Here is a 144,179-nt window from a genome sequence, read left to right as displayed (position 1 = left end):
ATATATCAATGACTTGGATAAGGGAAATAAATGTACTATTGCCAAGTTTGCGAATGACACAAAAATAAGTAGGAAGGCAAGTGGTGAGGAGGACACAAAGAGTGGAATTTTCCATTCTGCCCCCCCCCACCCAAAGGGAGTTGTAGCGAGCGGGGTGGACCATGCCAAAGTCCTTTGACCTCAATGGGATTTTCCGGTTTTGAGGTGAGTGCACCTGGAAAAGCCCCTCCCCCAAAGAACATACAGAGGGACATGGACAAGTGAGTGGGTAAAAACGTGACAGGTAGGATATAATGTAGGAAAATGTGAAGTTATGCTGTTTCATAGAAAGAATAAAGAAGCTAAATATTATTTAACTTTTTAAATTCTTTCATGGGGTGTGGGCATTACTGGCTGAGCCCATCTGTAATTGCTCTTGAACTGAGTGGCTTGCTAGGCCACTTCGGAGGGTAGTTGAGAGTCAGCCACATTGCTGTGGCTTTGGAGTCACATGTAGGCCAGACCTGATTAGGATGGCAGATTTCCTTCCCTATAGGACATTAGTGAAATAGATGGGTTTTTACAATAACCGACAATGGTTTCAAGGTCATCATTAGACTTTTTAATCCCAGATTTTTATTGAATTAATATTTCACCATCTGCCATGGTAAAACCTGGGTCCCCAGAGTGTTACCCCGAGCTTCTAGATTACTGGCCCAGTGACAAACCATTACACCACTGCAGAAAGCTGCAGCACAGAGGGATTTGGGAGTCCTTGGGCACAAGTCACAAAAAGCTAGCACAGAGGTTCAACAAGTAATATGGAAGACAAATGAAATGTTAGCCTTCATTTCAAAGGGAATAAAGTATAAAAATTAGGGAAATCTTGCCAAAACTATACAAGGCACTAGTTACACCACAGCTGGAATACTGTGAACTGTTTTGGTCTCCTTATCTAAGGAAAGATATACCGGCATTAGAGGCAGTCCAGAGCAGGTTCTCTAATATGGAGGGATTTTCTTATGAGGAGAGGTTGAGTAGATTGGGCCTGTAGTTGTTGCAGTTTAGAAGAATCAGAAGCAACCTTCTTGAGATAGAAATCATAGAATCATAGAAACTTACAGTGCAGAAGGAGGCCATTCAGCCCATCAAGTCTGCACAGACCACAGTCCCACCTAGCCCCTATCCCCATGCATTTACCCTAGCTAGTCCCTCTGACACTAAGGGGCAATTTAGCATGGCCAGTCCACCTAACTTGCACATCTTTGGACCATGGGAGGAAACCGGAGGACCCAGGGAGAATGTGCAAACTCCACACAGATAGTGGCCCAAGCCAGGAATTAAACCTAGGTCCCTGGTGCTGTGAGGCAGCACTGCTAGCCACTGTAGGATTATCAGGGCGCTTGAGAGGTTAGATGCTTAGAGATTGTTTTCCTGTGTGGGAAAGTCTGATCCAGAGGTCCTATAATCTCGGACAAAACAGAGATGAGGAGAAATCTCTTCACTCAGAGTGTAGTGCATCTGTGGAATTCTTTGCCACAGAGAGCTGTAGAGGTTGGGTCATTCAGTATGTTCAAGTATGAGATAGACAGATTTATAGACAGTAAGGGAATGGGGATAAGGTGGTAAAGTGGAATTGAGGATTATATTGGATCAGTCATGGTCTCATTGGATAGCAGAGCAGACTCGATGGGCCGAATGGCCTCCTTCTACTCCAATGTTGTCAGGTTTTACAAATCCCAAACCTAGGGAGACATCCACCCTGCTACATCCTGCAAGAATTTTGTGTGTTTAAATGAGATCACCCCTGATTCTTCGAAATTCCAGAAAATATTTCATCACTCCTCACAGGACAATCCCTCCATCCTAGGAATTAGTTTGTTGAACCTTTGTTGCACTGTCTCTGTAGCAGGTATATATTTCCTTAAGTAAGTAAAAATTGCACACAATACTCCAGGCGCAGTCTCATCAAGGCTCTGTATAACTGCAGTAAGACATCTTTATTCCAATACCCAAAACCTCTGAAGCCAACATACCTTTTGCTTTCTTAATTGTTTGCTAAACCTGCCTGTTTGCTTTCAGTGATTTATGAATAACAACACTCAAGTCCCTATGAAGTTCATTACTTCCCACCCTCTCTATTTCTCTTTTCCCTACCAAACGGAGAGCCGCACATTTCTCCACATTGTATTCCATCTGCCAAGTTTGTGCCAACTCGCCCAACATCTCCAAATGTCCTCTAAGCTTCTCTGCATCCTTCTCACAACTCATCCTCCCACCTGGTTCTGTGTCATCTACAAACTTGGAAACATTACATTTAATCCCCACATCCAAATCAATGATATAGATTGTGAATAGCTGGGGCCCAAGCACAGATCCTTGTGGTGCCATACTTGTGATGTGGATGTGCCGGCGTTGGACTGGGAAACCTCGAAAGCTTGTGCGTTTACTATCAAATAAATCAGTTGGACTAAAACCTGGTGTTGTCAGACTTTTTACTGTGCCACACTTGGCACAGCCTGTCAACCTGAAAATGACCCATTAATTCAGACTGTCTGTTTTCCGTTAATGAACCTATTCTCTTTCCATGCCAGTACAATCTCCCAAATCCCACTGCTTTCATCCAAGCAGATCAAAGATCAGCAAATTTCTATCTGTACATCACTGTATTTGTGTGTCTGGATGAGTGTTTGTCCCCTGAAGCCCTGTATAAGTGTTTGTGTCCTTGATGATTGTATCTATATCCTTAACCATTGCTTTTGTATTCTTTGATTGGTGGGTCTGTACTTCGGATCACATTGGGTGGAATTTTCCATTCTCTGCACAGATTGCTGGTGGGAACCCAGTGTGAAGCTTGCCAGCTGCACACTTAGCTTTTCTCACCAAATAATCCAACATTCTGGTGCAGAAAATATCGTAAGAAGTCTCACAACACCAGTTTTAAGTCCAACCAGTTTATTTGATAGTAATCCCACAAGCTTTCGGAAACGGTGTTCCTTTGTCAGGTGTGTGGAAGGTTCTGATCAGAGAAGGGCATATAGAGTCACACACAGTTTACAGAATACTGGTTAGAATGCAAAGTCTTTGCAAAGACTTGCATTCTAATGTGCCTAATCAGCACATCTTTCAGAGTGTGGGAGGAAACTAGAGCACCTGGAGGAAACCCACACAGACATGGGGAGAACGTGCAAACTCCACACAGACAGTGAGCGAAGCCAGGAATCAAACCCAGGTCCCTGGCACTGTGAGGCAGCAGTGCTAACCACTGTGCCACCATGCCATCGACATGACTTCATGACGAGGGGGATGATTTGGGGGCGGGGAGCCCACTAGTTATATGTTAATGCATTGAAATTAGTTTCCTGACCTTTCTGGGTGGAAACCTTACCAGCACGGGATGATGTGGGGGAAGAGAATCAGAAAATTAGATCTCATCGGCAAGGACAGACCCTTCCCTGGCAGATTTCACAGGCTGAGGAGTGCAGCATAGCAATCTGTGTGATCCCAGCCACATTTCTGCAGAAAATGCTTGCCTAAGCAAGCCACCCATTCTGCCATACCATCTGATCGTGGATATAGGGAGGCGCTCAAAGTCCCACGTGTGTGTAAACTTGCAAAATTGTTTGGAGATGAATTGATGAATTGTCTGTCATGAGTCACTGCAGGATGCCGTGTGTGGGGAAGTGTCTCTGAAACCTGATGATGAGTATTTTACTTGTCATATTTGGCAGATAGTCAAGTTCAAACCACTCAGAATATGAACAAGCTAAAACAAAGTTTTGTCTACTATTCCATTGGAAAGTATTGGTGATGTTGAAGCAATGGGAGATCTGGGACCTGTTGTAAATACAGCTGTTTCTTTGCTTGGTGCAGCTTCAGTGCATTGCATGGTGCACATCTGGAGATTTCCCTTTCCATGTTGGCATATACAGAGGGCAAAGGCAGTGACTCCTCAGCCCTGCATCTGCTGCTTCCAATCCAGGATGCCCCTGACGAATTTGTTGTGTGTCGTTTCTCTGAAGAGCAGTAGGGATGATGATTCGCTGACCTCGCAGTATCAGTGTAACCTGTACGGTCAGTCCATCTCTGATGGTGAAGAATGCGTGGAGCTCCTGGGGAAGCTCCCTTGAGGATTCTGACCAACACCTCATGATGACATCATGCTGGTGTTCACCCGTAAGGCCTGCTTGAGTTCCTGAATTTGACAACAAAACAATATTTCTATTTTCATAATGTTTATGTCTTCCTCATCATCCGCCAGATCTGTGGTGGATGGGAAAGCTCTGGAGAGGACCTCAGTCAAGTACAACTCCTTGTCACATTTGTCGATAACACTGGGATTGTAGTATTGTAGCTGTAATATCGTGTGTTGCAGCAGTGCAGACACAGTGTGAAGAGGCTTCTTTAGGATAGTTCTGAGTGGCTGGTGTTCAGTTTCAATCATTGCAGGATGACCATTTATGAAATCATGAAATTTCTGGCAGGGAAAGACTAGAGCGAGATGTTCGTTTTTAATCAGTGCTTAATGAGTCTCATTGTCAGTGAGGGCTGTTGAAGCAAAGGCTATTGATCTGCCAGACTGCACCAAGTCTGTCCCAGAAGCGGTCTGCTGATGTAAGTACGAGTGCCTGGACTTCAAATTGTTGTAGCATCTGAGGGCTGGGCAATGTTAATCCTGAGCCTGTCATCTTTCTTTACTGCAGCCACCATTACTGAAACCCTGGGGCCTCAGTGATGACGCCAAGTGCTGTCAGCCAATGGAGACCATCAATAACATTCTGCTTCATGATTACCGGTTCTCTTCCTGAGCACAGACTGTTGGTGATGCTGAGTCATCTAGTCTCATGTGGTACGCAACTGGCAGCTCACCAATAACATCACAGTTGGAAAGGTCTCTACGTGCTGTCATTGAATCATAGACTCATGCAGCACAGAAGAGACCCTTCGGCCCATTGAGGCCACACTGACACATTAGAAAAACCTGAACTCCCAAAATTCCTGTCTGCCCTTTGTCCTGAATGTTGTGATGTGCCAAGTGCTCACCCAGGTACTTTTTAAAGGTACATTTTCTGACACTTGGAGTTTTAAGCATGCACTTGTGGACCAAGTTGAAAGAGCTCCAATGCAGTGCCTTTGTAGAGGCTTCAATTCTGGTCAATTATACGGAACGTGAGGTTTCACTGTGCAGTGGAGAATTGCTACACCCTCAGTGTGGACAGTCTGTCTGCCATGAGCCACAAGGTGTGTCTGGGTGCTGGGATTTGGTGCTGTATTTGGGTCTATCTCCCATAACCTTTGGTTGGATACTACGTTACACTTTACTGCAGTGTCAATCTTGACTTTAAGTCTGGCTTTCCTGTTAATGAAGTTGAGTGTGGCGACGATCTCGCCCTTTCCTGTGATGTTGTAAACACTGCGGCGATAGAGTGTTGCTGGAGGTTCTGTAGCTTCTGTTTTGGTCAAACTCCAATTCATTCCCTCTCTGATGCTCTTACTCCTGCAGGATGGAACAGCTGCCATGTGGCTGATAGCAGAAAGGGCTGCTGTTATTTGGATCTGCAGCATTTAGCAAAACAGTTCCATTTTTCGCATTTATTGCATCTTTTTCATATGCAAAGCAAACTGTTCTATTCAGTGGGTGCTAGTCCCTGCAGCTGGAAGAGGGAGCCCCTGTACTGCAAATACCTCCGTCTCCCAGCTAAAATCACTGCCTCATTTCTCAGCTTGTTATTTGCTGTGATGATATTTATCATTGCTTGTAATGTTGTATTATTCTCACAGCAGCTGCGTGTGGACAGGAATACCATCTATTCTGCACATTACCCGACCCCTGATTAGATCTTCAGTGAGAGTTCCCAATGACCATTTCTTTGCCAATATTATGAGGGTGGCCATGGCTAAATCCATTCCGGACAGAGAAAGACCCATTCTAGACAGAGCTAGACCCATTCCAGACTGAGCTAAACACATTCCAGACAGAGCTAAACCCATTCCAGACAGAGATAAACCCATTCCAGACAGAACTAATCCCATTCCAGACTGAGCTAAACCCATTTCAGACTGAGCTAAACCCATTCCAGACAGAACTAATCCCATTCTGGACAGAGCTAAACCCATTCCAGACAGAGCTAAACCCATTCCAGACAGAGCTAAGCCCATTCCGGACTGAGCTAGATCCATTCCAGACAGAGCTAAACCCATTCCAGACAGTGCTAAACCCATTCCAGACAGAGTTAGATCTATTCTGGACAGAGCTAAACCCATTCGAGACATAGATAAGCCTATTCCGGACTGAGTTAGACCCATTCCAGACTGAGCTAGACCCATTCCAGACTGAGCTAGACCCCCAGATAGAGCTAGACTCATTCTAGACAGAGCTAAATCTACTCTGTTCCTGCAAGCAGCAGATGGGGGTAAGTGTAGTTCAGAGCCCCCTCGCCTCCCTGTGTCTTTATACAGAGGGTCTGGTACTAGCTGCAGTCTCAGGGTCTCCTGGGTCTTTGTTGATGGGGGGACAGTCAGTCAGTCAGTGTTTATAGATCCTGGGATCACTCCTGGATATTCCCATCTCAGCCTGGTCAAACGTGCAGAAAGGTTGGCAGTGAGTTGGGGCAGGAGCTGGTCCCCTACCCCAGGGAGGGGAATGGGGGCTGAGTGTTTGAGTATTGGGGAGATGGGACGGCCAGGGAGGGGTGTGGTGTACTGAGGATCAATCCAGTCTTGCCGGCTCCCAAAGGGTTAAGGCAGTGGCTGGTGCTCCTCCTGGGAAGCCCTGCTTCACAGTGTGTGTGTTGTTGATGGGATGGGACACATGATGTGAGACACTGATAGCAAGAGGTTCCTCTCCAGCTTCCCGAGAGCGTCCCGAGCCGGAGTTGCTGAAGTTTGTCCCGCAGTCCAGCTCTGTGCCTGCCGCCAGCTCCGGTTCCAGGTTTCCCCAGCCGGGAGTGGCAGGACCACAGGATATTGGACAGAGGTGGCTGCGGTTTGCACAGATGTATCTCAGAGCCCTGACAACCGGACTCCTCACCCTGCTGTGCTGGGAGGGATCCCGAGGGAGACAGAGCGAGGAGGAGGCAGGTAAACAGCAGTGGGAAAGGCAGCAAGACCCCCCCCCCCCCCCTCCCTCCCTGGGCTGAGGTCAGGGGTGTCTCACACTGTCTTGGGGATTGCCTGTGGCACTGTTCACCCTGGGCTGATCGTGTTGATGGAGCTGCCCCTTGTTGTCAGGGTATCTGGAGTGAGTGAGTGAGTTTGGAAGAGATACTGTTACCTATCCGGATGAGGAGGTTTCCCAACATCTGTAAAGGGAACAGTCCAGTGGAGGGGTCAGCACTCTGTGTCTGTACAGATGTGGCCTGTCCTGTCCTTGTGTTCCCGGCACTGCCTGTTAGTGGGGGACTCCGGGTTTTATTCACTCTGTTCTGAAGCGAAGCCGGACTCCAGGGAGAGATTTTCCCCGGGACTGTGAACCAAGCCCTGCTGGACTGGGCATAACCCTGTGAAGCCCACTCTCACATCTGTCTGTCTGTGTGAAATCTAAATATTTGTCTATTAATCTGCATATCTGACTGTCCATCCACCTCTGCCTGTCCTTTATCTGCCTCTCTCTCTCTTTCTTTCAAACTGTCTCTGTCCATTTATCCAATTATCTCTGCCTATCTCTCTGTTTAGCTCTATCTGTCTCCCTCTCTCTGCCTATCTGTCTGTCAGTCTCTATCAGTCTCTGTCTGTGCAGATTTACTCTTTATCGATGTCTCTGACTATATCTATCCATCATCTTTCTCTGTATCAGTAGCTACGCGTAACTATGTAATCAAACGCATGGCCATCAATCTGTTTCTCTCGGTGTCTCTCATTCTGTCACAATCTTTCTCATTCCATTTCTCTGGATCTATCTCTCCATCCAACAATATCTGTAACTGTTGGCCCCACTCAAATCACAAAGGCGCCAAATAAACGCAAGTTCTTTTTGTTACATTTATCAAGGAGTCTCCTGTATCTATCTCTATTCTCTCTCTCCCCTTTCTATCGTTCTGTTCATCCCTCTTGCATCCCTCCTTTCATCCCTTTAACTATTCCTCTATTCATTCCTCTAAGTCTGCACTCCTCTCTCCTCTATCCATCCTTCCACTATCACTCTATCATCCTTTCATTCCTCGCTCTGGATCTGGACAATTGGGATCAGGATTTAATTGGAGCCAGGAGTGGGCTGGGATTGTATTAAACTGGGACTAGAATTGAACCTGAATAGGATTAATGAATGGTTTAAAACAAGAGTCAGAAATGGAACTGAGGTTAATAAAGGCGACACATTGGGATAAATCAGCAAATCGAATCATTGGAGCAACACAGGAAAGAGCCTCTTCTGGGAATTCAATGTCAATAATTGGCCATCCCCATTCTCACCGATCTGCCTGATCCTTTTGTGAGGAGACCCTGTCCCTCAGTGTCCCTGTCCTCAGAGCCACTGTCCCTCAGTGCCACTCCCTCAGTGTCCCTGTCCCTCAGTGCCACTCCCTCAGTGTCCCTGTCCCTCAGTGTCACTCCCTCAGTGTCCCTGTCCCTCAGTGTCCCTGTCTCTCGGTGTCCCTGTCTCTCGGTGTCCCTGTCTCTTGGTGTCCCTGTCCCTCAGTATCCCTGCCTCTCAGTGTCTATCTGTGGATGTCCCTGTCATTTTGTGTCCCTGTCTGTAGGTGTCCCTGTCTGTAGGTATCCCTGTCTGTGGGTGTCCCTGTTTCTTGGTGTCTCTATGTAGATCATTAATATTAATCAGGAAAAGTCTAGGGCCCCAATACTGATCCCTGGGGAAACCATTGCAAACCTTCCTCCGTCCTGAAAAATCTCCATTGATTATTACTCTCTGCTGCCTACTATTCAGACAATTTTGTATCCATATTGCTGCTGTTCCTTTTATTCCATGAGCTATAACCTTTCTCACAAATCTGTTGTGTGGCATTCTATTGAATGCCTTCCGAAATTCCATGTACACCACATCAACACCTTATCGATGCTTTCCATTACCTCCTCAAAAAACTCAAGCAAATTAGTTAAACTTGAATTTCCCTTTGGAAGTCCAAGCTGCCTCATCCTAATCAACTCACATTTTTCCATGTGACTACTAATCCTATCCTTATTAATAGAAGCTTACCCACCGCTGATATTAAACTGATTGATCTATAATTGTTGGGGCTGTCCTTATCACCTCTTTTGAATGAGCAAGTAACGTTTACAATTCTCCTGTCCTCTGGTGTCTCCCCTGATTCGAGAGAAGACTCGAAGATTATGGCCACCCACCCTATCCCCACTACCGCCCCCCCCCCCCCCCCCCCCCCCCCAACCCCCTCACTACAATTTCCATTCTCACTTCCTTCAATACCCTTGGATTCACTTCATCTGGTCACGGTGCCTTATTAACTTTCAATACCAACAGTCTATTTAACACTTCCCCCAAATCAATTTTGAACCTTTTACAGGAACAGGGTTTCCTCATTCTTCAAATGAGTCACAAAATTTAGCAGAAAGATGCAAACAAGATGTGAGGGACAAGTAACCAAATGCTTGGCCAAAGAGGAAGTTCTTAACGGAGACTGAGCTAGTGAGGCAGAGTGGTCGAGGCAGCAGAAGCACATTCACCAATGGTTAAGGGTTTGAAATTGTGTTATATGAGAAAGACTAGAATGAGATTAGTGCAACAATCTCTTTGGATTGTGTGGCTGGAGTAGGTTGCAGAAATAGAGAGAGGCAAAGCTGGGGAGGGATTTGTGAAAAAGTTTGAGAATTATAAGATCCCTAGGGATTCCCTGAATGCAGGAATAGAATTAATATATCAGGTCTGTGACCTTTCATCAGAAATATGAATGGGAGGATCCAGAGCCAGATAGATTCTTGATAAGCAAGGGGGTGAAAGGTTATCAGAGCAGATGGAAATGTGGAGTTGAGGTTACAGTCAGGATCATATTGAATAGCAGAGCAGGCTTGAGAGACTGAGTGGCCTCCCCCTGCTCCTAATTTGTCTGTTTGTTATGTATGTTGATATGAAACAATTACAGATAGCTTCATGACGAGGATATGCACAGTGACGACAGCCATCCTTACCCCTGTTGATAATGCTGCTTACTCTAACTTCATGACTGGGATATTTGCAGAGGAAAGTTGGTGGGGATTTTCCGATCATCCCGCCGTGCATTTCCTGCGGTGGGAGATGGCGTGCCATTTGCCGGAGGCGGAATCTTCAGGCACCATTAGCAGGACCAGGGGATCCTGCCAGTGTGATAATTCCAGCCATTCTGAAGTTTGAACATATGATTATGCCTACTAACTATCCCCTGAGAGACTTTAAATAAACATTTTTACTTCTTACTGAGAGAAAGTTGGTTGAGCAATAAGTACCTATTATCTCTTAGAGGACATGAACAGTTATGAACAGGCGGGAGGCTTGCTGAGATATACGCAGTATCTACGAATTTCTATGTTTCTTTGCGCTAAAACTTTTTGCATCTTAAAATAATTTTTAAAAATCTCAGTGGAATCAAACAGAAAAATAATGACTGCTGAGTCTGTGGTAGTCGTCACAATCAGAAAACCGCAAAGTTTCATAAAGAATATTCTTCAGATGTCATTAGACAATTCTTTAACATTTTCATCTTAAATCTGAATCAAGGAATTGCTTGAAGGTTGACTATCCTTTTCCAGGTTCTGTTAGATGCCCAAAATTGGATTGAATTGAATCTATTAACTGATCCAAATTAACCGCAGTTGAGAGACTATCCAATGAGGAAAGATTGAGTGGAATGGGCCCATATTCTCTAAGGTTTAGACAAATAAGAGGTGATCTGTTTGAAATGTATAAAACTCTTCAAGGACTTTGTAGGGTAGATGCTGAGGAGCTGTTTCTCCTGTTGCAGAGCCTAGAAATAAGGGTCATTGTCACAGCACATGGGAAGAAGTCTGACAACACCAGGTTTAAGTCCAACTGATTTATTTGATAGTAAACTCACAAGTTTACTATCAAATAAATCGGTTGGACTTAAACCTGGTGTTGTCAGACTTCTTAATGCGTTCACCCCAGTCCAACGCCAGCATCTCCACATCACAGCACACGGGAGCAGCCATTTGGGACTGAGACAATGAGAAAATTCTTCATTTAGGGAGTTATATACCGGGAGAATGTGGATGCTCAGTTGTTGAGTATATTCAATCCTGGGATAGATAGGGTTAATGCATATGAAAGTAAGAATTAGGAGCAGGCGTAGCCCATTCTCCCCCCAGAGCCTGCTCTGCCATTCAATATGATCATAGTTAATTTGATTGTGGCCTCAACTCCACATTCTGCTAACCCTGATAACCTTTGACTCCCCTTGATTAGATGGATAGGCAAGAATCTATCTACCTCTGCCTTAAAAATGTTCATTGACTTTGCCTCCATCGCTCTCCTGGGAAAAGAGTTCCAAAGATTTACAATTCTTTGGAAAGCACTTGAGAGTCAATCACACTGCTGTGGATCTCGAGTCACATGTAGGCCAGACCAGGTAAGAACAGCAGATTTCCTTCAAATGTGTTTTGATGGCAATCGACAATGGTTTCATGGCCATCTGATGGACTTTTAATTCCAAATTTTTATTGAATTAAAATTTCACCAGCTGCCATGATGAAATTTAAACCTGGATCCCAAGATCCTGCTCTGGATCTCTAGATTATTAGTTATAATAAGTCTTCAGAGGCAAAAGTCCCTTCAACAAAATCTCTTTATTTACAATCTCCAACGCTGTACACAGAGTGCTCGCAGTTCGCAGTCTACCTCTGGGGGTCAGAGGAACTGGCAAAGACTCACTGATTGGCCCATAAATTGGATCCTTAACCAGGGAGTTCATATTCCAATAGGCCAACCTCAGTGAACTGATTGAAGTCATTACATTAGCCCAATACCACTGCCTCGCCTTAAACTATGAACTATTTCTTTCTTTAACCTTCTGAGCACTTAATCCAAGCCTCTCTGAATGCCTGGAAATTTTGTTCTCTCCTGGTCAGGGTACACAATCTTGTATACATTTCATTCTGCAAGTGAGAAGGTTCCTGTATACATGCCCATTCTGCTATCTTGCTAATCAAAGTGGTTCACTTCATTACAAGGATTCCATTTCTTGACATCGATCCCTTTAAACCAACATGTACCAAGAACTTTTAATAGGTAAATTTTAATTGCATATTAAAGGAAACTTTCTGATTATTTTTTATTTAACTTGTTTTACTTTCTCTGGTTTTAATTAAGTTCAGTAAGACTGCTTGGATGAAAGAGAGATCTCCTTTAGTTTATCCCATGTATTTAGTCTCATGTTCAACAACATAAACCTCCATTCAACTATGATGAGGGAGGGCAAGTAGTTCTAGTCTCTACCATTGGAACTATATTTTAAAGGTCCTCTATTTTCAGATTACTATCAAAGTGCCCATGGTTCTTTGTATTAACATTTCTTGTTTTCCCAGAGTTTGTGTGGTAAAGTCCATTTTTAGGCTATTTATCCCACAAGATTAACCAAGACTTAATCAGAAAATTAGGTTCAGAAGGTGGAAAGAGTTAGGGCAAAGCAAAAGGGAATAAAATCAAAATAATGTTTTTTGTTGTTACTCTGTGGAAAAATACAGTCTTAACTTGAAATAAAGAAACCCCTCTGAATAGTTTTTAGTCTCTGAACGCCTTGCTTTTGTTAAATTTAATAGAACAGCATATTTTAGCAATACACCATCAATGGGTGGCATGGTGGCACAGTGGTTAGCACTGCTGCCTCACAGTGCCAGGAACTTGGGTTTGGTTCCTGGCTTGGGTCACTGTCTGTGCAGAGTCTGCACGTTCTTCCTGTGTCTGCGTGGATTTCCTCTGGTTTCCTCCTGCAGTCCAAAAGGTGCGCTGGTTAGGTTTATTGGCCATGCTAAATTCTCCCTCAGTGTATCTGAACTGGCGACTCGGGGATTTTCACAGTAACTTCACTGCAGTGTTAATCTAAGACTACTTATGACTAATAAATTAACTTCAAAGCCTCACAAATTACCGCTGCCTACATCTGTTCTTCCTTTCCCCTGAGAGGAGATCCATGTTAAGATGTAGGTACAACAAACAATTCGGAAGGCAAACGATGTGTTAGTACAAAGGAACTGAACTAAAAGGGCCAGATTTTCACCAGTCAACTTTGCTGGCAAGGGGAAAGGTGTCAGTCGCACAGTGGGGGAATCCCCAAAACTCAGCAGGTCCACTTGAACTCAGTGCTGAGCTCAAACAGGCCCTCTTTTATGCTGTTTCCAGGGAATTAAAGCACTGTGCAGGAGTCACAAATTTATGGAGTAGATTTAAATGCTTTTCTATTTGAACATCATGATGTGAAGGTTTATAAATCTTCTGCCCTTTAAACAATGAAATAAACAGGCTGATGATATCAGTGAGAGTTAACAAAAACTCTGCTGAACTGCTTTGATTGACATGCCATCTGGTTTAGGTTAGGAAAAACCTCATGTGGTTTAGAGTTCTTTGTTGGCATTTCCTGAAGAGCCATTATTATGCCATTAATCAACACATGAATTTCAAAACCTACAGCTATCACAGCAAGTGGTTTCTGAGTTCACAGTTTGATTGACAATTTAAAGGATTAGCTGCCTTTGATGTGGGGCCATTAGAGAATAACCCTTTGAGAAGAACTAAAAATGTTGAATGATTTTCATGAATTGGAGTTTATTCACTATCAGATGTGTGTGAGTGAGAGGTGCATTAGATTGCTGCCGGCTCCTCGTGATGTCTGCTCATACTGGGTTATGGTTATGGAGGTGGCATGAGATATGGGGGCTTGGGGTGGGTGGGGACTAGGACTTGGCATAGGGTGGATGACAGGATGTGAGTGTTACGGTGAAAGGGCCTAACAGCTACTAAAAAACATGGAATAAAGTTCTAGAGAACTGATTGGGACTTCCAGCCAGCCTGCCTCAGCTCTCGCCCACCTCCCAACTCTGTCATGCCTCACCTTGACAGTATGAAAATTATATACATGGCCTTTAAACTGAGGTGACTCTGCAGGGTCCGCCTCAGTAGCAAAAATATGGCCCTAAAAGTAAAGCTGTTTTATACAATCATACAGGCCATTGGTGCTGTCACAATAGTGGGTCCAGCCATTTTTGTAAGCTGTGGACAGGAAGATTTCTACTTCCAGAGTGGCCTGTAATGCCAGGTACTGAGATTGTGCTGGATTCTCACATACTGAGATTGTGCATTGTGTACTTGCTCCATGACTTCTTGTATGCAGCTTTGGTCAGACCTGTCCTGGAGACTGACCACAGATTGAGAAGCAGCCTATAGAGTGACGGAGAGAAGATCGGTCTGTGGTCATGATATTTCCACGTAGGATTTAGGAGTGGGAGTAGGCCATTTGGCCCCTCAAGCCTGCTTCGCTGTTCAATAAGATTGTGAATGATCTAGTTCCACCCTTCTGTCTGCACCCCACCCCAGGCCTACCAACCCTTGACTCCTCCATCCATCAAAAGTCTTTCTATTTCCTTCAATGACCCAGCTTCCAAAGCTCTCTGTGGAGGCAATTCCACTAATGACCTCTCATGCCTCTGTTAGAAACCAGACATCTTATTCCACATCCTCTGGATCTCTGATTACTGTGCTCCTTTAACCGTGATTTGATTTACCATGCCCATTAGTGCTCCTGGTTGTTGCTCACTATTAATTGTGACTCCATTACAGTACAACTATTTACATACAATCATCGTTCTTTCCTGTTGACTGTGTACTAAATCATGTCCACATGCTACAGTCTAGCCGTTACAGTGCATCTGTTCATCTTACTGCCCCTCTGTTATTGTGTGTATGTTCCTGTGCATCCATTGATGTCCACCTCTGCAATGTGCACTTGTTACTGAAGATTTTGCATTTCCCGCCCACAGTGAACAGGTGCAGAGTGAACAGGTGTATGGTGAACAGGTGCAAGGTGAACAGGTGCACGGTGAACAGGTGCAAGGTGAACAGGTGCACGGTGAACAGGTGCAAGGTGAACAGGTGCACGGTGAACAGGTGCAAGGTGAACAGGTGCAAAGTGAACAGGTGCAAGGTGAACAGGTGCACGGTGAACAGGTGCACGGTGGACAGGTGCACGGTGGACAAGTGCACGGTGGACAGGTGCAAGGTGAACAGGTGCAGAGTGAACAGGTGCAGAGTGAACAGATGCAGAGTGAACAGGTGCACGGTGGACAGGTGCATGGTGGACAGGTGCAAGGTGAAAAGGTGCACGGTGGACAGGTGCAGAGTGAACAGGTGCAGAGTGAACAGGTGCACGGTGGACAGGTGCACGGTGAACAGGTGCAGGGTGGACAGGTGCACGGTGGACAGGTGCAAGGTGAACAGGTGCACGGTGAACAGGTGCAGAGTGAACAGGAGCAGAGTGAACAGGTGCAGAGTGAACAGGTGCAAGGTGAACAGGTGCAGAGTGAACAGGTGCAGGGTGAACAGGTGAAAGGTGAACAGGTGCACGGTGGACAGGTGCACGGTGGACAGGTGCAGAGTGAACAGGTGCAGAGTGAACAGGTGCACGGTGAACAGGTGTACGGTGAATAGGTGCACGGTGAACAGGTGCAGAGTGAACAGGTGCAGAGTGAACAGGTGCAGGATGAACAGGTGCAGAGTGAACAGGTGCACGGTGAACAGGTGTACGGTGAATAGGTGCACGGTGAACAGGTGCAGAGTGAACAGGTGCAGAGTGAACAGGTGCAGAGTGAACAGGTGCAGGGTGAACAGGTGTACGGTGAATAGGTGCACGGTGAACAGGTGCAGAGTGAACAGGTGCAGAGTGAACAGGTGCACGGTGGACAGGTGCAGAGTGAACAGGTGCAGAGTGAACAGGTGCAGGGTGAACAGGTGAAAGGTGAACAGGTGCACGGTGGACAGGTGCACGGTGGACAGGTGCAGAGTGAACAGGTGCAGAGTGAACAGGTGCACGGTGAACAGGTGTACGGTGAATAGGTGCACGGTGAACAGGTGCAGAGTGAACAGGTGCAGGATGAACAGGTGCAGAGTGAACAGGTGCACGGTGGACAGGTGCACGGTGAACAGGTGCAGAGTGAACAGGTGCACGGTGGACAGGTGCAGAGTGAACAGGTGCAGAGTGAACAGTTGCACGGCGAACAGGTGTACGGTGAATAGGTGCACGGTGAACAGGTGCAGAGTGAACAGGTGCAGAGTGAACAGGTGTACGGTGAATAGGTGCACGGTGAACAGGTGCACGGTGAACAGGTGCAGAGTGAACAGGTGCACGGTGGACACGTGCAAGGTGAACAGGTGCACGGTGGACAGGTGCAGAGTGAACAGGTGCAGAGTGAACAGGTGCAGAGTGAACAGGTGCAGGGTGAACAGGTGCAGAGTGAACAGGTGCAGAGTGAAAAGGTGGAGAGTGAACAGGAGCACGGTGAACAGGTGCAGAGTGAACAGGAGCAGAGTGAACAGGTGCAGAGTGAACAGGTGCAGAGTGAACAGGTGCAGAGTGAACAGGTGCAGAGTGAACAGGTGGAGAGTGAACAGGAGCACGGTGAACAGGAACACAGTGAACAGGTGCAGAGTGAACAGGTGCACGGTGAACAGGTGCACGGTGGACAGGTGCAGAGTGAACAGGTGCACGGTGAACAGGTGCAGAGTGAACAGGTCCACGGTGAACAGGAGCAGAGTGAACAGGTGCAGAGTGAACAGGTGCAAAGTCAACAGGTGCACGGTGAACAGGTGCAGAGTGAACAGGTGCACGGTGAACAGGTGCAGGGTGAACAGGTGCACGGTGAACAGGTGCAGAGTGAACAGGTGCAGAGTGAACAGGTTCAGAGTGAACAGGTGCACGGTGAACAGGTGCAGAGTGAACAGGTGCACGGTGAACAGGTGCAGAGTGAACAGGTGCAGAGTGAACAGGTGCACGGTGAACAGGTGCAGAGTGAACAGGTGCAGGGTGAACAGGTGCACGGTGAACAGGTGCAGGGTGAACAGGTGCAGAGTGAACAGGTGCAGAGTGAACAGGTGAACAGGTGCAGAGTCAACAGGTGCAGGGTGAACAGGTGCAGGGTGAACAGGCGCAGAGTGAACAGGTGCACGGTGAACAGGTGCAGAGTGAACAGGTGCAGAGTGAACAGGTGCAGGGTGAACAGGCGCAGAGTGAACAGGTGCAGGGTGAGCAGATGCAGAGTGAACAGGTGCAGGGTGAACAGGTGCAGAGTGAACAGGTGCAGGGTGAACAGGTGCAGAGTGAACAGGTGCAGGGTGAACAGGCGCAGAGTGAACAGGTGCAGGGTGAGCAGATGCAGAGTGAACAGGTGCAGAGTGAACAGGTGCAGGGTGAACAGGTGCAGAGTGAACAGGCGCAGAGTGAACAGGTGCAGAGTGAACAGGTGCAGGGTGATCAGGTGCAGAGTGAACAGGTGCAGAGTGAACAGGTGCAGGGTGAACAGGTGCAGGGTGAACAGGCGCAGAGTGAACAGTTGCAGGGTGAACAGGTGCAGAGTGAACAGGTGCAGGGTGAACAGGTGCAGAGTGAACAGGTGCACGGTGATCAGGTGCAGAGTGAACAGGTGCAGAGTGAACAGGTGCAGGATGAACAGGCGCAGAGTGAACAGGTGCAGGGTGAACAGGTGCAGGGTGAACAGGTGCAGGATGAACAGGCGCAGAGTGAACAGGTGCAGGGTGAGCAGTTGCAGAGTGAACAGGTGCAGAGTGAACAGGTGCAGGGTGAGCAGGTGCAGAGTGAACAGGTGCAGAGTGAACAGGTGCAGGGTGAACAGGTGCAGAGTGAACAGGTGCAGAGTGAACAGGTGCAGGGTGAACAGGTGCAGAGTGAACAGGTGCAGGGTGAGCAGGTGCAGAGTGAACAGGTGCAGAGTGAACAGGTGCAGGGTGAACAGTTGCAGGGTGAACAGGTGCAGAGTGAACAGGTGCAGGGTGAACAGGTGCAGAGTGAACAGGTGCACTGTGATCAGGTGCAGAGTGAACAGGTGCAGAGTGAACAGGTGCAGGATGAACAGGTGCAGAGTGAACAGGTGCAGGGTGAGCAGGTGCAGAGTGAACAGGTGCAGAGTGAACAGGTGCAGAGTGAACAGGTGCACAGTGAACAGGTGCAGGGTGAACAGGTGCAGAGTGAACAGGTGCAGAGTGAACAGGTGCACGGTGAACAGGTGCAGAGTGAACAGGTGCACAGTGAACAGGTGCAGGGTGAACAGGTGCAGAGTGAACAGGTGCAGAGTGAACAGGTGCACGGTGAACAGGTGCAGAGTGAACAGGTGCAGAGTGAACAGGTGCGGGGTGAACAGGTGCAGAGTGAACAGGTGCAGAGTGAACAGGTGCAGGGTGAACAAGTGCAGAGTGAACAGGTGCAGAGTGAACAGGTGCACGGTGAACAGGTGCAGAGTGAACAGGTGCAGAGTGAACAGGTGCAGGGTGAACAGGTGCAGAGTGAACAGGTGCAGAGTGAGCAGGTGCAGGGTGAACAACTGCAGAGTGAACAGGTGCAGAGTGAACAGATGCAGAGTGAACAGGTGCACGGTGAGCAGGTGCAGAGTGAACAGGTGCAGAGTGAACAGGTGCAGGGTGAACAGGTGCAGAGTGAACAGGTGCAGAGTGAACAGGTGCACGGTGAACAGGTGCAGAGTGAACAGGTGCACGGTGAACCGGTGCAGAGTGAACAGGTGCAGAGTGAACAGGTGCAGGGTGAACAGGTGCAGAGTGAACAGGTGCAGAGTGAACAGGTGCAGGGTGAACAAGTGCAGAGTGAACAGGTGCAGAGTGAACAGGTGCACAGTGAACAGGTGCAGAGTGAACAGGTGCAGGGTGAACAGGTGCAGGGTGAACAGGCGCAGAGTGAACAGGTGCAGGGTGAACAGGTGAACAGATGCAGAGTGAACAGGTGCAGGGTGAACAGGTGCAGAGTGAACAGGTGCAGAGTGAACAGGTGCGGGGTGAACAGGTGCAGAGTGAACAGGTGCTCGGTGAACAGGTGCAGAGTGAACAGGTGCACGGTGAACAGGTGCAGGGTGAACAGGTGCAGAGTGAACAGGTGCTCGGTGAACAGGTGCAGAGTGAACAGGTGCAGAGTGAACAGGTGCTCGGTGAACAGGTGCAGAGTGAACAGGTGCAGGGTGAACAAGTGCAGAGTGAACAGGTGCAGGGTGAACAGGTGCAGAGTGAACAGGTGCAGATTGAACAGGTGCAGGGTGAACAGGTGCAGAGTGAACAAGTGCAGAGTGAACAGGTGCAGAGTGAACAGGTGCAGGGTGAACAGGTGCAGAGTGAACAGGTGCAGATTGAACAGGTGCAGAGTGAACAGGTGCAGAGTGAACAGGTGCAGAGTGAACAGGTGCACGGTGAACAGGTGCAGAGTGAACAGGTGCAGAGTGAACAGGTGCAGGGTGAACAGGTGCAGAGTGAACAGGTGCAGAGTGAACAGGTGCAGGGTGAACAGGTGCAGAGTGAACAGGTGCAGAGTGAACAGGTGCACGGTGAACAGGTGCAGAGTGAACAGGTGCACGGTGAACAGGTGCAGAGTGAACAGGTGCAGAGTGAACAGGTGCAGAGTGAACAAGTGCAGAGTGAACAGGTGCACAGTGAACAGGTGCAGAGTGAACAGGTGCAGGGTGAACAGGTGCAGGGTGAACAGGCGCAGAGTGAACAGGTGCAGGGTGAACAGGTGCAGGGTGAACAGGTGCACGGTAAACAGGTGCAGAGTGAACAGGTGCAGAGTGAACAGGTGCACGGTGAACAAGTGCAGGGTGAACAGGTGCACGGTAAACAGGTGCAGAGTGAACAGGTGCAGACTGAACAGGTGAAAAGGTGCTCGGTGAACAGGTGCAGAGGGAACAGGTGCACGGTGAGCAGGTGCAGAGTGAACAGGTGCACAGTGAACAGGTGCAGGGTGAACAGGTGCAGAGTGAACAGGTGCAGAGTGAACAGGTGCACGGTGAACAGGTGCAGAGTGAACAGGTGCACGGTGAACCGGTGCAGAGTGAACAGGTGCAGAGTGAACAGGTGCAGGGTGAACAGGTGCAGAGTGAACAGGTGCAGAGTGAACAGGTGCAGGGTGAACAAGTGCAGAGTGAACAGGTGCAGAGTGAACAGGTGCACAGTGAACAGGTGCAGAGTGAACAGGTGCAGGGTGAACAGGTGCAGGGTGAACAGGCGCAGAGTGAACAGGTGCAGGGTGAACAGGTGAACAGATGCAGAGTGAACAGGTGCAGGGTGAACAGGTGCAGAGTGAACAGGTGCAGAGTGAACAGGTGCGGGGTGAACAGGTGCAGAGTGAACAGGTGCTCGGTGAACAGGTGCAGAGTGAACAGGTGCACGGTGAACAGGTGCAGGGTGAACAGGTGCAGAGTGAACAGGTGCTCGGTGAACAGGTGCAGAGTGAACAGGTGCAGAGTGAACAGGTGCTCGGTGAACAGGTGCAGAGTGAACAGGTGCAGGGTGAACAAGTGCAGAGTGAACAGGTGCAGGGTGAACAGGTGCAGAGTGAACAGGTGCAGATTGAACAGGTGCAGGGTGAACAGGTGCAGAGTGAACAAGTGCAGAGTGAACAGGTGCAGAGTGAACAGGTGCAGGGTGAACAGGTGCAGAGTGAACAGGTGCAGATTGAACAGGTGCAGAGTGAACAGGTGCAGAGTGAACAGGTGCAGAGTGAACAGGTGCACGGTGAACAGGTGCAGAGTGAACAGGTGCAGAGTGAACAGGTGCAGGGTGAACAGGTGCAGAGTGAACAGGTGCAGAGTGAACAGGTGCAGGGTGAACAGGTGCAGAGTGAACAGGTGCAGAGTGAACAGGTGCACGGTGAACAGGTGCAGAGTGAACAGGTGCACGGTGAACAGGTGCAGAGTGAACAGGTGCAGAGTGAACAGGTGCAGAGTGAACAAGTGCAGAGTGAACAGGTGCACAGTGAACAGGTGCAGAGTGAACAGGTGCAGGGTGAACAGGTGCAGGGTGAACAGGCGCAGAGTGAACAGGTGCAGGGTGAACAGGTGCAGGGTGAACAGGTGCACGGTAAACAGGTGCAGAGTGAACAGGTGCAGAGTGAACAGGTGCACGGTGAACAAGTGCAGGGTGAACAGGTGCACGGTAAACAGGTGCAGAGTGAACAGGTGCAGACTGAACAGGTGAAAAGGTGCTCGGTGAACAGGTGCAGAGGGAACAGGTGCACGGTGAACAGGTGCAGGGTGAACAGGTGCAGAGTGAACACGTGCTCGGTGAACAGGTGCAGAGTGAACAGGTGCACGGTGAACAGGTGCAGAGTGAACAGGTGCAGAGTGAACAGGTGCACGGTGAACAGGTGCAGAGTGAACAGGTGCAGGGTGAACAGGTGCAGAGTGAACAGGTGCAGATTGAACAGGTGCAGAGTGAACAGGTGCAGAGTGAATGGGTGCAGAGTGGACAGGTGCAGAGTGAACAGGTGCACGGTGAACAGGAGCAGAGTGAACAGGTGCAGGATGAACAGGTGCAGAGTGAACAGTTGCAGGGTGAACAGGTGCAGAGTGAACAGGTTCAGAGTGAACAGGTGCAGGATGAACAGGTGCACAGTGAACAGGTGCAGAGTGAACAGGTGCAGAGTGAACAGGTGCAGATTGAACAGGTGCAGAGTGAACAGGTGCACGGTGAACAGGAGCAGAGTGAACAGGTGCACGGTGAACAGGTGCAGAGTGAACAGGTGCAGAGTGAACAGGTGCACGGTGAACAGGAGCAGAGTGAACAGGTTCAGAGTGAACAGGTGCACGGTGAACAGGTGCAGAGTGAACAGGTGCAGAGTGAACAGGTGCACGGTGAACAGGTGCAGAGTGAACAGGTGCAGATTGAACAGGTGCAGAGTGAATGGGTGCAGAGTGGACAGGTGCAGATTGAACAGGCGCAGAGTGAACAGGAGCAGAGTGAACAGGTGCACGGTGAACAGGAGCAGAGTGAACAGGTGCACAGTGAACAGGTGTAGAGTGAACAGGTGCAGAGTGAACAGGTACACGGTGAACAGGAGCACAGTGAACAGGTGCACAGTGAACAGGTGCAGAGTGAACAGGTGCAGAGTGAACAGGTGCAGGGTGAACAGGTGCAGAGTGAATGGGTGCAGAGTGGACAGGTGCAGATTGAACAGGCGCAGAGTGAACAGGAGCAGAGTGAACAGGTGCACGGTGAACAGGAGCAGAGTGAACAGGTGCACAGTGAACAGGTGTAGAGTGAACAGGTGCAGAGTGAACAGGTGCACGGTGAACAGGAGCACAGTGAACAGGTGCACAGTGAACAGGTGCAGAGTGAACAGGTGCACAGTGAACAGGTGCAGAGTGAACAGGTGCAGGGTGAACAGGTGCACGGTGAACAGGTGCAGAGTGAACAGGTGCAGAGTGAACAGGTGAACAGGTGCAGAGTGAACAGGTTCAGAGTGAACAGGTGCAGAGTGAATGGGTGCAGAGTGAATGGGTGCAGAGTGGACAGGTGCAGATTGAACAGGCGCAGAGTGGACAGGTGCAGAGTGGACAGGTGCAGATTGAACAGGCGCAGAGTGAACAGGAGCACAGTGAACAGGTGCACGGTGAACAGGAGCAGAGTGAACAGGTGCACAGTGAACAGGTGCAGACTGAACAGGTGCAGAGTGAACAGGTGCACGGTGAACAGGAGCAGAGTGAACAGGTGCACGGTGAACAGGTGCAGGGTGAACAGGTGCAGAGTGAACAGGTGCAGAGTGAACAGGTGAACAGGTGCAGAGTGAACAGGTTCAGAGTGAACAGGTGCACGGTGAACAGATGCAGAGTGAACAGGTGCAGAGTGAACAGGTGCAGAGTGAACAGGTGCACAGTGAACAGGTGCAGGGTGAACAGGTGCAGAGTGAACAGGTGCAGAGTGAACAGGTGAACAGGTGCAGAGTGAACAGGTTCAGAGTGAACAGGTGCACGGTGAACAGATGCAGAGTGAACAGGTGCAAGGTGAACAGGTGCACGGTGAACAGGTGCAGAGTGAACAGGTGCAGGGTGAACAGGTTCAGAGTCAACAGGTGCACGGTGAACGGGAGCAGAGTGAACAGGTGCAGAGTGAACAGGTGCAGAGTGAATGGGTGCAGAGTGAACAGGTGCAGAGTGAACAGGTGCAGAGTGAATGGGTGCAGAGTGAACAGGTGCAGAGTGAACAGGTGCACGGTAAACAGGTGCAGAGTGAACAGGTGCAGAGTGAACAGGTGCACGGTGAACAGCTGCAGGGTGAACAGGTGCACGGTGAACAGGTGCAGAGTGAACAGGTGCAGAGTGAACAGGTGCACGGTGAACAGGTGCAGAGTGAACAGGTGCACGGTGAACAGGTGCAGAGTGAACAGGTGCAGAGTGAACAGGTGCACGGTGAACAGGTGCAGAGTGAACAGGTGCACGGTGAACAGGTGCAGAGTGAACAGGTGCAGAGTGAACAGGTGCACGGTGAACAGGTGCATGGTGAACAGGTGCAGAGTGAACAGGTGCAGAGTGAACAGGTGCAGGGTGAACAGGTGCAGAGTGAACAGGTGCAGAGTGAACAGGTGCACGGTGAACAGGTGCACGGTGAACAGGTGCAGAGTGAACAGGTGAACTGGTGCAGAATGAGCAGGTTCAGAGTGAACAGGTGCAGGGTGAACAGGTGCAGAGTGAACAGGTGCACGGTGAACAGGTGCAGAGTGAACAGGTGCAGAGTGAACAGGTGCAGGGTGAACAGGTGCAGAGTGAACAGGTGCACGGTGAACAGGTGCAGAGTGAACAGGTGCAGAGTGAACAGGTGCACGGTGAACAGGTGCAGAGTGAACAGGTGCAGAGTGAACAGGTGCACGGTGAACAGGTGCAGAGTGAACATGTGCAGAGTGTACAGGTGCAGGGTGAACAGGCGCAGAGTGAACAGTTGCAGGGTGAGCAGGTGCAGAGTGAACAGGTGCAGAGTGAACAGGTGCAGGGTGAACAGGTGCACGGTGATCAGGTGCAGAGTGAACAGGTGCAGAGTGAACAGGTGCAGAGTGAATGGGTGCAGAGTGAACAGGTGCAGAGTGAACAGGTGCAGAGTGAATGGGTGCAGAGTGAACAGGTGCAGAGTGAACAGGTGCACGGTAAACAGGTGCAGAGTGAACAGGTGCAGAGTGAACAGGTGCACGGTGAACAGCTGCAGGGTGAACAGGTGCACGGTGAACAGGTGCAGAGTGAACAGGTGCAGAGTGAACAGGTGCAGAGTGAACAGGTGCACGGTGAACAGGTGCAGAGTGAACAGGTGCACGGTGAACAGGTGCAGAGTGAACAGGTGCAGAGTGAACAGGTGCACGGTGAACAGGTGCAGAGTGAACAGGTGCACGGTGAACAGGTGCAGAGTGAACAGGTGCAGAGTGAACAGGTGCACGGTGAACAAGTGCAGGGTGAACAGGTGCACGGTAAACAGGTGCAGAGTGAACAGGTGCAGACTGAACAGGTGAAAAGGTGCTCGGTGAACAGGTGCAGAGGGAACAGGTGCACGGTGAACAGGTGCAGGGTGAACAGGTGCAGAGTGAACACGTGCTCGGTGAACAGGTGCAGAGTGAACAGGTGCACGGTGAACAGGTGCAGAGTGAACAGGTGCAGAGTGAACAGGTGCACGGTGAACAGGTGCAGAGTGAACAGGTGCAGGGTGAACAGGTGCAGAGTGAACAGGTGCAGATTGAACAGGTACAGAGTGAACAGGTGCAGAGTGAATGGGTGCAGAGTGAACAGGTGCAGGGTGAACAGGTGCAGAGTGAACAGGTTCAGAGTGAACAGGTGCAGGATGAACAGGTGCACAGTGAACAGGTGCAGAGTGAACAGGTGCAGAGTGAACAGGTGCAGATTGAACAGGTGCAGAGTGAACAGGTGCACGGTGAACAGGAGCAGAGTGAACAGGTGCACGGTGAACAGGTGCAGAGTGAACAGGTGCAGAGTGAACAGGTGCACGGTGAACAGGAGCAGAGTGAACAGGTTCAGAGTGAACAGGTGCACGGTGAACAGGTGCAGAGTGAACAGGTGCAGAGTGAACAGGTGCACGGTGAACAGGTGCAGAGTGAACAGGTGCAGATTGAACAGGTGCAGAGTGAATGGGTGCAGAGTGGACAGGTGCAGATTGAACAGGCGCAGAGTGAACAGGAGCAGAGTGAACAGGTGCACGGTGAACAGGAGCAGAGTGAACAGGTGCACAGTGAACAGGTGTAGAGTGAACAGGTGCAGAGTGAACAGGTACACGGTGAACAGGAGCACAGTGAACAGGTGCACAGTGAACAGGTGCAGAGTGAACAGGTGCAGAGTGAACAGGTGCAGGGTGAACAGGTGCAGAGTGAATGGGTGCAGAGTGGACAGGTGCAGATTGAACAGGCGCAGAGTGAACAGGAGCAGAGTGAACAGGTGCACGGTGAACAGGAGCAGAGTGAACAGGTGCACAGTGAACAGGTGTAGAGTGAACAGGTGCAGAGTGAACAGGTGCACGGTGAACAGGAGCACAGTGAACAGGTGCACAGTGAACAGGTGCAGAGTGAACAGGTGCACAGTGAACAGGTGCAGAGTGAACAGGTGCAGGGTGAACAGGTGCACGGTGAACAGGTGCAGAGTGAACAGGTGCAGAGTGAACAGGTGAACAGGTGCAGAGTGAACAGGTTCAGAGTGAACAGGTGCAGAGTGAATGGGTGCAGAGTGAATGGGTGCAGAGTGGACAGGTGCAGATTGAACAGGCGCAGAGTGGACAGGTGCAGAGTGGACAGGTGCAGATTGAACAGGCGCAGAGTGAACAGGAGCACAGTGAACAGGTGCACGGTGAACAGGAGCAGAGTGAACAGGTGCACAGTGAACAGGTGCAGACTGAACAGGTGCAGAGTGAACAGGTGCACGGTGAACAGGAGCAGAGTGAACAGGTGCACGGTGAACAGGTGCAGGGTGAACAGGTGCAGAGTGAACAGGTGCAGAGTGAACAGGTGAACAGGTGCAGAGTGAACAGGTTCAGAGTGAACAGGTGCACGGTGAACAGATGCAGAGTGAACAGGTGCAGAGTGAACAGGTGCAGAGTGAACAGGTGCACAGTGAACAGGTGCAGGGTGAACAGGTGCAGAGTGAACAGGTGCAGAGTGAACAGGTGAACAGGTGCAGAGTGAACAGGTTCAGAGTGAACAGGTGCACGGTGAACAGATGCAGAGTGAACAGGTGCAAGGTGAACAGGTGCACGGTGAACAGGTGCAGAGTGAACAGGTGCAGGGTGAACAGGTTCAGAGTCAACAGGTGCACGGTGAACGGGAGCAGAGTGAACAGGTGCAGAGTGAACAGGTGCAGAGTGAATGGGTGCAGAGTGAACAGGTGCAGAGTGAACAGGTGCAGAGTGAATGGGTGCAGAGTGAACAGGTGCAGAGTGAACAGGTGCACGGTAAACAGGTGCAGAGTGAACAGGTGCAGAGTGAACAGGTGCACGGTGAACAGCTGCAGGGTGAACAGGTGCACGGTGAACAGGTGCAGAGTGAACAGGTGCAGAGTGAACAGGTGCACGGTGAACAGGTGCAGAGTGAACAGGTGCACGGTGAACAGGTGCAGAGTGAACAGGTGCAGAGTGAACAGGTGCACGGTGAACAGGTGCAGAGTGAACAGGTGCACGGTGAACAGGTGCAGAGTGAACAGGTGCAGAGTGAACAGGTGCACGGTGAACAGGTGCATGGTGAACAGGTGCAGAGTGAACAGGTGCAGAGTGAACAGGTGCAGGGTGAACAGGTGCAGAGTGAACAGGTGCAGAGTGAACAGGTGCACGGTGAACAGGTGCACGGTGAACAGGTGCAGAGTGAACAGGTGAACTGGTGCAGAATGAGCAGGTTCAGAGTGAACAGGTGCAGGGTGAACAGGTGCAGAGTGAACAGGTGCACGGTGAACAGGTGCAGAGTGAACAGGTGCAGAGTGAACAGGTGCAGGGTGAACAGGTGCAGAGTGAACAGGTGCACGGTGAACAGGTGCAGAGTGAACAGGTGCAGAGTGAACAGGTGCACGGTGAACAGGTGCAGAGTGAACAGGTGCAGAGTGAACAGGTGCACGGTGAACAGGTGCAGAGTGAACATGTGCAGAGTGTACAGGTGCAGGGTGAACAGGCGCAGAGTGAACAGTTGCAGGGTGAGCAGGTGCAGAGTGAACAGGTGCAGAGTGAACAGGTGCAGGGTGAACAGGTGCACGGTGATCAGGTGCAGAGTGAACAGGTGCAGAGTGAACAGGTGCAGAGTGAATGGGTGCAGAGTGAACAGGTGCAGAGTGAACAGGTGCAGAGTGAATGGGTGCAGAGTGAACAGGTGCAGAGTGAACAGGTGCACGGTAAACAGGTGCAGAGTGAACAGGTGCAGAGTGAACAGGTGCACGGTGAACAGCTGCAGGGTGAACAGGTGCACGGTGAACAGGTGCAGAGTGAACAGGTGCAGAGTGAACAGGTGCAGAGTGAACAGGTGCACGGTGAACAGGTGCAGAGTGAACAGGTGCACGGTGAACAGGTGCAGAGTGAACAGGTGCAGAGTGAACAGGTGCACGGTGAACAGGTGCAGAGTGAACAGGTGCACGGTGAACAGGTGCAGAGTGAACAGGTGCAGAGTGAACAGGTGCTCGGTGAACAGGTGCATGGTGAACAGGTGCAGAGTGAACAGGTGCAGAGTGAACAGGTGCAGAGTGAACAGGTGCACGGTGAACAGGTGCAGAGTGAACAGGTGCAGAGTGAACAGGTGAACTGGTGCAGAATGAACAGGTTCAGAGTGAACAGGTGCAGGGTGAACAGGTGCAGAGTGAACAGGTGCAGAGTGAACAGGTGCAGGGTGAACAGGTGCAGAGTGAACAGGTGCACGGTGAACAGGTGCAGAGTGAACAGGTGCAGAGTGAACAGGTGCACGGTGAACAGGTGCAGAGTGAACAGGTGCAGAGTGAACAGGTGCACGGTGAACAGGTGCAGAGTGAACATGTGCAGAGTGAACAGGTGCAGGGTGAACAGGCGCAGAGTGAACAGGTGCAGGGTGAGCAGGTGCAGAGTGAACAGGTGCAGAGTGAACAGGTGCAGGGTGAACAGGTGCACGGTGATCAGGTGCAGAGTGAACAGGTGCAGAGTGAACAGGTGCAGGGTGAACAGGTGCAGAGTGAACAGGTGCAGGGTGAACAAGTGCAGAGTGAACAGGTGCACAGTGAACAGGTGCAGGGTGAACAGGTGCAGAGTGAACAGGTGCAGAGTGAACAGGTGCAGAGTGAACAGGTGCATGGTAGACAGGTGCAGAGTGAACAGGTGCAGGGTGAACAGGTGCAGAGTGAACAGGTGCACAGTGCACAGGTGCAGAGTGAACAGGTGCACGGTGAACAGGTGCAGAGTGAACAGGTGCAGAGTGAACAGGTGCAGAGTGAACAGGTTCAGAGTGAACAGGTGCAGGGTGAACAGGTGCAGAGTGAACAGGTGCAGGGTGATCAGGTGCAGAGTGAACAGGTGCAGAGTGAACAGGTGCAGGGTGATCAGGTGCAGAGTGAACAGGTGCAGAGTGAACAGGTGCAGAGTGAACAGGTGCAGAGTGAACAGGTGCAGGGTGAACAGGTGCAGAGTGAACAGGTGCAGAGTGAACAGGTGCAGGGTGATCAGGTGCAGAGTGAACAGGTGCAGAGTGAACAGGTGCAGGGTGATCAGGTGCAGAGTGAACAGGTGCAGAGTGAACAGGTGCAGAGTGAACAGGTGCAGAGTGAACAGGTGCAGGGTGAACAGGTGCAGAGTGAACAGGTGCAGGGTGAACAGGTGCAGAGTGAACAGGTGCACCTGGCAAATGCTATGCTGGCTTCATTTCAAGAGGGCTTGAATACAGGAGCAAGAATGTCTTCCTACAGCTGTACAGGGTCTTGATGAGGCCACACCTGAGGTATTATGTGCGGCTTACATCTCCTTCCTTAAGGAAAGGTATACCTGCCATGGGGGGAGTGCAATGACTCTGCAGACTGATTCTTGGGATCACCTGCATCTGTTCATCTGCACCTGTTCACTCTGCACCTGTTCACTCTGCACCTGTCCACTGTGCACCTGTTCACTCTGCTCCTGTTCACTCTGCACCTGTTCACTCTGCACCTGTTCACTTGCACCTGTTCCTTGTGCACCTGTTCCTTGTGCACCTGTTCACTCTGCACCTGTTCACTTGCACCTGTTCCTTGTGCACCTGTTCCTTGTGCACCTGTTCACTCTGCACCTGTTCACTGTGCACCTGTTCACTTGCACCTGTTCACTCTGCACCTGTTCACTGTGCACCTGTTCACTCTGCACCTGTTCACTCTGCACCTGTTCACTCTGCACCTGTTCACCGTGCACCTGTTCACTCTGCACCTGTTCACTGTGCACCTGTTCACTCTGCACCTGTTCACCTTTCACCTGTTCACTCTGCACCTGTTCACCGTGCACCTGTTCACTCTGCACCTGTTCACTCTGCACCTGTTCACCGTGCACCTGTTCACTCTGCACCTGTTCACCTTTCACCTGTTCACTCTGCACCTGTTCACTCTGCACCTGTTCACCGTGCACCTGTTCACTCTGCACCTGTTCACTCTGCACCTGTTCACTGTGCACCTGTTCACTCTGCACCTGTTCACCGTACACCTGTTCACTCTGCACCTGTTCACTCTGCACCTGTTCACTCTGCACCTTTTCACCGTGCACCTGTTCACTCTGCGCCTGTTCACTCTGCACCTGTTCACTGTGCACCTGTTCACTGTGCACCTGTTCACCGTGCACCTGTTCACTCTGCACCTGTTCACTCTGCACCTTTTCACCGTGCACCTGTTCACTCTGCGCCTGTTCACTCTGCGCCTGTTCACTCTGCACCTGTTCACTCTGCACCTGTTCACCCTGCACCTGTTCACCGAGCACCTGTTCACTCTGCACCTGTCCACCATGCACCTCTTCCCCGTGCACCTGTTCACCCTGCACCTGTTCACCGAGCACCTGTTCACTCTGCACCTGTTCACTCTGCACCTGTTCACCGTGCACCTGTTCACTCTGCACCTGTTCACTGTGCACCTGTTCACTCTGCACCTGTTCACCCTGCACCTGTTCACTCTGCACCTGTCTACCATGCACCTGTTCACTCTGCACCTGTTCACTCTGCACCTGTTCACCCTGCACCTGTTCACTGTGCACCTGTTCACTCTGCACTTGTTCACCCTGCACCTGTTCACTGTGCACCTGTTCACCGTGCACCTGTTCACCCTGCACCAGTTCACTCTGCACCTGTCCACCCTGCACCTGTTCACTGTGCACCTGTTCACTCTGCACCTGTTCACTCTGCACCTGTTCACCGTGCACCTGTTCACTCTGCACCTGTTCACTCTGCACCTGTTCACTCTGCACCTTTTCACCGTGCACCTGTTCACTCTGCGCCTGTTCACTCTGCGCCTGTTCACTCTGCACCTGTTCACTCTGCACCTGTTCACCCTGCACCTGTTCACCGAGCACCTGTTCACTCTGCACTTGTCCACCGTGCACCTCTTCCCCGTGCACCTGTTCACCCTGCACCTGTTCACCGAGCACCTGTTCACTCTGCACCTGTTCACTCTGCACCTGTTCACTCTGCACCTGTTCACCGTGCACCTGTTCACTCTGCACCTGTTCACTGTGCACCTGTTCACTCTGCACCTGTTCACCCTGCACCTGTTCACTCTGCACCTGTCTACCATGCACCTGTTCACTCTGCACCTGTTCACTCTGCACCTGTTCACCCTGCACCTGTTCACTGTGCACCTGTTCACTCTGCACCTGTTCACCCTGCACCTGTTCACTGTGCACCTGTTCACCGTGCACCTGTTCACCCTGCACCAGTTCACTCTGCACCTCTCCACCCTGCAACCTGTTCACTCTGCACCTGTTCACCGTGCACCAGTTCACTCTGCACCTGTCCACCCTGCACCAGTTCACTCTGCACCTGTTCACCCTGCACCTGTTCACTGTGCATCTGTTCACTCTGCACCTGTTCACTCTGCACCTGTCCACTGTGCACCTGTTCACTCTGCACCTGTTCACTCTGCACCTGTCCACCCTGCACCTGTTCACTCTGCACCTGTTCACTCTGCACCTGTTCACTCTGCACCTGTCCACCATGCACCTGTTCACTCTGCACCTGTTCACCCTGCACCTGTCCACCCTGCACCTGTTCACTCTGCACCTGTTCACTCTGCACCTGTTCACTCTGCACCTGTCCACCATGCACCTGTTCACTCTGCACCTGTCCACTGTGCACCTGTTCACTCTGCACCTGTTCACCGTGCACCAGTTCACTCTGCACCTGTCCACCATGCACCTGTTCACTCTGCACCTGTCAACTCTGCACCTGTTCACCGTGCACCTGTTCACTCTGCACCTGTTCACTCTGCACCTGTCCACTGTGCACCTGTTCACTCTGCACCTGTTCACTGTGCACCTGTTCACTCTGCACCTGTTCACTCTGCACCTGTCCACTGTGCACCTGTTCACTCTGCACCTGTTCACTCTGCACCTGTTCACTCTGCACCTGTCCACTGTGCACCTGTTCACTCTGCACCTGTTCACTGTGCACCTGTTCACTCTGCACCTGTTCACTCTGCACCTGTCCGCCGTGCACCTGTTCACTCTGCACCTGTTCACTCTGCACCTGTTCACTGTGCACCTGTTCACTCTGCACCTGTTCACTCTGCACCTGTCCGCCGTGCACCTGTTCACTCTGCACCTGTTCACTCTGCACCTGTCCACTGTGCACCTGTTCACTCTGCACCTGTTCACTCTGCACCTGTTCACTCTGCACCTGTTCACCGTGCACCTGTTCACTCTGCACCTGTTCACTGTGCACCTGTTCACTCTGCACCTGTTCACCCTGCACCTGTTCACTCTGCACCTGTCTACCATGCACCTGTTCACTCTGCACCTGTTCACTCTGCACCTGTTCACCCTGCACCTGTTCACTGTGCACCTGTTCACTCTGCACCTGTTCACCCTGCACCTGTTCACTGTGCACCTGTTCACCGTGCACCTGTTCACCCTGCACCAGTTCACTCTGCACCTCTCCACCCTGCAACCTGTTCACTCTGCACCTGTTCACCGTGCACCAGTTCACTCTGCACCTGTCCACCCTGCACCAGTTCACTCTGCACCTGTTCACCCTGCACCTGTTCACTGTGCATCTGTTCACTCTGCACCTGTTCACTCTGCACCTGTCCACTGTGCACCTGTTCACTCTGCACCTGTTCACTCTGCACCTGTTCACTCTGCACCTGTCCACCATGCACCTGTTCACTCTGCACCTGTTCACTCTGCACCTGTCCACCCTGCACCTGTTCACTCTGCACCTGTTCACTCTGCACCTGTTCACTCTGCACCTGTCCACCATGCACCTGTTCACTCTGCACCTGTTCACTCTGCACCTGTCCACCCTGCACCTGTTCACTCTGCACCTGTTCACTCTGCACCTGTTCACTCTGCACCTGTCCACCATGCACCTGTTCACTCTGCACCTGTCCACTGTGCACCTGTTCACTCTGCACCTGTTCACCGTGCACCAGTTCACTCTGCACCTGTCCACCATGCACCTGTTCACTCTGCACCTGTCAACTCTGCACCTGTTCACCGTGCACCTGTTCACTCTGCACCTGTTCACTCTGCACCTGTCCACTGTGCACCTGTTCACTCTGCACCTGTTCACTGTGCACCTGTTCACTCTGCACCTGTCCACTGTGCACCTGTTCACTCTGCACCTGTTCACTCTGCACCTGTTCACTCTGCACCTGTCCACTGTGCACCTGTTCACTCTGCACCTGTTCACTGTGCACCTGTTCACTCTGCACCTGTTCACTCTGCACCTGTCTGCCGTGCACCTGTTCACTCTGCACCTGTTCACTCTGCACCTGTTCACTGTGCACCTGTTCACTCTGCACCTGTTCACTCTGCACCTGTCCGCCGTGCACCTGTTCACTCTGCACCTGTTCACTCTGCACCTGTCCACTGTGCACCTGTTCACTCTGCACCTGTTCACTGTGCACCTGTTCACTCTGCACCTGTTCACTCTGCACCTGTTCACTCTGCAGCTGTCCACTGTGCACCTGTTCACTCTGCACCTGTTCACTCTGCACCTGTCCGCCGTGCACCTGTTCACTCTGCACCTGTTCGCTCTGCACCTGTTCACTCTGCACCTGTTCACCGTGCACCTGTTCACTCTGCACCTGTTCACTCTGCACCTGTTCACCGTGCACCTGTTCACTCTGCACCTGTTCACTCTGCACCTGTTTAGCATCTGGCTAAATTAGGGTTTCACCTACACACAGGGCAGGGTACATAGAACATAGAACATTACAGCGCAGAACAGGCCCTTCGGCCCACGATGTTGCACCGACCAATTAAAAAAGCAAAGACCCTCTAACCTAAACCAATCCCTTTCCATCCATAAACCTATCCACGGTTCTCTTAAACGCCCCCAAACTAGGCGCATTTACAACTGCAGCAGGCAGGGCATTCCAATCCCTCACCACCCTCTGGGCAAAGAACCTACCCCTGACATCCGTCCTATAACTACCCCCCCTTAATTTAAAGCTATGCCCCCTCGTGCTAGCTTTCTCCATCCGAGGAAAAAGGCTATCACTGTCCACCCTATCTAAACCTCTAATCATCTTAAGGTCCCCTCTTCGCCGCCTTCTTTCTAACGAAAACAACCTCAAATCCCTCAGTCTCTCCTCATAGGACCTTCCCTCCATACCAGGCAACATCCTGGTAAACCTCGTCAGCACCCTCTCCAAAGCCTCCACATCCTTCTTATAATGTGGGGACCAGAACTGCACACAATACTCCAAGTGCAGCTGCACCAGAGTTTTGTACAGTTGCAACATGACGTTGTGACTCCTAAATTCAATCCCCCACCAATAAACGCCAAGACACCGTATGCCTTCCTAACAACCTTATCTACTTGATTCCCAACTTTCAGGGATCTATGTACACATACACCTAGATTCCTCTGTTCATCAACACTATTCAGAGTCCTATCGTTAGCCCTATACTCGACACATCTGTTATTCCTGCCAAAGTGAATTACCTCTCACTTTTCCGCATTAAACTCCATCCGCCACCTCTCGGCCCAGCTCTGCAACTTGTCCAAGTCTCTCTGTAAACTATGACACCCTTCCTCACAATCTACCACTCCTCCGACTTTGGTGTCATCAGCAAATTTACTGATCCACCCAACTATACCCTCATCCAGATCATTTATAAAAATTACAAACAGCAGTGGCCCCAAAACAGATCCCTGAGGCACACCACTTGTAACCGAACTCCATGATGAATACTTACCATCAACCACCACCCTCTGCCTCCTATCTGTTAGCCAATTCCTGATCCAATTAACTAAATCACCCCCAGTCCCATACACCTGCATTTTCTGCAGAAGCCTTCCATGGTGAACCTTATCAAACGCCTTACTAAAATCCATATATACCACATCAACTGCCTTACCCCCATCCACCTCTTTGGTCACTTTCTCAAAAAACTCAATGAGGTTAGTAAGGCACGACCTACCTGCTACAAAACCATGCTGACTATCTCCAATCAATTCATTACTCTCTAAATAACTATAAATCCTATCCCTAATAATTTTTTCTAAAACCTTGCCCACAACAGAAGTAAGACTCACCGGTCTATAATTTCAGGGGAAGTCTCTGTTCCCCTTCTTAAACAATGGGACAACATTTGCTAACCTCCAATCTTCTGGCACTATACCTGTGACCAACGACGACCTGAAGATCAGAGCCAGAGGCTCTGCAATCGCCTCTCTTGCCTCCCAGAGAATCCTAGGGTAAATCCTAGGGTAGGTGTAGGAGGATGCGGTGGCGCGGGCTCGTTGGGCCGAAGGCCTGTTTCCCGTGCTGGGTTGTTCTTCTCTTCTTTGTCGTTCTGTTCACTCTGCATCCGTTCACCGTGCACCCGTTCACTCTGCATCCGTTCACCGTGCACCCGTCCACTCTGCGCCTGTTCACCGTGCACCCGTCCACTCTGCGCCTGTTCACCGTGCACCCGTCCACTCTGCGCCTGTTCACCGTGCACCCGTCCACTCTGTGCCTGTTCACCGTGCACCCGTCCACTCTGCGCCTGTTCACCGTGCGCCTGTTCACTCTGCGCCTGTTCACGGTGCGCCTGTTGACTGTGCGCCTGTTCACCGTGTTCCTCTCTAAAATACTGATTGTCTTTTAAGGATCAATTGGTGTTCACTGCTCACCTGGACCACTGCTGTGTAGAAACTCTGGTAGATTGCGATTTACTGAAACTCTTTCAAGTTGTGCCAATGTTGGGAACATTTCCGAGTCTCAGTTCCACATGGTCTGCGATGTGTCTGATGGTGAGACCTTGCTTGTGGCTATTGCCTGCTGCTGTACACTGGCCAGTTATCGGGGGTGTGACAGCTCCTGAAACATTCAGGCTAAGGAGCTGTGCATAGTTGGCCAACCCATCAGGCAAGCAGGGGCAAGTATTAGATCATGATGGCATCTTAACATGGACACACATTTGGATGTGTGCATACAATGCTGAAACTAAAGTGGCTCAAAGCTGATGGGTCCATCAGAGTGGAGGGGGAAACCCCTTTGAGAGATTGATTTCAGCTCTGGGTGTGACCTTTCATCCTTGTGCCTCCATCATTGGGAAGCCTTCACCTCCGATACCCTCCCCCATCCATCTGCCAAACAGGTCACCACACCGTTGGGTGGTGGGGGGGCTGAGGGGGGTTGGGGGTGGGGGGCAGTGGTGGAGTGGTGGTGGGGGTCTGCTCCAACACCACGAAGATTGTTTGGAGACTGGAAGGTGTCAGGGAGAAGACCTGACATGGACCTTTCAAACTTCTGTCCTACTGCCCTTTAGGCAGATTGTTCTCACTGTGTGGCGTTGGGAATATCAGTTTGATCTTAGAAATACCTTGTGTTGATTTGGGATTCTCCTGGTTGGAGCAGGAGAATCTTGTGTGGTTTAGAGAGTGCCATTATCCTTCCTCACTGAGGAATAAACAACTTTCCTGTGATAGATTTATCTCCCTCTGAAGTCACCTTGTGTGTGGTGAAAGTTGCTGACTGGGAGAATGTTTAATCTCCTCCGTCAGTGGGAATGAATCTCTAAACCTCCCCTTTCTCAGCGGAGTTTTCGCAAAGTCTTTTAAACTGTGAAATTGACAAATGTGCAGAACCCGCTGCTTTTGACTCGGAGTGTCTGAGTGTAGTTAAGAGTCTTCTGGTCTAACGCTTGCTCTGTGGGTCATTCCCTGCAGGTAACACGGACTCGCTCCGGAACTGCCGAAGTTGCCTGGACTGCTCACCGGACAATGGCTGTTTGACCTGCGAACAGAGATTCTTCCTCCTGATCCGAAGAGAGGGGATCCGACAGCAAGGAGAATGTGTGCACGCCTGTCCAGTGGGGCACTATAGCCGACGTGGACAGGATGCAAACAGGTGTCTGAGTAAGCCACTACACATCGGCACATTTTCATAAAATAAGAACGTTACCACAATGAGTTCTAGCCTGCCTTAATTTCAAAACACTCATCCTTGTGTTCAAAATTACTCTGTGAACTCTCCTTCTCCCTATCTCTGTCATCTTCTCCAACGCTGCAAGTCTCCATGGTTTCTGCATTCTTCCAGTTCTCCTTTCTGTTGCACCCCATTTCTGTGGCTCCATCATTGATGGCTCTACCTTCAGCTGCTCAGGGATTCCTCCCCTTCAGCTCTCTGCACCACCTTTTAAGACACTCCTTTTGGCCATCAGTCCTAATATCTCCCAATATGACAAATTTTGCCTGAAAACATCCCTGTGAAGCATTTTGAAAAGTTCTACCAGGTTAAAGGCTCTGTATAAATGTAAGATGGGGCTAGCACTTAGTTGTACTTATTCTTTCACAGGATGTGGGTGTTACTGGCAAGGTCAGCATTTGTTACCCATCCCTAATTGCCCTTGAACTGAGTGGCATGCTTGCTTATATCAGAGATCAGTTGAGAGTCAACCACATTGCTGTGGATCTGGAGTCACGTGCAGAGTCATTGAGTCATAGAGGTTTACAGCTTGGAAACAGGCCCTTCAGCCTAACTTGCCAATCCTGCCCTTTTTTTTAACAACTAGGCTAGTCCCATTTGCCCACATTTGGTCCATATCCCTCTATACCCATTTTACCCATGGAACTATCTAAATGCTTTTTAAAAGACAAAATTGTACCTGTCTCTACTACTGCCTCTGGCAGCTTGTTCCAGACACTCACCACCCTCTGTGTAAAAAAATTGCCCCTCTGGACAGTTTTGTATCTCTTCCCTCTCACCTTAAACCTATGCGCTCTAGTTTTAGACTCCCCAGCCTTTGGGAAAAGATATTGAATATCTAGCTGATCTGTGCCCCTCATTATTTTATAGACCTCTATAAGGTCACTCCAAAGCTTCCTACGCTCCAGAGAAAAGAGTGCCAGTCTATCCAGCCTCTCCTTATAACTTAAACCATCAAGTCCCAGTAGCATCCTAGTAAATCTTTTCTGCACTCTTTCTAGTTTAATAATATCCTTTCTATAATAGGGTGACCAGAACTGTACACAGTGCGTGTAGGCCAGACCACGTAAAGATGGCAGATTTCCTTCCTTAAAGGCCATTAGTGAACAAGATGGGTTTGATGACCATTGATGATAGTTTCATGGTTACTATTACTGAAGTCAGCTGCTTCATCAATGACCTTCCTTCCATCATAATATCAGAAGTGGGGATATTCGCTGATAGTTGCATAATGTTCAGCACCATTCCTCAGATGCTGAAGCAGTCCATGTCCAAATACAGCATGACTTGGACAATCAGGCTTGGACTGACAAGTGGAAAGTAACATTTGAGCCACACAAGTGTCAGGCAATGACTATCTCCAACAAGAGGAAATCCAACCATCCTCCCATTACATTCGATGGCATTACCATCGCTGAATCCACATTATCAACATCCTGGGGGTTACTAATGACCAGAAACTGAACTGAACTAGTCATATAAATACTGTGGCCACCACAGCAGGTAGATCAGAGACTGGAAATACTGCAGTGGTGGCTCACCTCCTGACTCCCCCCAAACCGGTCCACCATTTACAAGGCCCAAGTCAGAAGTGTAATGGAATAACCCTAACCCTAATTTGCCTGGATGAGTGCAGCTCCTACTCTCGAGAAGCTCAATACCATCAAGGACAAAGTAGCTCGCTTGGTTGGCAGTCCACTAACCATATAAACATCCAGTCCCTCCATCACTGACACACAGTGGCAGCAGTGTGTACCATCTACACACTGCAAGGTTCCTTTGACAGCACCTTCCAAAGGGTGGCCTCTAGACGGACAAAGACAGCAGATGTTTGGAAGCACCACACCTGCAAGTTCTCCGCTAAGCCACGCACCATCCTGACTTGGAAATATATCGCTGTTCCTTCACTGTCATTGAGTCAAAATCCTGGAACTCCCCTCCCTAACTGCACTGTGAGTGTACCTACCTACACCACATGGGCCGCAGTGATTCAAGAAGGCAGTACACCATCACCTTCTCAAGGGGCAATTAGTGATGGACAATAAATGATGAGCCAACCAGCCCACACTCTGTGAAAGAATAAATAAAACAGGCTGTTAGGCTGCTTTGGGTATCCATTTCGAGGTAGGATTAATTTTACATTTCACATTGAACATCCTGATTATAAAACCTTTCGTTTCAAGTGCGATTAACATTCAGTCAATAATATTTAATCTCAGCTGAGAAAATGAACTCAGCTGGTTGGACTAAAAATCACAGAAGATTGTAAACCCCAAAATTTTCAGAATTTTTTTCAGAATTTCCATTGGCTCCGAAGCAAAATATGTCAACAGCATTCTACTTACAATCTATTTTATTCATTCGTGGAACATGGACATCATTGGCTGGGCCAGCATTTATTGCCCATCCCTATTTGCCCCAAGGGCAGTTGAAAATCAACCACATTGCTGTGGCTCTGGAGTCACATGTAGGCCAGAGCAGGTATGGATGGTAGATTTCTTCCCTAAAGGACATTAGTGAACGAGATGGGTTTTTCCAACAATCAACAACGGTTTCATGGTCATCAGTAGATTCTTAATTCCAGATTTTTAAAATTTAATTCAAATTCCACCATCTGCTGTGGTGGGATTCGAACCCAGGTCCCCAGAACATTAGCTGAGTTTCTGGGTTAATAGTCTGGCGATAATACCATTAGGCCATCACCTGCCCTGCATGTGACTGACTTTGGGACTTTTAACTTTGTCTGCATCTTAATTATTATCATAGAATCCCTACCAGTGCAGAAGGAGGCCATTCAGCCCATTGAGTCTGCATCAACCACAATCCCACCCAGTCCCTTTCCTCATAACCCCATGCATTTACCCCAGCCAGCCCCTGACACTGAGGGTGAATTTAGCATGGCCAATGCATGTAAGCAGCATGTCTTTTGGACTGTGGGAGGAAACCAGAGCACCCGGAGGAAACTCATGCAGACATGGGGAGAACGTGTAAACTCCACACAGACAGTGACCCAATCTGAGAATCGAACCTGGATCCCTGGCGTTGTGAGGCAGCAGTGCCAACCATTGTGCCACCGTGCCACCCAAGTGAATATTGGGCTTCCTTTGAGTCAGAATTGAACCTGCGACCTGAGGATATATTTGGCAACTGGGTTTGCCTTCATATTGGAAACGAATGTTCTAAAACAGTGTAATGGGATTAAAAGAACATTTCACTCTCTGATTCTCCAATAACATCTGAGCCATTCCCAAAGCATTTTTCAAAATTTCATTGGATCTCAGTCTTCCTGGGTAGGGACAGAACATGAAACTCAATGATAGTTTTTACTCCCCTTCTCTTTGAATGCTACGAGATACTTACCAACAAATCCAGTGCAGAATGCAGGAGAAACTCCAAACTGACTTGTTGGATTCCATGACCTGTTTCTGCGGTGTAAATTCTGGTAATAATTTGACATAAATAAGTGATGATTTTTTTTTTGAACAACGCATGAGTATGTTTAGTCTGTAAAGCGTGCAAGAAACAATATTTTTCACTGTATGTTAATACAAGTGACAACAATAAATCAAATCAAATCAAATCAAAAATCATTATAAAGAGGGATCATTCCAAAACGATGGCGCCCTACCTGTTGCTGAATTTTCATTTGGGAAGCGCAAACTTCAGGTCTGCTAATCTTCCACTGACTTTTGCAGAAAGCAATGAAAAAATTAAGTTCGGTCCAATTTCAGCGAGTCTACAGCACAAGAACAGGCCACTTAGCTGAACTAATCTATGATGATGTTGTTCCACATGAACCTCCGCCCACCACTCTTCTTTTAACCCCATTTACTGGCCTTTGTATTTCTTTTTCCTTCCTCTATTTATCGAGACTGCCATAGCTGAATATATGTCATTTGCCTCAACATCTGTGTAATGAGCTTTCAGAGCGCTGCTCCTTCGTCAGGTAAGTGGAGAGTTGGGTTCACAGACAGAGCACATATAAACACAGATTCACTTGTAAGATAATGTTGGATTGCGAGTCTTTACAGGTAATCAAGTCTTAACAGGTACAGACAATGTGAGTGGAGAGAGGGATAATCACAGGTTAAAGAGATGTGAATTGTCTCAAGTCAGGATGGTTAGTAGGATTTTGCAGGTCTATATATGCCCTGTCTGTGAACCCAACTCTCCACTCATCTGATGAAGGAGCAGCGCTCCAAAAGCTCATGATTCCCAATAAACCTGTTGAACTTTAAGCTGATGTTGCGAAACTTCTTACTGTGCCTATCCCAGTCCAACACCGGCATCTCCATTTCTGTGTGATGGAATACTCTCCACTTGACTGGATGGGTGCTGCTCCAACAATACTCAGGAAGGTCAGCAGCTCCCAGGACAAAGCAGCCCTACTTGATTGGCACCCCGTCCACCACATTCAGTGTTCCCTCTCTCCCCCGGCAGCCCACACTGACAGAAGTATTTACCATCTATATGATGCACTGAATCAACTCACCAAAGCTCCTTTGACAGCACCTTCCAAACCCATGGCCACTACCACTTGGAAGGACAAGGGCAGAAAATGCATGGAAGCATCATCAGTGCAAGTATTCATCAACGTCACTCATCATCCTGACTTGGAAATACATGAACGAACAAAGAACGGTACAGCACAAGAACAGGCCCTTCAGCCCTCCAAACTGCACTGATCACCTTGTCCTACCAACCGCCTGTATCTGTCTATACCCCGCCTGTTCATGTGTCTATCCAGATAAGTCTTAAATGTTACGAATGTGTCTTCCTCGACCACCTCACTTGGCAGTGCATTCCGGGCCCCCAGCACCCTCTGTGTAAAAAACTTGTCCCGCACATCTCCACGGAACCTTTCCCCTTATCTTGAGCTTGTGCCCCCTTGTGTACTCTGTATCCAATGTGTGTGGTAAGAAACATATTTTCCAACTCTCATATGTTCCCTCACCATCACTGGGTCAAAATCCTAGAATAGATTTGGGGGCAGCACGGTGCACAGTGGTTAGCCCTGCTGTCTCACAGCCCAGAGACCTGGGTTCAATTTCCAGCTCAAGTCACTGTGTGGAGTTTGCACATTCTCCTCGTGTCTGCGTGGGTTTCCTCCAGGTGCTATGGTTTCCTCCCACAGTCTAAAGATGTGCAGGTTAAGTGGATTGGCCATGGTAAATCGCCCCTTAGTGTCATGGGGATTAGCTAGGGTAAATGCGTGGGGTTATAGGGATAGAGCCTGAGTGGGATTGTTGTTGGTGCAGGCTTGATGGGCCAAATGGCCTCCTTCTGCACTGTAGGGATTCTATGAACATACTCTTTAACACCGCATGGACTACAACAGTTCGAGAAGGCAGCTCACCATCACCTTCTGAAGAGCAACAAATGCTAACCTAGTCAGTAACATCCGTGAATTAATAAAAATATTACTCCCTGTGGTAGGGAGTTCCACATTCGACCCACTCCTTGGTAAAGAAGTTTCTCCTGAATTTCTGACGTGATTTTTTAGTGACTATTGTATATTTTTTAATGATCCCCAGTTTGGGATTCCACCCTATGAGTAGAAACATCTCCCTTATGTCTATCAAACCTCTTCATAATTTTGGAGACTCCAGCAGGTCACCCATCAAGCTACTTTTATCTGAATAAAAAAATGCCTGACCAGTTTAGCCATTCCTGATAAGTTTGCAAACTCTCAATCCTGCTACCATCCTTGTGACTTTTCTTGAACGCTATCCAATGCCTTGATAACCATTTTCAGATTAGAACATAACCTGAAATGAAATAATAAATCTTTATTTCTCCTTGTTCCAGGATGTAATACAGCAGATTGTGAAAGCTGCTTTAGCCGTGAGTTCTGCATCAAGTGTAAATCTGAGCGATACCTGTTGAAGGGGAAATGTTACAGCAAATGTCCCAAAGGGTCTGCTCCACATGCCAGACTGATGGAATGTGTGGGTATGTGATTCAACTTTGTTCTTTTTAATATTGGTTTAGTACAATCCTGACATTAAAATCTAATAGGGAGATCTCATTGAGACGTATAAGATGATGAATGGGATGGATAGGATAGAGGTGGAAAGACTCTTCCCGCTCAAAAAAGACAGTAGGACTAGGGGGCACAGCCTCAAGATAAAGGGGGGGCGGTTCAGAACGGAGTTGAGGAGGAACTTCTTCACTCAAAGGGTGGTGAATCTCTGGAATTCTCTGCCCGTTGAAGTGGTGGAGGCTGCCTCGCTAAATATTTTTAAGAAGCGGGTTGATGGGTTTTTGATAAGAGAGGGGATTAAGGGTTATGGGGAGAGGGCGGGAAAGTGGAACTGAGCCACGACAGATCAGCCATGATCTTATTGAATGGCGGGGCAGGCTCGAAGGGCCAGATGGCCTACTCCTGCTCCTATTTCTTATGTAATATTCCACAGTCTGGAAGGTCAAATTCCAAGTTGCAATGTAAATGTGAACATGAGAGATTTGGAAAATATGTTTCTTACCCTACGCCTTAGATACAGAGTAAAGCTCCCTCTACACTGTCCCCCCATCAAACACTCCCAGGACAGGTACAGCACGGGGTTAGATACAGAGTAAAGCTCCCTCTACACTGTCCCCCCATCAAACACTCCCAGGACAGGTACAGCACGGGGTTAGATACAGAGTAAAGCTCCCTCTACACTGTCCCCATCAAACACTCCCAGGACAGGTACAGCACGGGGTTAGATACAGAATAAAGCTCCCTCTGCACTGCCCCCATCAAACACTCCCAGGACAGGTACAGCACGGGGTTAGATACAGAATAAAGCTCCCTCTACACTGTCCCCCCCATCAAACACTCCCAGGACAGGGACAGCACGGGGTTCGATACAGAGTAAAGCTCCCTCTACACTGTCCCCATCAAACACTCCCAGGACAGGGACAGCACGGGGTTCGATACAGAGTAAAGCTCCCTCTACATTGTCCCCATCAAACAGTCCCAGGACAGGTACAGCACGGGGTTAGATACAGAGTAAAACTCCCTCTACACTGTCCCCCCCATCAAACACTCCCAGGACAGGGACAGCACGGGGTTAGATACAGAGTAAAGCTCCCTCTACATTGTCCCCATCAAACAGTCCCAGGACAGGTACAGCACGGGGTTAGATACAGAGTAAAACTCCCTCTACATTGTCCCCATCAAACAGTCCCAGGACAGGTACAGCATGGGGTTCGATACAGAGTAAAGCTCCCTCTACATTGTCCCCATCAAACACTCCCAGGACAGGGACAGCACGGGGTTAGATACAGAGTAAAGCTCCCTCTACACTGTCCCCATCAAACACTCCCAGGACAGGTACAGCACGGGGTTAGATACAGAGTAAAGCTCCCTCTACACTGTCCCGCCCATCAAACAATCCCAGGACAGGTACAGTAAGACCGATCATCATATTTGACACTTGGTTGTCAGCTCTGCCTCTCAGTCAGACTGCAGTAGGTTTGAGCCTTGCTGCTGTATCTAGGCTGATGTTCCAGAGCAGTACTGAAGGGGTGCTGCAACATCAGAGGTGCTGGCTTTTGGGTGAATTGTTCAATCTTTTTAATGTTACTGTTCTTGGGATCTTTCTGCGTGAAAATTGACAACTGCGTTTTCTACATTACCACAGTGAGTACAGTTTGAAAGTAATTCAATGGCAGCAAAATGTTTTGGAACACTGTGAAAGATGTTCTATAAACTCAAACCTGTTTTTTTTTTAATGAGAGAGTGTATTCAAACAATGATTCCGTTCCAAGATCTGACTGGAATTAAGTGGCTGTCAAACTGCTGCCCTGGCACCACAGCAGGAGAATTCTCTTGAGGTGCTGAATAACTTCCTCAGATTAATGTTTTGTGAATGGTATTTTTGATGGCTTTCTTTCTGTCTCCTTTGCAGACAGGTGTGAGGTTAGCCCCTGGGGTGACTGGGGTCCCTGTCTGAAGAAGCAGCAGATGTGTGGCTTCAAGTGGGGGCTTGAGACCAGGACACGACACATCCTTACACCTTCACCAAAGGACTCTGAGCCGTGTGTCGCGCTGTCGATGTCAAGAAGATGCAGGCTCAAGGACAGACACTGCCCTGGAGGTGAGCGAGGTCTGTAAGATCTCATGGAAGATCGAGAGTAATTCATTCAAGAAAAATCCTCAGTAAAAAAATCACCAGTCAGAAGATCCTAATGAATGAGGTTAGCAGGTAGGAAGCAAAGAGTTGGCACAAATGGGTCTTTTTCTGATTGGCAGTCAGTGACTAGTGGGGTTCCACAGGGATCTATGCTAGGACCCCAACTGTTCATATTATATAGTGTCATAGAAACAGCTTGGAAACAGGCCCTTCAGCCCAACTTGTCCATGCCACTTTTTTTGTTAACCAATCAGCTAGTCCCAATTGCCCGCATTTGGCCCATATCTCCTTATGGCATTCTTACCCATGTAACTGATTAAATGTTTTTTAGAAGACAAAATTGTACCTGCCTCTACTACTACCTCTGGCAGCTTGTTCCAGACACTCACCACCCTCTGTGTGAAAAAATTGCCCCTCTGGACACTTTTGTATCTCTCCCTTCTCACCTTAAACCTGCGCGCTCTAGTTTTAGTCTCCCCTATCTTTGGGAAGAGATGTTGACTATCTGATCTATGCCCCTCATTATTTTATAGACCTCTATAAGATCACCCCAAAGTCTTCTATGCTCCAGGGAAAAAAGTCTCAGTCTATTCAGCCTCTCCTTATAACTCAAAGCATCAAGTCCTGGTAGCATCCTAGTAAACCTTTTCTGCACTCAGTCGAGTTTAATAAGATCCTTTCTATAATGGGATGATCAGAACTGTACACAGTATTCCAAGTGTGGCCTTACCAATGCCTTGTACAACTTCAACAAGACGTCCCAACTCCTGTATTCAATGTTCTGACTAATGAAACCAAACATGCTGAATGTCTTCTTGACCACTCTGTCCGCCTGTGACTCCACTTTCAAGGAGCTATATACCTGTACCCCTAGATCTCTTTGTTCTATAAATCTCCCCAATTAACTGAGTAAGTCCAGCCCTAATTTGATTACCAAAATGCATCAGCTCATAGTTTTCTAAATTAAACTCCATCTGCTATTCGTCAGTCCACTGTCCCAACTGATCAAGATCCCATTGCAATCCTAGATAACCTCATACGGCACTTTTCAGTCTTGGGTTGAGCAAGGTCATAAAATCCCACCCAACATGTTTTCAAGAAGGAGTTGGATGCCACTCTTGGGGTGAAGAAGGATTCAAGGATATAGGGGGAAAGCAATATCAGGCTATTTCATTGAATGGTACAGCAGGTTTGAACAGCCGAATGGCCTCTTCCTGCTCCTACTCTCTATGTTTCAATGAGAAAACAGATATAAAAATAGAAAATGCTGGAAGTACTCTGAAGGACTGGCAGCGTCTGTCAAGAGAAACGACGTTAGTGTTTCAGCTCGATGACTTTTCATTGGAATGGGGAACAGATTATCTCTGCACAAATTACCCACTTTTTTTCCCACATTTCTAATACTGACCGTGCTTCAAAAATGATTCCATTGGGTAGAAACTGCTTTGGGATATGATTAGTATTCTGGAACAAAGCAATGGCAGGTATGCCATGAATTTTACTGCTTTGCCTGCTCAAGGCTCCTAAGATCCCCCCCAGGGCCAACAGAGAACGTTGTTCTGTGACCCTCACCCGCCCCAATTCTGGGGAGAGCGAGGTGGTAAAATTCTGGCCATAGTGTCTGTGTTAAAAAGCTCAGGGAGAACCATCATGTTTCCAAACTCAGAAGATATTTCTCAATAGTTCATCTTCCAGCAGAAAGATGATTTTCTAAAAAAATTCCATTTAATGACTAGGCAGCAGATTTAAATAATGTGTAATTTACAGTAAGATGCAGACGAAATCCTGGCTACTTTTAATGGGTACTGTGTCCAAGTGGTTGAGTGAGAAAATTCCTTGAATGTTTTAATTGTGATGAACTCACAGTTTCTGACCTGGATTTCAGAATTATTGCAGGTTAGAACTAGAATGAGGTCAATATGTGATCGTTTTTGCTTGTTTATCCTGGAGGATCTTTCTCAGGGAAAACTATAAATAGCCCATGTCTGAATGGAACAAGGCATTTCTTGATCCACTCCAGATTTCTGTGGAATTGCATCCAAACCCTTCAGTTCTGTTACCTGCCTGAAAGGTTATTTCTATCTTCATTTCCCTGATTTCCGATATTCCTTTCCTGACCCTTACTGGCTACTTCACAAATGGAGATTCACTCCATTAGCAGAGTTCAGCACCCCATCCATCAGCTTGAACATTCACTTCCTCCAGCAGTGATGCATAAAGACAGCCGTGTGTGCCATTTATAAGATGCACTGCAACAACTCGCTAAGGTCCGTTCAACAGCACCTTCCAAACCCACAACCTTCACCAGATACACGGGAACACCATCATCAGCAAGTTTCTCTCCAAGGCACACACCATCCCGACTTGGAAATATATCACCAGCCCTTCATTGTCATTAGGTCAAAATCTTGGAATTCCCTTTGAAAAGTATATAGCTATTTGGATGTGGGAAAAAGACTCAGCCAGCTATGATGTTACCCACATTCTCGATACTTGGAGTTAGTCAGCCTTCTCCTAATCCAAACATTCTGTAGTGACCGATAACAGGTGCTCCAGAGTCCAGCCCAGAGTAACCCCAGCCCAGACCGGGAGTCAGCACTGGATGGGTGTGGGGCTAAACGCGTGGCAGAGACAAGATCGACCCACTTTTAATGGCCAGCTTCAATTTCAGGCCAGGGAATTGGAAGGAACTGCTGCCTGGTGTTAAAACCAATCCAATCTGAGGCAAGTATCAGGAAGCAGAGGAAACAAGTCCGAGCACTAGGCTGTGTAGCGGGGCAGCGGGAGGAGATGGAACACTCCAGTTGGCAGGCAATTTTGGAGCAAAGCAAAATTCTTTTTGATTTGATTTTGTTTATTATTGTCACATGTATTTACAATGAAAAGTATTATTCTTTGCATGCTATACAGACAAAGCATCCCATTCATAGAGAAGGAAATGAGAGATGCAGAATGTAGTGTTACAGCTATAGCTAGGGTGTAGAGAAAGATCAGCTTAATGCAAGGTTGGTCCATTCAAAAGTCTGACAGCAGCAGGGAAGAAGCTGTTCTTGAGTTGGTTGGGACGTGACCTCAGACTTTTGCATCTTTTTGCCCAAGGAAGAAGGTGGAAGAGAGAATGTCTGTGGTTTGTGGGGTCCTTCATTATACTGGCTGCTTTGCCAAGGCAGCAGCAAGTGTAGACAGAGTCAATGGATGGGAGGCTGGTTTGACTGATGGATTGGGCAAGTGTTTCTGCAAGTGTTTAGGTGTTCCACATTTTTATTGTTAGGAAATGTGGACATCCCCTGTGATGTTGGTATGTATCCTCCATCTCTAATTGCCCTTGAGAAAGTGGTGGTGAGCTGCCTTCTTGAATGGCTGCAGTCTATGTGGTGTAGGTACACCCCAAGTGCTGTTAGAGAGACAGTTCCTGGATTTTGACCTAAGACTGAAATCAAGATGTTAATGCTTAATGTTTCATGGTGTCCTAATGGTGACTGGCTGGCATTAGCAAGGAGAATTCCCTTCCTAAATGCACTGTGGGTGTACCTACACTGCAGGCACTTCAGCCATTCAAGAAGATAGCTCACCATCACTTTCTCAAGGGCAACTAGGGATGGGAATAAATGTTGGTCTAGCCAGCGATGCCATATCTCCAAATTAATAAAAATAAAGAGCGTTTTAATTGTCAGCTGTTGCGGTATATGATTCCAGTACGTTGGCCTTATGCAAATAGGGTTCCCGACATTACTCAGTGGGAAACTTGAACTGCTTTCAACCTGCCTTGAAAGTGAAGAGAGCAAATTTATTTCCTACTGTCAGAAAGATGATCTTTGAATCAGACCCAAACCCTCACCACACCCCACCATCCCCGCACCCCGACTACAGCAAGCAAGAGTAGGAGGCTTTGCCCCTGGAGTGGGACTTGAAGTAGAGATGCTGACATTGGACTGGGGTAAACACGGTAAGAAGTCTCACAACACCAGGTTAAAATGCAACCAGTTTATTTGATAGTAATTCCAATAGTGGGCTTACTATCAAATAAACTGGTTGGACTTAAACCTGGTGTTGTGAGACTTCTTACTGTGGGACTTGAACCCAGATGCTAAAAGTCACTGTGCCACAGAACCTCTCCACCCCCCCCCCCGCCCCCAGTACCCAGCAAAAATGTCTAAATCCCAGACTTGAATTTGGCTCCGAGCATCCGCAGCTTTTTTTGAGGAAGTGAGTTCGAGATTGCCACTGCCCTTTGTGCTTCCTAATTTTATTTTAGAATGTCAGAGATCTAATCAAGATTCTAACCCTTTTATTGGATTATCCTGTTACTGGAAAGAGTTTGAATGTAGACCCTATTGAATCACTGCCATTTGAAACACTTGGATTAGATTGCCCTCATCCTGTACTTCAATGAATACAGATCATATATTGCAAGCTCCTCACTCTGATAGATGAGAATCTCTTCCCAAACAGCAGCCAGTTTGTAGAGACAGGTGAAGAATGAGATGGAGAACAAAATATTGCCATTTGAGGTTTCTGTATGATTTTCGCCTGCGTTCAATTGGAACCTTGCTCAGTGTAGTAAATCACAGAATTTCCACAGTACAGAAGGAGGCCATTCAGCTCACTGAGACTGCACTGACAACAAGCCCACCTTATCCCCATAACTCCACATATTCACCCTGCCCAGAGCCACCAGCTGCCCAGTGCCTAAGGAGTTTGTATGTTGTGTATCTGATCAAAATATTAATACAGACATTAATGTTAAAAAGATCAACAAAAGGTAACAGCTCCATTAAAACAGAATCCCTCCAGTAGAGAAAAAGCCCATTTGGCCCATCAAGTCTGTACCGACCACATCCCAGTCAGGCCCTATTCCTGCAATCCCACACATTTACCCTGCTAATCTCCCTGACCCTGGGGTCAATTTAGCATGGCCATTCAATGTAACATGTACATCTTTGGATTGTGGGAGGCAATTGGAGCACCCAGAGGAAACCCACGCAGACACGGGGAGAATGTGCAAGCTCCGGACAGTCAGTGACCCAAGCCAAGAATCAAACCTGGGTCCCTGGTGCTCTGAGTTAACAATCTCACCTCCCTGCCGCCATGCTGCCCTAAGATGGTAGAGAAGTCTGTGGGAATGCAGATGTTAGTGAGTTGTGCCCACAACCACCTCATTCAGGAATGTCCACCATCCTGGCTGAAATCTCCATTCACTCACAACCAGCCTCCAACACAAAACTGAGCAAACACTCGAGCCAACACAGCAAACTTCCACCAATCACCCCTGCCTGAGGGAGGGGCTTTAGCATATTGCCCCTAAAACTAGGGTCAACAGTCACCCATTGGTCAAATGAATCTGACATTAATGAGCTCCGGCTGCAGTTAACAGTTGTTAATTAAAGCTTTAGCCGGGTCTGTATCCTGTACTGAGAATATAATTATTAAAGTTCAATTTCAATGGGTTCCTATTCAATCTCTGTGACCAATTCAAACTAATGGCTGTTTAGCAGCAGTAATTACTTGAGGATATGTCCAGACATGTGAGTGAGAATTAGAGTGAAGCTCAATGCAAACTGAAGGAACACCTCATCTTCAGGCTAAGCACTTTATAACCTCCCGGTCTCAACATTGAATTCAACAACTTCAGACGATTAGCTCTATCCCACCTCGGCCCCCTTCATTTTCATTCCATTTTATTTAATATTTTACGTTCCTCTACCTTTTATTTCTTTATTGTCTTTCTTCATAAACCTTCCCCCTCCCCACTCTTTCCCCCTTTCTATCCCACTTCCGTTACCCTTTCTCCCCCCCAGTTCCCCTTTTCTACATTCTACGTCCGTCCCATCCATTCCACTCCCCCCCCCATCCAAAATATCTCCACGGCTTACAGCTTCTCTGCCCTTTGGCCATCACACCCTTTATTCTCTCTGTGGACAGCCATCAGCAGTCTTTTCCCCTGGTTCCTGTGGCCATCACTCACCTTTCACTCCCTCGTCCTGCAGTATAAATATCTCCCACTTTCTATACCTTTTAGCTTTGACAATGGGTCATCTGGACTCGAAACGTCAGCTCTTTTCTCTCCTTACAGATGCTGCCCAGACCTGCTGAGATTTTCCAGCATTTTCTCTTTTAGAATCAGAGTGAATTGGAGAAAGTCAGGGTGAGTGGGTCCATTCAGGTCTGCGAGTGTGATGTTTACATTCCGTTTGAGCTGCCTGCCCTCTGGAGATGAACTCCCCATTCTCTCCCACTGGGGAGGTAAACCCAGGAGGGGACTCAGAGTCAGCCTGCCACAGTTGATGAAGATTCTGATCATTTTATATTTCTCCTTCAGGCATCTGTCTAAAGCTGAGTTGGACAATTTGATTTAATAGTATATTTCAAAGTTTAATAGGGCTCAGTTTAGAAAAAAATGTCTCTGGGATAAATTGTGGGTTTGGGACCAATATTTGTCTGAAGTGTAATTTCTATCTGTTTGTAATAGACATTATGTTTGTGGCTATTGAATCGAATTCTTGTGGCTTTAACTTTACAAGATAATGAAGGGGCTAGATAGGGTAGAGGTAGAGAGATTCTTCCTGCTTAGAAAGGATAGCAGGGCTAGAGGGCGCAGCCTCAAGATAAGTGGAGGGGGGGTGCAGTTTAGAATGGAGTTGAGGAGGAACTTCTTCGTTCAAAGGGTGGTGAATCTCTGGAATTCTCTGCCCATTGAAGTAGTGGAGGCTGCCTCGCTAAATATATTTAAGTCACGGGTAGATAGGTTTTTGATAAGCGAGGGAATTAAGGGTTATGGGGAGAAAGCGGGAAAGTGGAACTGATCCACTTCAGATCAGCCATGATCTTATTGAATGGCGCAGCAGGCTCAAAGGGCTAGATGGCCTACCCCTGCTCCTATTTCTTATGTTCATATGTTCTTATGTTAACTTGGTGAGGTTATATCCCCATGAGGTCTAATTGTTTCTGTAATGGGGTATGTGGCCGCACCTTGCTTCTATCTGACTCTGTCTTTCTCTTTTTCTACCCCTCTCTCTGGGGGTTCCAGGGAGTTGGTGGGAGACCTCGATTCCCAATGCTGGGTTGAATCTAAGGGGTGAAGTCAGTATCCAGTCAGCGTCCAGAGGCAGGAACCTCTTTCCCTGACACTTACACACCATGAACGCTCATTAAATCACAGCTTTTCCCAATGAAGCCAGACCGTTGCGATTAATTTGGGAACCAGTGCGGAGGCGGGCGCAGATCGCGTTACTCGCCTCACACCCGACTTTACCAAGTTTTCGTACCCAAAAACAAGTGCAACTCGATGGTAAAATTGGCCCAGAGTGTCATTCTCCCGCCTTTTCCCTTTATCCTTGCACATTGTTCCAAGTCAAGTAATGATCTAATGGCCTCTTGAACACCTCGATTGAACCTGTCTCCAACACACATTCCAGGCAGAGCCTTCCAGAGCCAAACCACTCGCTGCGTGAGAAAGGTTTCTCTCGCATCACATTGGCTTCTTTTACAAATCACTTTGAATGTTGCCCTCTCATTCCAGATCCTTTCACAAGTGGGAACAATTTCTCCCTATTTGTTTATTTATATTTTATTTGCAGTGTCACCGGGGCAAGAAAGGAGTCAAATTTTTTCCCCAGTTCCATTTTAATGCCCCCATACATTCCCAACCTCCCTCCTGGTTTCTGTTTGGCGGGAGAGAGTGAAAATCAGGAGAAATGGAGGGTTTTGAGTTTTCGTTAAAATATCTGGTATCAGGTTATCCAAAAAAAACACAAAATCAATTCAATGACTTTTATTGTCTTACAGAGAGAAGGAAGATGAGTAAGAACAGAGGAAACAAACGTAAAAAGAAGAAGCTGGTGGTTGATGTGGAATCGGAGGAGGACGATTTCTCCTCGTAAAGTCCAGTCGGTTAATGGGGCAAGATGTGGGACAGAGGGGGACAGGGGGAGGAGAGTCAGTGACTGAGGACATGAACCCAAGAGTCATGGAATTCAACAGACTGACAATCAGCAGCTATTGTAATATCGCGCCAACAGACACCTCTTTCTCTACTGATTGTTCCAAATCCATGAGGAATTGGGAAATTTCTCCACCCTCCCCAGATCAACTGGAATTGTCCAAACTGCGATTAGCAGTTTGTTACCTAGAGAAATCTAAATCTGGCTTTGACAAAGGGTCATCTGGACTCGAAACGTCAGCTCTTTTCTCTCCTCACAGATGCTGCCAGACCTGCTGAGATTTTCCAGCATTTTCTCTTTTGGTTTCACATTGCAGCATCCACAGCAATTTGCTTTTATCTAAATCTGGTCTCTTCAGCACCCCCGCTTTAGCCTTTCAATCACTGATGCTTGTGCTGTCAGCTAGCAAGGCTGTAAACTCCAGAATTTCCTTCCCTCTCCCCACCTCTACCTTTCTCTCCTTCTCTAAGACATTCTTTAAAATCTGCCTTTTTGACCATCTGTTCTAATATGGTTCGGTTTCAAATTTCCTTTTGATAATACACCTGTGAAGCACTTTGGGATGTTGTGTTAAGTTAAAGGTGCTACGTAAATGCAACTTGTTGTTGGGGAAGAAAAGCAGGGAAAACAGAGTTGAGGTACAGGTCAGACAGGATTTGTTTGGATGCCGGAGCAGTTTGAGGGGCTGAATGGTCTTTGTGTTACGCGGTGTATCTCTGGGGGATAATGCATCTGCCCTTGTGTTATTTTGCTTTCACAAACAGCATCTGATGTGCAGCACACGCCTGCTCTCCACTCCACCCACCGCCTGCCATCATCCAAAGCTGTTATATTTAGGATGCCAACAGATCAGCCCACAGTGTCAGTTAATCCACAGCGGGAGACGCTTGTCAAAGCTAAATTACCGGGCCAGTTAAAAGTAACAGACAGACTAAAGGAATGGAAATCTTTCCCATGTCAGATACCAATTAAGACAACAGAAGCTTGGGTTTGAACAGTGAGTCTCCCGCAGTGCATTACAGAGGAGAGAGAGGTGAAAATCAAATGGGGAGATGGTCAGAATATTGTTCGAATGGTGAGAACGCTGAATGTAACTTCCATTAACAAACTCGGATCAATTTAAAAAAACGGACGTTCTCTCTTTATAAATGGATTTGCATTTTCCCGAGTTGCTGTCTCTTTAGTTTGGGGAGTTCCATTTCCAATCTTGGAGTCTCCGACTGCGCACAAGAAACAATACTGTATATTAATACATGTGACAATAACAAATCAAATCAAGTGTCGATTGCAGGGGGAATGGGAATCAGAAACTGCTTCAGTCTGAGTCGAGTTCTACTCCCAGACTCTGTCCCTGGGCTCTGTTAAATTCACCCAGGACAATCGTTAAGGAGTGTTGCAATTTCCTTTGCTGCCTCTGCACTAGGCATGAGGTTTGGTGGAGATTGCCGTCATTGTAAAGTGACCTTTGCTGTAAAGTGCATGCGTTCTGGGCACTGAGTGAGGACAGGATCAGATTCTGTTGTGATGCCCCTCAGAGTCAAATATCAGTGACACAGTGGTTAACACTGCTGCCTCCCAGTGCCAGGGACTCGGGTTCAATTCCGGCTTTGGGTGTCTGTCTGTGCGGTGTCTGCGTGTTCTCCCCGCGTCTGCGTGCATTTCCTCCTGGTGCTCCGGTTTCCTTCCATACTCCAATGATAAGCAGTTGGGTGGATTGGCCAGGCTAAATAGCCCCTTAGTGTCCCAAGTTATGCAGGTAAATTGGATTAGGGGTTGTGGGGATTGGGTGGGTGGACAGACAGGGGTAGGGGTGGGAATCGACATGGATAAGATGTTGAGTTGCTGAGGACTCAATAAGCCAAATGTCCTCCTTCTGCACTGTAGGGATTCTATGATCTTGCTGACCCTTGCACACAAGGCTAGGCACAAATAACTTTTTTTGGGTTTAATCCCTCTCACTCTGCCTCCACTACAACCTCACCATCTCTTATAATAAACCAATCATTGAGAGTCCAGTTTAACACAAAGCACTTTGCAACATCCTATGGTAGGGTAAGGCACTATATAAATGCACCTTCTTTATTTGCTTTCTTGTTATTTAGCTATCCTTACTTTGTTGCTCTCCCTTTCTTCCTTTTTATTTGATATGTACATATATCCCCTATTGTCCCCCTACATCTGATTGTATGCAAGTTGCCCAATACACAATTCTATCTCAAATCTTTATCTTAATTTGCTGTGTGATATGTCACCTCCAAAGATTTCTTTTCAAAATTAGTCTCTTTTATTGAGTTTATCACTATCATTTAAACCTTTACCCATTTTATGTCCAAAATCTATAAGCTGATGAATATTATTTTCAATATAGTGATTCTTTAATTAGAACTGTTAAAATGTTAGTTAGCCTTATTCTCCTGACACTTTCCAAACAAGATGGTCATTTTGAAACTTCTTCAAACAGAATGTCCATTTCATGGCAGTAATCTTTAAAAACACTTAATGGAAGCCTAGTGAAAGGTAATGATTATTGCAATGGGACAGGAAACCTGATAAATGAGTGATTTTTGTGGCCTCATTTCCAAAGAGGCTATTCAGAGCTTGAAACAGTGCGTCTTTTCCGGTTACTTTTAAAGGATGATTGGCTAATACTTAAGTGCCAAAATTAACAAAGGCAATTTGAAAAAAAACCTTCCATTGGTTCAGTTTACGATGGGCAATTCTTTTGTTGGAAGAACGAGCAATCCTCCTTCTGATGGAGGGTAAGCTTTGTCAGCTCCAATCAGTAATAATTCTCGCTTCCATTGCTCTGCCATTGGTAGACACGCCTTCAGATATCAAGGTCATAAGCTCTGAAGTTCTCTCCCTAAACTCCTCCACCTACTCTCTCCATGAGGAGACCCTCTCTAAAGCCCAACTGTTTGGACCAAGCCTTTGTTACCTGCCCTGATTGGCTTGGTGTTTTTATTGTCTAAATACACCCTTTTGAAGCGTTTTGGAATGTTTATTTGCACTAAAAGTGTTATATAAATGCAACTTGATGGGGTTGCTAGACATGTTCCCTCTATTTTCTGCATACTGTATGCTTGTTGCACTGAGTAGTCCTTTCCTGATTCAAATGCTCACGCATGCCTATATCTCCAAAGGAACATTTCCTGTACGCAGCCTGTCCCTGTGTGGCACGGTCCTGATTTCGGCACAGTATTACATAAGAACATAAGAAATAGGAGCAGGAGTAGGCCATCTAGCCCTTCGAGCCTGCCCCGCCATTCAATAAGATCATGGCTGATCTGTCGTGGCTCAGTTCCACATTCCCGCCCTCTCCCCATAACCCTTAATCCCCTCTCTTATCAAAAACCCATCAACCCGCGTCTTAAAAATATTTAGCGAGGCAGCCTCCACCACTTCAGCGGGCAGAGAATTCCAGAGATTCACAACCCTTTGAGTGAAGAAGTTCCTCCTCAACTCCGTTCTAAACCGCCCCCCCTTTATCTTGAGGCTGTGCCCCCTAGTCCTACGATCCTTTCTGAGCACTGCTTAAAGGGGGCATTTGTTGCTGGTAACGAGCTACAAGTCATGATGTGGATATGCTGGTGTTGGACTGGGGTAAACATAGTAAAAAGTCTGACAACACCAGGTTTAAGTCCAACCGGTTTATTTGTAAATCGGTTGGACTTAAACCTGGTGTTGTCAGACTTTTTACTGTGTTTAACGAGCTACAAACCAGCAAATACTTTACATTGCTAAGTTCTTTTATTATTCATCTATTTTCCTGACCTGAAGTAGCCGTCATTGCCTGGATGTTAGGATAGGAATAGTGAAGAGGCTCACAGTGTTCACTGCTGTTAAATTAATCAGACTGTAATTTCTGGTGCCCGCACATGTGCACATAAATCCAAATAACCCTGCTCCTGTAATGCTGTAACATTCTTCAGCATTGAAATCAATGCAACACCATGAAGGTGGGGTGCTTACCCATTAGTAGATGCAAGAAAGAGTTAATGTGATGCATTCAGGAAAATATTCATTTTAATGGCCATCCCAAACACCTCCCTATCCCTGAAAATTTAATTTTACAAGTGTGTAGTCTCATTCATTCATTCAGAAGTTAATTATTGTTGATCATTTACAAAATGTTTTGGTATTTTTACTGTCTGTCTCTTCTAATCTCTCCTGAGTTTCCCATCTTTATTTATTTTCCAGTACATAATTTCCATCTAATTTATACTTCCTGCTTTAAACTTGCTGGTGTGCACTCTGTGTGGCTCACTGAAGAATCTTTAATCTGATCAGTTGAATGTTCTTGTTACTGTTTGCTCTGCTCCCAGATGCCACGGATCCTCTATAGAGGGTGCCATGCTGAATCAGGTGTCCCACCAGAACAACTGCATGGTCCGCAGGCTGTGAAAACCCTGGGGACAGCTGCCAGGGAGGAGAACAGTGAGTGTTGCTTCTTCATCATGGATGGAAAAGTCCAAGCAAAGCACTTCAGGAAAGATAGGGTAGGAAAATTCCAGATGATAGATATTAGTTACTATCACGGTGTTACACTCATTTCAAGGGCAAGTGCCAAGTTCCTTTTTGTTTGGAGATTCAATCATAAGATAAATGGCACAGAAACAGGCCATTTGGCCTAACCAGTCCATGTTTATGTTCTAAGTAAGCCTCCTCCCATCTTATTTAACCTAAATCTTTGTGATCCTCTTCTCCATTGTGTGCTTGTCGAGTTTCCATTTAAATGTGTCTGTACTATTTGCTTCAAACACTGCCTGGGCCGTAAGTTCCACATTCTCACCACTCTGGGTAACAAAATGTTTTCTGAATTCCTGATTCCCTGTCAGACAGCAACAATTCCCTTTCTTTCTTCATAAATACTCCGGGCGCTGTGTCCAGATTTGCTCTGTGTACATGAATCCTACTGGGTGGATTTTTCTCCTTTTTGCACAGCGTGCTGGCTGAGATGAGGGAACCAGTGTGTAGCTCGCCAGCAGTAGAGGTGGCTTTCCTCCCCACATCGTGCAGCGCTCTACGCAAACAGTATCTGTGAGGCTGGGAATCCTAAGCTGGCAGCCTAATCTCTGATAAAAAATAAAGAACACCCCCACCTTCCACCAGGCACTGCCCCCACCCCCTGCATGAAGATACTCCCTGACACGCACAAGTTCCCCCCCCCCCCTCAATAGATAAGGGGAACCCCTGCCAAATATGCTCCCCAGAGGAACTCCATTTGGCACTGCTCCCTAACCCCCTGGTACTGTTCCCAGCAATGCCCTTGACACCCAAACACTGGGGGCAGTGTCATGGTGCTGAGGCTGTGCCAGAGTGTCGGACAGTGCCAGGGAGCAGTGCCACAGTACCAGACATAAGAACATAAGAAATAGGAGCAGGAGTAGGCCATCTAGCCCCTCGAGCCTGCCCCGCCATTCAATAAGATCATGGCTGATCTGATAGTGGGTTCAGTTCCACTTTCCCACCTGCTCCCCATAACCCTTAATTCCCTTATTGTCAAAAATCTATCTATCTGTGACTTAAACACATTTAAAGAGGCAGCCTCCACTGCTTCAACGGGCAGAGAATTCCAAAGATTCACTACCCTCTGGGAGAAGAAGTTCCTCTGGTACAAAGGGGCAGTGTCGTGGCACCAATTCAGTCCTGGGGTGTCGGGGCAGTGCAAAGGAACAGTGACAGGGTACTGGGGGAAATGCCAGGCAGCAGTTCCAGGGATCTGTGCTAGGGGCAATGCCAGGCAGTATCCAGGGACAAATGCAAAGATACTGGATGCAGTGCCAGGGTACCGGGGGGCAGTGCTGCAGTGTGGAAGGACAGTGCTCGGGTACTGGCCAGGAATGCCCTTCCCCCCAGGCACTGTACTTACTTGTGCATCCCTGATAGGTCCCCTTCGCTAGTTCATATTTTGAAAAATCTGTGTAAACCTCACTGACGTCACATCAGTAAGTGGGGGTGGGGGAATTCCCAATTGGGGCAGGGGGGCGGGGTGGCAATATGCCAGGCAAACCCACTAATTATATTTAAATGTATGGAAATGAGGTTTCCAACATTTGTTGCAGGAACATCATTCCATCACTGGCCGGGGACAGTAAAAATTAGAAACTGAGATCTCACCAGCGAGATTCTCGTTTTTTTTGACTCTTGTGGAATGTCACTGCTCTGAGCGCCAAGTCCCAGCCATTGGAACTAAACTTGCCCACTAATCAACACTGACCTTTTCATCTCCCTGATTAGCTATCGTTACTCCAATTGGAAATCAAACTCTTTTGCACAGTGAGTAGTTTTAATGCGTAGTAGTGCCCAGACCCTTCGCTCCTCTGCGGAATAAGAGATTCAATATTAAAGAGAAATATTTATCAGCTAAAGTTATGTACAAGTTGTTATTCATGGTGCAGTTAATGTGTTGCTTAGTTTTATATATCTCTGTTCAAATATTCTTACCTTCAAGTTTGTTTATATTGTAGATAATTTCCCGGGTTAGTGATAGTCTATCTTTCCCTTGTGTATAATATGATGAGAAGTGATATGAAATTTGTCCTTTTAAGCAGCGTATTTATAAACTGTCAAGGGGTGATTTTCCCGGCATTGTGGTTATATCTGATGTCCCCCCTTTAATGTTCCAGTAATCCTGAGACAATCCCTTGGATTGAGGGTGACTTGCTTCCACTCAGGTTCGATGGCTCCTGGGAGGGTTGACAAGTTTGATGAATGATCTGCAGACTCTGGCACACGTGAGGCAGATGGTGCTGCAAGTCTAACCATTTCAGGGATGCTTTGAGGACAGCCCTGGAACACTTTAGCTGGAACGATCCCTGGCATGACCAAGCTCTGAGTAGAACAAGTGTTTGGGGGCGGCGGGGGGGAGGAAACGAGTGTCAAGCATATGAACAGCCAGCAAAGCTGGCTTTGAGTTGTTCTCATTTCAATGATGGACAAATTGACCTGGGAAAGGACCTGCTGTTGGGCTGCCTTTCTTGGAGTGGGATTTGGAGGATCTTGCAAAAGCACTGCTGATGATGCTTCTACAGTGCTTTGAGGTGAAGCTCAGGGTTGTCCAATCTCTGAAGTATATGGGAGCACGAGGTTCATTCTGACTGGTAACCACTGCTTCGGTCTCAGGTTTGATCCTCGAGTACTTTTGTCCTCAGTTGGCTGAAGACTGAGCTGGCACATTGGAGATGATGATGTCCATCCAGTCATAACAATCGCATGACCATCTAGTGACAGGAAAAGACACAATAGCTTTTCCCGCACTGGCACATTGTGACTCTGTGCCTTGCAGGGTGAAAGTCATTCAGTGAGCTGCATTCTGTAGAGAGTTCAAGAAAGACTTGCAGAAGACAGTGCTCTGCCCTCACCTAAACTGATTCACACAGACAGGAATTTTCAGCTGCCTCTGTCTGCAGGCAACAACTAATGTGAACTCACTACATTGCAGTAAGTGCAGAGTAAGAGTTGTCAGATCACTTGTCTGGATACTGGGGGCATCAGTTAAGAATGTCAAGGACTCAAATGTTGGGTCAGGATATCGAGGAATATGGAGCATAGCCAGGGAAACAAAGTTACACCAATGATGGGATCGAATGGCAGAACAGGCTCGAGGAGCAGAGTGGCCTTCTCCTGTTCTTCAAAGAAAACAATGTTTGCAACTTTGGGCTAATTCTCATCTTCCATTTGCTGAAATGTAGTGTAAAATACTCTTCTCTCTGCACTGAAAGTGAGCAATGTTGTATAGTTAACCGTTAGCTATAAGGCAATAAAGATCTTTCTAAACAATGAAACATCGAGTCTCCTCTTGTTCACATTGATATTTCTCACACAGATTAAAATGTCAATCACAACGCACAGATGGAGCTGTCAGTGTCTGAATTTGAGTGCACAGATACACAGGAAACACTGGATTAGACCACACTGGTTTATACTATAACTGACACATGTCCCTCTCTCCATCTTTTGCCTCGTTGTCTCTCTTTTCTTTCTATTTGCTTTCTGTCCGTTCTAACAGAGTGAAACTGGATTTGCCCACACCAGAAGGAGCAATTTTGAACTTGCTTGTTTCACACAGAGGTGGACCAACCAAGGGACGGCGATTGAGGAAATTGAAACATTCTGACTGGACGATTTCAACTCATTCCAACTCCCATCCATTGACTCTGTCTACACTCTGTCTACACTTCCATCCATTGACTCTGACTACACTCTGTCTACACTCCCATCCATTGACTCTGTCTACACTTACCGCTGCCTTGGCAAAGCAGCCAGCATAATTAAGGGCCCCACGCACCCCGGGCATTCTTTCTTCCATCTCCTTCCGTTCGAGAAAGATACAAAAGTCTGAGGTGACATACCAACTGACTGAAGAACAGTCCTTCCCTGCTGCTGTCAGACTTTTGATTGGACCTACTCATATTAAGTTGATCTTTCTCTGCACCCTAGCTATATCTGTAACACAACATTCTGCACTCTCTCCTTTCCTCCTCTATGAATGGTATGTTTTGTCTGTATGGCACGCAAGAAACAATACTTTTCACAGTATATTAGTACGTGTTACAACAATAAATCAAATTAGAATCAATTCACAGATTTCCGATTTGCTGAATTATTGAAAGTCCAACATCAGGAGTGGGAGATTTCCCATCCTGAACTTTAAACTGACATGACGGACGGTGTCCCTGTCTGAATCCAGAAGAGAAAGTTAGATTCTTTGGTCAACACTACAGAGAGACAATATTCCAGTGCAAAAGCTGTTACGCATCTGTGAAGAGAGCAAGTTGAATATGCTAATTCTGATCTTGATGTTTTAGTTTTGAAGAGTATTTTCTGGGCTCCAGTTGGGTTGATGGTTCATTGACTGCAGCAGTCTGGGGCTGGAAGTATAATGCCAGGTGTTGGGAGCATTTTGGACTTCATGTCACTATGGATCTTGAGGGTGGACGAGAGGAAATTCTACTTGTCCTAAAATATGAATACACATGGGTATGTTGTTCAAGGTCTCTTGTCGTAATCGCATTCGATCCTTCTCATCGAGAACCCTGGAATGAAAGGAAATCTCTTCTCCTGTGCTAAGGTTTTTTGACCATATCCAATTCCCTTCCTCTTTTGATTTTCCTTTCTCTGCCTAGCTCTTTTAGCTGTCTTCTTATTTTGAAAGCACAGCTTTCCTCCTTGCCTACTCTCTCTCACACCGGTTTCTCCTGTGGATGCAGCAAATCATTTTCCAGTGCTGACCATCCAGTGGCAGTGTTGCCCCATCTAAAGCACAGAGACTGCACCTCCATTCATTAACTACACTCCACCCAATCACAGTTACCCTCCACTCAATCACAGTCACTCTCTATCTCAGCCACGATTCACTGAGCTGAGATTGGAATATTGCCGCTGGTGGGAAGATCACCACCGCAATCTTGTCACTTCCTGACTGTCAGACCAAGGAGTGAACCCTCGACACTCATTGAACTCAGTCTCACTCGTACACAGGGGTTTGAGGTGCTGCTGGACGATAGGGAGATAGAAAGGGTGAAGGTGATGAAAGGATTTGAAAATAGGGATGGAGGGCTTTAAATTGTATCATTCATTCTCAGAATATTTACACTCTACAACCACAAAGTACCCTCATCAGGATAACTGGAGGATGGCTAATGTAAATGGCAAGAACAAATTTGAATGTTTCTTGTAAGCTGTTGCACTCAATACGGACAACTCAGTAACTGGGGGATTTTGCTGTTTCGTTTCTGGTTTATTGGAACTTCCTCTTCACTTTTCAAATGTTATTTTTTATTCATTCATGAGAGACGGGCATCGCTGGCTAGGCCAGCATTTATTGCCCACCCCTATTTGCTCTTGAAAGGCAGTTGAGAGTCAACCACATTGCTGTGACTCTGGAGTCACATGTAGGCCAGACTGGGTAAAGATGGCAGATTTCCTTCCCTAAAGAACATTAGTGAACCAGATGGGCTTTTCTGACAATGGTTTCATGGTCATCATTAGATTCTTAATTCCAGATTTTTTTTATTGAATTCAAATTCCACCATCTGCTGTGGCGGGATTTGAACCCGGGTCCCCAGAACATTAGCTGAGTTTCTGGATTAATTGTCCAGTAATAATACCATTAGGCCATCGCCCCCCCCCGCCCCCCATGTTGTTAAATGAATACTGGGAGGGGTTACCGGTTACTGTCTGGCATTAATTACTTTGGCTGTTCATTCATTCACACTCCCTCCCAGTGTCAGTGAAAATAAACTTGAATAATATCTGCCTCTGGACTGTGAAGACATGGAACATGAACGGAAGTGGTTCAATCATCGAAATAGCAAATATTACATAGACGGAAGACCCCAATCTTGTCCTGGTTGTACGCAGCTACAGAGAGAGAGAGAGAGAGAGACAAGGGGAGTAGTCCAGATGTGGGGGACTTACTGAAAAACTTTTTGTGTCTTTTAGCACATGATGTCATCAGACATGTTCCAATAAGGAAGCAAATCCATCTCAGGATTCCAGAGACAATACAGTGAACAAAAGGAACTTGAACAAAACAACTGATCACATCACTGAAATATCCTGAAGTGAATTATATTCAATGGGATACAATTGTAGACAACATTGTGTTAATTACAGCAAATTCCCATCAGTGGGAAGTGAATGACTGGGTAATCTAAAAGCAAAATACTGCAGATAGTGGGGACTGGAAATAAAGAAACACTGATTATCTATTCACTGATGTTGGTTAAGGGGTAAATGATGCGCAGGTCATTAATAAGGACTACCCAACTCTTCTTAATAATAGTGACCTGCAGATATCTTACATCCACCTTTGGAATTGGAGGGGACCTCGGTTTAATGTCTCATCAGGGGGCAGCAGGCTGGCACAGTGGTTAGCACTGCTGCCTCACAGCGCCAGGGACCCGAGTTCAATTCCAACCTCGGGTCACTTTCTACGTGGAGTTTGCACGTTCTACCCGTGTCTGTGTGGGTTTCCTCTGAATGCTCTGGTTTCCTCCTACACTCCAAAGATGTGCGAGTTAGGTTGATTGACTATGCTAAATTGTCCCTCAATGACAGTGGGACTAGCTAGGGTAAACATATGGGGTTATGGGGATAGGATTGGCTGAGAAGGTGATTGCTGTTGACTCGATGGACCAAATGGTCTCCTTCTACAATGTAGGGATTCTATGATTCTACAAAAGCCAGATGATACATTGCTGTAATAGTGTAGCACTCCCTCAGTACTGCAAAGGAGTCTAAGTCCAGATTGTTATGCTCAGGTCTCTGGAATAGGGCTTGAACATTGGGGCCATATTTGACCCCCAAATTCAGTTTCTAACCACAGATTTGGACCATCATTTGGGCAACTTATTTCCACCTCTATAACATCTCCCGACTTCACCCTTGACCCAGCTCACCTGCTGTTGAAACTCTCACTCATACCATCGTTACTCTGCACTCTGTCACTCCATGGCACTCCTGGCTGATCTTTCACATTCTAACCTCACTAAACCCAGACTCATCCAGAACTCTGCTGCCCAGGTCTTAACTCACATCAAGCCCCGATTACTGATCACCTCCCTGTGCTCTCTGACCTACGTTACCACCTGCTCCAGCAATATCTTGATTTTGAAACCTTATCCTATTTTTGCAAATCCCTCCATGGCCCCGCCTCTCCCTCTCTCCAGAATCTCCTCTAGCCCACAGCCTTCTGAGATATTTTGTGCTAATCTAATTCTGGCTTCTTGAAGATCCCCTAATTTTAATTGTTCCAATATTAGTGGCTGTGCCTTCATTTGCCTGGGCTCCAAGATCTAGGGGTCCCCTCCTTAGCCACTCCGCCCCTTAAAACTTACCTCTTTGAACAAGTTTTTGATCATCTGACCTCATCTCTCATTATGTAGCTGGGTGTCATTCACTGTTTTATAAACCTCCTGAGAAGCATTTTGGAATGCTTTGTTATGCTCCAGGTGCTATAAAATTGCAAATTGTTGTCGTTGAGCGCTCAGCCTGTGAACACTGGAATCTGATGGGCAGGAATGGCCTTTTGGTTCACTGAGTTGGACCCCATGGAGATGTAATCAAGTTTCCTTACTCTCTGTTTCTCCCAGTCTTCCATCAGAAGCCCTGTCCCCACAAGCAACTTAGTCCAAAGCTCGATGTTCCACTGGGAAGACAGAGACCTCCAGACATTCATCCCCCCTCCAGCTTGTTAAAGGTGTTGACAGACACGGAGAAACTATTTTTTCAGATGGGAGCAATTCAGAACAAGGGGAGAGAATTTGAAAATACGAGCTACTTGTTAGGCAAGGGTTTTAAAGCTTAAAAGTTTTTTTTAAAGTTTGTTGATCAGTGTCACATAAGAACATAAGAAATAGGAGCAGGAGTAGGCCATCTAGCCCTTCGAGCCTGCCCCGCCATTCAATAAGATCATGGCTGATCTGTTGTGGCTCAGTTCCACTTTCCCGCCCTCTCCCCATAACCCTTAATCCCCTCTCTTATCAAGAACCCATCAACCCGCTTCTTAAAAATATTTAGCGAGGCAGCCTCCACCACTTCAACGGGCAGAGAATTCCAGAGATTCACCACCCTTTGAGTGAAGAAGTTCCTCCTCAACTCCGTTCTAAACCGCCTCCCCTTTATCTTGAGGCTGTGCCCCCTAGTCCTACTGTCTTTTTTGAGCAGGAAGAGTCTCTCCACCTCTATCCTATCCATCCCATTCATCATCTTATACGTCTCAATGAGATCTCCCCTCATTCTTCTAAACACAAGTAGGCTAACATTAACACTGCAATGAAGCTATTGTGAAAATCCCCTAGTCGCCACACTCCAATGCTTGTTCTCCTCACCTCAGTTCAAAATGGCAGACCATTTATCTTCAGACTGTGATATCAAGTTCTAGACACCAGCCATGGAAAGCAGCCAATCAATATCTATTCTGTTGAGCATCCTGAAGGTTATACATTTGATTGTTTTTGTAAGGTTGTAAAGTTCGGGTACAGAGGCCGGCGCTGAGCTATTTACTGTTCTTGAATTTTTCGCACTGTGATGATCATGTTGCTGATGTCTCTCGATGGGCAGGAAGTGCACCACCCTCTCTGGAAGGACTCCCACAGCCACTGGGAGGAAGGTGTTGAGGAGGATCCTTGCAATGATCTGTCCTGTGACGGAGAGGAGGGTGGCACCTCTGTAGTTACCTCAATCACTAAGGTCAGGGTGTACTGGGCAGCAGTGATCCCCTGTGCTCCCATATGCTTCTGGGACTTGGACAATCTACAGCCTCACCTCAAAACACTGGAAAAGCACCATTAGTGATATCCTCACAAGGTCTTCCAAGTCAGGTATCAAGAAAGGTGGCCCAATAGCAACGTCCTTTCCCAAGACAACTTGCCCAGCATCAAGGCACCAATTCAAATTTTAACACTCAGTGAACAGATTATCTGACCTTCGTCAGACTTGCGTTATAAATCCTATCTTAATAGTTGAGGAAGACCAAGACAGTTCTTCAAATCTCTTGGGTAATACATCGAATGGGAACAACACCATCAAACTAGACCAACTGGCCCTTTATATGAAAGCAAACTACTGCAGGTGCTGGATTCTGAAACTGCAGGAAAATCCCAGCAGGCCTGTCAGTGTCTGTAGAGAGAGAACACAGCTAATGGGACAGATTCTCCAACCTCCCCCGCGGCTGGGATTCTCTCCGCTGCAGTGAACAGAGATTTGGCTGAGTGCCAAATCCTTCGTTCTCATTGGCAGCGGCCACAGGGCGTGAACTGCCAGAGAATCGGGCCCAATGTTTCAAGTCTGGATGAGTCTTTGTCAGAGCTAATCCTTTATCTCATTTTCTGTTTGGTGGGATCTTGCTGAGTGTTTCCTCAGAAACCGCACCTCAAAAATACCTCATTCCATATGAAACTACTTCCCTGCAGATCACCAACAACTTGTCATGGTCTCCCCAGTGCAGACACTATAGTTAAGAAAGCCCCACCAATGCCTCTACTTTCTCGGAAGACAAAGGAAATTTGGTATGTCAACTATGACTCTCACCAACTTTTACTGATGCATCATAGAAAGCATTCTTTCTGGTTGTATCACAGCTTGGTATGGGCTCCTGCTCTGTCCGAGGCTGCAAGAAACTACAAAAGGCCATGAATGAAGCCCAGTCCATCACTCAAACCAGCCTCCCATCCATTGACTCTGTCTACACTTCCCGCTGCCTCAGCAAAGCAGCCAGCGTAATTAAGGACCCCACGCACCCTGGACATTCTCTCTGCCACCTTCTTCCGTCAGGAAAAAGATACAGAAGTCTAAGATCACGTACCAGGTGACTCAAGAACAGCTCCTTCCCTGCTGCCATCAGACTTTTGAATGGACTTACTTTGCATTAAGTTGATCTTTCTTTACACCCTAGCTATTACTGTAACATTAAATTCTGCACTCTCTCCTTTCCTCTATGAGCGGTATGCTTTGTAAAACGAGCAAGAAACTGTATACATGTAACAATAATAAATCAGATCAAATCAAAAAAGGTGCTATATAAATGCAATGTTTTCTCTCTTTTAAAAGGTGGCAAAGTTCATTCCAGCTGCACACTAACATAACATGAGATGAATGCTATCATTACGCTTTCTGCACTGTGGGGATGCTCCATGTCTCTCATGTACAAGCACAATAACTTTATCCTCAACACTTCTTTAAACTTCAAACTAACCTACAACAAAACTTTTGATTAAAACATGGGGCCTACTTATGCTGCTCCCTGGAGATCCTGGCCCGAGGGGGGCTGAATGGCCTCTCTCTGTACACTTTGATGATTTGATAGTAATTTCAAACCGAAGGTAAAATGGAGCAGCTGAGAAAGTGAATGGAAGAGATGGACAGGAGCTCTTCACATTCTCAGCTCAATTTCTCACCCAAAAGTAGGCATCTCTTTGCAGCCAATCAAATACAAGGATACAAGCACAAAACGAAGGCTGGCATTCATGGCAGTGCTGAGGGAGTGCCGCACTGTCAGAGGGTCAGTACTGAGGGAGTGCCGCACTGTCAGAGGGTCAGTGCTGAGGGAGTGCCGCACTGTCAGAGGGTCAGTACTGAGGGAGTGCCGCACTGTCAGAGGGTCAGTGCTGAGGGAGTGCCGCACTGTCAGAGGGTCAGTACTGAGGGAGTGCCGCACTGTCAGAGGGTCAGTGCTGAGGGAGTGCCGCACTGTCAGAGGGTCAGTACTGAGGGAGTGCCGCACTGTCAGAGGGTCAGTGCTGAGGGAGTGCCGCACTGTCAGAGGGTCAGTGTTGAGGGAGCGCTGCACTGTCAGAGGGTCAGTGCTGAGGGAGTGCCGCACTGTCAGAGGGTCAGTGCTGAGGGAGTGCCGCACTGTCAGAGGGTCAGTACTGAGGGAGTGCCGCACTGTCAGAGGGTCAGTGCTGAGGGAGTGCCGCACTGTCAGAGGGTCAGTACTGAGGGAGTGCTGCACTGTCAGAGGGTCAGTACTGAGAGAGAGCTGCACTGTCAGAGGGTCAGTACTGAGGGAGCGCCGCACTGTCAGAGGGTCAGCGCTGAGGGAGTGCCGCACTGTCAGAGGGTCAGTGCTGAGGGAGCGCCGCACTGTCAGAGGGTCAGTGCCGAGAGAGCGCCGCACTGTCAGAGGGTCAGTGCTGAGGGAGTGCTGCACTGTCAGAGGGTCAGTGCTGAGGGACTGCTGCACTGTCAGAGGGTCGGTGCTGAGGGTGTGCCACACTGTCAGAGGGTCAGTGCTGAGGAAGTGCCACATGTCAGAAGGTCAGCGCTGAGGGAGTGCCGCACTGTCAGAGGGTCAGTACTGACGGAGTGCCGCACTGTCAGAGGGCCAGTACTGACAGAGTGCCACACTATCAGAGGGTCAGTGCTGAGGGAGCGCTGCACTGTCAGAGGGTCAGTGCTGAGGGAGTGCTGCACTGTCAGAGGGTCAATGCTGAGGGAGTGCCGCACTGTCAGAGGGTCAGTGCTGAGGGAATGCCACACTGTCAGAGGGTCAGTGCTGAGGGGGTGCTGCACTGTCAGAGAGTCAGTGCTGAGGGAGTGCTGCACTGTCAGAGGGTCAGTGCTGAGGGAGTGCCGCACTGTCAGGGGGTCAGTGCTGAGGGAGTGCCACACTGTCAGAGGGTCAGAGGACAGTTTTTGACGTACTGTCCTTTGGGTGAGACTTTGAACCAAGGCACCATCTACACTCTCAGATCGATGTAAAAGTTCTCTGGGAATATTTTGAAGGTGGGCAGGGGAGCTATACCCAGTGTTCTGGCCAATATTTATCTCTCAATGTGCATCTCAGACACGGATCATCTGCTCTTGTTCAGATTCCTGCTTGTGGGATTCAGCTGTGTGCAGATTGGCTGCCTGAGTTTATACATTGCGATGGTAACCACATTGCAAATGTATTTCATTGGCTGGGAACTGCTTTGGAATCTCCTGAGATCCATGAACAATACTCTGTAAATGCAAACCTTTCATACAGCTTCACTTGAAATGGTGAAGTAACAGCCAATGACTGAAATCACTATTCAGAGTACAGATGTTCACTCTAATCCCATAGCTCAATTTCTTCATTCTTTCCTGTATGTATAAGGCTCTGGTCAGACCCCATTTGGAGTATTGTGAGCAGTTTTGGGTCCTGTATCTGAGGAAGGATGTGCTGGCCTTGGAAAGAGTCCAGAGGAGGTTCACAAGAATGATCCCTGGAATGAAGAGCTTGTCACGTGAGGAACAGCTGAGGACCCTGGGTCTGTACTCATTGGAAATTAGAAGGATGAGGAGGGATCTTATTGAAACTTACAGGGTACTGCGAGGCCCAGATAGAGTGGACGTGGATAGCGTGTTTCCACTAGTAGGGAAAACTAGAACCAGAGAGCACAACCTCAGGCTAAAGGGATGATCCTTTGAAACAGAGATGAGGAGGAATTTCTTCGGCCAGAAAGAGGTGAATCTTTGGAACTCTTTGCCACAGAAGGCTGTGGAGGCTGGGCCTCGAATGTCTTTAAGACAGAGATAGATAAGTTCTTGATGAATAGGGAGATCAGGGATTATGGGGAAAAGACAGGAGGATAGTGATGAGAAAATTATCAGCCATGATTGAATGGCGGAGCAGACTCGATGGGCTGAGTGGCCTGTTTCTGCTCCTATGTCTATGGTCTTATGGACGCAGGCTGATGGGATGGGAGCTGGCCTTGACCACAAGTAAAGTCTTTCATCCTGAACAACACATAACTATTAAGGGAAAAAAATCACCAACGCACTTGGTTTGCCGACAGGCAATACATGTGTAAAACTAAAAATCAGGAGTTAAATGTCAGCTAAAAAAGATTGAACTATACAAAGAAGTCAAACAGCCATTAATTTCACTTTCCTAATCACTGTTCCTGCCTCTGTGTTCCATCTGGATGATTTATATTTGGGAAAATCCTCTCTGTGCTGAGACTCTGCAGGGAATCCAATGTAACTTTCCCTTCTCTTGTTGAACTTTTGATTGACAAATAAGCAGCAGATTGTGATGTTATGCTGGTCCTCTGCGTGTTGTTTGTGGGTTGTGATGTGATAGGGGACTGTGCATTCTTTCGCTCATGCGTCCAATCAATCTTGTAACTCGACTCCCACTTCACTGGCAACGGGAGGAAAACTTTGGAAAATCATAGGGGAGCTTTTTAAGTTGCTCACACACTGGCTTTTCTCAATTTTACTGAAGGATTGGCTGTGACTGTTACACAGAGACAGAGAGTGAGACAGACAGAGGGAGAAGGAGAAAGACAGGCTAACAGACAGAGTGTGAAAGCAAGAGAGAAACGGAGCTAAAATGTGAGAGTGAAAGAGAGAGAGAAACAGAAGGAAAGGCAGAGTGAGAAAAAGACAGGGAGAGTGATAGAAACCAAGAGAAGACAGGGACAGTGAGAGACAGGTAGAGGAAAAGTGAATGTGACAAAGACAGAGAGGGAAAATTAGAGAGGGTAACAGAGAGGGAGACACAGAGTGAGAGATGCAGTGGGAAGCAGAGAGAGAGAGATGAACTGCAAAACAAACTAGATTCAAAGGGTTTTGACAAGCGCCCAGCAACACTGCTGTCACTCTAGGGAGAGTGTCTCAGTGTCCTGCAGTGCTCAAACCCAGCTCAGAATTCCATGTGAAGGTGGTAGGGAGAGTCCAGGTGGAGGTAGACCAGAAATAGATGCAACATTCAAATAGGGCCCTTGTGTAGGGGGCAAGAGGACAGACAAGGTGGAACAGTGGGCAGGCGGGAGAGTGGGCAGGCAGGAGAGTGGGCAGGCGGGAGAGTGGGCAGGTGGGAGAGGGGGCAGTTGGGAGAGGGGGCAGGTGGGAGAGGGGGCAGGTGGGAGAGGGGGCAGGTGGGAGAGTGGGCAGAATGTGGATGCTGGCTCTCGCTCTGACATTAGTGTGGGCTTCTGGTTCTGCCAGCCAGCGACGAGCAGCAGACGGTACACGTGGGCACTACCATCGTGTCCAGCATGGGCAGTGTAGCTACACCTTTGTGCTGCCGGACCCAGGGCATTGCAGAGCCAGCATGGAGCAACGTGACAGCAACGCCCTCCAGCGGGATGCCCCACCCAGTGAGACTGATACCTCCCTCCAGAAACTCCGCCATCTGGAGACAGCCACAGAGAACAACACCCAGTGGCTGCAGAAGGTAAGATTAATATCCACTATTTCTTCATTCATTCACTCCTAGCACCTGGGTGTCACTGGTGGGGGGGTCACTGTTTATCAGCCAGTTCAAACTGCCCAGAGAAGGTGGTGATTGGCTTTTTCCAGAAGTGCTACAGTCTGTGTGGCGATGATGATGGTGTTACTTTTTGTATTGGTTTGATAGGCCAAAATGCCTTGTTAGATAGTTAACTTTATTGGTGTTTGGGACTGGAGTCACAGGTACACCCAGACTGGGTAAGGTGCACTGCAGGACTGAGGGAGTGCTGCAGTGTCAGAGGCGCTGTTTTTCGGATGAGATATTTGCCTAGGTGAGTGTAAAGGATTCCATGGCACTATCTGGAAGTGTTGCAAGGAGCTCTCCCCAGTGTCCTGGCTGATGGATATTAATCCCTCAATCCACATCAGTAAAAATAAACTACTTGTTCTCTATTGTCGTGCTATTTGTGGGATCTTGCTGTGCATAAATAAGCTGCTGATTTTCCTATGAATGACAAAACTTTAAAATTATTTCACTGTCTGTGAAACACTTTGGTGGGGGGAGGTCTGCTGATTGTGAAAGGTGCTAAATATGTCTGTCTGTCTTTCATTCTTTCTTCTTTCTAATAACACTCTGACAGTTTCCAGGACACTTTTACTATGAACAGATTTTTTTAAACAAACTAAGTTCTCATTGTCACATCTTACTGTGCTGGGATTGCATTCATGATGGGTTATTAACCCAGTAACATAACAAACTGTACCAACGTACCTGGAATCTGTGAGATTACAGCCACTAACTGTCTGAATGGGATATTCATGTCCTTCACTGAATGGTAGGAGATAGTGGGGATGGCGAGTTTACTGGGGACGAGTATCAGGAGGAACATTGACCCGGACTGTATCCAGATGTGTTGGGGGTGAGGGAGTGAATATGTGTCACTGTGTCACCCTCAGCTCACGCCAGCCAGGGTCAGATGTTTAACCTACACCCCGGGTTGAGTTAACATCCTAACTGTGCTTGCAGAGATTTCCCTGACTTAGTTAAAATGAGAGTGTCGGGGACTGTCTGTCTCTCTCACACAAACACACACACACACACACACACACACACACACACACACACACACACACACACACACACACACACACACACACACACACACACACACACACACACACACACACACTCTCCCAGGCATTGAGGCAGTGTGCGAAAGGTGGATTCCAGATGGAGTGAGATAGCCTAACAAGTGAAGGCTGAGGGGCTGTTGGGAGTGCAATGGACCATCTGCAGGTTTGGGGATGGGAGGGAGAGACACACAACTCTGTAAACGATAGTGAAATTGATCAAATACTGAGCTGCATTGAGATTTCAATACAAACACACGACAACAGTGTTAATCTGGTGCCTTTAATGTCGCAAAATGTCCCAAAGAAATTCACAGAAGCGTTATCAAACAGAATTTGAGACTGCGACACATACAGAATTATTAAGGCTTGGTCAAAAAGGTAGACTTTAAAGAGTGTCTTAAAAAGGGAAGCAAGAGATGGAGAGCTGCAGTGAGGAAGTTCCAGAGATCAGAACCCAAGGAGCTTAAGGTAAGATCACCGGTGGCAGAGTGATTAAAGTCAGGATTTAGAAAATTCAGAGACCTCAGAGAATTGTAGGGTTGGAGGAAATTGCAGATATCAAGAGGGGCAAAGCCATAGTACAGAGCAATTTCAAAACAAGGATCAGAATTTCAAAATTGGAACACAAGTGTAACTAAAGGCATGTTTGTGTTTATATAAATGCTCAGCTTTTAGACACAGGAAACTCCTGCTGACAGTCTTTGATCTGTGTTCAGGAGTTGCAGAATTCTCACAGTAAGCACTTAAAGAATGTGAACAAAGATGTGACACTGTGCTCGCTGGTATAGACTTTCAATTCGAATGGTCCTGTCCTGTGGAAAGCCAGTACCCTGCTCACGGGGTCAAACTCAAAGTCAGGATGGTGACTTCTCTCGGTCAGGAATCACCTTCACGTCGAAGGATGATGGGCAGAAATTTCTGCTACTCTTTCCAAACCAGCTCAGGATCGCAGAGAATGTCACAACAGCCTCCCCAGTCTAAGCAGTACGTGGTAGCTTGAGAAATTCTGTAGATCAGAATTAATGGAGAGTTGGCCTGTTGAAGGGTCGGACGTGCTGTTTAATGCGAACCAGAGCCAGTTCCATACTGGGATATAGAGCAGTGTCAGAAGTACTTAGTCAGAACTTTCATAAAATGCCTCACCAATTCTAAACACAAATGATGACTTGTGAAGGAAAACAATATCCTTCATCTGTTAAGCACACACACAAAGAAATAGAAAATTAGAGTAAGAACCACCAATTTAGAGATTTACAAGGATTTCTGAACACAGAAACTCCTCCAACCAATTGTCAGATTATCTGATCTTGGTAGTCTATCCTCTGAGAATGTGCTGGAGGGGGTGAGGGTGGACAGGGATTGTGGGTTTAGGTTGAGAAGCTCAATGAGTGCAGCTTTATGTTAAAAAGCATTGATTGAAATAAGAAACAAAGCATCGAGTTGTGAGGCACTGAGGGAAATTAATATGTCAAGAAAGAACTCACATTTCTCATGATCTCATAATGTCCCAAACCACTTTACAGCTAATGAACTAGCGAGAATAGTCACTGTGTAATGTAGGAGTCGTGGCAGCCAATTTGTGCATAGCAAGATCCCACAAACAAATGACCCCAAATCCCGTCTTAATGATAAATACCGGTATAGACAATAAGGAGAGCTTTTCTACTAGTGCTCAGAATCTTTACTATCCACCTGAGGGGCAGGCAGGGCCTGGGATTCTCATCTGAAAGACAGCACCACTGACAATGCTGTACTCCCTCACACTGCACCGGGAGTGTCGGCTGACTCTAAACTCCCTGTCTCGGGGACATGAGTGCTACCAATGGAGTGACAGCTGACATAAATGCAAATTTATCCTTAAAACTAGGAAGGTCTCAGCGGTCTTAGTGTGAAACAAGAAGCCAGAGGCAGATTCATTGACTGCTCACAGAGGTTCTCCTGGGTCAGTCACCAGACACATGGGGTGGGGGGTAAAAGTTGAGGCAGCATCAGTTTTCTTCTGGATGGTTCTGCCCTGCTCAGATCCTTTATTCTCCTCAATCAACCTCCCCGTTGCCTGAAAACACTACATTTAATTACTGTACTTTTCCCAATCCCCTTGTAGCTCACCTGAACCATTTACATCCTCAGACAATGAACAAGAAAACCATTCCACCTCTTGAGCCTGTTCTGCAATTCATTTAAATCATGGCTGATCTGTGTCTTAACTCATTTACTCATCTTGGAGTTCCTAACCTTCAATATCCTAATCTCATAATAAGAAGTTAATGAATTTTGACGTGTGGTTACCGTTTATAATTGTAAGTAGCTGAAAAGTAATGGATGGAGGAAGTCTCCTCTGGGATGTACAGGAAGAGGTCCCCACCATGCTTTTTCTGGTCTGTTTATTTGTTGTTTATTTCTAATGAAAGGGAAATGCTTGAGCAGCCCAGCTTTCTGAGCAGGAGATGGAGAGGTTTGTGATGTGGGAGGTACGTGATAACAGAGTTAGACGGAGAGGCTTTGGGCTGTGAGGTGTGAACAGGGTATAAGCACCCTGCGCTGTAGTGTGTCACGCTCTGTGAGTTTCACTTTATGATACTGATTGATCCAAAACAATCGGAGAGTTTAACCAGAAAGTGAGAAAGCCGTTTCCCCCACGCTTTGTACTCTGCTTGCAGTGTCTGTAACATCTGGGATGACGGAAGCTCTGTTTCTGAAAACGGTTTACAAGATGCTCTTGAAGTTTTCAATACTGATTTTACAAACTGGAAGGATGAAAACTCTGAGTGCAAGAATGAGACTGAACGTACGAACATGAAATGATTATTGACAGTCTACCATTCAATGAGGTTGTGGATGATTGATGTCTTAAATCCATCCAGCCACCTTATTTCCATATTCTTTCTTACCCTGTGCTGGCAAAAATCTATCAGTCAAATTATTAACTGAGTGCTGGTTCTTGTTGTTTCACACCCTGTGTGTGGCCGGGCTGTGATTTTTGTAAGAAGTCTCACAACATCAGGTTAGAGTCCAGCCAGTTTATTTGATAGTAATCCCACAAGCTTTCGGAAACGGTGTTCCTTCGTCAGGTGTGTGGAAGGTTCTGATCAGAGAAGGGCATATAGAGTCACACACAGTTTCCAGAATACTGGTTAGAGTGCAAAGTCTTTACAGCTAACCTGCTATTCAACACCGGCATCTCTACATTGTGATTTTTGCCCCAGACTCCTCTCTAACACCATCAATTCCATTTTCAATCCTAAATGTCTCAATCAAATTATCACTGAACCCTCAATATCCCTAGGATAAAGAAAAGGGGGAGGCAGAATGGGAAAGGGGAGAGGAGGAATGGGGAGGGATGGGCAGGGAAAGAAAGAGGAAGAAAGAAGAGGGAATGGAAGAAAAAAGAGCTGGTCAAAAAGAGGAGAAGGAAGTGGATCAGAATCTGAAATGGAACAGTGCAGTTTCAGTGCAGTGCAGCTAGGCAGCACAGTGGGTTAGCACTGCAGCCTCACAGTGCCAGGGACCCAGGTTCAATTCCCGGCTTGGGTCACTGTACGTGCAGAGTCTGCACATTCTCCCCATGCCTGTGTGGGTTTTCTCCGGGTGCTCTGGTTCCCTTCCACTGTTTGAAAGATGTGCTAGGTAGATGCACCGACCGTGCTAAATTCTCCCTCCATGTACCTGGAGTGTGTGGCGAGTAGGGGATTTTCACAGTAATTCCATTGCAGTGTGAGCCTACCTATGACACTAATAAGTAAACTTAAACTTCTGACCCTGGGATCTGTTCCAGCATCAGCTGGGATATGAGATGTCACTTGTCAAGTGAATATATTACAACAAGTAACTGACCTGTTTTGGCAATCACACCATTTGCTTTTGCTGCTAACATCATCTAGATTCCCCTGTGTATCAAACACACAAACATTAAATATATTTATGGGGACGTTAGATTAGAAATGGGTAGGAGTTTACAGACTTACTCATCCCGAAACCCATAAAATCCCACCCAAGATCAACAGGAGTTCCTGTGGCCTGCCCCTTGCCTGCTCCAATTCCTGTGGCAAGCGGGCTGAGAAAATTCCCACTATAATATCCACCTACAATAACGTGAAATCTATTTTCCCACTGCTCAGAATCAAACGATTGACACTTAGACCACTGACAGGCAGCAGCAATATTAAAAACAAGCATTACCGTTTGCTTCCCATTGTGGGGAAGGATCTGAGGGCAGGGGAAGATTTGACCTGATGGAGAAGATATCTCCTCTTGTCTCTGAGTCCAGAACGAGGGCTCCTAAATGTAAGATTGTCACTAATAAATCCCATAGGGAATTCAGGAGAGACTTTTACCTGGAGAGAGAGTGTGGTTAAAACGTGGAGCTGGCTATCACAAGGAGAGGGTAAGATAAATAGTATTGATACCCACTAAAGGAGAAATGAGATGAACAGATGAGAGAGAAAGGCATAGAAGAGAATGTTGCTGGGATGAGGGGAAGCAGGGTGAGGGGAGATTGATAAAGGGAGTACACACAGCTTGGAGCAGATGGTTGAATATTCTGAGCTAGAAACTCAAGGTGATAAACAGAATCTGCTCCATCTGGTGAAGTATTGCCGAGTGTTCCCAAGTGAAATATTGGTGATTAGTCAAATTTCTTTGCCTTGCCGGGGAGTCTGAAACTAGAACTCACAAATATGACGATCACGAATAAACTGGAGATCCGTCAATTCTTCCAGTAATAACCTCATGCATATTCCTGATTTTTATCTCTCCAATATTGGCGTCTGTGTCCCCAGCTCTCTGGATCCTAAGCTTTTAGAATTCCCTCCTTAAGCCCCTTCCCCTCTGCTTTGTCCTTCACACCTTGGTCTCTTCTCCTAAGTCACCAAGTGTTAAACCTGCTTTTTAATGCACCTTCAATGTCCTCAGATTTTACTCCGTGCTGAGTAGAAAGTTGTACATTTAATCCTACCCTTCAGCTGGGCTCACATTCCGCTGAGTACTGAGGGAGTATTATTCCATCACAGGTCAACTAAATAAAGTGTTCAACTGCTCAGAGTGATGTAAAAGACCTCCGTCCCATGGCACGATGCACCAGAACTTACATCACCAGAACGAGTTCTAGGAACTTGCTATGCATAAATTGGCAGCTGCATTTATAATATTACAGCAGTGACCACACTTTAAGAGTGCTTCATGGGCTGTGTAGGCACTTTGGGGCATTTTGAGATTTGGAAAAGCACTTTCTTTCTCTTGGTTGAATAATAACACATCTCTCCCTAGGGTGGAGGAACAGAATGACATCATGGATTGGCATGGCAACAGATTGGAAGCCAAAAATATTCTTAATTTTTCCTTTAAACTATTGAGGTACTATTACTAGAATGATCTCAGGGATGAATAGTTTCAGTTACATGAAGAAATTGGGACAATAAAGAAGGTGAAGGGGGGAGCTGAAAATGTTCAAATGTTTGAAGAGTTTTGGTGGAGTAGATCAGAAGAAATTGTTTTCAATGGAAGGGTCAGTTGCTGGAAGATGCAGGTTTTTGTTTTGGCAAAAAGGCCAGGAATGACATGAGGAAATGTTTTTGTAATTTTATGACCTAGAATGTTCTGGTGCTCAGTCTGAAATGGCAATGGAAGCAGATTCTAGAATAACTTTCAAAACAGAATACTGGAAAAAGAAAGTACGCAGGGCTATGAGGGAGAGGGGGGAGAGAGAGAGAGTGCAGGAGACTGGGGACTAATTGGATAACACGTTCAAATAGTTGACAGAGGTATGATGGGTTGAATAGCCTCCTCCTGAGCTGTATCATTCGATATTATAGATTTTTTTAATCCATTTGTGGGACATGGGCATTGCTGGCTGGCCAGTATTTATTGCCCTTGAAGGACAGTTGAGAGTCAACCACATTGATGAGGGTCTGGAGTCACAAGTAGGCCAGACCAGGTAAGGATGGCAGATTTCCTTCCCGAAAGGACATTAGTGAACTAGATGGATTTTCCTGATAATCGACAATGGTTTCATGGTCATCAGTAAATTCTTAATACCAGATTTTTTAAATTGAATTCAAATTCCCCTACCTGCCATGACAGGATTCGAACCTGGGTCTCCAGAACATTAGTTGAGTTTCTGGATGAATTGTCTTGTGGTAACCACAAGGCCATTACCCCCATCCGGTGCAGCGAAAAGTATTGTGTTTACCCTCTGTGTACTTCCCTTTCTACATTAAGAAAAATAATATATATTATATATATAAAATATACCATCCGTGAGTTTCATTCATAAGCTTAACTCTCTGTCCAAAATATACCGAGACTGCAAGATTCCATAACACATATTGTTAATGCAAATCTTTAACAATTATTGACTTTTTGCCAACTTAAGCCACTACATATTTTAACATGGATTTTCTAAGTTTGGTGATTGTACTTTAAATATAAACTTTTACTTAAAAGTTTAACAGCAGGCAGTAGGCTTTGGCCCTGATATCAGCTGAATGGTAATTCTCTCAGATTCTGCTTGGGAAAGGGGTTTGGTTCTGTTTGAACGGAGAACAAGGTGGTGAGGACATGTTTCAGGCACAGCTTGCCGTCCTGGTTTGTATTTCATGTTCCTCGCAGTTTGCTCTGCTTCCTGTACTGTGTCCAATCAAGTCGTTCCAGTGGTGAAACCCAGAGACTGCAGATCAGATTGATGGCTGGAGGGACATGTCCCCATCCCCTGCCCCGGCCCAGCCTGCTCTGATTCCACAGACTAAATACAAACAGGGTTATTTCCTGATGAATTATTTATCAGTAATATGCCACTGCCAGTTGGTTTTGCTAAGCGCACGCAATGTGTTGGAGAATAGCTTCAGCCATCCCAGTATTTTCAGGATCATTCGTGAGAATATCAGAAATAGAAGCTTGAATAGGCCATTCAGCCCTTCCTGCTAGCTCCACCAGTCATCAAAATCATGGCTGATCATCTATCTTACAGAGTTCCCAGAAAAACTGTAACAGATAATACTTCCTTCACTAGCCAAGTAGCAACTCCATGTTTATACTCTGCCCGCACTCCCACCCTCCAGACACATGACCTTTCTGTTTAGCTGTGTCATCATGTTATCATGTGACCACTCAGTCTACGCCTGCCCCTTTTCAGTTGAGACAACCGGTGATATTGAGATGTTACAAAATAGAAATTGTACTAAAAAAAAGCAGATTAAACAGAGTAACAATACATTAACCATTTACATTTGGTGAGACGCAGATTAAGCTGTTGCAGATGGTGCATAATGGTGCCCAGTCCATCACGCAAACCAGCCTCCCATCCATTGACTCTGTCTACACTTCCCACTGCCTCGGAAAAGCAGCCAGCATAATTGAGGACCCCACGCACATTCCCTCTTCCACCTTCTTCTGTCGGGGAAAAGATACAAAAGTCTGGGGTCACGTACCAGCCAACTCAAGAACAGCTTCTTCCCTGCGGCCGTCAGACTTTTGAATGGATCTACTTCACATTAAGTTGATCTCTCTCTACACCCTCGCTATGTCTATAACACTACATTCTGCACTCTCTCCTTTCCTTCTCTATGAACGGTATGTTTTGTCTGTATGGCATGCAAGAAACAATACTCTTCGCTGTATGTTAATATATGTGACAATAATAAATCAAATCAGATCAAATCAATTAGACCATCACATCTCCTTTTCTCCGCTCTATTCACTGTGTAAAGATCAGGTACAGAGCAGGTGGTGACGTAGTCCTGGAACCTGGTATTTGGTTTAATCAGCTACCCCGTGTAAGTGGTTATGCCGATTGGTTGCATTGTAATTTTTCTGAGGCTGCTGTCCTCAGTGTGGATGATCTGGAACATTCCATCAGGGTACTCAGTGGGTCCTGGGCTTGCTGCATGGGCTTCTGGCACGCTCTTTGTTGTAGGGGGTCTGTGTTGTAAACCAGATGACCGGAGTGCTTTGGCATCTATTGGTGCTGGTTCCAATACCTGTAGGAGATGATGGGAGTTGCATACCTAGAGGGTACTATCTGAGGCCACCATGTTTGGTTATGGGCATGACTGGGTACACTGCCAACTTGTCGTGGTCACACGGGGTCTGAATCCTGACCGTTTGACCAGCTGATAAAGGACTGAGTCTGTGGGTATCTCGATCAGAATGAGTTTTGTTTCTCACTCGGTGTTGTATGAGGGAATCATTCACATTGGTTTCAGGATTGGGCTGTGGCAGAGCCTTCCTGTTAGGAAGTGTGGGCCCAGTGCGCCTGGAAAAGAGTGGCTGTGCTGACGGGAACGGACCCTGTCCTGGAGGATTGTCCAGGCTGAGGAGTGAGGCAGAGTCATCCGTGTGGTCCTGGGCACATTTCTCTAGAAGGTGTTTGGCCGAGTGGACTGCCCGTTCCCCCACACCGTTATCCTGTGGATACAGGGGGCAGCTCCTGATAGGCTCAAAGTCCCGTGTCAGTGCAAAGTTTCTCAATTCAGTGAAGATGAATTGTCGAGTGTTATCTGTCATGAGTCTCTGCGAGATGCTGTGTGGGGAAGTGTCTCGACAGTTAGTGATGAACGTTTTGCTCGTCATGTTTGACAGGTAGTCGAGTTCAAACTATCCAGAATATGAATTGACTAAGATTAAATATTATTTACTGTACCATTTGAAAATATTAGCTGCGTGAGTGACCAGGGGAGTCCCGGGACCCCCCGTAAATACAGCTGTTCCTTTGCTTGATGCAGTGTGAGTGTATGGCACGGTGCACATCTGGAGATTTCCCTCTCTATGTGGGTGTTGATGGAGGATTAGGACAATGATTCCTTGGCCCTGTATCCAGTGTTTCCTACCACGGTTGCCCCTGGTGAAGTTGTTGTGTGTCGTAACCCTGAAGAGCAGTGGGGATGATGAATCACTGGCCGTGCTGTGTCCGTCCATTCTGTATGGTCAGTTTATCTCTGATGGGGAAGAATGTGTGGAGTTCGCAGGGAAGCTCACCTGAGGATACTGGCTAACCCCTCATGGTGATGTTGTGCAGTTGTCTGCATGTGATGTCTGCCTATAAGACACCTTTGAGATCCTGGATTCTACAAGAGAACAACTTTCTCAGGGGACTAAGGAAATTTGGCATGTCAACTAGCCTCTCATCAACTTTTACAGATGCACCACAGAAAGCATTTTTTCAGTTGTATCAGAGCTTGGTATGGGTTCCTGCTCTGCCCAAGACCGCAAGAAACTATGAAAGGTCGTGAATGTAGACCCAATCCATCACACAAACCAGCCTCCCATTCACTGACTCTCTCTACACTTCCTGCTGCCTCGGCAAAGCAGCCAGCATAATTAAGGACTCCACGCATACTGGACCTTCTCTCTTCCACCTTCTTTTGTCAGGAAAAGATACAAAAGTCTGAGATCACGTACCAATCGACTTAAGAACAGCTTTTTCCCTGCTGCCGTCAGACTTTTGAATGGACCTACCTTGCATTAAGTTGATCCTTCTCTACACCCTTGCCATGACTGTAACACCACACACTTCACTCCCTTGTTTCCTTCTCTATGAATGGTATGCTTTGTCTGTATATTGAGCAACTCACTCACCCACCCGCCCCCACTCACCAACTCACTCACTCACTCAATCACTCACTCATTACTCACTCACTCACCCATCCACTCACTCACTAACTCATTCATTCACTCACTCACCAACTCACTCACTTACCAACTCACTCACTCAATCACTCACTCACTACTCACTCACTCACCCATCCACTCACTCACTAACTCATTCATTCACTCACTTACCAACTCACTCACTCATTCACTCACTCACTCACTCACTCCTCTACCCACTTACTCACTCACTCACCCACCTATTCACTCACTCACTCAATCACCCACCCACTCACCTCACTCACTCACTCACTCATCCATTCACCCACTCACTCATGTACTTACTCACGCACTCACTCACTCACTCAGTCACCCAATAGTACGGTGGCACAGTGATTAGCACTGCTGCCTCACAGCTCCAGGGACCTGGGTTTGATTCAGGCTTCCATTCTCCCTGTGTCTGCATCGGTTTCCTCCCACAGTCCCAAGATGTGCAGGTTAGGTGGATTGGCCATGTTAAATGCACTTGGTGATGGGGATAGGGCAGAGTGTTGATGTAGATTTGATGGGCTGAATGGCCTCCTTTTTGCACTGGAGGGATTCTATGATTTAATGACATCTAGAGCTGTCTCTGTGAACATTTTCCACTCATCTACTGGGACTGATCTCCCACAGCCTGGACCCCAGCCGTTTAACAAACTGCTGGTTGAAATTACACTTCTCGTAAATTAAAGGCAACTTAATTCCACATTGTTTATGCTCCAAGCAAGGCCTATCACACGATTCTGGAGCTATTACATCAATATAATGAACTCATGAAAGTTGATCGTACAGTTTGATACCAATTGGCTGTGGAGGTTTGGAACTGGGCAGGAGATCTAATGATTTTCTGTAAACGTGGAACAGCTGGTTTGAACTGGGAGAATTAATTTCCGACATTAACTTTTACTGTACTCCTGTTTCTTTTTCTCCATTTTAGACACACAAGGGCTAAGTTTTAATATCGGCCACTACTAAATTTGACCGCTGCAATCAACTCAAAAATATGATCCAAAACTCCAGTTACAATCAAAATAATTTTAATAATCCAGCAGTAAAACAATGTTCTGGACAGGTTTGGCTGTTCTGGGGGAACGCGGAGATTGTGACAAATGACACCAGATCCAATCGGGGTAGAGAGAGTCATGCACCCAATCAGACAGGCAGAGACGGAGACGGAGGGAGAGACAGAGAGACACACAGACACAAATACACACACACACACACACACACTCAATGAGACAGAGAGAGACAAAACCTCAGAGACAGATTGAGAGAGAGGGATGTAGATACAAACAGTGAGGAACAGACCTAGGGGGAGATCTTCAAGAGGGGCAGAGGGAGAAATTCATAAAGAGAGATCGCAAAGTTTTATTAAAATCTAACATTGAATAAAATGGGGATAGTGGAGAGATTTGGGTTGGGATCACTGTTGTTCATAATGAGAAATGTCTTAGACTCAAGAACTGGTGATTTGTCTACTAAGGACGGCACAGTGCCACAGTGGTTAGCGCTGCTGCCTCACAGTGCCAGGGACCCGGGCCTGGGGTCACTGTGTGGAGTCTGCACTTTCTCCCTGTGCCTGCGTGGGTTTCTTCCGGGTGCTCTGGTTTCCTCCCACAGCCCAAAGATGTGCAGGTTAGATGCATTGGCCATGATAAATTGAACCTAGTGTCAGGGGGATTAGCAGGGTAAATGTGTGGGGTTAGGGGGATAAGGCCTGGCTGGGATTGTTGTTAGTACAGACTTGATGGGCTGAATGGTCTCCTCCTCCTGTACTGTAGGGATTCTGTTTTAATGGAACTGTTACCTTTCGTTAATCTTTTTCACCTTCACATCTCCATTAATATTTTGATCAGGTGCACTGTGTCTTTGATAGTTATTTCTTGTAAGGTTCCAGCAGGTTTTCAGGGATGTTTGGCAGGATTGTTTCTGAAGGAGTGGTTGGGGTTTGAGATTTAGGCTTGAGGTGTCAGTGGGGTGTAGCAGTGGTTAGTTCCCTACATATTCCACAATATGTTTTGATTTTCCGTCAGATTTCTGCGTGGGACTCATTGCTAAGCTCCTTCAGCATTTACAACTTGTTCTGTTTGTTTAATTTTAGATAAAAGTCATCGATCATCAGTTACTGGTTCTAATCCCTGGTGAATAGCAAACTCTGGCGATCTCTGACCTGAGGTCAGTTACCTCACTGACCTATCAAAGCCCAGAGTAACAGAGACAGGATATAAAGGGATCATCATCTCCAACTCAGGCATTCCTGAAATAAGCAAGAATTTATCAATAGTAGGATCTGGGATCAACTTGAAATGGAAACTTCAGTCAAATATATGGCACTGGACTCCATTCATATTCACATCACAGTTTCCAACTGACTAAAATACTGGAGAGGTCCCACATTCCCACAGTCAAAAAGCACCAGGAATATTAAAACCAGGCCTGTACCATTTATTTTCACATCATAGAATCCCTACAGTGCAGAAAGAGGCCCTTCAGCCCATCAAGTCTGCACCAATCATAATCCCACCCAGGCTCTATAACCCCACATATTTATCCTGCTAATCCCCCTCACACTAAGAGACAATTTAGCTCAGCTAATCAACCTAACTCAATACATCTTTGGATGGTGGGAGGAAACCGGAGCACCCGGAGGAAACCCACGCAGACATGGGGAGAACGTGCAGACTCCACACGTACAGTGACCCCAGGCTGGAATTGAACCCGGGTCCCTGGCATTGTGAGGCAGCAGTGCTAAGCACTGTTCCACCGTATCAACCTTAAGTGGGGGAGTCAAAAACTAGGGATCCATAAATGTAAGACTGTCAGTAATAAATTCAATGGGGAATTCAGGAGAAACTCCTTTACACAGAGAATGGTGAGAATGTGGAACTTTCCATATCACATGGAGAGATTAGGGTGGACAATAGAGAAGCTGGGGGGAGAAAGGAATAGAAGGATATGTTGATGTGGTGAGATGATGTGAGCGGAAGCTCGTGTGGATCATAAACTCTGACCTTTAGCCTGATGGGGTGAAGGTCTGTTCCTGTCTTTACATTCAACACAACATTTGCTCTGAATCTGACCTGAAGTTGTCGGGATTGCAGGTGGTTTAGGATACACTGGGCTGCACTCGATGTCAAGAATTTGAAGCTCCACAATTCAGAGACAGAGATGCAGAGGAAGTTCTTCTCTCAATCACAGAGGGCTGTAGAAGCTGGAAGTATGTTCAAGGCTTGAGGCAGGCAGATTTTTAATCAGTAAGGGAATCGAGGGTTATTGAGGATTATTACATCGGATCGGTGGATCTCTGACAATGCGGCTCTCCTTCAGAACTGCGTTGGACTATTAGCCTGGAGTTTGACTTATATGAGTGTGCACAGTAAGAAGTCTCACAACACCAGGTTAAAGTCCAGCAGGTTTATTTGGACAAATGTAGGGCACTGGACTCATGAGTCCATATGAGTGTGTTCAATGTTTGTCCAGTAATTGTAATCATTTGATGAATCCAGTATTCTGAAATTTGTATAAACTGAGTTTCATCAAATTTTAACACAGTGTCTGTTGGCTTGTACTCAATTCTACATAAATCTCATCTTTCTTTTCCAATTGCTTCTCCATATTGCCGAGGCATTGTGAAGAGTAGGTTACAACTCTTAAGAGTGTCTCCCAATGCAGATTCAGTTGCACTCATTATTTACTCTCCTACCTCTCATGTTGCCAGGGTAACTCAGAATGAAGAGCCCGCCATACAGACCATAGAATAGATTCATTGAATACCTACAGTGCAGAAAGAGACCATTCAGCCCATTGAGTCTTCACTGACTCTCCAAAAGAGTATCTCACCCAGGTTGCCCCCTCCACCCTATCCCCATAACTCCAGACATTTACCAGAGTTAATCCCTTAACCTATACATCTTGGGACACTGAGGGTCAATTTAGCATGGCCAACCCACTTAACACATAACCTGCACACCTTTGGACTGTGAGAGGAAACTGGAGCACCCGGAGGAAACCCACACAGACACGGGGAGAATGTGCAAACTCCACACAGACAGTCACCCAAAGCCTAAATTGAACCCGAGTTCCTGGTCCTGTGAGGCAGCAATGCAAACCACTGTACCACCATGCCCATAACATGTACCTGGGATGCCCTTTACAAAACCACCTTCCTTCTACAGTTTAGTCACTTTGTATTAGACTAATGCATGTGTCTATGATGCAAATTGTTTCCATCACAGTTCTTCTGACTATGTATTCACCTGAGGCTGCTCTGCATCCTGGGCTGATGGTGATGCTAAAACGTCCTTTGTTCCCTGGGTGTTATAGTGGTCTGATGGAGATGCAGGAGAGATAATGTGAGGGGACACTATCTCCTCAGGCACTATGGTTACTAAACTACCAGTATGAAGGGAAAGCGAGAAGGCAGGAGAATAGAGATGAGAATCATATCAGCCATGACTGAATGGTGGAGCAGACTCAATGGGCCAAATGGCCTAATTCTGCTCCTGTGTCTTACGGTCTAAATCAGGCAATAAACATCCCAATGTTTGTATAAACCACACCCCTTCCCAATGTCCCCGAGGAGGGATGTTACCAACAACAACTTGCATTTGTGCAGCATCTTTAACCGAAAGGTAGGGTTGCCAATCCTCCAGGATTGCCTGGAATCTGCAGGAATTAATTTAATCTCCAGGTCACAGCTGTTTACAACTTCCAGGAGAAGGGAAGTATTTTAAATTGCGCTTTTGAAAAATAATTTGTTATAAAATGGGAGAAAAGCCATCCAATGGGACAATGAATTTTAATTGGTTGTGGGAGGGTGGGGCAAAGTGATGTTGTACGTGTTGGACAGCCAATGGTGGGAATGTAAGGGTGGAGCCTGGAGATCACATGATTAAAACCTTCAGGAATATTTCCCAGGGTTTACAACCCTGTTTTGGAACAGTATCCCAGCACAGTGCTGCCTTTCAGACATTCACTCTCCACAGACGCTGCCAGACCTGCTGGGTTTTTCCACCGTTTCTGTTTTTATTTCAGATTTTCAACATCTGCAGTATTGTACTGGAGATAAACCAGCTCCAAGTGGTTCCTTGGATTTTGTTTCATTCCGGAACTGAGCTATCTGGGAAATTCTGTCTGCTTTTGAACAATATCCCTCCCTGTGGGGCCTGGAGAGAATGTTTGGCAGCACAGGGCAGCATTCCGCGGAGCTGTCCATTAATCACAAATAGTCAATTCGGAAGAGCGAAGCGGCGGGGTCATTATATCTGTCAGACTAAGACTTGAGCCAAGACATCTGAGTCCTCCTGTTGTGTCCTGACCTTCCACCTCCTCCCAATCCTCTGTGAATTTCAGCGCACAGGGTTGAGAAAAATGAAATCTTGGAGCAAGCAATCAGAGCTGAAGGAGCAATCAGTTGAGCTGCCGTCAGCGAGACAGATGTGCCATGCATGGACGAAACTAACTGACAGACATAGTGACTGTCAGTGACGCAGGAAGGGGTGCCGTTTCCCATCCACTTTAACCCAACACCGTTGCAGATATAATTTCCCACACCCCAGCACCACAAGCTGCACAGCCGAACAAATTGCACAGCTTAGCAATACCCATTTACTGACAATCCTTTGCCAAACAACTTAAACCAAAGAGCCAGAATTATTCTTCTACTGGTTCAGGTTTATTAAAGGTCTCTTCTTGCACCATCCCCACCCCCACCGCCCCACCGCTAAAATGCTGCTATTCTCTCCCCGTTGACCTCAACAGATAGCAACGAAACAATCTTTCATCTTGGACTTAAATGTGTGAAGCATGACGGGGAAATTTGCAGATGACACAAAAGTTGGTGGTGTAGTTGATCGTGGAGAGGGGAGCTGCTTCTCCGGAACAATACCTTAATGGTTTGGATGCGTGAGAGAAAAGTGGCCAATGGAATTCGGTCCAGAAAAGTGTGAGGCAATGCATTCTGGGAGGGCAAAAAAAGCAAAGGAATATTCGATAAACAGCGGAATATTCAGAAGGCTGGAGGATGCAAAACACCATGGGACTACATAGCCACAGGTCCTTCCCTGTAGGTGGCATGTACAGGATGGTCAAGTAAGCATAAGAAATGTTTTTCTTTTTTGGGCAAGATATTGGACACAAAAGCAGGGATGGAATGATGAAATTGTATAAGACATTGGTTAGGCCACAGCTGGAGGTTTATTTGCAGTTCTGGTCACCACATCACAGGAAGGACATCATTGTTGTAGAGAGAATGTGGAGGAGATGTTGCCAGAGCCTCAGAATTGCAGCTCTGAGGAGAGATTGGATAGGCTGGGGATGTTTTTGTTACAACGGAGGAGGCCTAGAGGTGACTTCCCTGAAGTGTATGAGATTATGTGAGGCCTAGGCAGGGTAAACATTTCCCCGGAGATGTTGATTTAAGGCAATTGGTAAAAGGATTAGAAGCACCCAGGGGGCTGGAGGGTATTTGCGATTCATTGCCTGAATTACTGGTTGAGTTTGAAAGGCTAATTTATTTAACACGGACCTGGATTTGCTTCTGAAGTGCTGGAACCTGTAAATCTACAGACCAGGGGCTGGAAACTGGAATTAAAATGAGCAGCAGCTTTATTATATTTCTTTTTTTTGCCAAAGGATGATGGGCTGAATGGCCTCTTTCTATGTTGTAACTTGTTGATGGTTCTATGGTCTCTGTTTGTGGGATATTGTTGTGCACAATATGACCCCCCGCCCTATTGAAATTGTCGAATTTGACGAAAGCAGAGGTACCAGAGAAATAAATAATGTCCAAAGCTGCCTGATTGTAACTCTGTCTATATTTATCTAGGGGAATTCCTGTCTTTAATAAACTTTAATCTCTGTTTATATCATGCAACAGAATGATGGATTTAAATTTAAATTTAAATCCCCCACAAACTCACACTTCCCTCACTCAAACTCAAATCGCAAACAAGTTGCATTTCTCCAGCAAGTTTCAAGAATTTCCACTCTGGAGAGTTTGTTTTGAGATTGTCTGTTAATAAGAGGCAGTTAATCAAGTCATTACTTCCCTGCTTTGCGTTTCTGCGATACTCACTCCATATGGAACTAATTTATTAATGGAACCTCCTCACAACTCTTGTCCAGCGCCGAGATTCGCCGGGTTGGGGCTTGCAGACAATGTCACCTCTCGGCATTGACCGATGATGGACAGGGTTCAGCTCACTTACAATCTGAGTGTCCAAGGGGCATTTCTCCCGAGTCACTGGTAACACGGCCCGGAAAATGAATCACCCTATTCCGGGACACTCCCAGCCAAAACAGAAGGATTGGGACCCCTAGCAGTTATGAATCAGCACATTACTCTGCAGATACAGCCCCCACTGCTTGTTGTGGGGGGGGGTTTGGTCCGTTGCATGTTGGAAGCTGTCACCGTTACTGCATTCTGTTAAATCACAAAACCAGGAATCTCACATTTCCAGCAGTGATTTGCAGAGGGATATGATTAGGAACCTTAGGAATTATTTAATATAATATTGGTCACATACTGGTGATCATAACAAATAGGTTTAAAGTTAATTTATCAGTGTCACAAGTAGGCTTATGTTGTTACTGTGAAAATCCCCTTGTCACCACACTCCAGTGTTCAGGGACACTGAGGGGGAATTTAGCACAGCTAACACACTTAACCAGCACGCCTTCTGGACTGTGGGAGGAAACCCATGCAGATACAAGAAGAACGTGCAGACCCCACACAGTCACCCCAACTGGGAATTGAACCCAGGGCCCTGGTGCTGTGATGCAGCAGTGCTAACCACCGTGCCACCCCGGGAGCAGACTAAAGTCATGCCTGCCATTAAGTAAGATCCTGGCTGAGCTGCTTGTAACCTTAACTCCACTTTCCTGCTGTCCCCCATAATCACTTATTTGCTAATTGAATTTATTTTGGTGTTGTTATTTAGGAAGCAGGAAAGATAGATTGGACAATAGGAACTAAATTACTAAATAGGCCAAAATTCTACCTTTATATCACTTTCCCGTCCTGTCCATATACACCTTAATTCCCTTCATGTCCAAAAATCTATCGACCCCAAAGACTGAACATCCAATGCCCTCTGGGTTGAGAATTTCCAAGATTCACAACCTTCTGAGTGAAGAAATGTCTCAGCCCAAAACGACCGACTCCTTATCCTGTGGCTGTGGCCCCTCGTGCCAGACTCTCCAGCCAGGAGAAGCAATCTCTCAGTGTCTGGCCTGTCCGGCTGTCTCAGAGGCAGTTCTGTTGGAGACTGTGAGGGGGAGGGTGAGGAATATGCAGACTGCACGCTCTCATCATTCATCTCAATTTGCATTGCACTGTCTCTGCTTAATCGGTGGAATCTGTGCCACACAGACAGTCTCAATGTATAAAACTGTCTATTTTTGGATTCAGTTTGTTTCCAGGTTCCTGCGATACATTCTGATTCTCCACAGCTGAAACAACTCAGGGCATGTTATATAGCAATGCCACTCCATCCATTTTCAACTTTTGTTTATTCATTTACGGGATCACTAGCAAAACTATGTAGCCATCCGTAGTTATCCTTGAGTAGGTACAGTAACTGGGTACAGTAACTGGATTAAATCCAGGGTCCTGGGTTCAATTCCTGGCTCGGGTCACTGTCTGTCCGGAGTTTGCACATTCTCCTTGTGTCTGCGTGGGTTTCCTCCGGGTGCTCCAGTTTCCTCCCACAGTGCAGATTAGGTTGATTGGCCATGCTAAAAATTGCCCTTGAGATGCATGGATTAGCAGGTAAATATGTAGGGATATGGGGGTAGGACCTGGGTGGGATTGTAGTTGGTGCAGACTCGATGGGCCAAATGGCCTCCTTCTGCACCGTAGGGTTTCTGTGATTTTTCTATGAAGTAACTGGATACAGTAACTGGGTTATGGTAAATTACAGTAACTCAGTACAGTAACTGGGTACAATAACTGGGTAAAAAAGTGTAGGAATACCTCACTCCCAAATGGTGCCATCTTTCAGATGATGTGAAAAGAATCCGGTGGACATAAAAGACACATGACGCTGACAGGATATCTCTGACCTCGCCCTTGTTTGGGATTCTCTGCTGCTGTGAGCGGAGATTTCGCTGAGCGCCAAAGTTCTCCATTCCTGCTGGCAGTGGGTAATGAGGCATGCAGTCCGGAGAGTTCCAGCATCTGTTTCAGAAAAGTTATCTCCAATATTCTAGCCAATACTTATCAACATCACGAAAGCAGATTATCTGGTCATTATGACTTTTCTGTTGGTGAGAGCTTGTTGTGATTAAATTGGCTGCCGCATTCCTTACGTCACAGCAGTAACTATGTTTATAAAGTATTTCATTGGATGTAGGACGAAGCAGACAAAATTGGTCTATTCTGCTTTCGAAAAACAAGTGGAAATAATTTCTCAGCCCAAGTCATTAAGAGAAGGGGCATCGTTATGGTACAAGATCAGTCGATTGTGAATGAAATTGTAGCATTGGTTCTGCTGGAGTTTGGAATGGAGAAATTATAAAGCAAGGTTATGTAAAATGCAGGCAATGGGAATGTTCAGGTAAGGATTCAATGCAACCTTTAATTCACAGTGAATCTGTACATTGTTAGCATCGACTTTTTAGGATCGAAAGAGGCCATTCATCCCATTATGTCAGTGCTGGCCTTTTGAAAGTGCAATTTGAATGAACATACCTCACATTAAGTTGATCTTTCTCTAGCTATGACTATAACCCTACATTAGGATCATAGAGGAAACAGGCCCTTTGGCCCAATTTGTCCATGGTGCCCTTTTTCTTCTAAACCCCTAAGCTAGTCCCAATTGCCCGCATTTAGTCCATATCCCTCTGCACTGCCCTTTCCTTCTCTGTGAACGGTATGCTCTGTCCCTATAGCACACAAGAAACAACACTTTCCTCTTTATACTATTACAAGTGACAATAATAAATCAAATCAAATCAATCATCTCATTCCACTATGCCAAAACACTGTTTTCTTTTATTATCTATCTAACTCCCTTTCACAGGTAACTGTAAAATCTGCCTCCATCACCCTTTTAGACAATGTGTTTCTGATTGCAATAACTCTGCATTACAATGTTCTTCCTTGTCTTCCACATTGCTCATTTTGCTTGGTTTAAGCTGGTAAGCACCTGGTACCTGCGGCCATCAATCCATAGTCACAGACTGATGCACTCTCGGTGTAGAGTCCAGTCTAAATCCATTTAGCTCGTCTCCAGCCTGGGAGGTAGATTAGGATTTGACTTTGCTTTAGAGCTGAAATATCTTTAGTAGCCAATTTATATGCAGCTTGTCCCTGAGTATCTCTGCAGACTGATGAACATATTTTATAAAGGAATATATAATTCCACCAGGATCTGATGGAGTTGAGCACCTCCCTGGAAGTCCCATTTATCAGATTCTTTTCCTGCATCCTTCTGCTCAGGAAGAGGAAGTTTCCACTGTGCATTGCTTGAAGAGCAACCAGAAATTGTATTTCCTTAATGTGGTGATTGTCCCTTTAAGGATCTATCAGTACAGGAAGGGTCACATGACTCAGGAACCAGTCGTAGAGCAAGATGGGGGAAGAGTCATCTCAGGAGCTGAGTGCAGCCATGAGACCAAGGGGCAGCATGGTAACACGGTGGTTAGCACTGCTGCCTCATAGCGTCAGGGTCCCAGGTTCAATTCCCGTCTCGGGTCACTGTCTGTGTGGAGTTTTCACATTCTGCATCTTTCTTCTGGATACTCCAGTTTCCTCCCACACTCCAAAGATGTGCAGGTTAGGTGGATTGACCATGCTAAATTGACCCTAGTATCAGTGGAATTAGTAGGATTAGGGCCTGGGTTGGATTGTGGTTAGTACAGACTTGATGGGCTGAATGGCCTCCTTCTGTACTGTCAGGATTCTATAGTTTTAAGCTGTAAATGAACTAATTGTGTTTTCCCTAATCTGGCGAACCAACAGCTTTACATTTAACCAGTGAGATTTAAGAAACATCGGAACAGGCAAAGGCCATTCCCCCACCCCTCCACCAACCTGTTACATCATTAAATAAGATCATTGCTGATTTCGACCCAACTCCCAAAATTTGCCTGATATCGCTCGATATTTATGTTAACAAAAATCCATCAATCTCAGACTTTAAATTCAAGGCTGTTCCACCATTCATTAAGATCATATCTGTCCAATCCATCTGACCTTTCCCTATTTTCAGTTATTAATTCCCCCGATTCACTCTCTGGAGAGCCAAACTCTACTTAGTCATTTCCTTTTTAAATATGGCACGGTTGGTCAGTGATTAGCACTGCTGCCTCACAGCCCCAGAGACCCACGTTCAATTCCAGCCTTGGGTCACTGTCTGTGTGGAGTTTGCATTTTCTCCCTGGGTGCTCCGGTTCCCTCCCACACTCCAAATATGTGTGGGTTAGGTTGATTGACCATGCTAAATTGACCCTTGCGTCATGGGGATTTTCAGGGTAAATGTGTGGGGTTGCGGGAATAGGGTCTGGATGGGATTGTGGTCGGTATAGACTTGATGGGCCAAATGGCCTCCTTCTGCACCATAGGGATTCTATGAAGCATCTGTAGAAATTCTGACTGTCTACTTCCAAATTTCTCGCTAGCTTTCTCTCTCATTCTTCATTCTCCCTCCTTATTAATCTTTTAGTCATTCTTTGCTGGGCTTTTTTCTCAATTCAATCCAATCTTCTGACCTGGCCCTCATTTTTGCACAATTATATACCTTTTCCTTCAATTTGTTACTCTCTTTAACTTCATTAGTTAGCCATGGCTGCCTCGTCCCTCCCTTAGAGTCTTCCTTCCCCTTGCAGATTCCTCTTAAGCCCTGAGCAGATGTCCCAAACCCTGGCACCAGGTCTTCTGGACTGCTGCACTCGGCTACAGAGAAGTGTGTCTACTCCTCTGACAATGCAGTCCCCTTCCATCACTACATTCCTATTAACACCCCTTCTTGAATGGCTTCCTGTAGCATGGTGCCATGCCCAGTTAGCTCATTCATCCCACAGCCCCCATAGAGGGCTGCAAGAACCTCCACCCAGATTTTGGACAATTGCACTGGCTGAAGCTCCTCATTCAGCCAGTGCAAATTTTATCTTCTCATCTCCAAAACTGTCTCCCCTTACAGTCACACCCTCCTGTCACTGGACACTGGCAAATTCAGAAGACCCTATCCAAAGGGGTGTGACTGTCTCCTGGTACAAACTGTCTAAGTAACTCCCCTTACCCCCTCCCTGGTATATCGCAGTGCCTGTAGTTTGACTTCCATTCAATAACTTAACCAAAACTCCTCAAGCTGCAAACACTTAGACTGCCAAAACTTCCTGTGGTCAGTTTAATTGATAGTCATGTAGCAAATCCACCAGTTACTGAACTCTCACTGCGAGGTTCAGGATGAACGTTCACAGCTCACACTGTACCTTTCTGCACCCCCAAATCATAGGGGTATATTATCGCTCCTTAAAGAGAATTAAAATTGGTGTGAGACTGTGGAACACACTCTCACCGAGAGTGATTTTTTAATTATTTTTTCATGGGATGTGGGTGTCACTGGCTGGGCCCAGCACTTATTACCCACCCCTAATTGCCCCTTGAGAAGGAGGAGGTGAGCTGCCTTTTTGAACCACTGCAGTCCATGTGGTATAGGTACACCCACAGTGCTGTTAGTGAGGGAGTTTTGGGATTCTAACCCAATGACAGTAACGGAATGGTGATATATTTCCAGTTCAGGATGGTGTGTGGCTTACAGGGGAATTCCAGTTAGGGAGTGCTCCCAGGTAACTGCTGCCCTTGTCCAAGGTCATGATGTGGGTATGCTGGCGTTGGACTGGCGTAAACACAGTAAAAAGTCTGACAACACCAGGTTTTAGTCCAACCTATTTGTTTGATAATATACTCACAAGCTTTCGGGGTTAGCCCCTTCGTCAGGTGAATGGAGAGTTCTGGCCTCAGACAGAGCATATAACGCACAGACAGTTTAGAGATGTTCATTCATCCATTGTCGTAGCGTCTTCATGGTCTCCCCAATATACCATGCTTCGGGACATCCTTTCTTGCAACGTATTGGGGAGACCATGCAGACGCTACGACAACGGATGAATGAACATCGCTCGACAGTCACCAGGCAAGACTGTTCCCTTCCTGTTGGCGAACACTTCAGTGGTCACGGGCATTCAGCCTCTGACCTTCGGGTAAGCATTCTCCAAGGCGGCCTTCATGACACACGACAGCGCAGAGTCGCTGAACAGAGACTGATAGCCAAGTTCCGCACACATGAGGACGGTCTCAACAGGGATCTTGGGTTCATGTCGCACTATCTGTAACCCCCGTGACTTGCCTGGGTTTGCAAAACCTCACTTACTGTACTGTCTGGAGACAATACACATCTCTTTAAACTATGATCAGTGCTCCTTCCACTCACATTATCAGCCACTTCAGGTCTTGAACAGCAGGTTAGGTGTAAGGATTCGCATTCTAATCAGTAATCTCTAAACTGTCTGTGCTTTATATGCTCTGTCTGAGGCCAGAACTCTCCATTCACCTGACGAAGGGGCTAACCCCGAAAGCTTGTGAGTATGTTATCAAATAAATAGGTTGGACTAAAACCTGGTGTTGTCAGACTTTTTACCTTGTCCAAGGTGGCAGAGGTTGCTGGTTGGAAGGTGCTGTTGAAGAAGCTATAGTGAGTTGCTGCAGTGCCTCTTGTAGATGGGGCAGAATGCTGCCACAGGTGCCAATGGTGGAACAAGTGAATGTTGAAGGTGGCAGATGGGGTGCCAATTGATCAGGCTGCTTTGCCCTGTTAAGCTGCTTAAATGTTATTGGAACTGCACCCATCCTGGCAGGTAGAGAGTATTCCATCACACTCCTGAACTGTACCTTGTAGATGGTGAACAGGCTTTGGGGAATCAGGAGGTGAGTTACCATGGAATTCCCAGCCTCTGGCCCACTGTTGTAGCCAAAATATTTATATGGCTAGTCCAGTTCAGTTTCTGGTCAATGCTGTTAGGGTGCTAGACCCGAACAAGGTACATTATGAAGTCAGAGTAGACACTAACAATTTTTCTGTCTTGTTAAAAATGTAAGGAAAGGATGTTTCACTCCAGGAGTAATTCCAGTGACAAATTAGGGACTTTTTTAAATCAAAACAAGCTTTATTCCTAACATAGTTTAAATATAGCTCTAACAAAATGAAGCAGTTTAACTTTTAACTGTTGAACAATCTTTAAACATGAAAAAAACCCTTAATTTCTAACTTATCACCATTTCAGATCCAAGTAAGCAACAGTCTTTCCTTAGACTTAAACCCCACTTTAACTTAGAGGTACTTGCTTTAAATTGTAGTAACAGCTGTGAAGGTTCCAGACAGAGTATTCAGAGCCACAGAAAGCATCTTGTCAGCTTCTATCTTTAAACAGCCCTCTCCAGCAACTGAACACAGAAAAAAAGCTCTTATTCTGCTGACAACCTAGCTTCCCTAGTACCACATGATTATAAGACCCTGTATACTTACCTCACCTTCCACTACTTTAATTGAAAAACCCAGAGGTTCCTTCCAGTTATAAACAAAAGGTAATTTGCTCTATTCTAAGCAAACACTACAGGGTTAAAATTAGTAATTATCCTGCTTTTCAGCATCTGCTGCATTCCTTCCAGACATACTGACTGCTTCAAGAAAAAAATCGAATTTTAAACGCGCTACAGAAATATAAAATATAACAATAGCACAGTATCATCACAGTGCTAACCCCCAAGATGTCAATAGTGGAGAATTCAGCAATGGTAATGTCAGGGGGAGATGGTCCTCTATTGTTGGAGATAGTCATTGCCTGGAACTTGTTGGTGTGAATGTTACGTGCCATTTGTCAGTCCAAACCTGGATTATGTTCAGGTTTTATTGTATGTATGTAGACACAGGCTGCTTCAGTGGTATTGATGCATTTAAGGGAGAGCTAGATGAGCATAAGAGGGAGAAAGGAATCGACGGATATACTGATGGAGTGAGATGAAGCGGGGTTGGGGGGGGGGGGGGGGGGGCGGGGGGGTGGGTGGAGGAGTGAATGGATCATAAACACCAGCACCGTGTAACCAGGCCACCAGCTTGTTTCTGTGCCGTGGATTCCGTATCATTCTGCAATGTGCTGTTTCACACGACCTCTCCCTTACAACAAAATTCTGAACATTTATCAATTTGGCAACTTGTGGGCTTCCTGTCAGCTCTCCACATTTGTTAGTTTGCTAGATTGTTCCATGATTGCCTTTCGCTTTGTTATTACACAAATCCTGTTTTAAATGAGCCATTCAAATTCATTTAGGAGAAAGCAGAAATGGCAAGGTTTGATTCAAGGCTTATCTACCATCTGGTTCCAGTTAGAATAAGAATATCAAATCTGCTGTTCAAATGTCTGAGCATTTCTTCAAATTTCATGCAGTTTAAAAGCAAAACGCAAGGTTATCAAAACACAAGATGGAATTGCGTCAGGTCACCGATAATGGTTTATTCTTTAACATAGTAATGAAGATTGTGATGTAATACCACTGATATGTTTAAAATACTGCAGGTATTCAATAGTGTAGACAGAGGAACAGGATGGAATTTGATAAAAGTGGGTCCCGACAGTGCAGTGGGAACGCGGGTGTTACTTTCACTTGTGTGCCAGGATCCAACAGCAGGCATGGGAGACACCTGTGATTACGTGGCAAGGTGGGTATTTATTGATGGAACCCACTATCAGCTAAAAACATAGCAGGTATGGATGGGAGGAGGCTGCTGGCCACACAGGGAGGCTCTCTTCTACTGCTACGAGCTTTCAGTCCAACTGCATTCTGATTTGATTTGATTTATTATTATCACATGTATTGGTATTCAGTGAAAAGTATTGTATCTTGTGCACTATGCAGACAAAGCATACCGTTCATAGAGAAGGAAAGGAGAGAGTGCAGAATGTAGTGTTACAGTCACAGTATAGTCTGTCTCACCAACGTTTGCAGATGCACCATAGAAAGCTTTCTTCCTGGTTGTATCACAGCTTGGTATGGCTCCTGCTCTGCCCAAGATTGCAAGGAACTACAAAAGGTCCTGAATGTAGCCCAATCCATCACACAAACCAGCCTCCTATCCATTGACTCTGTCTACACTTCCCGCTGCCTTGGCAAAGCAGCCAGTGTAATTAAAGACCCCGCGCACCCCGGACATTCTCTCTTCCACCTTCTTCCTTCGGGAAAAAGATACAAAAGTCTGAGGTCATGTACCAACCGACTTAAGAACAGCTTCTTCCCTGCTGCTGTCAGACTTTTGAATGGATTTACCTTGTATTAAGTTGATCTTTCTCTACACCCTAGCTATGACTATAACACTACATTCTGTACTCTCTCCTTCTCTATGAATGGTATGTTTTGCGCACAAGAACAATACTTTTTACTGTATGTTAATACATGTGACAATAACAAATCAAATCAAATCAAGTCAAAATGGAGAGCTGTCTTCTTGAACTGTTGCAGTCCAGGTGATTCAGGAACACCCATAGTGCTGTGAGGAAAGGAGTTCCTGGATTTTATCACAGTTACAGTGAAGGAACGGTGATATAATTCCAAGGCAGGATGGTGTGTGTCTTGCAGGGGAGCTTGGAGTTGGTGGGTGTTCCCAGGTGTCTACTGCCCTTGTCCATCTGGGTAAAGGTCACAAGATTTTCAGTGCTATTGAAGGAGCCTCGTTAAGTTCCTGTAACGTAGCTTGGAGTTGATATAGTCTGTAGCCATGGGGAGGTAGCGGTGGAGGGAGCAAATATTTGGGAACTATATTAAGCCACAAGGTCACAAGCGATATGGAGCTGAAGTGTGGATCAGCTATGATTCAATTGAAAGTTGGAGCCGGATAAAGAGGCTAAAAATTGTCTCCCCCTGTTCCAAATACTCCTGAGGTGATGATTCAGTTTCACCATTTAACACCATCCTAATGGAGCGGTACAGAATAAATACAGCCTGTACAGGAGGAGGAATCATGGTGAATTTAGCAAATGTCCTATAACATGATACTCAGTGAGTGAGTAAGAGAAACTTCCCAACTCACTGATGGCTATTACATTGGTACCAGGAGTAGGAATTGAGTTACCCTAAAATAATTACATTTGAAGTTTCAACACGCAAGTCCAGATCACTTTTATCTCGACCTGAAATATCAAAGTAATTGCAGTAACAATGTAAACCTCTCTATGTTTTCATCAAAAGACTTTGTGGCAGTAAATAGTTGGTCAGATTTCAGAGTGAGTCTCTGCCTTGCCCACCCTGGAACACTCTCTCAGCCAACCTGTGTACGGAACAGTGAGTGCCATTCTTTAATCTCCAGCAATGTTTTACTGTTGAAACCAATTGTTGAACTTCCATTGGCAGTTTTTGAAGCAAATGCATCATTATCGTTTACCTGTCCCTGATCCCCCTGCCCCACCAATGATCCCTCTGCCCTGCTTCCGACCCCCTTACCCCACTTGACCTCCTGCCCCACTTATGATCTCCCTGCCCCATCTCTGATCCCCCTGCCCCACTTCTGATCCCTCTACTCCACTTCTGTTACCCTTTGCCCCATCTCTAATCTCTCTACCTCTCCTCTGATCCCTCTGCCCTGCCTCCAATCCATCTGCCCCGTCTCTGATCCCCTTGTCCTGCCTCTGATACCCCTTGCCCCACCTCTGACCCCTCTTTCCGCCCTCTGATTGCCCTGTCCTCTGAGTTTAAATTCGAGCAGGTGCAAATCTGGAAAGCCAATTCATTAACATCGAGGGCCTGAGGGCATTTGATCGGTTCAATAGCGAGTGGCTGTTTCCATTTGTGGGAGAGACCAGAAGTTTAAACCACAGTTTGAGAATAAGAGGCAAGATGGAGATGAATATTTTTCTCTCAAAGCGTTGTTAGAAGTTCTTCTCTGCTAAATGCAGTAGAGATTGGGTCATTGAATTTATTCGAGGGAGTGTTAGACGGATGTTTAATTGGCCAGACGAGGGTTCTGGGGAGAAGATGGTAAAGTGGAGTCAAAACCACTTCAAAAGTATTTCATTGGCTGCAATGCACATTGGGACTTCCTGGGACCACAGAAAGCACTATCTAAATGCAATTTGTTCTTTATAATGTGGACAGTTATCTCATTGCCATTTGTGGGATCTTGCTGTGCACAAATTAGCTTCTATGCAACAGGGAGTATGTGTTGGAACTAGTTAATTTGCTGTGAAGCACTTTAGCAAGTCCTGTGAACGTGAAAGTCAGCGAAGATCATGAAGCCATGATCTTGTTGAATGGTGGGATAGGTTCAAGGGGTTGAGTGGCCAACTCCTTCTCCTGAATCCTATGTTCCTTATTTATATCCTTCAGAAATGAAAACCTCCCACCCTACCCGGTCTGGAGTATGCATCACTCTAGTTCCAGGCAGTGTTGTTGACTCTTGATGCCCTCAGGGATAGCTGGGGACGGGTCAGATTTCTGGCTACTGAATTGGTTATTGGCTACTGAGTGGGAGAGTAACGGAACCACCTGAACTCCTTGCTTCAAAACAGTGATCGTTGCTCCTCTAGATGGAGATCAAGGTGTTTGAAAAGGATAATTGTGAATGATTTAATTCCTTCCAGGCTGTACAAATGAACATTATTTCTTCCTGTCGAAGAGAAACTAGCGGTTGGAAGATATTTAATTTCTGCTCTGGAGAGTTCTTTCAATGACATTTTTAATCTGGACCAGTCTGCACAATATAGTCTAGAAATGTAAGATTGAGATACATACTGAAGTGAGTCTTTGTTTAGTTCACTATTTTAAGGGAGATGTTAATCTGTTTTCTTTGCAGTAATGCAGCTGTAGTTTTGGAAATTTTATTTTAGAGTGATTGTGTTAAAATTCTGAAATCTCAGAACTTATTTTTGTCAATGTTTTGTTCTAAGTTCCTTTTTTAATTGTGCTACAGAAGTGCTTTAGTACACACACTCAATACATTCCACAATTCTATGATTTAACTCTACTATTCCCAAACCGTGGCTGCTTTCCCCGTGGACCCTAATCCTACGACTTCCTGTCTCCGTAGTGCTGTGTCTCTTAACACTCAGCCAATCTCATTCAGCAAAAACACAAGCTACCCTTGAGTTCTCTTGTGAGCTATCAAAAGTTTAGACACACACCTTCAAGGCAGAAATAGCACAGAGTTGCTTTTAAGAAATCAAAGCCCCCAGTCTATGAAAGGACTGAAAACTCTCAGATATTCGCTGACTTTCACGTTCACAGGACTTGCTAAAGTGCTTCAGAGCAAATTAACTAGTTCCAAAACATACTCCCTGTTGCATAGAAGCTAATTTGTGCACAGCAAGATCCCACAAACAGCAATGAGATAACTGGCCACGTTATAAAGAACAAATTGCATTTAGATAGTGCTTTCTGTGGTCCCAGGAAGTCCCAATGTGCATTGCAGCCAACGAAATACTTTTGAAGTTGTAATGAGGAACTGTGGCAGCCAATTTGCCCGCAGCAAGCTCCCAGAGACTGCAATGAGAAAATGGGTGGATTGTCTGCTTTAGTGACGTTTGTTGAAGATTAAAATTTCTCAGAACACGGAGAAGGAGTCCCATAGTTTTAGGATCTTATACATTTTGATTTGATTTGATGTTTGATTTGATTTGATTTATGATTGTCACATGTATTAACATACAGTGAAACGTATTGCTTCTTGCGTGCCATACAGACAAAGCATACCATTCATAGAGAAGGAAACAAGTGAATGCAGAATGTTGTGTTACAGTCATAGCTAGGGTGCAGAGAAAGATCAACTTAATGCAAGGTAAGTCCATTCCAAAGTATGACAACAGCAGGGAAAAAGGCTGTTCTTGAGTCGGTCGGTATGTAACCTCAGACTTTTGTATCTTTTTCCTGAAGGAAGAAGGTGGAAGAGAGAATGTCTGGGGTGCATGGAATCCTTAATTATGCTGGCTGCTTTGCCGAGGCAGCGGGAAGTGTAGACAGAGTCAATGGATGGGAGGCTGGTTTGCGTGATGGATTGCGTTACATTCATGACCTTGCAGTCTTGGGCAAAGCAAGAGCCACCAAGCTGTGATACAACCAGAAAGAATGCTTTCTATGGGGCATCTGTAAAAGTTGGTGAGAGTCGTAGCTGACGTGCCAAATTTCCTTAGAAATTCCAGAAATTCCTTAGGCATCCTAGAATTCCTGCTCTAAACTTCCCCATTTCTCTTCCCTCCTTTAAAACACTCCGAATAAACTATCTCAAGGCTTTGGGTCATCTGTCCTAATAGTTCCTGATACACTTTGGTGTCAGATTTGACTTCATTATGTGCCTGTGAAGTGCCGTGAGATGTTTTATCTTGTGAAAGATGCTTTGTAAATACAATGGCCCTTCACATTCTCAGCATGGCAATCAGCATTGGATTGCAACTCCATACCCAATCCCCCATCCCAAATTTCTCAGTGCCTGTCTCAGCTGACCTTCCTGACCCAGGCCAGGTGAGGAACAGGCAGTGCAGACCAGTCCAGTGCCAAAGTGTGAAAGAGTCAGAGTGAAGGAGGTCCCACCTCCATCTGTGAAGTAACTGAGTTTAAAGGTCTGACAGGCCCGGGAGACAGTAAATGGATGGGATTGGGGGGATTGTTGGAAAGTGTGGGGGTGGCGGGAGGGAGGTCAGGCATTGGGGGGGGAGGTGGGGGGGGGGAGGTTCGGACATAGGGGGGAATGGGGTAATCAGGTATGGGGAATGGTGGGCATTGGGTCAGATTGGGGAGGTCATGTTTGGCCTGGATGTGGTGAGGGGGGAGTAGTCTGTGTGGCTAGTTTGGGTTGGGGAGGTCGGTTTAGATCAGGGGGTTAGATCAAGCTGAACTGGGGAGGGGGGATTAAGCCAGGTCAGGTCAGGGTCAGGTCATGGGAGGGAGGGATGGGGATTCCTGTGCAGGTGGAGGGGGTGGAGGGGAATACCATGTTGGGGGGGGTGACCCCTGGGCGTCAGGAGTATGGGATGTTCCATGCAAGGGTTGACCTGGATATTTAAAATTGTTACACTGAAGTTAAAAGAGGTTTTATTTGTTTGAACTTTTTCAGAGTAACTAATTAGCAATAACATTCGCAGAGAACCAAAGTTAGCAATTTAATATGTTTTGATGGATGATTATCCAGGGGAAGTTAATGCAAATACGTACCCCTAAAACCTAACACTGGGAAGCTAGGAGATTACAAATTATTGTTGTGCATTTGAGAGGCAAGTGGAGCCTTGGTTTAATGCCCCATCCGTAGACAGCACCGCTGGCAGTGCAGCACTCCTCCGGCCCCTTGTTAAATTATTAGCTGAGATTACATGTTTGGTGAGGATTGAAAACTGAGGGCTGACCAACTCAGAGCGGAGAGAAAAATCCACTGAAACATAGCCTGCAGGATTTCCCACTAACTCCTAAAACCATTTCCCTTTTTTATTCTCCAACAGCTTGAAAGTTACATCCAGGATAACATCAAATCTGAGATGGCGCAGATACAGCAGAACGCTGTGCAGAATCACACCGTGACCATGCTGGAGATCGGCACCAACCTCCTGAGCCAGACAGCGGAACAGACCCGCAAGCTGACTGACGTTGAGGCACAGGTACGTTAGCTCATCACACACAGCTCTCTGCAAAATCTCTGTGCCCAAACTCTCACCTGATAAAGGAGCAGTGCTTGTGATACCAATTGTTGGACTTTAATCTGGTGTTGCGAGACTTCCTACTGTGTCCAAATTCCCATTCACGGACAAGCCCCAGTCACTCATCAACCCCCCCACTCACTGACCTACACTGATGTCTAGTCCAGTTTTACCATTTGACCACCATTAACCACATATCCCTTGATGCCCTTAATAACAAAAGACAATCAATCTCTGTCTTCAGAGTTTCAATAAGCCAGCAACCACAGCCTCGGGGGGATAGAATCCAGATTTTTCCTTTACTTTGTGACCTACTTTGGTTCTCAGTCCAGTAACAACTTGATTTTAAAAATCGTGTTCTCTTGTTCAAAATCCTTCAGGGTCACATCCCTCCCTTTCCCTGGATCCAACACTGCAACCATCTGCTCTGCTTCAATTACAGCCTCAGTTCACATCACTCATCCATTAGTAGCTGTGTCTTCAACTGTCCAGGTCCCAACTTCTGGAATTTCCTCCCTAAACCCCTGTGCCTCTTTATGGCACTTCTTAAATCCTACCTCATACAGCCTTATCTGGCCCTGTCAGATTTTATCTACAACACAAAAATGAGGTGTTAGCCTGCTTCAGTCAAAGAGCCGTATAATTAGTGCCACTTGCCCTGCTTTCAGACCTTCATACTATTGGCAATATTCCCTTTTCATTTTTTTTAAGAATCCCTACAGTGCAGTAAGAGGCCATTTGGCTCATCAAGTCTATACTTGATCACAATCCCATCCAGGCCCTATCCCCATAAGCCCATGCGTTTATCCTGCTAATCCCCCTGACACTAAGTGCAGGCCAGTCAATCTAACCCACACATCTTTGGACTGTGGGAGGAAACTGGAGCACCTGGAGGAAACCCACGCAGACATGGGGAGAATGTGCAAACTCCACATAGACAGTGACCCGAGCCGGGAATCGAACACAGGTCCCTGGCACTGTGAGGCAGCAGTGCTAACCACTGTGCCACCGTGCCCCCTCCAATTCCTTGTCAAAAGTTACTATTGAATCAGCTTCTGCTGAGGAAGATAATGAACTCCCTCCATTACAAAATAACTGCAGTTGAAAAGGGTTTGATTGACGGCACGATGCTTTGGGGTGTGCGGAGGTTTTTTGGTTGACAAGTGGGGTCAAGGGTTATTGTGGGCAGGCAGGGAAGTGGAGTTAAGAAAACTAAGAAAACAATCGGATCAGTGTTGTGATCGCAGGGGAGGCCAGTTATTTTTTTTAAAAAAACTCAAACTCCCAGTTATTAACTGAAAGAAATACACCACAAGAGTTCCTGTTTTAAACTGAAACTTTTACCAAATCAGAGTGAATCAAGGCAAACATGACTAACCAAATACAATACTTAGCAGATGTTAATTTGTTTGGTAGTATGGGACTTGAGTATTGCTGAAAAAAGAAACATGTCGAAGCTTTTAATCTTATACTCATCAGGACATGGCAGCACCTCTACCAATCAGAAGTTACTTGCCAACCAATTAGCACTTCTTTCTGATGCAGTATAAATTGTTGTTCTCTCTTACATGGGTATTCTTACAAAGTGTCCTGATGAGTGCAGGATGGAAAGCTTCAACAGGTCTGTTTTTTCAGCAATATACACTTATTGATTAGGCCTAAAAGTCTCAACAGATCATTTCCAGGTCTCCTTTTATTCCCATCCAAGAATCCCATAAACTTCTCCTTGTAACAAGTTCCACGTTCTAACCGCTCTCTAGGTAAAGGAGTTCCCTGAGGATCACAGGAACAGTATGAGGTTATTTAGCCAATTGAATCTGTTCCGCCATTCAATGTCTGACCGGTTTTTCAGTTACCTCCTCCTCTTTTTGTCTTAAGTAGTTTTATATTATTGCTGATTCCTCTTCTAATGTCACCATGTTAGCCTTCCTGTACGTACTGGGGCTAAATAAATATCTCCAATTTCCACCAGTTTTTGTCTTTACCGGGGAGTTTATTGTATTCCTTAGTGACTCTCTCCCTGTCCTGATTTTTCTTTTGTTATCTATGTATTTATAGAATATTTCCTTTCTTTTGATATCTTTGATCATTTAATTTTACCTTCTCTTTTTGACCTCTAACCGTCCTGCATTCCATTTTATTATTCTTTCCTCTCTTGTCACTCGCACATAACTTTTTCTTTAATTAGCTTTATCCTTTATTCATCCACAGTGTGTCATTACTGGTCAGTTTGTTCCAGCAACACTGAGTCGGAGAGTCATAGAGGTTTACAGCATAGAAACAGGCTCTTTGGCCCAACTTGTCCATGCTGCCCTTTTTTTTAAACCCCTAAGCTAATCCCAATTGCATGTTTTTGGCCCATATCCCTCCATACCCATCTTACCCATGTAACTGTCTAAATACTTCTTAAAAGACAAATTATACCCACCTCTACTACTGCCTCTGGCCGCTTGTTCCAGACACTCACCACCGTCTGTGTAAAAAAATTGCCCCCCTGGACACTTTTGTATCTCTCCCCTCTCACCTTAAACCTATGCGCTCTAGTTTTAGACTCCCCTACCTTTGGGAAAAGATATTGACTATCTAGCTGATCTGTGCCCCTCATTATTTTATAGACCTCTATAAGGTCACCCCTCAGCCTCCTAATCTCCAGTGAAAAAAGTCCCAGTCTATCCAGCCTCTCCTTATAACTCAAACCATCAAGTCCTGGTAACATCTTAATAAGTCTTTTCTGCACTTTTTCTAGTTCAACAATATGCTTTCTATAACAGGGTGACCAGAACTGTACACAGTATTCCAAGTGTGGCCTTACCAATGTCTTGTACAACTTCAACAAGGCGTCCCAACTCCTGTATTCAGTGTTCTGACCGATGACTGAATGCCTTCTTCACCACTCTGTCCACCTGTGACTCCACTTTCAAGGAGCTATGAACCTGTACCACTAGATCTCTTTGTTCTGTAACTCTCCCCAGTGCCCTATTGTTAACTGAGTAAGTCCTGCCCTGGTTCAGTCTACCAAAATACATCACTTCATATTACTATTTTAAATCTTTCCCATCGTTGTTCCATTTCTTTCCCGTCAGTCTCCATTTCCACTTCTTTTTCTCTCTGGTTCCATTCTCACCCCCTTAAAATTAGTTGATTTGTTCGTTGTTCTTTCTTCACTCAAAGGGTGGTGAATCTCTGGAATTCTCTGCCCGTTGAATTGGTGGAGGCTGCCTCGCTAAATATTTTTAAGACGCGGGCTGATGGGTTTTTGATAAGAGAGGGGATTAAAGGTTATGGGGAGAGGGCGGGAAAGTGGAACTGAGCCACGACAGATCAGCCATGATCTTATTGAATGGCGGGGCAGGCTCGAAGGGCTAGATGGCCTACTCCTGCTCCTATTTCTTATGTTCTTATGTTCTTATATCCTTCTTAATCTTAAAACTACGTTACAAGAGAACAGAGCTCAAACTATTTTTTAAACTACATTCTGTTGCCAAAGATCAGATCACTGCTTTGATAGTACTCCAGGCCGGGTGTTAGATTTTATTGACTTTATTCCAAATCCTTTGATCTGTTTTCTTCACCTGAAACTGCTCTCTGTGCTGGAGCAAGGTTCCCGCTGATGGGTCTATCCTGCTGGATTGCAGTCGATGCTGAGGACAGACAGTTTGCTGCTGAGTTCCTGCATGGAATCATAGAAACACAGCCGGAGTAGGCCATTCGGCCCTTCGAGCCTGCTCTGCCATTCGTTTTGATCATGGCTGATGGTCAAATTCAACATCCTGATTCCGCCATTCCCCCATACCCCTTGATCCCTTTAATCCCAAGATCTATAGCTAATTTCTTCTTGAAATCACAATAATTGAAAAAAAGAGATGTGTTGAAGCCCAAATCCTCCTTGCGCAGGACCCTGGGCTTACCGGCTCCAGGGATCCACAGAAGCTTCTTCCTTTTCTCTATGACTTTGTTAGTATTCAATTCAGGTTATTCCAATGCTGTCCTTCTGTCTCTCACTTTATACTTGCCAGAAACTCAAGTTTGTCCAAATTTTGGCCAAAATGTGCCAAAGGAACAATATTAATGACAAATGTGAATCTAATGGAATTTCTAAATGGGGAAATGCTTAGGAAATCAGAAACACAAAGGGACTCGGGAGTCATTGTTCAAGATTCTCTTAAGGTTAATGTGCAGGTTCAGACGGCTGTTGGGAAGGTAAATGCAAATGTTAGCATTCATGTCAAGAGGGTTAGAATACAAGAGCAAGGATGTACTTCTGAGGCTGTATAAGGCTCTGGTCAGACCCCATTAGGACAGATGTCAGAGGTAGGTTCTTTACTCAGAGAGTAGTAAGGGCATGGAATGCCCTGCCTGCAACAGTGGTGGACTCACCAACATTAAGCTCATTTAAATGGTCATTGGATAAACATATGGATGATATTGGAACAGTATAGGTTAGATGGGCTTTAGATTGGTTTTCACAGGTCAGCACAACATTGAGGGCCGAAGGATCTGTATTGCGCTGTAATGTTCTATGTTCTATTTGAAGTATTGTGAACAGTTTTGGACCCCATATCTAAGGAATGATGTGCTGACCTTGGAAAGGGTCCAGAGGAGATTCACAAGAATTATCCCTGGAGTGAAAAACTTGTTGTAAGAGGAATGGTTGAGGACTCTGGGACTGTATTTGTTGGAGTTTAGAAGGATGAGGGGGGTTCTTATTGAGACTTACAGGATACTGCGAGGCCTGGATAGAGTGGACATGGAGAGGATGTTTCCATTAGTAGGAAAAACCAGAACCAGAGGCACAACCTCAGGCTAAAGGGACAATCCTTTAAAACAGAGATGAGGAGGAATTTCTTCAGCCTGAGAGTGGTGAATCTATGGAACTCTTTGCCGCAGAAGGCTGTGGAGGCCAGGTCATTGAGTGTCTTTAAGACAGAGATAGATAGGTTCTTGATTAATAAGGGGGTCAGGGGTTATGGGGAAAAGGCAGGAGAATGGGGATCAGAAAAATATCAGCCATGAGTGAATGGCGGAGTAGGCTTGATGGGTTGAGTGGCCTAATTCTGCTCCTATGTCTTACTCCAATTGTGCAGATGGAGATCAGCATGAAGGGAGTGGGGAACAAGTCAACAGGTCGGTCATTGAAGTAAAACGACACAATGAATCTGAGTCCCCCCGCCCCCTTCCCCCCTCACCACACAATTCTAAATCACAAACTGTGCCGTTTCTTTCACAGGTTTTGAACCAGACTTCAAGAATTGAAATTCAATTGTTGGAGAATTCCCTCTCCACCAACAAGCTGGAGAAACAGCTGATGCTGCAAACCAATGAGATCAGCAAGATCCACGAGAGGAATCGGTAAGGTGCCCGCGTTGTGACTGTTTCTCGGCCACACCACGCGCAGGTGTATCAGCCATGATTGAATGGCGGAGCAGGCTCGATGGGCCGAATGGCCTAATTCTGCTCCTATGTCTTATGGTCTCGGTTGACAGTTTGATGCTTTGTTGCAATGAGAGATGCTGCAGTAATCGGGAATGGTGAGGCAGGTTAAGTGGAAAGTCTTTGCAATGCTGAACAGGAGCCCCTGAGCTGGAATTCCCTGAGACGGAGCACGTAACTCACAAACCCATTCTTCAATTCAACTGCCCTTTGAATAATTCCAGAACGTGGCCTCCACCCCCCCCATCACCCCCCAACAATCTGAAAAGAATTTACATTTCTATAGCCCCTTTTCCAATTCAAAGGGCCCAAAATCATTGTAGAGTTTCGAAATACTTTAGATTTTTTTCTCCTGATTCATGCAATAAGAGTGTCGCCGTCTAGGCCAACATTTATTGTCATCTCTAATTGCCCTTGAGAAGGTGGTGGTGAGTGCCTTCTTAAACTCGCTGTAATCTATGTAGTGTAGGTACACCCAGTGTGCAGTTAGGAAGGAGGGTCAAGGACCTAGCAACGATGAAGGAATGGCGATATCGAGCCAAGTTGGAGAGAAGTCACTCTTGGTGATGTTTCCAGGTGCTTGCTGGTGTTGTAATATTAGGAAAACATGCTAACCAGAAAGGAAGTGGGGGGGGGGGCATCGCTCACAGCGGTCTCCTGGGGTTTAACCTTCAATTCCTGGGGTGTCCAGGACAATCCTGGAGGGTTGGCGACCAGACACATACACACAGCATTGTTAACGTTACCTGAGAAACCAGTTGGCAGTAATCCATCCACACAGGATAACTCAGGCCAATGTCGCCGGTGAGATTTCCTGTTTAGACTGTGGAGTGGGAGAGGGGCTTTCAAATATTAGCACAGCTTTAAAACTAAAGCTGTGCTGCTCCAGCCGCCGGTGACTGGGTGATAGTTCACGCCTGTATGGTTTTGTTATAGTCGCCTTGTAAATCACGAGCCACGGGGAGTGAAAGTATCATTCAGGGCTCACTGAATAAAAATAATCACTCGTTCAGGAAACACAAACAAACTCAAACATGCAGTGCAAGGGACCAGACCATAATAGCAAGCTCCAGGATAAAGACACCAAGGCAGTGATGGCTTTTACTGATTGAGGGATCTCACTGAGGTGAATTATATAAACTGCAAACTCCCCACAAAAGGTGGATAAAGTGGGATTCTTTTGACCTGTCCTAGCTGGTCATGCAAATACCCCCCCATCCCCCCGTTAGAAATTGCCCAGAATTTAACATAAGAACATACAAAATGGGAGCAGGAGTAGGCCATCTAGCCCCTCGAGCCTGCCCTGCCATTCAATAAGATCATGGCTGATCTGAAGTGGATCAGTTCCACTTTCCCGCTTTCTCCCCATAACCCTTAATCCCCTTGCCTATCAAGAACCTATCAACCCGCGTCTTAAATATATTTAGCGAGGCAGCCTCCACCACTTCAATGGGCAGAGAATTCCAGAGATTCACCACCCTTTGAGTGAAGAAGTTCCTCCTCAACTCCGTTCTAAACCGCCCCCCCTTTATCTTATTTCTTGCCCATCTCCATTAGGGTCACTAGGCCGGATCTCCAACAGATAATTTGTGCACAGATCCCACACTGTGGTGATGACCGGATTAACTAGTTGTTAAGTGCCGTTGGCACCGACACAAGGGGGAACTGTTCTGTAATTGTCCCTCTGACCTGTGGACCGTAAGATTAGTACTTAGTTACTGGACAAACGGAAACAGTCGAATGAGTCATCCACAGTGCTGAGTGCTGGCAAATACACTTTATAAGAAAATAGACTGCACTGGGGTATCTTTGAACTTGTGTAATGTTTGAAATGATAATTGAAACTTATATTTCTGATGTGCGAAGTGTAATGTTACATGATGTAAATTTTAAATTTAAACTAATTTTTTAAACTTATTAAATTTAAACCCTGGCCCTCACTTAAAACCAGTTCATTAACATTACACCGAAACAGGTTACAGAGTAGGCTTGGTGCTCTGAGCATGGTGTTCCAACCTCCCCCACCTCCCCCCCCACTCCGCCTCTCTCTCTCTAGGGAGTTGTAGAGATGCCATTTCTTAACTTAGCCAGTCACTGGTCAGAATTCTTCGGCCGTCATGCCCTGCTGCCGCTGCCAGCGAGAATGGAGAATTTGGTGCTCAGCCAAATCTCTGTAACCCACAGCGGGTCTGGAAAATCCCAGCAGTGGGCAAGGTCAAAGAACCCAGCCCGGTATGGATGACTAAAGAATGAAACATCTGTGGGTGAGTCAATATGAGTGTGGTGAGTGTGTATCTGTATGTCAGTGTGTATGTGTGTATATATGTGTTCCTATGTGTCTGTGTGTCTGTGTGTGCGAGACTGTGTGCATGTGAGTGCAAGAGTTCATGTGTGTACAAAACTGTGTGTGCATGTGTGTGCAAGGCTGTGTGTGCACGTGTGTGCGAGACTGTGTGTGTCTGTGTGTGCACATGTGTGTGCGAGACTGTGTGTGGTGTGTCTGTGTGCGCATGTGTGTGCAAGAATGCATATGTGTGTGTGTAAGACTGTGCGTGCATGTCTGTGCAAGACTGCGTGCACCTGTGTGTGTGTTTGCGAGACTGTATGTTTGTGTCTGTGTGTGTGCGTGTGTGCGCAAGACTGTGTGCATGTGTGTGCAACAGTGTGTCTGCCTGTGTGTGTGTGCGTGTGTGTGTGTGCGCACGCATGTGTATGTGCGTGAGACTGTGTGTGTGTGTTTTTATGTATGTGTGTACATTGTGTGTGGGGTTTTTTTAGGAGGTTGTCTCTCGATTATGCAGTTGGTTCTAACCATGTTGTGCTTGTCTGGACAGGCTGTATATTTCTGAATTTGACCTAAATTCTACATCTGTAAGGCCTTGTCCCTCACTCTGACAGACGTACTCACAGAAACCTTTGTGCCTTGTTGGTGTGAAGGTTCTGGACACAATGAGGCTTGTAATAAACAAGGGTCAAAATTATTCCACTTGTACCTCAGCTGATAAGATCTAATGACAACTCCTGACTTCAGTCCGTGCAGTTCCAGAGCCATTGTTAAAATCCAGTCATTATCCTGACCTGTGTGAGCCCTCGCAACATTTAAAATGTTCTTAAATGGATGCCGAAGTTGTAAGGATCAATCCGAGGAGTGGAAGTGAAATGAGTTTGATTAATGAGGGAGCTGTGTGTGTGAGTCTTCTGGGGCTTGTTGTCAAACCAATTAACCAGAATTGCTGCCAAAGTGTTCTCTGGAAGTTACACATCCCTAAAGGTCATGGGGTCATGATTTGACTCACTGATCTGAAATGAGGCCCATGGAACACACCCAATGTGTCAATATTTCTACAATTAGGGCAATCTGTTATCTGTGTGTACAGTAAGAAGCCCAAAGACTCACAGAGTGTGGGGAAGGAGTCAGGAAGTAAGCTTTGACAAAGGGTCATCTGGACTCCAAACGTCAGCTCTTTTCTCTTCTTACAGATGCTGCCAGACCTGCTGAGATTTTCCAGCACTTTCTCTTTTGGAGTCAATAAGTAACATGGGACAAGCAATATCAAGCTGGTTGTACGGAATGATCCAGCCCAGGAGAGGATCCATTCGGCCCATTGGGCTTGTGCTAGCCTTTTGAAGGAGCTGTCAAACTAATCCTCCAGTCCGCTGCTCTTTCCCCACAGGCCTGCACATTTTCCCTTTTTGAGCAGGTATCCAATCTCCTTTTGAAAGTTGTTATTGAACCTGCTTCCTCCACACCGTCAGGCTGGACATTCAAGTTATAATAACTCACCGTATACAAACAAAATCCCCTCACCCATCAATCTGCTTCTATAGCCAATTATCACAAATCTGTGCCTACAGGTTAGCGAGCTTCCTGTCAGCGTAAACACTTTCACCCTATTCGCTCCATTGAAACCCTCATCATTTGGATGTGGGAAATAGGAGCAGGAGTAGGCCTTACTCCTGCTCCCCCATTCAATATGATCATAGATAATCTGTCTCAATTCTACCTGCGCCCGTATCCCCTAATTCCCTTAGAATCCAAAAATCTCTGGAACACACTCAACAATTGAGCATCAGCCTCTGTCTGGGGATAGAGATCTCCAAAGATTTACAGTGAAGAAATCTCCCTCACCGCAGGACAAAATGGCAGCTCCTTTATCCTGAGAATCTTCCAACTAATCCTGGATTTCCCAGCCCCTCAGCATCTACCCTGCCAAACCCTCTCAAACTGTATGTGGCAAAGAACACTGGCCTCTATTAAACTTTCCCTTCACTTTCTGAGAATATCTGAAAAATACAGAGGCTCTAATTGGAAGATTTCCTGATTTGCTGTTTTTATACAGTTACTCTGGGCCCATCAGCTCATCCTGATGTTTGACTCCACTTCCATTGGCAATTCAAACTAAGTTTGGATGGTGAAATCTCACCTGTGGCAGCTTTTGTTTTCCCCTCAGATGAAGGTTGCTCTGGACTCCAGTCGTGGCTTTGTAATGGAACTGTACATTTTAACATTTAGCCAAGATGTAGGTTCTTCATTTTGATAAAGTAACTCTTTTAAGCTCACAGAAACAGAAAATGCTGGAAAATCTCAACAGATCTGATAGCATCTGTGGGGAGAGAATAGAGCCAACGTTTCAAGTCTAGATGACCTTATCTCAGTGCAGAGAACCACTTCAAGCTTGTGGGACAATATAGATGGAGCACATCAGTAACTCACATCAGTAACTTGGATAACTCATGTTATCCAAGACAGTTGCCAGCATTGTCTGGCCTCCCTGCGTCTCTCAGCCCCGAGAGGTAGCACACTGTTGGCTGGTGGTCGGATCTTCAGGTCCAGCCACTGTCAATGGGATTTCCCATTGATTCTACCTCATGCAGCAGGAGTGCGCCATTGACGGGACTGGACAATCCCGCTGGAGTGAGGAGCTGGAAAATCGTGCCCAGTGAACCAATAACCATTTTTCTCTCAAAGGGAAATCCTACAGTGGAACCAGCTGCAAAAGGAAGTAATCACAGCTGTATCGCTTGGAATCTTCAAGATTATTCTCTAGATTATTTCCATTTCTTATAAATGATCATTTCTTTTTTATGATCAGGACTAGCCAGATTCACTCCCTTCACCACCAATGCTTGGTAGCAGCAATGAATAACAACTACAAAATGCACTGCAGGAACTCACCAAGGTTCCTTAGGCAGCACCTTCCAAACCCACAACCAATACCATCTAGGAGCAGTAGACACCTGGGAAGACCACCACCTGGAGGTTCCCCTCCAAATCACTTACCGTGCTGACTTGGAAATATATTGGCTGTTCCTTCACTAGGTCAAAATCCTGCAACTCCCTTCCTACCAGCACAGTGGATGTACCTACACCTCAGGAACTGCAGCGGTTCAAGAAGGCGGCTCACCACCACCTTCTCAAGAGCAATAAATACTGGCCTAGCCAGCCCACATCCTGTAAATTAATTGAATATAGAATCTCAGCAGGTCATGCCTGGTTTAGCTCACACTAATCATATAAATGTTGGAGGATTGTCATGGTTAGTCTGTGATACCCTCACACCCAAATCAGGAGCAGAAACTAAGTGATCAGCTTCTACATTTGTTAACAATGTTTCAATTATGAACTAAAATATATATTTAATGTGAAATTTATTACAAAATTCTCTGGCTTTTCCCATCGTTAAAGTTAAATATCTGTTGGATATACAAATGCAGTGTAACCTGATCCAATTTTAACTGCCATGCCTTCCTCAGTCTTTTAGAGAGGAAAGTCTCTGACATCGAGGCCAAGCACCGCACTGAGCTGGGATCCATCCGGAAGGAGAAGGAGCTGCTCCAGCAGCTGGTCACCCACCAGATCAGCACCATCAGGGAACTGGAGAGACGCCTGCACTCGGCCAGCAGCAACAACAGTGGCCTCCAGCTCCAGCAGGCCCAGCTGGTTAACACTGTCCGCCTTCTCATCAACCTGGTCTCCCAGGGCAAAGGTAAAGGTCAGGGAGACAGGACACTGTGACCATAAGACATGAGCAGAATTAGGCCACTCAGCCCATCGAGTCTGCTCTGCCATTCAATCATGGCTGATATTTTTCTCATCCCCATTCTCCTGCCTTTTCCCCATAATCCCTGATCCCCTTATTAATCAAGAACCTATCTATCTCTGTCTTAAAGACACTCAGTGACCCGGCCTCCACAGCCTTCTGCGGCAAAGAGTTCCACAGATTCCCCACTCTCTGGCTGAAGAAATTCCTCCTCATCTCTGTTTTGAAGGATCGTCCCTTTAGCCTGAGGTTGTACCCTCTGGTTCTAATTTTTCCTATTAGTGAAAACATCCTCTCCACGTCCACACTATCCAGGCCTCGCAGTATCCCATAAGTTTCAATAAGATCCCCCACTCATCCTTCTAAACTCCAACATGTACACACCCAGAGTCCTCAGTTGTTCCTTATACGACAAGCTCTTCATTCCAGGGATCATTCTTGTGAACCTCCTCTGGACTCTTTCCAAGACCAGCACATCCTTCCTTAGATACTGGGCCTAAAACTGCTCACAACAGATTCCAACAGTGATGGGGTGTCATTGTCTTGCAAGTTATCCTGAGCTCTGTTGTGAGCCATCAAGTATTTGGGAGCATGGGGAATAGGAGCTGGAGCAGGCCATTCAGCCCCTCCAGTTTGTTCTGCCATTCAATAAGGTCAGAGGTCATCTAATTCAGCTCCATGGTTCCACTTTCTACCCATAATCCTTTGATTCTCTTGATGTCAAAAATCTCAGTCATGAGTAGACTCATTGACTGAGCGTCCACCGCTCCATCAGAGAGAGCGTTCCAAAGATTCACAACCATCTGGCTGAAGAAATCTCTCCCTATCACAATCCAAGGTAAGAGCACTCAGAGACTTTATGACCTATCCTCCGTATCTATAAAATTGCCTTAAAGAACCCTGGTGTCCATAGTAACATCCTTGAAAATCCCAAATTGTTTCACATCCAATCAAATACTTTGAAATGCAGCCGCTGCTGCAATGTAGGACATGGAGTGGCTATCTGCATGCACAGCAAGATCCCACAAATAGCAGTGAGATAAATGCTTGCAGGATTAAAAAAGACAAAGAACTTGCATTTCCAATACATCTTCCTAAAGAACTTCACAGCCCAGGAGACATTTATTTGAAGTATAGTCATTGTTGTAATATAGAGAACTGTAACAGCCAATCTGCATAGAGCTAGCACCCACAAACAGCAACTAGGGCAGTAACTGGATAATGTAAATTTTGATGTTGTTTGAGGGATAAGTATTGTCTGTGACACCAGGGAGAACTCCCCTGCTGTTCTGCACCATGGTGCAGTGGAATCTGTTGCACCTATCAGAGAGGACAGACCAGGACTTTCTTATATTCATGGCACGTGGGTGTCACTGACTGGGCCAGCATTTATTGCCCATCTCTAGCTGCCCTTGTTCAGGAGGCAGTTGTGAGTCAACCACATTGCTGTGACTCCGGAGTCACATATGGGCCAGGCGGGGTAAGAACAGCAGATTTCCTTCCCTAAAGGACATTAGTGAACCAGATGGGTTTTTCCGACAATGGTTTCATGGTCATCAGTAGATTCTTAATTCCAGGTAATTCTTATTGAATTCAAATTCCACTAACTGCCATGACAGGATTCGAACCCAGATCACAAGAACATTAGCCGAGTTTCTGGATTAATCGTCTAGCGATAATACCATTAGGCCATTAGGTTTGAATGGTTCAGTACGAAAGGTGAAAGGACCACATAAGGAGACTCTATCGGATAGTGCGGATGGTCAGAAAGAGCCATTGAGCGAGACTTGGGTAAGAGTCTGATTCAACATCCTGAAAAGACCTAAAACTTGATCAATTTCTCTGTGATTTTTCTAAAACTCCACGAGATTCCTCAAACTGAAAGCCCAACCCAGCTGCTTTGGCGATTTTATTCCCCAGGTTCTCACTGAGTCAACATTGGATTCTTTTATTTTTCTCCTGAATGTTTCGGGTCAGTTTTGAATTTTTCTAAAGATCTCTTTTTCAGCAAAGGCAGTTGTCTACTGTCAGCTGAGAGCAAGAACCCAGGCCACAGAACATCCCAAATTTAAATTTATAGACCACCTCAGAGCTTGCAAGCTGGATCCCAATACACATAAGGAGTCTCACAACACCAGGTTAAAGCCCAACAGGTTTACTTGGAATCATGAGCTTTCAGAGCACTGCTTCTTCATCAGGTGAGCGGATGTTAGTTCACAAACACGGCATATGTAGACAAAGGCCCCAATACATAGAATCCTACAGTTTAGAAGGAGGCCATTCACCCATTGAATCTGCACTGACTCTCTGATAGAGTATCTTACCCAGGCCCCATCCCCTTAACCCCATGCATTTACCCCACTACACATCTTGAGACACTAAGTGGCAATTTAGTATGGCCAATCCACCAAATCCATACATCTTTGGACTGTGGGAGGAAACCAGAGCACTCAAAGGAAACCCACACAGACACGGGGAGAATGAGCAAACTCCACACAGTCACCTAAGGCAGAAATCGAACCCAGGTCCCTGGAGTTGTGAGGCGGCAGTGCTGACCACTGCGCCACCATGCCGCCCCATGAGGAAAACAACTTTGGACACCCAAATGGAGAAGTCTGACACCAACCAATTTTGACATTTGAGGGGAACAGTGTCAAATATTTTCAGGACAAGCAAGTGTGGTGCAAAAACCAAAGCCTCAATCCACCACTCAGTTTACAGGCAGTGTTTGTGATCAGTTACACGAATCGGGGCTTAGACAACATCAACCTACGCCATAACCAGGTCTGTTTGCTGTTTTTAACTTGCTGATTGTCAAAGCGAAGGGAGAATCTCTTGTAAAACATTAAGACAGAGTTCGCCTGAATATGGAACTGAAACTCTTGTCATTCCTTTCTGAGCAAGAATGTTTAATCTAGTCAGGGGTCAAGTCCCAGTTTGCACTCTGTGTGTATCTTGGGGTTTGGCTCAAAACAGAAATTACATTCGAAAGAATTTCTCTGCAACAATTGCAAGATCAACAGTAAAGAGCCAGAACACAGCTTGTACTTATTACCACCCAATCAGGCTGTTCACCCTCACTCCCAGGCTCCTGACATGATGCATTACCTTATCTAAATCATCACCAAGAGATAACCCGGAGTCCAGCCTCTGCCCTCACACAGTTTGGGTCTGTGGGTATCTCTGTTCGGCTGGTAGGTTTTTCCCAGGTCCGACCTTGCGATGAACTTCATTACAGGAAGGTCATTGTCTTAAAGATCAAAGGCATTAGAGAAAGCTGAGCTCATGAATCTCATTGTCAGAAGTAAGTGTTCTTTGAGACAGCCGGCCCCGGGCTCATGTGCTCTCCTGGACTGTTCTGTTTACCTGTGGGGCTGTAAAGGGATTTTGCAGTGTACTTGATCAGGGTATTGGCCCTGGGTTTTTCTGTGTTTTTTAACCTTTCTGAGGAGATATCTGTGTGTGTGTGTGTGAGGTGTGTGTGTGTATGTGTGTGTGTGTGTGTATGTGAGTGTGTGTGTGTGTTTATGTGTGTGAGTGTGTGTGTATGTGAGTGTGTGTGTGAGTGTGTGTGTATGTGAATGTGTGTGTGTGTGTTTGGCAGGGGGGTAGTAGGTGGGGTGTTATGATTAGTGATAGGAAATGTCTAGCCTGAATGTGTCAATCATAATAAGTGTGGGTCAGATTTGATCAGAGAGTCAGGGACTTTTACAGCACAGAAAGAGACCCTTTGGCCCATCCTTTCTGTGCTAGCACCTATCTATTCTAATCCAATTTTCCAGCACTTGGTCCCTGGTCTTGTGTGCTTTGGCGTTTCAAGTGTTCATCCAAATGCTTCTTAAATATTGTGTGCGTCCCTGCCCCTTTCAGACAGTCAGTTCCAGATTCCCACCACCAAATACATCCTCCAAAAGGTCCAAAATACATGAGGTGCCGAAGACAGAATTCCCAACTGCAGCGAAGAAAGTGAAGGAGCATGGGCAGATTGACTTTCCTGTAACACCTTTTATCACCTCAGAACATCCTAAAGCACTTTCCAATCAATGGAGTGCCTTCATCGTGCAGACATTGTTATAATGTTGGACACTCGACAGCCATTTTGTGCACAGCAAGATCCCACCAACAATAATGTGCTGATCATCAGATCCTCTCTTTCAGCTGTGCTGCCTGCAGGATAAATACTAACCTCTGGCATTGGGGAAAAGTCCCTGCTCCTCTTCAATGGTCACAATCAGACAGGACACAGACACCAGTTATCTCTTAAGCTACTGTTGTTGGCTCCAAATTTGGGAATGGAAGAGTCCATGTAGCATTTCAATTGCGCCCTCATGTAACACTGGGCACTGTCTCTCTAAGTGCTGTCTCCGAGCTGTGTGATTAAGGAGCTGTCAGTTGCTTGTCTCCAGCTAGTGGCTGGAACATAAAGGAAGCCCCATTGCTGTGGGGATCTGGCAAGTCGATCTCGCTCAGAGTGCTGATTTTTACACCCAGCCAGCATTAACCGGGGATCTCTGTCTTTGTGCATGCACAGTGGTCAGGGATGGAGAGGGCTCCTCCTTTCCCCAAATACACCTGAAACCTTCACATGATGGGTTGGAGTTTATAGATGCCACCACAAGGTTGGGAACATGTAAAATATGACAGGAGGCAAATCCAGCACCTCCCACCCACCCCAACCCGTTCCCCATTAGATAGTGACAAACACAAAAGGCAATTTACACAACTTGCCAACTTTGGTAAGATATATTCCTGGAGGATTTATCACATTCTCTCTGCCCCGCCTCCCGCTCTTCAGCCAATGGTCACCTGGCTAGTCCATTCCCATGATGCCCTGCTCTGACACTCAGGCCAATTGCGGCCCATGTCCATCCTTGCTGCGGCTTGTCTTGCCGTGGCCAACTGGGGAGTGTCCAAACTCTTCATTACCTGACTGCTTCCCATTTTTTCCATCCTTTCCCTGCTGTAATTATTACCAATAAGTGAGGATTAAAATAACATGAAAAGTAAAGCACAGGTTTTTTTTAATGCCCCAATGATTTTTCTCCCAGCAGTGTCTTAGAGATTACTCGTCTGTCCCATGTGACTCCTGGACAGTTGGCATCCTGTGCCCGCTCCAGACTACAGTCCTTTATCCAGCCGTCCTCCCTCCCTCCCTCCCTTCCCTACGCCTGCTCTCCACACCTCTCTGAGGGCAGCTACTGGTGAGGCAGGGGCCTAGGGTTTATTTCTGCGCAGTACTTAAACGAGGCCTCCATTTCATATTTCCCTCGAAACTCTGAGTGAGGCCGGACACTGCCTTTCCATAGTCACTTCCCACATCAACAGAGTCAATTCTGAGGAATCTGGATTGAATTGACTTGAGGAAAGATTGGATGGGCTGGTATTGCTTTTTTTGGATCAGAGGAGACTGAAGGGAGATTTAATTGAGACATAAAATCATGAAGGGCCTGGAAAGAGTGGATGCAAAAGGCCCATTTTCCTCAGTCAAAGACCCAGGGGGTATAGATTGGAAGTAATTGCTGGAAGAGTTGAAGGGGGATTGAGGAATAATAATTTGGCTCAGAGGATAGTGCTGTTGTGCCTGCTGCATAGTCTGTTTTAACCCTTATACGATGGACAAAGAATTGCGAGTAGACATCCTGTTAGTACAACCAATATTTATTTAAAACACACAATCAATAATCACCCACCCAACCAACAATATGTTATCTTCCAGAAAATACTAAAGTTCAAGTCCAGTACAAGACCTTGATTTAATTTTGCGTGACTGGCAAATATCCAAGCAGATATTGGCCTTTATCTGTGTGCTGGTCTCGGTCTGTCCTCTTGTGTAATCTGATCCTTTGGTCTGGTCTGATACTCTGGCTCTGGGTCCTTCCTTCTCAGGTGTGGTGGCCCTCCTCATGCTGGTCGTTGCTGGCGATGGTCACCGTTGTTGTAGCTCATTTGTAGGGTCAGAGAGAGAGAGAGAGATTCTTGGTTGCGCAGCACCCTTTATACCCCATTGGGTTTCACACCCCTTTTGGCCATTGCCAATCAGTCAATCAGGACGTGATCCCCCTGATCAATAAAGCCCAATCGGGTGCTGCCACACCAATCTCTGGATGTGTCCCCAACAGCCATGTGTGTAGGTGCTGGGGTCACGTAGGACACACACCTCCCTCCTAAATGAGGGGTTACCCTATATCTGATAAACAACCCAGTTTGACCAGAAAGTCCCTTTTGCCCTGGAGGTGGCCCATATCCTGTGTATTCAGTCCTCTGAGCTGCAGGCAGTTTATCTCTGTCTTTTAGGCTGTTTTAGTTCTCACCCAGCTTGAAGCACTGTAACCTCCAGCACTACACAGCTGGAGAGTAGGATAATGCTGGATAGCTCCCCTGGATAGCTCAGCACAGACACAATGGGCCAGATAGTCCCCTCATAGAAACCCTACAGTGCAGAAGGAGGCCATTCGGCCCATCAATTCTGACTGACAACAATCCCACCCAGGCCCTATTCCTGTAACCCTACTTATTTACCCTCCCACTCCCCTGACATTAGGGTCAATTTAGCATAGCCAATCCACCCAGTCCACACTTCTTTGGACTGTGGGGGGAAACTGAAGTACCTGGAGAAAACCCACGCAGACACGGGGAGAACATGCAAACTCCACACAGACAGTGACCCGAGGCCAGAATTGAACCTGGGTCTCTGGCGCTGTGAGGCAGCAGCGCTAACCACCGTGCATCATGTACCATAACTTTACTATGTTTCTATGAACCACGGGCTAAATGGTTTAGAATTTTGTTTTATCAACATTACTTGCCACTTGATACTTGATCCAAACATAAAATTCCTCAATAAATTATTCCAGCGTTCCAACTATTCACATTGATCACTAGAAAAATAATCTCGGGGTCCGCCATTTGACCTCCAAAGAATTGGGTAATTTGAGGCACACCAGTAAAGTGACCTCCTCATCTTTCGTGCATATTCCTGTCAGACAAGAACTTGAGACAACAGAAAAGAGAAGAAATCAAATGTAAGATGTGTCCAAACATTTAGCATTTTCACAGAGCGAAAGGCAATGAAATTCAATTCCCAGCGTAAATTCGCTATGAAAATATGTCCAATTTGAGTTCTCCCATGGGACAACTTGGCTTGTGTTGACGAGGGAAAGTGGAGGGTAGGTGAGTGATGGACTCTCGTCTTTCCAGCCGCTTGCTTGGAGATTTCTGATACACGCTCAGAGACTTATTAACATCTTGGATGTTACCACGACAGGCTGGAAACGCCACATCGCCCCAGCTCTGTGCTCTGTAAAAGTGAAAATCTGAGAGACCAAAATAGCAAAAGAAATTGCTATTTTTGGGTGAGATTTTACAGCCCTGCCCACCAGTGGGATCTTCCAGTTCCACCAAAGCCGCGCCCCCTCCACCACTGTGGGGGACGAGCTAGACACTGGCGGGACCAGAAGATCCCGACTCTGGCAAATCCTTTCCTCACCTTAAACTCAAAGGAGTAGACAGCATCTTTGTGCAATCTGTCCTCGTAACTTAACCCTTTCAGTCCTGGTGAATCTGCCCCTCTGTGGCCGGTACGTTTCCTCTGACAATCCGTGTCCCGAACTGAACCCAGTTTCTGTTGCCGAGGACCCCAGGGATTTTTCCCACAACAGCAGAGAACGAACAGACGGTCAAGATCAGGAGCTCTCTCGGTGCTGGCTCCTGTCATTGGAGGAATTAGAAATGGAAATAGTTGGAGCTGGAAATTTCCAAAGAATATTCCAGGGATGTTTGCACTCAATGGAGTTGAATTGATGAGGGGACAGGTGTGTTTTGTTTTTACTCATCTCCTGCCTTTATTTCCTGGAATTTAGAGTAGAGAGAGGTGGTCACATTAAAACTTAGACAGTTCTTATACGTTGGTGCAGGGAATCATAGTCGGATTTTTGATTTCATTTATTGTTACATGTATTAGCAGAAAATGAAAAGTGTTGTTTCTTGCGCACTATACAGACAAAACATACCGTTCATAGAGAAGGAAAGGAGAGAGTGCAGAATGTAGTGTTACAGTCATAGCTAGGGTATAGAGAAAGATCAACTTAATGCAAGGTAGGTCTAATCAAATGTCTGACAGCAGCAGGGAAGAAGCCGTTCTTGAGTCAATTGGTACATGACCTCAGACTTTTGTATCTTATTCCCCGACAGAAGAAGGTGGAAGAGAGAATGTCCAGGATATGTGGGGTCCTTGATTGTGCTGGCTGCTTTTCCGAGGCAGCAGGAATTGTAGACAGAGTCAATGGATGGGAGGCTGGTTTGAGTGATGGACTGGGCTTCATTCACAACTTTTCGTAGTTCCTTGTGGTCTTGGACAGAGCAGGAGGCCATACCAAGCTGTGATACAGCCAGAAAGAATGCTTTCTATAACACCTCTGCCTCTTTTTATTGATGCTGGACTGGAGCTGCAGATTTCCAGTCCAGGCCTGTAATGAAATGTGCAGTACGTTGGCTCTGGGGTCTGTGCAGCGCAGAAGCAAAGCTAGGCCCCATTTTCACATTACTAGAAATAGACAATTCTATAAGTCCCAGGCACTTTGAGAACCCAGGGAGAAGGGAAGTGGGTAGGATTGGGGGCAGGGGGTAGGATTGGGGGCAGTGGGTAGGATTGGGGGCAGTGGGTAGGATTGGGGCAGTGGTAGGATTGGGAGCAGTGGGTGGGATTGGGGGCAGTGGGTAGGATTGGGGGCAGTGGTAGGATTGGGGGCAGTGGGTGGGATTGGGGGCAGTGGGTGGGATTGGGGGCAGTGGGTGGGATTGGGGGCAGTGGGTAGGATTGGGGCAGTGGTAGGATTGGGAGCAGTGGGTGGGATTGGGGGCAGTGGGTAGGATTGGGGGCAGTGGTAGGATTGGGGGCAGTGGGTGGGATTGGGGGCAGTGGGTGGGATTGGGGGCAGTGGGTGGGATTGGGGGCAGTGGGTAGGATTGGGGGCAGTGGTAGGATTGGGGGCAGTGGGTGGGATTGGGGGCAGTGGGTGGGATTGGGGGCAGTGGGTGGGATTGGGGCAGTGGGTGGGATTGGCGAAATAGGTAGGATTGGGGGCGGTGGGTAGGATTGGGGGCAGTGGAGGGAAGGGGATAGGATGGGTATTGTCAGGTGGTCAGCCTAGAGGGTAGGATGGGTCAGGAGGGTTGGATGATCAGTTGAAGGGTAGCTGGGGGGGTCGGAAGGATAGTTGGTATTAGTTGGAGGGATGGGGGTTGTCGAGGGGTAGTCAGGAGGTAGTTAGGGTTTGGGAGGCTGGTCGGGGTTTGGCGGTAGAGTATTCCAGGCATCAGAACAGTAGTTAGGTAAGTGGTAATCAGGGGTCTGGGGGGGGTGGTTGCGAGGAGTGGGGGGTAACAGGGTAGTCAGCTGTCGGGGGGGCTGGAGTTTAGTCAGGTGATTGTTGGGGGTAGTTGGTGGGGTGGGGTATAGTTGGAAGGTAGTCAAGCATTGAGAAAATAGTGTTGGGGTATTCGAATGGTCCAGTGGCAGTTACTTTCCCAGAGAAAGCCAGGAGTTAGAAGTGATTTAAATTCTCTAACTTTTCCTGGGTAATGGTTCCGATAATACAGTCGGAACTGACCAAGATCTCTGATTTTTTTCAGAGAAACAATGACCTCCCAGTGCAGGATAACTGGCCATCTTCCTTTGGACTGCGATGAGGTGAAGCCCCTTCACTCGGAGTGTTGTGAATCTTTGGAATTCTCTAACTCGGGGAGCTGAGGAAGCTCAGTGCTGAATATTTATGATGTGGAGATGCCGGTGTTGGACTGGGGTAAACACGGTAAGAAGTCTCACAACACCAGGTTGAAGTCCAACAGGTTTATCTGGTAATGCAAGCCACAAGCTTTCGGAGCCCTGCTCCTTCATCAGGTGAGTGGGAGTTCTGTTCACAAACAGGGCATATAAAGACACAAACTCAATTTACAACATAATGGTTGGAATGCCAGTCTTTACAGATACATGTGTCATGAAGTGTGTACGTCACAACAATGCAGAGTCACTGAGCAGAGACTGATAGCCAAGTTCTGCACACATGAGGATGGCCTCAACCGGGATCTTGGGTTCATGTCACACTATCTGTAACCCCCAAGTTTGCCTGGGCTTGCAAAATCTCACTAACTGTCCTGGCTGGAGACAGTACACATCTCTTTAACCTGTGCTTGGCCCTCTCTCCACTCACATTGTCTGTACCTTTAAGACTTGATTACCTGTAAAGACTCGCCTTCCAACCATTATTTTGTAAATTGAGTTTGTGTCTTTATATGCCCTGTTTGTGAACAGAACTCCCACTCACCTGGCGAAGGAGCAGTGCTCTGAAAGCTTGTAGCTTGCATTACCAGATAACCCTGTTAGACTTTAACCTGGTGTTGTGAGACATCTTAGCGTATTTACGAGGCAGAGATTGATAGATTTTCAGGCTGTGAGAGAATCAAGGGATGTGGGGAAGGTAGAAGATAAGCCATGATCTTGCGAATCGGTTTGAGAGGCTCCTGTCTCTCCTGCCTCCTGTTTGAATCCAGGTTTCCAGCATTTTGCCATTTCCTTAGTTGTTTTGTTCTGTCAGTTCATTGGCCTGTTTCCTTTTTTGTCAAGCAGCGGGGGTTAAGAAGGAAGATAAGATCTTCAGAGATTGTGCAGATGCCTTGGAATCTGGAGCTGACGTGAGTGGGATCTACACAATCCACATTGAGAACATGACAGATCCTCACAAGGTAACCAGCCACTCACATCCCTCTGCCTGAGTCAGCATGGCAACAGAAATTTAACCCATTCATTAACTTGGTATCTGGTTCTCATGGGTGCTATTAATGTTACAGGATGTACTTACAACACATTACACACTTTCCATCCTTTTAAATAGTCCCACCTATCACTGATACTCAAATCTTACTCCTGTGCTGTTTTAACGGTCAGATATATCGGAGCCATAGACTGCCAAACATCCAGATCGATCTGGACTATCCAGAAGTTAAAGAATTGGCATGGTGGCACTGTGGGGGTGGCAGGGTGACACGATGGTTAACACTGCTGCCTCACAGCTTCAGGGACCTGGGTTCGATTCCCAGCTTGGGTCACTGTCTGCGTGGAGTTTGCACATTCTCCCCGTGTCTGTGTGGGTTTCCTCCGGGTGCTCCGGTTTCCTCCCCCACCCCAAAGATGTGCGGGTTAGGTGGATTGGCCATGCTAAACTGACCCTAGTGTCAGGGGGATTAGTTAGGGTAAATGCATGGGGTTATGGAAATAGGGTCTGGGTGGGATTGTGGTCAGTACAGACTCGATGGGCCAAATGGCCTCCTTCTGTATTTAGGGATTCTATGATTCAACGAATTATCCCCACCAGTCTGTGGAGAAACACCAACAGGGGCAATGAAAACATTATCTTCTCATTACTGTAAACACCCTGTTTGTTCTCGAAAAACTAAATATGGGGAAAATGTCTCAACAATCATTCAATAGATATCGAAGAGGTTGATTGATTTTCAATGGGGGAAGAAGGTGGGGCAACATGAGGGTGGACATGTTGGCCAGAGTGTGGGGGGAGGGAGGACGTGGCTGTTGGAGCAGGAGGTCCTGTGACGATACCCCTTAGACTGGATCCAACTAGAGTGGGTCACACTGGATTAAAGCGAATTACCGAGGATGCTGGAATCTGAAACCAAGAGAGAAAATGCTGGAAAATCCCAGCAGGTCTGGCAGCATCTGTAAGGAGAGAAAAGACCCTTTGTCTTCTCCTGTCTTAGAGTAGGTAACACGCGTATCGGTGTCGAGGCTGAAAGCTGGGAGTGAGTTACACTCTGAAACAGGTGAGTGATTCACTCACACTGGATTCCCTCCTGAAGGTGTAGATTAGCACCTGACACTTACAGGGCAAGGGTGAGGGTGGGGGGGTTTGGTACAGGAGAGTTTACCCTGCCTTTGAGCTGCCTGTTCACTCACTCCACTTGTCTTTGCTCCAAGTTTTGGTTTCCAGCAGCCAGAGGTTTTCCCTGTTTCGGATATTACTGAAGTTGATGAAATTGGTCACTAGAACCCTCGCATGTGTTCCAGATGTTGATAATATTAATGAATGTGACATGGTCTTCCCTTGCAGTTAGGGTGAACTTGCTGAGCTAAGCCTGGATCTGTGTATTTGGAATGTGTCCATTCAGACGTCTTCCCAAGAATTGTAAAAAGTTTACAACCCGTGCCTTCTCCAAACCCCACAAGAGACTGGGAAATATATCTCAATAAAAAGGATTCACTTTGAGGGATACAACAACATTGTGGTTCCTTTTCTGGGCACACACTCAATTTATCTTTATATGCCCTGTTTGTGATCAGAACTCCCCACTCACCTGACGAAGGGGCAGAGCCCCGGAAGCGAGTGGTGTTTACTACCAAATAAACCTGTTGGACTTTAACCTGGCGTTGTGAGACTTCTTACTGTGCTTACCCCAGTCCAAAACCAGCATCTCCACATCATTCTCTGAGATTGACAGTGAAACATCATAACATTGGGACCAGCTACACTTTGCCTGCTTCTGTCTGGAAGGAGGAAATGTTGTCGACAATAGATCCAAGGATTTGATGTGTTTGATATTTGCTTCTTGTTAATTGAGCATCATGTTCCTCTGTCAGGGAGCAAACACATTGCAGAAATTATAATGTGGTTTCCCCCCCCCTCCCCCCCCGCCTCACTTTGTGCATCATATCATGGTGGGAGAATGTGCTGGACAGTTTGAAATAACAGCATCTATTTTGTTGTATTTTTTGGTCGTACCTGTTGGAAAGTCTGTAAGGCATCCATTTTGACAGCGGGAATTACAATACCATTGAACCTCGCACCATTGCAACCTCAGTCAACATCTGTCTCACCCTCTGTACTCTGCAGGTTTACTGTGACATGGAGACCAGTGGTGGGGGCTGGACTCTTATCCAAAGGAGAGTGAATGGCAGCACCGACTTCCAGAGGAGTTGGAGGGAATATAAAATGGTGAGTAAGAGGAAACTGTTTGCATTTGCATAGCGCCCTTCACAACCACAGGGTAATCCAAAGTTGTTTCCAACCAATGAAGCATTTACGTAAAGTGCTGTCACTATTGAAATGTAGGGAGTGAGGCAGCCACACAGCAAGATCCCACAAACAGCAGAGGTAAATTTGCAGGTTATCTGTTTCCGTGGTGTTGACTGAGGGACTCTGGGGGATCCTGCCCTTTTTCAGCTCGAGATATTTTACAGTTCAGAGGGTAGGGAGGGTCTCAGTCTGCAGAGGGTTCCTCCAACAATGCAGCACTCCCTCAGAGCCATGCATCAGCCACTCTTGAAGGGAGTTTATCCTGATTCATTTATCATTTATTATCATATTATTCATTTATCCTGACAGGGGTCACTGTCGAGGTGAATCGTCCGAGGGAGAGGGTCCGAGTGCCGAAAAGAATGAATGACCTCCTCCACACTGCAGGCATGAGTTTGAGTTTCACAGGCTGGAATTTTTCAGCTGTTCACGCCAGCGGGATTCTCCAGTCCCGCTGCAGTGAATGGAGATTTGGCAGAGAGTCAAATTCTCTGTCCTCGCTTGCAGTGAAGGCGGGACGTGAATGGGTGGAAAATTCTAACCATACTGTGTGAAAGTGAATGAAAGGTGGGTGGGAAAAGTAGGGGCACTGAATAGTTAAGGACTAAACCAGGCATTGAACTGTAAAGCGTCCTTCCTCACCAGCATACGCTGCAGGCATGTGTGCGTCAGCAGAATCTGATCATTCCTCTATGCTTCATACGAACATGTGAGTTTGGATGAGGAGAAGGCCATACGACCCCTCGAGTCTCTGTGTCATTTGATAAGATTGTGGTTGATTTGATTGTGACCTCAGTTTTACTTTCCCATCAGCCCCCTATAGCCTTTGATTCCCTTTGTCGACCAAAAATCTATCCAGTTTACCCTTACAATATTCGGTGCGCCTGACCTGTCACTGTGCTCCTTCCTGTTGCTGCCCAGCTGCCTGTACTGGTTCCTGTGTTACACCAAACCCCTCCAGCACTCCAGGATGAAGGAGTACAGTGTGAACAACTCCCATTCTGCAACACCCTCTTTCTTCGAGGGAGGTGCCACCTCTTTGGGACACGGATATGTAAAGGAGTGGCTTATCTGTCCCTTGGCTCTGTGCTGTCCCTTTTACATTTGGAACAAACACTTTCAGCTTTATCACTCCTTATCCCAGACTCCGTCACTCTGACTGTCAGGTTGAGCACAGAGTGAGATCCTTTCCAAAGACCGTCCAACTCCAGGTGACTCACTCTCCCGCAAGCTTTCACAGTGAATCCATTAAGGTGCAGTAACTGGTCAGCATTCAATGGGTGGGTTATTGAAGTGGAGTGGCAGCCGTTGGACTGAGGTAGGCGTAGTAAGCAGTCTCACAACACCAGGTTAAAGCCCAACAGATGTATCTGATGAAGGGGCAGCGGTCTGAAAGCTCGTGCTACCAAATAAACATGTTGCACTTTCACCTGGTGTTGTAAGACATGGGAGACTCAAACCTTCTGGGAAGCTGCATTAAATCCCACCAATTTACATTTAAATTGCAAATGCAAATACTCGATTGTGACTATTTCTGAGATTCCTGCCAACAACAGGTGGATATCCTGCTTGTTTACTCTCCTGTAATTGGCCGAATTGGGAGTAGGGTTCTCTGACACATGGCCTCATATGCAATCCCTCAAACCTACTCACCATCTTCCCCCGCTCCAACAGATAGCACACAATCCAACCGTAAGTATCAATCACCCAGGGTGGGCCTGGGTAAGATGCTCTTCGGAGAGCTGGTGCAAACTCAATGGACAGAATGGCCTCCTTCTGCACTGTAGGGATTGTATAGCTCAATGGATTCTGGAAAGGGGCTGAGAAAGTTAGGGGCAAAGGATCCTCAATTATAAAATGAGAGGAGGATTTGGTGTAGAGTTTCCCAGAGTTGGAAGCTGATGGGTAACTAGCCCTTGAGTTACTCAGGAATCACATCTGGTGCTGGAGGATGAGCAGAGAATGATGGGAAAGCTTAGGTCAATGTGTCTTTAAATCGGAGATTCCCATTCTTGACCCGGAGCCCTCTGCACTTCTGGCCGAGAGTGAGTGACCAGTCTGGATTTAAAAATGCTGATTGTGTGGGAAAGATCTCTGATCAAACCCACAAGAACGAGTGTAAAAATAGCATCAAACTCCAGAGTTTTACTGTATGCAGTGCGCAGAGTCAGCAACAAGTAGTGTGTAACCCTTTGAGAATTTCCCTCTTGATGAGACAAGAGAATGGAACCAAGTGAAGACACATGTTCCCCTGCAGGTGAAGGAATTGAATCTAAATTCCTGGCTGGATTTATTAATGACTCTCTGATGTTTATGGCCTTTACTTTTGGTTCCTCCTGCAAGTGGAAAGATCTTTGTGATGTCTATCCTCAAACACTTCCAGAATTTTAAAATCTTTATTCCGTCGCCTCCAGGTTTCTCTTTTTCTGGAGATAAGGACCCCAATCTGTTGAGTTATTTTTGATAGCTGTAACCTCTCACAATGGGTTTGCTCTTTCAATGTCTCTCTCTGGTGCTTTGATCTCCTTGTTGTGCAGCGCAGTCGGGCTCACTGCAGCATTCTTATCTTCCTCTTTTAAAGAAAGTCGGGAGATTTCCCCTGGGACGGCCCATTGTGCCAATACTGTTCATGTTCCAAAACAAAAAAATGTATCTGGCAAACAGCCTTGTGGACCAAGAGCAAAAACAGCTCACAAGCTGGGAAAACTGCCTCTGAAACACAGCAAGGAGTCATCTGACAGGAGTCTGTAAATGTACGCCTGAACCAGACCCTATTGAGATCAACCTGGATCACAGTCTAATGCAGAAGGAAAAATGAATGCATCCAGTTCCCTGTAACTGTGTCCCTACATGTCACAGAATCATTGAACCCTACAGTGCAGAATGAGGCCCTTCGGCCCACTGAGTCCACACCAAACGCAATCCACCCAGGCCTTACCCCCATATTATACCCACTAACCCATACATCCCTGGACACTAAGGGGCAATTTCTTAGCATGGCCAATCAACCCAACCCACACATCTTTGGACCGTGGGAGGAAACCAGAGCACCCGGAGGAAACCCACACAGACATGAGGAGAATGTGCAAACTCCACACAGACAGTGACCTGAGCCGGGAATCGAACCCAGGAGCTGTGAAGCAGCAGTGCTAACCACTGCGCTGCCGTGCCGCCCAGTCTCTAATCCTTTGCCCCTCTCTCTCTCTGTGTTTGTCCCCCTATTTGTGTTCTTCACTCTCCTGCTTCCCCCCCCCCCGCTGCCCCCCGACACACACAGGGCCATATTTATACTCTTGCATCTGCACACTATCTAATTTTATCATTTGTTCTGTGTTGTGGGCTATCAAACCCTCAGCTGCTGGGGTTTCCGGCTTGGCAGCTGATGGGTGACAATGTTGGAATGTAGAAAGCACAGCGGCCACTTTGCACATTTTTTGCGCTTCCAGTCCTCACGATACCAGCTCTGTGTCGCCTCTCGGTCACAGCGCAGGTAAATCAAGGGTGAAGTTTATTTTGTTTTGAAATGGAGTCAAGAAACATCCACACTGATATTTTGTGAAAATATTACTTTTGTCACAGTTTTATTCAGACTAATTTTTAAATCTATTATCTCTTGCTGCCTTCCCTCCCTGTCTTCAGCTTCCTCTCCCAGCTGTCCACCTGGCTCTTGTCCGCACCCCCCCCCTGGTTTTAAAGGGCAGGATTTGAGCTCTTTGCTGTTCGGTTTTTTCCTCAGTCAGCCCCTGACTCTTGCGGAAATCACCTGGCAATTTCTGCCGATGCCTGTGGGGCTGTATAGGGCCCTTTTCCGACTGATAGTCTGTGCTGTGATCAATGTGAGAGCTTGAAGAGGTTGGTTTCTAGGTTGTGTGGGTGAGTCTGGGTGTCACGTGGAGTAGGAGGCGTGATTACAGCTGGAAATTCAGCATGCCTGACACAGGCTAAACATTGAATCAATCTCTGACTGTTTTCAAAAACAAGCCACAGAGGATTGGAAGAAACTTCCTGCAACTTTTTGACATAATGTTCTTCGTTGGTCTTGTAGCAGTTTGGAGAATCTTGAGGTTGTGTGAAAGGCGCGATAGAAATTCAAGTTTGTCCATTTTTTCTTCTGGGTTTCCAGTGACATATTGCCCTGGGGCTTCCTTTCTCACACTCCTGTGTTTCTCCGGCAGGGATTTGGAGATGGGGCGGGTGAGTACTGGCTGGGGAACGAGGCCATTCACCTGCTGACCAGTCACCGGGCCTACTCGCTGCGGATTGAGCTGTGGGACTGGGATGGAAACCGGGTCTATTCCCTGTATGAGAGGTTCCGTTTGAGCAGCGAGAAACAGAATTACAGGTACAGTGTTTACATTGGGTGGAAAATGGTCACAGGGAGACTAATAAAAGTCACCCACAGTAAAATGAATGGTTTCCAAACCAAAATATTACACTTCAAACTTTCCAGGACTCCTGTGGTTCATGAAGTCATTGAACTTGGCAGACAAGATTTTATTACTTTGCACATGTGTCCAGTATAAGTCAGAATCATACTGATAAAATTATCGATTTGATAATTGAGGTTAAAAACTCTGTAACATGGATAGATAGTAAAGGATCAGAACTTCCTCACATTCACTCACTGGTAAATAGCCTCCCAGAATGATATATGGACAAACTGGAAGATAAACCCTGTAATCAAGGGGATGTGGTAGCTATAGTTTGTTTTTATTTGTTCAGAGGATGTGAGTGTCACTGGCTGGACCAGCATTTATTGCCCATCCCTGAGGGCATTTGAGATTCAAGCACGGTGGACGTGTCACTGGATCAGTAACTCTAAGGCCAGGTTACTGCTCAAGCCAATATGGCTTCATTGGAAATTAAGTTCAAATTATAAATCTGGAATTCAAATCTAGTCTCAGTTATCTTGACCAAATTGGGAAGGAAATCCTTATCCAGGGTCCTCTCTGCCCACACCCCACCCCCCCACCTCACCTGATCCTGAACAGGAGCACTGGGGTAGCAAGGATTGCAGGATGCTCTCTGGGTGAAATCTCAGCTTCCATCTCATTAAGTCACCGCCCCCCACCCCCGCCCCCAACATTTACCTGTCCTGGTCCCCCCATGCCAACACTATAGTTAAGAAAGCCCACCAACGCCTCTACTTTCTCAGAAGACTAAGGAAATTTGGCATGTCAGCTACGTCTCTCATCAACTTTTACAGATGCACCATAGCAAGCATTCTTTCTGGTTGTATCACAGCTTGGTCTGGGCTCCTGCTCTGCCCAAGACCACAAAGAACTACAAAAGGTCGTGAATATAGCCCAATCCATCACACAAACCAGCCTCCCATCCATTGACTCTGTCTACACTTCCCGCTGCCTCGGAAAAGCAGCCAACATAATTACGGACCCCCCACGCACCCCAGACATTCTCTTTTCCACCTTCTTCTGTCAGAAAAAAGATATAAAAGTCTGAGATCACCTGCTCAAGAACAACTTCTTCCTTGATGCCAATAGACTTTTGAATGGACCTACCTCGCATTAAGTTGATCTTTCTCAACACCCTAGCTATAACTGTAACACTATATTTTGCACTCTCTCATTTCCTTCTCTATGAACGGTATGCTCTGTCCATATTGTGCGCAAGAAACAATACTTTTCACTGTATGTTAATACACGTGACAATAATAAATCCAATCAAATCAAAGTTTCCCACTTTTGCAAGCCCCATAAATCCCTCCTCCACTGCCCCAAAAATGAGAGAGAAGGACATACAGAGACTGAAAGCAAAAAAAGGCTGGGAGAGAGATCCCAACTGGAGACAGATACACAGAGACCTGAAAGAGAGACAGAGAGAGCCATTGGGAAGCACAGAAAGTCTAAAATAATAATAAGATCAGGGATTGAATTTTCACAAATGAGATGGAATAAATCTTGTATCCTGCTGCCAATGCAAACACTAATGTGTTTTTCCAAGATGGTTTCTAATGAGACAGACTGTTTGCTCACAGTTCCGTACTTCAGTCAGTGTAGTAACCTCAAAGAATGTAACCAGATCATTCACTTGTCAAACTGACTGTTTATCCAACACAATCAAACTCTCCGGATAACAGCCTTTTCACCGCTTCACCCTCAGTCATGTCACTCTCTCTCTCACCTCATCATTCTTCCCAACAGCTTTTTTGTACATAGTTTTGGCAAAATCCCAAACGACAGAACATTCTCCCTCTCTCGTTCTCTCTCTGAATATTCACTAGATGCTGGCCTGGATCGCACAGAGTACGATGATCTCGCAAACTGTGTTGAATGCTACAAGTACTCTGGGATGAGATGATTGTCCTATGAGGAGAGGCTGAGGAGTCTAGTTTATGTTCCTTGGAGTTTAGAAGAATGAGAGGGAATCTGACTGAAATGTATAAGATTCTCCAGGGCAGATGCTGAGTAAATGTTTCCTCTGTGGCGAATCTAGAACACTGGGTCATGGTCTCCAGAATAAGGGATCAGCCATTTAGGACTGAGATGAGAAGAAATTTCTTCACTCAGAGAATTGTAAATCTTTGGAATTCTCTACCCCAGAGAGTTGTGAACACTCAGTGATGTGGCTTATTTAAGACAGAGCATAATAAAGTAACAAAGTAAAGTTTATTTATTAGTCACAAGTAGACTTACATTAACACTGCAATGAAAATCCCCTAGTCACAACACTCCGGTGCCCGTTCAGGTACACTGAGGGAGAATTTAACATGGCCAATACACCTAATCAGAACATCTTTCGGACTGTGGGAGGAAACTGGAGCACCCAGAGGAAACCCACACAGACACGGGGAGAACATGCAAACTCCATACAGACAGTAACCCAAGCTGGGAATTGAACATAAGAACATAAGAAATAGGAGCAGGAGTAGGCCATCTAGCCCCTCGAGCCTGCCCCGCCATTCAATAAGATCATGGCTGATCTGTCGTGGCTCAGTTCCACATTCCCGCCCTCTCCCCATAACCCTTAATCCCCTCTCTTATCAAAAACCCATCAACCTGCGTCTTAAAAATATTTAGCGAGGCAGCCTCCACCACCTCAACGGGCAGAGAATTCCAGAGATTCACCACCCTTTGAGTGAAGAAGTTCCTCCTCAACTCCGTTCTAAACCGCCCCCCCTTTATCTTGAGGCTGTGCCCCCTAGTCCTACTGTCCTTTCTGAGCGGGAAGAGCCTCTCCACCTCTATCCTATCCATCCCATTCAACATCTTATATGTCTCAATGAGATCTCCCCTCATTCTTCTAAACTCTAACGAGTACAAGCCTAGTTTATTCAGCCTCTCCTCATAGTTCAACCCCCTCAACTCCGGAATCAGCCTAGTAAACGTCCTCTGCACTCCCTCCAAGGCCAAAATATCCTTGCGTAAGTGCGGCGACCAAAACTGCACACAGTACTCCAGCTGCGGCCTCACCAATGCCCTATACAGCTGCAGCAAGACCTCCCTACTTTTATATTCAATCCCCCTCGCTATGAAGGCCAACATCCCATTTGCCTTCCTGACCACCTGCTGCATCTGCAAGCTGGGTTTTTGCGACTCATGCACAAGGACCCCGAGGTCCCTCTGCACCGTCGCCTGCTGCAGTTTTTCGCCACGTAAGTAATAGTCCTTCCTACCATTATTCCTACCAAAGTGGACAACCTCACATTTGCCAACATTAAATTCCATTTGCCAGTCCCTGGCCCATTCGCCCAGCCTATCTAGATCCTTCTGCAGACTCTCCACACCCTCCGCACAATTTGCCGTTCCACCAATCTTGGTGTCATCAGCAAATTTCGACACCATACACTCGGTTCCCTGAACCCAGGTCCCTGGCGCTGTGAGGTAGCAGTGCTAACCACTGTGCTAATAGACTTTTTTGGTATCATACCATATGATATGATATCCCATAACATATGGGATATGGGAATCCCATATTCCCATAAGGGATATGGGAATCCCACATTCCCATAAGGGATATGGGAAGAGTGCATGAAGCTGGAGTTGATGTAGAAGGTCAGCTATGATCTTATTCAACGATGAAACAAGATTGAGAAACCAAATAGCTTTTCCAGCTCCTATTTTTTATGCCCTTGCGGACTGTGGGAGCTACTGGAGCAATATCAACACTTAACTTCATACTGCCTTGTCTAAACCCCTACCCATACCCACACTCTCCCCCCATCCATTCAGCCGGATAACACAGCTCATCAACTCTGACTCAGGCACTATCTGGAAGGTATGATTCCGTGAGTATGACCAAATCAGGCTGCTTCTTAACTAGTCTGTGAGATAGCTCTCCCAATTTTGACAATAACCCCCAGGTATTAGTAAGGAAGAATTTGCACAGTTGGGTTTGCCGTTATCGTTTTCGGTGCCTGGGTCAATGCTGGGTGGTCTGCCCTTTTAGAACTCATAGTGCTTTGATACAACTGAGTGGTTTGCAGAAGTCACTTGTAGGCCAGACTGTGTTTATACTGTATACAACCACTATAACCGGGGCTGGATTTCAATTTCAGATTTGTCATTTGAATTTAATTTCCAGTGAAGCCATATTCCCTTGAGTAGTGACCTGGCCCGCTGCATAGATTCCTCATCATGTGACCTCCTCTCTCCGACTGCCTTACCCGTACCCTTCTGCCATTAGATATCTACAAGCTCGAGGTTTAAAACTTTCCTCCAAAGTTACAAAACCAAAGGGGCTGCTCTTAAATAGGTTATTAGTGTAGCTGTTAGCACGCTTAGAATTGTTCAGCAAGTGCTGTTCAATCATTGAATGCTGTCTAGCAGTGGATGCTATGTTTTGAGTTTTGCAAGCCCGGATTGGCTGAGAGTGGTTGAGTTTTGAATAAACTAAAGAAATATGTTCAAACCTTGCATCCTTTTTTGAAATATCAGGAAACTGGGGAGTCTATAGTTCTCCTATGCTTTCCTCATGGCAATGACTCAGCCAATCAGAGTTGACTTGCCAACCAAACCATATCTTTTTTCTCTTGTAGCATAACTTGTGATTGTTTGAAATTTGGTATTCTTGTGTTTGTCCTGATGAGTGCAAGATGAAAAATTTCAGCGACATGTTTCTCTTATTCAGCAGTACTCCGGTTCAGCATTACCCAGTGACTGTTCTTACAGATTGTGTTTGTTAACAGTCTGATTATCTCAATGAATGAAACCGCCTGCAACATCATAGCTTGACTCTTTTTAAAGCAGTTTGCATCTACCCTTCTATCAGGATGCACGTGGCTACATTACACGGCACAGTAGCACAGTGGTTAGCACTGCTGCTTCACAGCGCCAGGGACCCGGGGTTCATTCCTGGTTTGGGTCACTGTCTGTGCGGGGTTTGCACATTCTCCCTGTGTCTGCGTGGGTTTCTGCCAAACATTCTGGTTTCCTCCCACAGTCCAAAACATGTGCAGGTTAGGTGGATTGGCCATGCTAAATTGCCCCTTAGTATCAGGGGGACTAGCTAGGGTAAATGTATGGGGTTATGAGGGCCTAGTTGGGATTGTGGTCAGTGAAGACTTGATGGGCTGAATGGCCTCCTTCTGTACAGTAGGATTCTATGAAAGAAGGGCTATACTGGCTTTTAATTCCAACCTTCTCTTGCACAGCCTTTTCCTGAAAGGATACAGCGGAACGGCGGGACGCCAGAGCAGTCTGCCTGTTCATGGAGCAAGTTTCAGCACAAGGGATGCAGATAATGACAACTGTCACTGCAAGTGTGCGCTGATGTTAACCGGAGGTACGAGGGGAGGGGCACATTACTACTCACGCTCCCTTTACTGCTGATGACAACATTCCCATTTCAGTTGCAATGTTTTAAGATCAGAGTTGAGAGACTTTCGGAAGTCTTTCAATCTTAGATACTTCCCAGAAACGCCCTTTGGAGGAGGGAAATGGTATCCTTTCCAGATTGCCCATCATCCCACCAACCTGGATAACACCTGGATTATTACATCTTCAGAAACTCTTGCCCCGGAATTGAAGGCAGGTAATGGTGGGGTGGAGTACAGATTAGCCATGATCTGAGTGAAGGGCTGAATGGCCTCTTCTTGTCCTTATGAATGTCCTAGGGCAGATCACACCATTCCCGGTGAAGTCCCAACATCACAAGGAAATTCGCAACCTTTATTTCTCTCCTTGAAAGTGTGTGAGTCACGTCTTGAAAGGAGCAGCCACTGTATCCGTCATGCTCCACCTTGTGAAGCCCCTTTTCCTTTTCCCCTGTCCCTAACCTCTGGCAATTAAAAATTTTTTCACATGATGTGGGCCCGCATTTATTGCCCATCCCTAGTTGCCTTTGAGAAGGTAGTGGCCAGCCACGTACTGGAACTGCTGCAGTCTGTGTGGTGTAGGTCCACCCACGCTGCTGTTAGGGAGGGAAGTTGAGGATTTTAACCCAGTGAAGGAACGGTGATATATTTCCAAGTCAGAATAATGAGTGACTCGGAGGAGAATTTGGAGGTGGTGGTGTTCCCATGTTTCTGCTGCCTTTGTCCATTCAGATGGTCAAGGTTGCATATGTAGAGGAAGGTTTGGTGAGTTTCTGCAGTGCATCAGGCTACTTCCTGGCCTTGGGATTGTCAGTGGATTCCTTCCTTACAACAGGCTCAACACTTCAAAAATGACCTGTTGGCTGTAAAACACTTTGAGGTGTCCCTTGATTGTGAAAGGTGCTATATAAATGTAAGTTCAACATAGCCTGAAGGACCAAATGGTCTTGCTGTTATTCTCTATTCTGACGTGTCACGCATCGAGTCCTTGCTGCTGCCTCAAAGTTGAGTCCATCCAGCTCCTTGTGCACGGTAAATGGATTGTTCTGCTTGCTGTGGGAGGCTGGAGTCATCGCCAGCTAACTTTATTTGAAATGTGGGAAAGATTTCATGCAAAATAGATGAACGAGGAGCAAAGGTCATGAGTAAAGGGAATAAAGCAGCAAATTTCTCTGCAGGAGAGCTAATATTTCACCATCATAGCAGTCTTTAATGAGTGCAGACAGCAAAGTTAGTCAGTTTGACAGCTTTCACCAGCCAGACAAGCAGGCTAAACATTTAGAATATTCGCCCCTGTGAAGTATTCATTGCAGCTGTGTCTAAATCTTCATCACTTCAAACCCATCTGTTACTCTGCCTCAAATCTTTCCCTTGCTGGTGCAGAGGGTGCATTGGCCTCGTGTCTCAGGCTGGGCGCCAACTCCAAGCTGCCTCTTACTTTAATTGGGATGTGGGTGTGTCTGCCCTGGGGGCGGGGGGATGGGGGGATCCATTACCTGTCCCTGGTGACCCTTGAGGAAGAAGAAAGAAAGGACTTGCATTTATATAGCGCCAAATGCCACCTTAGGGCATCCCAAAGCACTTTACAACGAACGAAGTCATTTTTGAAGCCTGGCCATTGTTGCGATTAGGAATCGTGGCAGCCAATTAATGCACAGCAAGATCCCACAAACAGCAGTGAGATACATGAATGGATAATATGTTCCAATGATGTTGGTTGAGGGATGAATATCGGCCCGGACACTGGGGAATTCTCCTCTGAAATAGTGCCAGGGGATCTTTCACATCCACTGGGAGGATGGTTGGGGTCCTTGGTTTAATGTCTCATCAGAAGATGGTCCCTCTTCTAGTCCAGCACCTCCTCACTGCTGTCTCTGGGTGTACCCGCTTAGATTCTGGTATTACCACTAGACTATTAATCCAGAAACTCAGCTAATGTTCTACAGACCCAAGTTCAAATCTCACCACAGCAGATGGTGGAATTTGAATTCAATAAAAAAAAACCTGGAATTAAAAATCTAATGTTGACTGTGAAACCATTGTCGATTGTTAGAAAAACCCATCTGGTTCACTCATATCCCTTTAGGGAAGGAAATCTGCCGTCCTTACCCAGTCTGGCCTACATGGGACTCCAGAGCCACAGCAATGTGGATGACTCTTAACTGCCCTCTGAAAACACCTAACAAATTACATCTTAAAACATGGAGAAATTTGACTTCTAAAATGATTGGCTTTAGTTAAATCAGCCTGTTGTCTTTGTTTCTGTTGATTCTTGGGTCAGGATTGTTTTCACTGGAGTTCAGATGAATGAGGGGGGAATCTCATAGAGATTTATAAAATTCTAACAGGACTAGACCGGGTCGATGCAGGGAGGATGTTCCCGATGGTGGGGGGAGCCCAGAACCAGGGGTCACAGGCTGAGGATTGAGGGTAGACCATTTAGGACGGAGGTGAGGAGACATTTCTTCACCCAAAGAGTGGTGAGTCTGTGGAATTCATTACCACAGGAAGTAGTTGATGCCAAAACATTGAATGTATTCAAGAGGTGGCTGGATAGAGCACTTGGGGCGACTGTGGAGAAAGCAGGATTAGGCTATAGAGTTGGACAATCAGCCATGATCGTGATGAATAGCAGAGCAGGCTTGAAGGGCCAAATGGCCTCCTCCTGCTCCTATCTTCTATGTTTTGTGTGGAATTGTTCCAATAGACACTGATCTTTTCCCACTCTCTCCTGTCAGGCTGGTGGTTTGATGCGTGCGGACTGTCTAACTTGAATGGAATGTACTACACAGCGGGCAACAACATCCGGAAACTCAATGGCATCAAGTGGCATTACTTCAGGGGCCCCAGTTACTCACTGAGGGCCACCAGCATGATGATCAGGCCTGCGGACTTGTGAACAGAGCCAGTGACAGTGGGCAGGATGATGCTCACCAGGGAGCTCGGAGGAGCTGTGACACAAACCCTTTCTTTATTTGGGGGGGGGAGGAAGAAACTGCCACAGGCAAGGGCCACAGTTGAGCAAATTAAGAGCTTGCGATTGCAGAGGAGGCTGAGAGGGGAACCTTTGCTGTAAGGAATTTACACGGATTGGCCAGAATTTATGACGGCTAAAAGTTTTTGATAATGAATTCCAGAGGATCCCCTGCTGAGAACTAATTTGATTCAGAAGCTTCTGAACTACTACTGCAAAGATCGTTAACGACGCATTCTGAATATTAATGTTCGTGTTTCTTTTTAAATACATTGTAAATGTGTATTAGGAGCAGATACATCCCTTTTTAATTTAAAGCGTCAATTATATTTTGGATCAGAGAGTGGAAAGTTACTATAGTTCCCATTGGCTCAGATTTCTGTCCAAGTTATCTGTACAAACAAAACGTAAAGGTGGTCACAGTTAATAAATCTGCCCCTTTCTTGTGCAATCAATTCCATCCAACCTCTTCTCACCCTCTCCCTCTTCCCCATTCTCTCCCCACAACACAACCGGTTAAATTCCCAGGGAGAACTGGGAGTGATGTGCTTTAAGGGAGTGTGGCTAATAACACAATAGCCCTGGCTCTACAAACAGGAGAAGGCTGTTTGTCTCCTCAAGCCTGATTCACCATCAGCTGGTTCATGGCTGATCTGTACCTTACCTCCATTAGCTCACCCTCACTCCTAACCAAAATCCAACAACCTGGGCATTGAAATTTCCAATTGCTCTCAGCTTCAACAGGGAGAACAAGATTGAAGCTTCCTCCACCTTCTCGGTGAAAAAATCTGCCTGACGTCATCTCCTGATTGACCAAGCTTTAAGCTTAAGGCTATGTGACCTTGTTCCAGACTCCTTCCCCTCCACCAGTGGAAATAATTTCATTCTGATTTACCCAAACAAATCCTTTAATAATATTAAACCCCTGATTTCATCACCCTTTAATCTTCCAAACTCCTGGGAATACAAATCTCCCAATAAACATCAGAAGTGGAAAGTCCACAGTCAGAGAATGGGACTGTCTCTCTCTAACTGTGCATCTCCTCCCAGGATTCTGTACCTGTGTCATAATCTTCACAGCTTTACTTCACACACAACAATTACCGGTTTGTCAAATGTTGCGATCTCTCATTCTGATTCTGTTCCCCTACAACGGGCGGCACGGTAGCACAGTGGTTAGCACTGCTGCTTCACAGCTCCAGGGGCCTGGGTTCGATTCCTGGCTTGGGTCACTGTCTGTGTGGAGTCTGCACATTCTCCTCATGTCTACATGGGTTTCCTCCGGGTGCTCCAGTTTCCTCCCACAGTCCAAAGATGTGCGGGTTAGGTTGATTGGCCGTGCTAAAATTGCCCCTCAGTGACCTGAGGTGTGTAGGTTAGAGGGATCAGTGGGTAAATGTGTCGAGTTATGGGGATAGGGCCTGGGTGGGATTGTGTTTGGTGCAGACTCGATGGGCCGAAGGGTCTCTTTCTGCACTGTAGGATTCTATGGTTCTAATCACTCCCTCTGTGCAGTTTGTGATTCTGTACTTTTCTCGAAGTGTGAAAATCTGTGGAAGTTCAGGGTGTTTAAGTGAATAAGCGTGCAAATGAGTGAGCGAGTGTCAGTGAGAGTGAGTGAGCAAGTGTGTGAGTGTGAGTAAGTGAATGAGTGAGTGAGTGAGTGAATCTGTGACTGTGTGAGTGTGAGTGGGCGATCCTACCGGCTCATCCCGCCAGTTGATCAGTGTGGCGAGCCGATAAAATTGGGTGAGAGGCAAAATATTGAGTCCGCACCTGATATTTTTGACTCTCGTGATGTTACCAGCCCCGTTTTGCCGGTGAAATCAGCCTAATGCCCATAAAGGGTGCGAAGCCAATTTCAATATTCATTAACGAACTTAAATATCACGAGTGAGTCCCAGACACTTTATTCCGGGCTGACTTGCCCGTACCTGCTCACCGGTGAGGATCATGTATGGTCCTCACCACCGGGGACTAAATGGGACGGCCTCGCCAGTGGGAAGGGAGGCCCCCCTGGGTGCTCGGGGGGCAGGGCCGGCGTACATTCTGTAGCTGTGTCGAAAGCTTCTACGTTTCCGAAGAGAGGCACGTCTACTGCTTTCCTTTGCAGGCTGGACTCCACTGGATTTGTTGAAGAACTCCTGAAAGCAAACTTTCCTTCAAGTTTTTCATTGCAAGTTGAGTTACTGTTGTTTTCGTCTTCGCCAATGAACTAATTGTAATAATTGGCAATGACTGGTTAACCAACAAACAGCAAGGGGTTTATTAGTGTTTACTATTATATACAGGGTGTTACAACCGATGTGTCCATTCTCAACTCGAGGATCAGTCTGGCTGCAAAAGCCCCGAGATACCCACGCTCATTCCTCATTGGCCGATCGGATCACATGACCCTTCCGCTGCACAGCCCTTACGGGGCCAATACAGGGTGCTTTAACGTGTTAAAGATTTTTAAAATTAATTCATGGAACGTGGGCATCGCTGTGGGCTAAGCCAGCAATTAGTCTTGAGAAAATGGTGATGGGCTGCATTCTTCAGCCACTTCAGCTCATTGTGGAGTAGATATATCCACAGCGCTGTTAGGGAGGGAGTTCCAGGATTGTGACCCAGCGACAGTGAAGGAACAGTGATATATTTCCAAGTCAGGCTGGTGAGTGACTTGGAGGGAACTTCCAGGTGGAGGAGTTCATAACCTCAATGGAAATAAATACAAAGATCAAAAAATGGCTTGTTGATTTGCTGCCACCTTTTTCCACTAACACAGATCAAAATCTAAACCAATGTCATTGTCCCAAATCAATGGCTGCTTATTCCTATCCATCTTATTGAATAGAAATCACTGAAAGAACAATACAACACTGGGGCAGGCCCTTCATGTGTCTATCAAGATATACCTTTAAAGTTGCCAATGTATTTGCTTCCACCAATTCCACTGGCAGTGTGTTCCAGTTACCCACCACCCTCTGTGTGAAAAACTTTCCCTGTATGTCTCCCTAAACTTTCCCCCTCTCACGTTGAACCTGTACCCTCTTGTATTTGACTCTTCCATCCTGGGAAAAAGCCTCTAAATATCCACCCTGTCTCTGCCTCTCATAATTTTGTAGACCTCTATCAGGTCGCCCCTCAGCCTCTGTCTTTCTTGTGAAAACAATCCAAGTTTATTCAACCTCTCCTCATGGCCAACACTCTCAAGACCAGGCAATATTCTGGTAAACCTTCTTTGCATTCTCTCCAA

General features: G+C 46.6%; 2 protein-coding genes across 3 annotated transcripts; both read left to right on the top strand.

The window, feature by feature from the left end:
* The first annotated feature begins 35,305 nt into the window (after positions 1 to 35,305).
* Positions 35,306 to 52,504, top strand: LOC145354075 (R-spondin-2-like). The gene is made up of 5 exons (XM_080205208.1): positions 35,306 to 35,327; positions 36,246 to 36,434; positions 42,313 to 42,456; positions 44,400 to 44,588; positions 52,410 to 52,504. The coding sequence occupies exons 1-5, from the start codon at positions 35,306 to 35,308 to the stop codon at positions 52,502 to 52,504; spliced, it is 639 nt and encodes a 212-aa protein (XP_080061334.1).
* Positions 52,505 to 70,920: 18,416 nt separating this feature from the next.
* On the top strand, positions 70,921 to 141,352 carry angpt4 (angiopoietin 4). Of its 2 annotated transcripts, none has more exons than XM_080204358.1 (9): positions 70,921 to 71,219; positions 103,448 to 103,603; positions 108,870 to 108,991; positions 114,827 to 115,059; positions 125,738 to 125,853; positions 128,013 to 128,114; positions 132,371 to 132,537; positions 137,806 to 137,936; positions 140,706 to 141,352. In XM_080204358.1, the coding sequence occupies exons 1-9, from the start codon at positions 70,938 to 70,940 to the stop codon at positions 140,864 to 140,866; spliced, it is 1,470 nt and encodes a 489-aa protein (XP_080060484.1). In that variant the 5' UTR covers positions 70,921 to 70,937; the 3' UTR covers positions 140,867 to 141,352. The 2 variants fall into 2 exon arrangements, with proteins under 2 accessions (XP_080060484.1, XP_080060483.1); XM_080204357.1 differs by having other exon boundaries at positions 125,735 to 125,853.
* Positions 141,353 to 144,179: the final 2,827 nt, after the last annotated feature.

This window comes from Carcharhinus amblyrhynchos, chromosome 16 (assembly GCF_965287045.1).
Source record: "Carcharhinus amblyrhynchos chromosome 16, sCarAmb.v2.hapA, whole genome shotgun sequence".
Taxonomy (NCBI): Eukaryota; Metazoa; Chordata; class Chondrichthyes; order Carcharhiniformes; family Carcharhinidae; genus Carcharhinus; species Carcharhinus amblyrhynchos.
The sequence above is the reverse complement of the archived record's forward strand: the minus strand, read 5'-3'. Positions and strand labels throughout refer to the sequence as shown.

Excerpts from the sequence above, each read along its gene's own strand:
- LOC145354075 (XM_080205208.1), top strand. The coding sequence starts at position 35,306 with ATGGTCTGCGATGTGTCTGATG. Across the intron at positions 36,435-42,312 it reads GGATGCAAACAGGTGTCTGA|GATGTAATACAGCAGATTGT; the intron begins GTAAGCCACTAC and ends TCCTTGTTCCAG. Across the intron at positions 42,457-44,399 it reads CAGACTGATGGAATGTGTGG|ACAGGTGTGAGGTTAGCCCC; the intron begins GTATGTGATTCA and ends TCTCCTTTGCAG.
- angpt4 (XM_080204357.1), top strand. The coding sequence starts at position 70,938 with ATGTGGATGCTGGCTCTCGCTCTGACATTAGTGTGGGCTTCTGGTTCT. Across the intron at positions 71,220-103,447 it reads ACACCCAGTGGCTGCAGAAG|CTTGAAAGTTACATCCAGGA; the intron begins GTAAGATTAATA and ends ATTCTCCAACAG. Across the intron at positions 115,060-125,734 it reads CCTGGTCTCCCAGGGCAAAG|CAGCGGGGGTTAAGAAGGAA; the intron begins GTAAAGGTCAGG and ends TTTTTTGTCAAG.